Below are 144,179 nucleotides of genomic sequence, written 5' to 3' on the forward strand. Positions count from 1 at the left end.
GGTGAAAGTGATCTTGTTTTTAATGCATCAAATATTATGTTCTTACACCTATAAACGTGACAAAATCTTCCACAGGAGTACTCACTAATGTTTAATAATATCCAGCTCAATCCTGCATCATGCTTAAACATACTTGGGGTTTCATTCTGTCGGGACTTATCTTAGAAAGATCATACTACATCTCTTGTAAAATCTGCTTCCAAGAGGTTAGGTGTGCTAAGGCGACTCCATACCATCTTTACCCCTCCACAGTTGTTGATTTTATAAACGGGTTTTATCCACCCGTGGGTAAAGTACAACTCTCAAGTGTGGGGAGGCTCCCCACATATAGCTCTTCTCAAAAAGGTGGAATCAAAGGCTTTTCATCTCATTAACTCTCCTCCTCTTACTGGCTCCCTTCAACCTCCGTCTCTTCGCTGCACTGTTGCCTCTTTATCTCTTTTCTGTTGCTACTCCAATGGTGACTGCTCCTCTGAAGTGTCTGCTTGCATCCCTCCACTTCTACGACAGGCACTTAGCACCCCTCTAGCAATAAACTCCAATCTCTTTTATGTCCAACTTTCTATTGCAGGAGTTAGTTGTTACTCCCAGTCCTTCTTTTATGCAACAGGTCATCTCTGGAACTGTCTCCCTGTCTTTATTTCCTACTTCCTATAATGTCCAGTCTTTCAAACACAGTGTGTCCAGGCATCTCGAAATGAACGGATCTTGAATTTGGCTCTCTGTTGTACTTTTTTTTTTTTTTTTTTTTTTTTTAGGAACAGTTTGCAGGCTCCTGGTTCTGGTTCCTTCTTCCTTACATCACTTTTCTGTCGAACTCTCTATTGCAAGAGTTAACTGTTACTCCCAGTTCTTCATTTACGAGCTGGTTAACTGTGGAATTGTCTCCCTCTGCCTGTACTTCCTACTTCCTATGATCTCCAGTCTTTCAAACGCAGTGTGTCCACACATCTGGATATGAATGGACCTTGAATTTTGCTCTCTGTTTTGTTTTTTTCTTTTCTTGGAAGGAACGGTTTGCGGGCTCCTTGTCATTGGTTTCTTCTTCCTTGCATAGAAAAAAAAGTAATACACATGTATCCATTATATACAAAAATATTGATAAATCTCATATACAATATATGTATACAAATAGCAAGAACACTACATATACCTGATTCTTAATACAACTGACTACTGTAGACTTGCCATTGTATTCCTATCGTATTACCATTGTACAAATATATGTATATGTGTGTTATACATACATAATTATGCTACTGTATTATATCACTACTACTGTATACGTTAGGTTTTTACAGTGTTATTATGTCTTTAGAATATGATAATGAATACCATGTATTGTACAATACCATGTATTGTACAAATATATGTATATGTTTGTTATGCATACATAAATATTCTGCTGTATTATATCGCTACTACTGTATATGTTAGGTTTTTACAGTGTTATTATGTCACTACACTATGATAATGAATACCATGTATTTACTCAAATGTTTGTTCAGTATATTTATAACAATGGATCACATTGCTATATGTTTTGTAACATTGTAATATTGACTTATGTCATAGGTACGACACTTTGGCGTGACCGAGCAATATAGAAGCGTTAAAAAAGTTATAGCATTCATAATTTTGTAACAGTTGTTAACATGTAACAATATGTAATAGACAGTTAGTTATGTCCGAGTTATCCAGGAAGAGGTTAGATACACTTCCCCGTAGCCAGACATTCAAGTATCCCAAACACCAGATGAAGTCAATGATCAAGTGACGGAAACCTGCCCAACGCATACGTCACCAAGCCGGAAGCACGCACACACACACACACACACACACACACACACACACACATGACCGAGCTGGAAGCCTGGGCATTAGATTTATATCCCGAAATAACACTTAGGATCTGAGAGAGCCAGGGAAGAAGGAAGGCGAAGGAGAGTAACAGCTAGAGAGAGTGGGAAGGCGGCAACCTGCACAAACTGTCCCTGACAATACAACGGATGACTTCAAATTCAATAATTTTTCCAGTCAAGCAACTGTCTCATAGTAAATCTCCATCGACCCCAGTCTTCCTGTTCATCACCTCACCTCACTTACAAAACGAAGAGATAGAAAGAGAAGGCCAACCCTGAAGTTCCCCTACAACGTCAACATTATTCTTTCCCTCCTCTTATGTCTCTCCGATTGACCAGACAAGATAATAAACCTTCTCTCTATAATAAAAAGATCAAGGCTACATATTTGTGACATCTGGTTACCTTTGACACAAATTGTGTAAGTGAGTAGGAATAAGTACGTTCCCATGACTGACAACAGCAGAGTGCCACAAACCTGAGAACAACACAGTGCCACATGACTCACAGTCAAGGTCCTGAGGCAAATGTGGTGAGAGTAGTACTCTTACAGCCTGGAGCAGCAGATGAACAATGAAGGCTGAGTGGCTTCTGCAGCCTTTTTATAACCACTGGCACCCACTCTATACCGACCCCTCCCTTCACACCACATCAATCAGTGAACACCTTCTTCTCCCCTCTCACCACACCAGTCAGTGAACACCTCCCGTTTCCTCACACCACACCAGTGAACACCTTCCCCTTCCCTCACACCACACCAGTGAACACCTCCCCCTCCCCTCTCACCACACCAGTCAGTGCGCATCGTCTCACCAGTCTATCTCACCAAATTATTAAACTGTTCAACAGAATAGGTAATTAAGTTTATTTTACGCCATTTAAAAGTTAGGCTGGTGAAGAAATGGTGATCTAAGATATCTCACAAGAACAACTCCTTCAGTGGCCGTAATCATACCATAAAATAGTCATTTTCCATAGTAATTCTTCAGTACTGTAAAGAGATTTATGTAGCCAGTAGTTTAGAAAGCTTATGTGATAACTGTTTGTCGGTAGGAAATGTGTACAAAGACACAACTATCTTCCTAGTTCCGTCTAAAGAAAATTTAAACCTGGCGAAATACAATGATAACCCTGTCCCTACTAGTGAGAGAGTGAAACGGTTCGATTTATCCGCCGTATATTCGTCAAACTTATGGAAGATACTTGTGTCTTTGTCTGTACAAAATAATAGAATAAGTACATACACACATTATTTCTTTCCCAGGAAAGACGGAAATAGTTCACCTGGGAGAAACATTAACATTCAAAAATTTCAGAAATTATGTCAGGCGACCCTGATACAGTTAAGAATTTCATTTAGGCTCGTACCAGGCAATTTTGCCCTGTCAAGAGTCAATGGGTTATGCACTTTTACCAAACTTTAACTGATTTTAACTTTGGGTCATTGGCATCAAATATTTTCATATCAGTCATCTTATTTCTGTTTTATAGTTTAAAAGTCAGACAGATTATACCCCTGTTGCAACTAGTCTCATAATCCGGAAGTATACACGACAAACCACTGACTTTCCTTCAAGATTCGGATTATATTTACCTACATACTTAATGAGAGGTGAATACTGACCTCCAGGAAAACAAACAAACATTACAGTGAATGACAATTGGAGGATCTGTCATGCTTTGTATTAATATCAGTGTATTTGTTAATTAACCAATAAATTTGTTACTTCTGCGTTGTTACAAGTTTGGAAGCTTGAAGTGAAGTATGAATTTCATTAGAAATTGTCGTCAGTACTAATAAAGCGCGTGGCCAGCGGTGGTGGTGGTGATGGTGGTGATGATAGTGCTGTGTGTGTCTTGGGTGTCCACCTGGCCCTGCTTCTCCCACTTGGCCCAACTACACATCTGCTCCATCACCAACACTACCACGGCCATTAGAAACCCACATCCCCACACCACAAACATGCCCTGAAAATGAGCAGTATTACATGTAGGGTCGTAATCCTTTCCTTTATCAACTAACACACAATATTCCATTAACATCAGTAAACTAAATCCTACGTAGGGAAAAGTGACATGTTTAATGCAGATCATTAGTGATGGTTGCAGTAAATTTACAAATAAAATTTACAGTTATATACTTAATGCAAAGTTTTCAAACACGTATGGAAGTTAAGAAGTAAAATCTAACAAACTAGTGCTTTTCCAGGCCATCCAAGAAGTCCGTGGCAGGACCTACCCACAGGTTGCTGAGTGAGAAGGCAGAGGTGACGGTGATGATCCTGGGTGGGTTCTTGCAGGTGCTGGAGTTGGGATGTGAGAATTTCATCCATTTATCATACAGGCCAGATTCCACCAATGAATAAGCCCTGTCTTAGAAAATAAAGTGGTTAAAACATTATATTCGTCATGCCAGTCAATACCTACCATAGTAATTATTTCTCATACCTATTTCGACTTCGATGTAGATATCAAGTATTTTCAAGTTCTTTGTAAAAACACACAGGACTATTTTTATCTTTAATATTTTAGCTACTGACAAACTGCTCATTTCTTACATCTTATTCAGTCTTGGCATAAGAGGGCTGTTCTTTTGGGCCAGCATGGCTAGAGGAGTGGTCAGGTAACTGCTCCGGGACACATAAAAATCACAGGTACCTGTCAAAGTATTTAGTGATGATAAAGTGATGGGACTATTATACTGTTAATGAGAATAAAGTAGTCCTTCTTGAAAAGGGTTTTAAATTGCCCTTTGTCTAAAAACAGGCAGTGATTTTCATTTAAAATTCTTTCTAATTACTCACGTTGAATGAAGCCCCTCCCCTCACTGACATGAAATTCAGCACAGATATGCTACATTTTTAGCACAGACTAGAAAGGTATGGCCATAAATAATTCTAATGAACATGACAACCACATTATAACCTGTGCGAGAAAAGCTCCTTGGCAATACGAGGTTATAGAGGATGTCCTGGGCAAACACAACATGACTGCCATCCCGTACAATGGTCTCCAAGCTTTGGGGTACTGCAGTGTACAATCTGTAAGCCACTCGTTCTGTGCCTGTCAGGTTCCCCAGCTCGCAGAGTGGACCTGACTTGGCCGTCTGAAGTACAGAAGGCTGTCAGTGATCCTCAGCTTTACTGAAAGCTTTTGATTACATAATTAGGTGAATCTTAGGAAAATCATTTGAACTTTCTGTAACACATAGTAGTTGTGAAGCTGTAGCAGATAACAATTACCCCTCCAGCATAATGTGAAAATAATTGGCGGTCAGGGTTTGGAAGTACATGAACTGTTCAGAACAGGGGCCAACTGTAAGTTAACTGCTTGTTCTGCGAATACTGAAGGACCGATAAAAAACACTTTTGCCAGTACTTTCCTGAATGAATGGTCTTCGCAGTAGGGCATTCTTTTATCAATAAATGTCAGTAGCTCACAGAACACTCTGTGAGTGACTAGACACTGTTTCCTGCAGTACTGGTTTGGCTAAAAATATCTTGAGTTGCTTTATTGACAACCTAAACATTCTTGAACACTGAACAAAAAATAGTACATGATTTTCAATTACATTACAAAAACAATTGCATACTTTAAGATAGTGGACGATCAGTGTGTTCTGGACAAGAATTATTCCAAGATTAGACTTGTCAAGAACGTCATCAAGTCTCTGGTATGGTTGGTCGATGTATCTGACCGCCAGGAGGGACATGAGGTTGCCGACATAACTCTGTGTCAGCACAACCATCATCAGCATCCACATCCCCAGCATCACACGATCCCACCACCACCGACTTTTAGTTCTCTGTAAATCTGTTACGACAAAGAGAACTTAGTAACACAGAATAGAGATCCCAACAGTAGTTGATGGCCTGCCATGTCTAATACTGAGAGCTTTTTCCCTGTAAAATTATTAAGCACTTGATATAGTTTAACATTTTCAAACTGAGTGGACATCATAAATCAAAACAGAAAAGTGGCTTTTTTCCATGCCTAGAAGAAATGATTTACTTCGAATAATACCAGTGCACTAGCCTAATTAAACTGTGCATAACCTTTAAGTGTCCTAAATTAACTTGCATTCCGTAAGTTAATATCAAATTACTGATACCTTGAAAAGGCTAAACTACAGCCTATAGTTTTTTGCATAGATTCATTTCAAATCGGGGCTTTACTAAGTTTATCAGATGGACTAGATACATGTGACATTTTGAATTCTCTGGACAAATCAAAACACGGACAGGTAAAGTTTCACAAGTACCTTGATTTATTTTCTTATGTTCAGGGAAATTAAGGTAAATTATGTTATTACTGCAACAGTTTGTAAATTATAACCTGGTAAAACATCAGAATTGCAATGAAATATAAAATATCCTCTGAATTTCAATGAAAGATAGATTTTTTTTTTTTTTTGGGGGGGGGCGTTAGGCCACTCATCGGATGTCCCACTTGACTAAGCAGATGATTATTTAGATTAACTTGAGAGAGTTTTCTTGTCACATCAATTTGCACCATGCTTTCTACTTTCACATCGGTAAGTTTTCTATGTTTTTAGTTTCGAATATCTAGTTGCTACTTGCAACCGAGCTGCAACAAGTTATAAGCTGCAAAATGTTTTAAAGTGACAGTGAAATATAACTTCTTCACATGTGTCTACCAGCCATTTTTTATTGGAATTCCGATATTTTACCAGGTTAGATTTTACATAATGTTGCACTAATGAAATAATTTACCTTAATTTACCTGAACATGGGGCTAAAAGTCAAGGTACTCCTGGAACCTTACCTGGACGTATTTAGTTTTGTCCCGCGGACTAATAATTTCACACTTATCCTGGCCATTAGATGATCTTTGTAAGGCGCCGTTTTTTTTTTAATCGATGCAGATAACTATACATAACATTTTATTTGGGCAATCTTTTCATCAAATGGTTACTGAAACCCATAAAATAAAAATGATTTAAAATGCATTGTTAATAATGAATGCAATCGGACAACAAATCAGCTGCCAGTAGGCTTATCTCTTCTCAGAACATATCAAATAGGCTATAGTTACCCTCTTGCAGGAGAACGCGCAGGCAGTTAAAGATGTTGGCGTCTGCGCTCCCTGGTTCTTGTGTGTGGGCAGGAAAGCAGAAAGGCAGAAGCAGCATCACTGAGCACACAACCAACAGTGCTATTAACAAAGTTGCCCAAACAATTGGAGAAAGAGGTAGTACGAAGCCCCACGGGTTCGCCTCAGGACGACCAAGGGCAGCGAGAATATAGTACCCACCCATGAAAAAATATGCAGAGTATTCCATCCACTGGCTTCTACTAAAATCCAGTAAAATTGGTCCAGGGGTGAACTCCACTTGCTGAAATGTATTGTCGGGGTAAATGTATCAAATGAGAATAGAATACCTGTCAGGATATACCTTCGAGATGTCTATTCTGTACCAACCCTTAACCCTCTCTGTGGTGCCACTTCACAATTCTGACGCCATACCCTCCACATGATTATTTTAAGCAAATACCAAATACCAGATAAACAGTTTTCTATTTACAAAGTTAAGCAGGACAGAGGTAGCTAAAATAAATATCTTAAAACTGTTTCCCAGTTAAAATTAGTGGCAGTTTGGTTGAGTAGGTTGGAGTGTTGCTTGAGAATATGTTGTACTGCTTTTAAACTAGGAGTGGAGAAAATAATAAACAAAATTTCACCTACAAAGGTCAGGGAGATTCGCAACAACAGACATTCATAATTTATGTATCAATGAGTGTGGCAGTTGTTACCACGATAATCCAGCGAGAGAGCAGTGAGCAACAACTCTTCATTCTAGACATCTAGCAGATGACTGACAGCGAGAACAATAACCTGAAAATTGTTTTATGAATAACCCTGGCTGGATCTAATTGGCAGAAACTGGCACGACTGATTGCGTCCGAACATAAGATCATTTTCTTAAAATAATGGTTGTAGCAGTACTTCGAAGAAGCATTAAAAATAAAGACTGACATATATTTTGAATCTGATCCTTTTTCTACCATATTCTTTTACTCAGTTTAGGAATTACTAGTATATAAGTTTATAAGAATGATTCAATGTAGTAACTCACCTCACGTGTGATTAGTCCCAGCATGCCAGACCAAGTCCCATCACCCTTCTGCAGACCCCAGCTTTTGTCAGGGGATCTCAAGTATGTGTACCTGTCAAAGGGTTTTGAAAGCAGTTACAATAAAATATTTTATTTACCATTAGGTCCTTGTTGCAAACTGTCGTTAAAACGAACTATGGTTCATACTGTAAGTGGTTTTAAAGATTATCAGAACATCTCCTTTGCGATTCTTCTGAATACTATAACTTAATGTCACCTTGTATATTATTGATGCAAACTATTCCCATACAATACTAATATAAATAACACAGGAGAATGCTGAAGTGTGATTTGCACCATAATTCAGTAATTAAGAAGTGCTATGAAGTCTTTTACGACATCCAAGAAAACAGCTGCGTATATAAGAATGTGTACAACCAATAGCTCACGTAAAGTTCGTAGCCGTGGACAGTACTTCCATGATATACCCGGCTGCACCGGTAAAACTAAGCCGTTTGCTGCCAGGTACCGTTGGGTCGTCTACCATGACCGCCGACTGCGAAGGGAACTCCTCGGCTGTCACCATCACATGTGGTCGGTGGGGGAACCTGCAGCAGGAGGTTGAGGCCTGATGCGGCCATGGACTACCCTTACAAAAACCGGGCATGCCTTCCAAAAACTACTGTAAGCACTTGCTAATCAAACAGGTACAGTGAAAAGGTCAGTGGCTTTTCATCCTGTATTCTAGCATTCAAATTATGTAAGATATATTATAGATGCAATGTTGTCCATTATACCAGCTTACCGCATCCACAGTCACATTACGTGAAAAATGATGAACTCTGCTATATTTTTAACAAAGACATTATGATAAAACCATTCATATATTATTTCAAGGATCGTCGAGAGTTACAGACAAAAAGAGCTTACCGTAAAAATTTCTTGGGAAAAAGATTTGGTGGGAAGACTAGACTTAGATTTTGGTCAGTGGTCCACGATGCTACCTGTAAAGGCCGAGTTTCTGGATCAGTGAAGGGTAGCCATGAGAGCACTCTGGTCCTGTTGACAAAAAATGAAAAGATAAGAAAATAGATAAATATGAATAAAGCCAATGTATCAAGTTAAGGGATATCACCTCAACTAAGAGTTCTTATCCACAGAAAATTTTTACTACCTAAGGACTGGTGAAGCATCGTCAACAACAGCGAGTAGAGCGCTGGTGCGTGATAGAGTCTTGTGAAGGTGGTGGAGGGTGTGGAGACAATGGAGAGGGAGGCGAGTGAAGGCGAGTAGCCTCGTTGTGTACACCGACAGGAGATGGTTCTTGAAGGAGAAGTCAGCGAAGGCAGAGAGGAAGGTTGGGTCATCGCTCACTACCACCACCGTCACCCACCACGACGCAGCAAGAAGCTAATGTCAAAAAAGTTATCAACAAACCGTTTGAGTTTTCACCTCATTACTCTTAATAGGTCTGCTTATAATCTGTTTTTGTTATTACTCACACACACACACACACACACACACACACACACACACAAACAAATGTCCTTAGTCTGCCTCCCATGTTATTGTATCAGCCTTTACGTGCTGTAGCCACTTACCCGTCGACTTACCCCTCGAGCAGTGGCGATAGCCTGGGAGAGGTTTTCACGGGTCATGTTGGCGTTTTGTTCATTATTTGTCACCCCGAACACTCCGACTCCCCACGGAGCTTGTAGGTCAGTTAGATCCTGAAAAAGAATGCATGGTGATGATTTGTACCCATTTAACGCCTCTGACTCCAGTCAATGTAAAGCGCGTAACAATGAATGCATCTTGAATTTGGCTGATATTCTTTGGAGAGAACGTTTTTGCAAGTTCCTGTCCTTGAAAACATCTTCCACAACAGCTGACTTTATGTTACCTAGAGCCATACAGTTCCATATCAGCACTTCCATAGGTCAGCCACATTCACCTGCCAAGCTGAGATAAGATTCAGTCTGTTCTTAGGATCTGTACCTGAAAATTTGTGAAGTAGTGTATCTGTTACATATCTCAGGGATAATTCTTATTTTTACTGTATATTCCAGACTAACTTCCTTAATCCATTTTAGAAATGCTCAACGTTTGCTGAATGCTAACACTGACGCACTTGCATCACAGAGAACGCCCATGGAGAGTCGTCTGTCACCAGCATGATGGAGGAGCGGGAACACTGCTCTGTGGCCAACATGACATCAAGTGCTCGGCGACTGTCCAGCGATCCTCGAGTTTTATCTGACAAATACAAAGATGAATTTACAGTAAGTATAGAGGTAGGGCACTCAATAGGAAAATGCAGTACCTGTGTATGACTGGTATTATTAACTGATCTTGAACCTCAGAAGGATTGTCAAATTCTAGATATAATTGTCAGATTATAGCCAGAGGGCGAATCCCCCTACCTAGGACCAATGGACCATATAGGTCTGGAAGGCAATGAAAGAGATCGCTACATCACTCACCAGCAATACGATACCATGGTTCAGGCTCGAACTGCCAACCCTATGGTCGTGAAATACGAGCGCTACAACTGAGCTATTCTAACCCCAAGAAGAATACACCAACACATGCCAATTTCCCAAGAAAATATTAAAGAATATATATTTGCAATATGTAGAATGATCTATATTGGTACATTCACAACACGTAGCATTCTCTTTTATCCACTGAAATGTCGTGCAAAAGAATTTTGAATGAAGAACACATACTAAAATTTGTTGATCTTCGGGTATGCATTTCATGCTTGATTAGGCAGTAGATTACAGTTAATTAGGCAGCTTTGGTATGGAAAAGCAAACTTTTCAAATTGGTATTTCCCGAAACGAAGCACTTCTTTTACATTAAAATTGTTCTCATCCTTCATTTTTCTCACAGCTCAAGAATACTTTTTTTTTTTTTTTTAATGGAATCGAGACCAAGAAGAGCAGGTTTATCTGTACCAGATGACAGTAAATAATCTGAAATAATTACATACAATCCAAAACATCTGTTTTGATTATACACATTGAGGTAAGCTAAGACAGCAATAATAAAATGATTAATAACGTCGATTCCCTTTGATTAAACCTAGGGTAAACTTGCCTGAGGTATGAGGCAGGCGGGCGTGTACCAGAAGGCACGTAACTCCCAGACTTAGCCACAATGTCCCTGCACCAGCCGCCATCACACCACCATAAACTTCTAGAGAAAAATTTCTGTGTATAAATAGTGTTGTATGTTTTGTACAGTTACTGCATGTTAAGGACCTATATTCTTTGGACAATGTAAGACAGAGAAAAGTATCGACAAGACACCCATGGTGTACTAAGCACTGAACTGTTGTACAGCCGTTTAAACAAGTGGGTTACAAAACTCAGAAACTTACCACAATTTTTACTGTTTATTTTAACAAGTATTTTATGTGGCCAGGATGCACTGAAAGTGCAGATCTCATCGGCAGCTAATATTTTCACACATATGATGCTTTGTGCGTGTGTGTGTGTGTGTGTGTGTGTGTGTGTGTGTGTGTGTGACTCGTACTCGAGTCTTAATCAGAAATGTAAACCACTGAGTTTTCAAACGTGACCCCAGTTTTGTTGTTTTATGTGGAACATCTACTTGAAGACAAGAAAATTCATTTTTAGTTAATGTTAAAAGGAATGCGTGGAAAATCTGGCTATTGTTTTCTCAGCAGTTTGGGAGACAGTGATTTGGGAGCATTTGAAGATTAGAAGACCCTCCCTATACCGAATTAATTGGGGGAAACCCGATCTATTTGGGAGAATGTATTTGACAAGCCTGTCTGTTTCATACGAAGCCACTTCTCCCGTCGTGTAAGATAATCTACATGGTAAGAAGTAAGGGAAGAAAGTGGTGCGATGTTACAGGTGAATGAAAGTCACATTGCAGTCTTTATAGTATTTATTTTTATCAGTTTAAGAAAACTTGAATGTCAGTTTAAAGACTGGTATGTAAAAAATTAACATTGAAATTAAGAATCAGGCAAACCAAAATGAGCTATAATTTAAGACGTACACAGCTTTCTTAATTAACCATGACATATTCGGTCCCGTCCTTGCAAGAAATCTAAAACATAGGTTTCCATGAATGTAAGCGGGATAATTAAAAGGAATGTGTGACAAACACCTTAACTTACTGGTACATAAATGTAACAGCAATTTTTCCAAAGAATGATCAGCTGTAATTATCCTAATTCACAAGATAACTGTCTAATCTTGTTAAAGGCTATCAAACTGTCTGGGCACACTTTTTTTTGGTGATTCTATTTACATTCAGATCAACTGAATGACAAATTAGCCCTTTATTAACAGGAACTAAAGTTATTGTAGTTCACATTTTGATACCGTTCTCATGTCTTCTACTTGAGTGTTCTTGCCGTGGATACATCATATTTCTTTCGTTATGAGGTCCTCGTTTGGGTAGAAGCCTATCTGATTCTGTTCACTGGGGTATTTCAAATTTTTAGCAGTTTCCAAAGCTAAATATGGATAGGAATAATATTTCTACGAAAGCGTTCTTTAGTCCGCCATTGTGTGAAGCTCAGCAGTAATTTAGATTAGGATACTCAATACATCCACAGTTATGCTGAAACGCTGAATGTACTGTTCTGCGATTCATGTCAAATATGCTTAATCCATCAGAGTGGAGTGCTAGAGGATGCCAGGTTTTGATCCGGTTATGAATGATTTTGCATTGTTCTTCCCCTTTAGGTCTACCTGAGCGCTGCCTGTTCTCAATGTGTCCCTCCTGCTTCCACCGATTAAGCCACCTGCAGACTGTGGTGACGCTACACCCGGTTACCCTAGCTATGGCACGAGCTGACAGGCCCCCCACCCACATCCAGATAAAGCTGCTGCGTTCTGTCAGGGAGGTTGATCGGCATGACCGGTGTGCTCCCATGTTCTGAAAATTATTCGACAAAATATGCAACTTTGCTGCATAGATGACCATATACAGTATATTCACTAAAAGGGCGATAAGAATACTGTTAACATGGCTTTCACATACAATTCTATGTTACCATTGAGGGACATCTACAACTCCACTTTAAGCAAATCATTGTGTCTGGTGCATTATGCGAGATACTACAGTTTGAGTGTCAACGGGGTTGGCGGGGGAGGGAAGGTATGTGATGTTGAATATTCAGCTATAACTGTTTTATATATCACAAAATCATAGACTTATTCCAAGCAACAGCCAATATTTGGGGGAGGCTGTGGCTGAATCGGTAGAGAGGCGGCCTGCTGTCCTGACGGACCCAGGTTCGAATCCCGGCTGGGGCAGGGGACAGCTTAAGGATTTGAACTTCATAAAAAGCAGACTTTCCTAATCTACCAGATGATCCGCCGAAATGTCGTAAAAATACCCCCGCTAATACTAGTACACCAGTCCTGTATGAGACAGCCCTAGCGTGTATTCAATACGAACGGTGGGTGTTAACGCCGAAGTGGTGACATGTGGAGGTGTAGGAGGACTACTGGGCCTTGGGATAGGCTACTGCCCCTGAGATATAGGCCCTGAAGCCTTTGCCCAGAGTCGGATATATATATATATATATATATATATATATATGATATCATTAGAATTCTAGTTAAATGTATAATACCACCTGGAGACTGCTGTATCGAATTTCAGAGGGCAGTTTGGTAGCAAATATAAGTTTCACTCTCCCATACGAAACTGCATAATCTCATTATATTGAAGCCATATGCTTATTGCACTGTACTATAAAATGCTTAGTCAAAAAACTGTACTTGAGTTTTGCCATTACATCTTTCTTTGACATCACAATCTAAGTTTCTGGAAAATCACTGAGGCAAGCAGTGAAAACTCTCAGTTTCCTTCAGCAGTACCTCTTGTGTATGAAGTTTTTCACTATGTATACGAGCCAGTCGGAGGTTTCGTATCGTAACTCTTTCAATATGGCACGTTTTCCCCAGTTATCGACAGTGGAATATAAATGGACTTCCTGTCTGTTCTGTTTAATGATCCGCAGCTAATGAACTACTTTGACGACTAGTTTGCATTTATTATGGAACTAGAAATTAATTGTCAGTGGCTAAGTTTACCAAACGCCAGTTATCTCTGGGAAATGGAAAATACAACTGTGAATCATTCATCCGATTATGATCATAGAAGATCTCATTTGGAAAAGTAAGCTACACAGTAGTGTAAATGTGACAGAGATTACTAACACCGACCTACTGCTTATGGTTACTTAACAGTGTGCCACATGACTCACCATTAGGGTGTGGGGGTGCAGGTGAGACTGGAATGGGACCAACAGCTTGAAGCAGCAGCTGAGCACTGAGTGGAGACTGGTCTTCTCCGACCCTTTATGGCCAGTGAACATCTCCCCCTCCCCTCTCACCACACCAGCCAGTTAATACCTCCCCCTCCCTTCTCATCACGCCAGTCAGTGAACATCTTCCCCTTCCCTCTCAACAGTTCTGCTAGTGCACATCTATCTCACCAATCTATTTCATGAAATTATTAAATTCTACAACTGAAACAGTAATAGATTTTTATTTTTTTACAATTTACATATTAGACTGCAGTAGAAATGCTGACATAAGATATCTCAAGCAAAACTTTTGCTGTAGCCCATACCTTAAAATAATCATTGTCCTTAGTAATTCTTCAAGTAGTGAAATTTGTGTCCTATTAATCTTTGTAGTCATAGTGTAACTCTAGCAAATCCGTAAAGCCATGATATATGCAGCCAGTAGTTTAGAAAGCTTATGTGATAAATGTTTGTCATTAGAAGATAGGTGAAAAATAATTTGAAAAGCATAATTATAAAGTCATTTTTTTTTCCTAACTACTGAAAGACCTTGGAAACAACGTCAAGTGATTCTGATACGGTTAAGAATTTCATTCTGACTAGTAACAAAATATTTTGTTCAGCAGAGAATCAAAGGGTTATGCACCTTTACAAAAAGTCAATGATTTTATCTTTGGTTTATTGGCATGAAATACTCTCATATCTATCATGTAATTTCTCTTTTATTATTTAATGGTCAGACAGATCATACTCTTTTTGTATCTTGCCATCATACTTCAAATATTTGTTAATACATTTGTTTTGGGAAATGATACAGGGGGGATGCAGCCATCCATGAAAAAAATATATATATATCACGGTGAATGACACTGCAAGGATTTGTCATTCGTATTAAAATCACTATGTATTTACCAATTAAGCAATATTTTTATGACCTGTGCATTGTTATAAATTTGAAGGCTTAAAGTGATGTATGAATTTCATACGAAGCTTGTGGTTAGTATTGGTGATATGTGTGGTCAGAGGTGGTGGTGGTGGTGTGTGTGTCTTCAGTGTCCACTTGGCCACGCAATCCCCACATGGCCCCACCACACATCTGTTCCACCATCAGCACCACAACGGCCACTTAAAGTCCAACCCCCAACACCACGAACATGCCCTGAAAATGAGTAACATGAAATGTAATGCTGTAATCCTTCCCTTTATCAACTATCCCACAATATTCCATTAACATCAGTAACCTAAATCCTATCTAGGGAATAAGTGACATGTTTAATGCAAATGTAAATCTGTAAGATTTATTATTACATATTTCACACAAAGTCTCTTAGCGCATAGGGTAGTTAAGAAGTAAAATCTAACAAACTAGGGTTTTTCGAGGCCATCCAAGAAGTCCTTGGCAGGACCTACCCACAGGTTGCTGAATGAGAAGGCAGAGGTGACGGTGATGATCCTTGGTGGGTTCTAATTGAAGGTGCTGGAGATTCGGATGTGAGAATTTCACCTATTTATTATATATGCCAGATTCCACCAGTGTATAAGCCCTATCGAGGAAAATAAAACTGTTTTAAGTATTATGTTCGACACATCAGTAAGTGTATGCGATAACAATAATTTCTCGGTCCTTTTCGATGGTGAAGTAATTATGAAGTATTTTCACTTTCTTTTGGGTAAGAGCAAACACACATGACCACCGTTTTCTACATTATTTAGTTACTGGCAAACAGTTCTGTACTTACAGCTGATTTAACCTTGGCATAAAGGGGCTATTCTGAGCCAGCATGCCTAGACGAGTGGTGACGTACCCGCTCCGGGACATGTAAAATTCACAAGTACCTGTCAAAATATTTACTGATGATGTAGTGACAGGATTATTATGCTGTGAATTAGAATAAGGGAGTCATTATTGAAAAGAATTACAAAATGCCATTTATCAAACGCCAGAGCAATGATTGATATTTAAAATGCTTTCTAATTAAACAAGCCAAATGAGCCCCTTTCCCTACTGACATGAGATTTAGAGTAGATATGCTACATTTTATAGTACAGATTTCTAGAAAGGTATGACCATAAATAATTCTTATGAACATGACAAATACATTAGAACTTGTGCGGGAAAAACTCAGTGGCATCATGTGATTATAGATGATGTCCATATCAAACACGGCATGACTGCCATCCTGTACAACGGTCTCCAGGCTTTGGGGCAATTCAGCAAACGATATGTAAGTCACTCGTTTTGTGCCCATCAGGTTCCTCGTCTTGCAGGGTGGACCTGACGTGGCCGTCTGAAATGCAGATGCTTGTCAGTAATCCTCAACTGTACTGAAAGCTTTCGATTACATAATGAGGTAAAACTTAGGAAAACTATTTGATTCCACTGCACATAGTAGTTGTGAATATTTACCCGATAATTACTTGTATGGCATACCTTGAAGATAAGTGGTGATTAGGACTGGGACGTCAATTGGCTGTTCAGAACAGGACACACCAGTAAGTAATTTGCTTCCTCTACAAGTATTGAGGGACTGATTTAAAAAAAAATAATGTTTTGTCAATAGTTTCCTGATGGAAAGAATGGTTTTAAACGTATGCCATTCTGTTGCCAATGAAATATTAAAGAAGTGAATAGAATGCTTCATGAGTGATTAGACACTATTTCATGTAGTACTGGTTTGGCTGTACATAACCTGGGTAGCATTTGTTGACGGCCTAAAAATTCGCTGGCACTAAACAAATAATGGTAAAATAAACCCTCCACTTACCATTCCCCGCTAGACCGAATTTAAGACTTAATGAACACTTTAAGGTCACCGGAAGAACAGTCGTACATACCGGATACCGGCATTCCGCAAATGGGAAAAAACACGCAGACCTTCCAGACAATTTGAGCTATCACATCAAATCAGACTGCCTCCCATGCCAGGAGTGACTCAGAATGCAGTTGCCAACTTTCTGAAGGCGGGTTTTCTTACCTGTTTGGGCGAATCAAGAAGAAGTGCTGTGACAAGGGTGTGAGTATGGGCCAAGTTAGTGTAAAATGGGTATACTTTTCATTTTTAGTACTTGAAAAAGCTATTTCACTCCTTAATTTCCTTTGATTTTTTTTTTTATAAACAACAGAACGGAGGAAGGAAAAACAAGTGAGTAAAAAAAATAATCCATAGACCAGATTACTGGTGTCCTCTGTTCATAAAATATCTGTAACAGTTAGACCTGAACAGTTGTGGGTTGAAATTTGGAGGAAAACAACTCTGGGGAAGCGAGTTCCAGAGAGATGCAGTTCGGGGAATGAAAGAATTCTGATAGGCAGAAGTTCTGCAATATGGCTGAGTGACATTCCAGTCATGAGCGCTACCAGATGCCCGTGTAGCACGAGGGAAGGCATGGAGAGGTGGCACCATGGACGCAACTTCGTCTGAGCATTTGCCAAAAAAATATCTGTAAATTAATGCAAGGGAGGCAACATTCCTTCTTACTTGCAGGGGAGGTAGTTTATATGTAATGGCAGGGATGTTAATGATTCTAACAGCTTTATTTTGAATTTTGTCTAGTTGTCTTAATGCAACCTCTCCACAACCATTCCACAAGGGTGAGCAATATTCAAGATGAGAGCGCACATGACTCTTATAAATTATAGCTAACTGCTCATCGACGAAGAAGTTACGGACTTTGTACAATAATCCAAGTTTCTTTGAGGCGGTTTTAGCAAGTGATCTGACATGAGAGGTCCAACTGAGGGCACTGTTAAGTGAGACACCAAGAATTTCAACACTTTTGGAGATGGGAATATTAGTAGCACTGAAGGTAATGTACGAATCTGGCAATATCTGTCTATTAGTAAACTGTATATATTTAGTTTTACTAGCATTAAAAGAGACAAGGTTGTTTTGTCCCCATTCACTGATTGTAGATAGATCTTGATTTATGGAGATGGCTGTACTGAGTTGAGAGGTAGACATATTAGACTTTGTAAATGGATGTCTGAGTGTGAATGAACTATGTAGTGTTGAGTCATCTGCATATGAGTGAATGGGATTGTGGGTGACAGATAAGAGATCATTAATATGAACTAGAAATAGGGTTGGCGCCAGAACTGATCCCTGCGGCACGCCGGCGTTAATTGAGTGGAAATTGGAATATACATCATCTACTTTTAGTCTTATTTTCCTGTCACTAAGATATGAAGAAATCAAAGGAACAAAAGACGTTAGTCCAATGCAAGGGAGTTTGGACAGCAGGGGACAGTGCCATATTCTGTTGAAAGCTTTAGAGATATCAAGAGCTATTGCATGAGTTTCTCCAAAAAGATCAGTTGATTGATGGATGGTATGAGTTAAGAGATTGAGTATGTCAATGGTGGATCTTTCGTGGCGAAAACCGTATTGTCTATCACTAAATAAGTTGTTGGATTCAAGATGTTTAACAATGTGCTTATTAATTAAAGTTTCAAATACCTTACCAAGAGAAGATGTGACAGCTATTGGTGTGTAATCAGAGAGGTCAGAGGAACTTCCTTTCTTCGGAACTGGGTGGATATTGGCTTGTTTCCATGAATTTGGGAATAAAGAAGTACGTATGCATAGTCTGAGTAATTTAGCTAGGACAGAGGCAAGTTCAGGGGAACACTTTTTCAAAACAATTGGCGGAATTCCATCTGGGCCTGGAGCTTTGTTGGTAGGTAAAATGTCTAGGATGGAATTTACGTATCTTGTCTGTATTTTAAGTGGGCAATTTCGGGAGAATCAAGTTTCAGTACTGGGACATTCTGGCTGGTATCGTCCCCTCTTCAGAGGAGGACTATCGAACTCTTGCAGATTATCAGCTTTATCAGACTGGGCTTCCCCCCAGTTGTTCGTGTATAAATAGGGTTTACTGTAAATGACTGCCAACTACATGACAAAAACAACTCCTCACTTTAGGATACTGGATGATCAAAGTGCTCTGAACAAGAATTATCCCAACGTTGGAGTTGTTACGAACGTCATCAAGCCCCTGCCAAGGTTAGTAAAGATTGCCAGGAGGGACATGAGGTTGCCAACATAGCTCTGTGTCAGCACAAATATCATCAACATCCACACCCCCAGCATCGCACGATCCCACCACCACCGACTTTTAGTTCTATTTATAGCTGTTATGATGATAAAGAATATGTTAACACATAATTGAGATTCTGATAGCAGCTGATGGTCAACCATATTTAATAATGACTTAGCCTCTTTGCTGTGTGAGTGTGAAACACCCAATAAAATGTATCTTTATCAAACTGATTGAAGATTATAAACCAAAAGAAAAAACTGGCCTTTTTTTCCATGCCTAGAGGAAATGATCTACTTCAAACGTAACAAGTACACTAACATATCCATGTAAAATCCTTACGTTAAATATCCTAAGTTAACACTGCCTTCCATATGTTAATGTCAAATCACTGATAGCTTGAAAAAGCTAAACCAGGTACCTTCTTGCAGGAGATCGCGCACATAGTTAAAGGTGTTAGCATCTACGCTGTCTGGTTCTTGTGTGTGGGTAGGAAAGCAGAAAGGAGGGAGCGGCATCACAGAGCACACGGTGAACAATGCAATTAACAAAGTTGCCCAAACCACTGGTGGAAGAGGCACTAGGAAACACCACGGGTCCTGTTTAGGATGACCACTAGCAACTACAACATGGTACCCACCAATGAACATATATGCAGAGTATTCCATCCACTGGCATCTAGTGAGATCCAGGAAAAATGGTCCAGGAGTGAGCTCAGCTTCCTGAAATGTTTTGTCACAGTAAATAAATCAAAGAGTAAAATACCTGCCTGAGTATACCCTCAAGCCTTAACGCTCTCTATGGTGCGACTTTATATTACAAATGCCATATCCTCCACATGAAGATAATACTTATACAGATATCAAATATCAGATAAACAGTTTCTAGCGTACAACGTTATACAGAGCAGAAGTAGCTAAAATGTGTATTCTTTTGTGTACGTCACGGTTAGCAAGTGTGACAGCTTGGTTGGGTGGGTTGGAGTTTTGCTTGCAGATATGTTGTATTGTTTTTAAGCTAAGAATGGACAAAGTAATAAATCAAACTTCAGCTACAGTGGTCAAGGAGATTTCCAACATTAAAGACATACTGGTATGTATGAATAAGTATGGTAGTTGCTACTCTGATACAACCCAGGTAAAGAGCACTGAACAACAGCCTTGTCTTTTAAAGAACTAGGAGGCCATTGACAGGAAGCACAGTTTTTCACTCAGAGAAGATCCACAGCCTCATTACAGTTACCAGACAATATTATTTTACGAAATTCCTGGACACAACAGTACAGTAGGTTACTCAGTGTTCGCCACTAACAGACTAATTCATATAATATCATTAAATGATATGGAGGGGTTAAGGATGATGAGCATAATGGAGACAGGTTTCTGGAGTCTCCTGCCTTAATCTTCATCATGCGGTTTTTAGTGTTCATTGAATTCTCTGCAAGCCCCAGCTGTTGTCCTGGGCTCTCAAGCATGTGTACCTGGCAGAGAGTTTTGAAAGCACTTACAAAGTATTTGATTTATCAATAGGTCCTCGTTCCTTACCGCCATTAAAAAGCACTATGGGCCATACTATAAATGGCTTTAAAGATTATCAGAACACCTCTTTTGCGAATCTAATGAACAATTACACCTTAATGTCCTACTGTATGTTATTGATGCAGACTCAGTCCATACAATAAAAATATTAATAACACAAAAGAATACTAAACTGTGATTTGCAACATAATTCAATAAGGAACAAGTGTTACGAAGTCTTTTACCACTTCCAAGAAAACAGCTTTTTATATAAGAATTTTTTTTTCTTTTTATGCTAGGAAGAAGGAACCAAAGGCCACGAGCCCACAATAATCGTTCCCTCCAAGAGAAAAACAAAATACAATAGAGAGCCAAATTCAAGATCCGATCATTTCGAGATGCCTGAACACACTGCGTTTCAAAGACTGGAGATCATAGCTAGCAGGAAATACAGACAGAGGGAGACAGTTTCAGAGCTGAGATGTTGCATAAATGAAGGAATGGGAGTAACGGTTAACTCTTGCATTAGAGAGTTGGACAGTAAAGGAGAGAGAGTTTGTTACTAGACGGGTGCTATGCACCCGTCGAAGAAGTGGAGGAATGTAAGCATACAGTTCAGAGGAGCAGTGACCATTGAAGTAGGGATAGAAAAGAGGTAAAGATGCAACAGTGCGGCGAAGAGACAGAGGGTGAAGGGAAGCAGTAAGAGGAAGAGAGTTAATGAGACGAAAAGCCTTTGACTCCACCCTATTGAGAAGACTCAGTAGTGATGTATTGGATGCCTAATTTTAGAGCTCCGCGGAGGTGGAGGCGAAGCCGGATATCTGTTTCTCATAAAATGCGGTTGCGGGTAGAACTGCGAGGTTAAGATATTAATTTTTGTGGACGCAGACACAACTGTGGATTATTTTTATCTCAATGTCCCCGGTTGTGGACGCGGACAGATTTTTTTTTACACATATTACAGTACATTTATGCAGTTAAACAAAGAGCGAGAGGAGTGAAAGAAAGAATATAAAAGCGAAAAATAAATTAGAGAGATACAATAAAAGAAGTGAATACTGTATATCTTTTGATAAATTTATAACTTTAAAGAAATAACAAAACTCTGAGAAATAGTATTGGCTTTAGTCCAGATATGCCTATATATTAACATAGCACGTGTAACTATTGTGAGAGAGAGAGAGAGAGAGAGAGAGGGTGGAAGAGAGCTAATAAAGAAAACAGAAAGAGGAACAGGGACTGGTAGGTGAGAAGAACGGAGAGGAGAGCTGTGGATGAAAGAATTATGACAAAAAGAAAATGGAAAAATATTGGATGGGTGGAGATCAGCAACCTCTGCGGTTCTTTGACGCGGAGGCGGATTATTATGCGGAGGTTTTATTATCTGAAAACGGGTGACGGATAATGATGTGGAGCTTTTGTTGTTTGAAGACGCGGACGCGGATAGTGATGCGGACGTTGTTTTCACTGCTGAGGCTTCACGGAGGCGGAGGTGGAGGCAGATATCCGATACATCACTAAGCTGTATGTGAGGAGCCTCCCCACACATGAAAGTTGTACTCCACACGGGGGCGGATAAAACCCGTGAATAGAGTCAACAATTGTGCAGGGGAAATGAAGGAACGGAGACAGCTTAGCACACCTAATCTCTTAGAAGCAGATTTTAAGAGAGATGTAACATGATCTTTCCAAGATAAGTCCCGAGTGAATGAAACCCCAAGCATATTCAAGGATGATGCAGGATTAAGCTGAATATTATTAAACATTAGTGGGTACACCTGTGGAAGATTTTGTTGGGTTGATAGGTGTAAGAACTGAGTCTTTGATGCATTAAAAACAAGATATAAGATATGAGCCAAGTCAGACATTAGGTGTGCCATAGCCTCATCCTTTGTTTGTTGAAGTAACTGCTGAGATGGACGTTGCAGGAACAGCTCACGTAAAGTTCAAAGCCTTGGACAGTACTTCCATGATAAACCCCGCTATACCCGTAAAAGCAAGCCACTTGCCGACAGGTATCATTGGGTCGTCTACCATGACCACCGACTTTGGAGGGAACTCGTCGGCTGTCACCAGCACATGGGGGCCGTGGGGGAATCTGCAGCAGGGTGTTGTAGTCTGAATCAGCCGTGGACTACCTTCACAATAAATGGAGCATACCTTCCGAAAACTAAGCACCAGCTAATCAAACTGGTACAGTAAAGAGGTCAGTGGCATTTCATCTTATGTTTAGGATTCAGATTATGTACCGTATTGATATATTATACATGCAGTGTTGTCCATTATATATATGTATATATATATATATATATATATATATATATATATATAAATATATATATATATATATTTTTACGGAACAGAGAGAGATAATGAACAATTCAAGTGAGAATACTAAAATCACTACTGTATATATATATTTTTTGTTACGGAACAGAGAGAGATAATGAACAATTCAAGTGAGAATACTAAAATCACTACTGTCCCGCAAAGTTCCAGGTTCAAAACAAAAGAGTTAGGTAAAATTACAAGTTAAAGTTTAATTCTCAAACTAACAACTAAACATTCAGGACTCATAAGGATAATGTAATAGCAAAACAGGTTACATATATGGTTAACTGCAATAGCCTCTATTAACACGAATTTAGCAAGAACAAATTTATCTAAGTCAGCCCTGATAAATGAGAAAACCGGATAATGCTCAGTTAAAGCAAGATATATTATTACAGATACAAAATATTACTAACACTGGCTGACAGGAAAAACTTTACATGAATCACAAAAACCTTACCAGGCCTGCGAACCAACGCCCCAGGCCATACAGTACAAGAAAAATGGCAACAACACTTATACTCAAGTTATACAGCAGCTAGATGGCTGGAGACTTCCTGAGCACTCACAAAAATAATAATACACTATACAGGGGAGGACAGAGATGTGAAGAAAATGAGGAGTAGATCTAAGTGGCAATTAATGCCGAGACTGAGCTCATTATATAGGGGCTGACAGAGCTTGATACAACTTGCAAGAAGGATGCGGAAATGAAGGCACAGGGGAGGAAGAGTTGACAGTCCTGCTCTGAACAACAGAAAGAACGACTTACTCTACTATAAGGGGGAGAAGGGGGGAGTGAGGTAGAACACGCAAGCCTGGTCACTATGGAAGCCACGAAGCGAATCGTGATCAAACATGCAGCATACTGTACGTTAGAATTATACAAAGGATGATGAAATCATAGGCTATGTAACACCTCCCCCCAAAAAAAAAGAAATTTACAAAGGAAATTTCGTATTACTCTAAAACAATCTGTCTAAAGTCTAGATAAGCAATCTGCAATAACATTTTCCTTCCCCTTGACATGTTGTATGTCTAATGAATACTCCTGAAGAAGTAAACTCCATCTTGTCAATCTCTCATTTTTATCTTTAAACCTACTAAGGAATTTCAGTGGGTGATGATCGGCATAAATGACTATGGGGTCAAAACCAGAACACAAATAAAATGAAAAATGCTGTAAACCCAAAATCAAGGCCAAAAGCTCTTTCTCAATAGATGAGTAGTTCTTTTGAGGTGGAGTGAACTTCTTACTGTAATAAGATACAGGGTGTTCAATACCCTGATCATCCTCTTGCAGCAAAACAGCCCCAGCTCCTGTATCAATTGCATCAACAGCCATCTTAAAAGGCTTAGCAAAATTTGGAGTAGCGAGCACTGGCTGACTTAATAGGATAGCTTTAAGTTTACTGAAAGAGGATTCACAGTTATCGGTCCAGACAAATTTAATTTCCTTTTTCAGTAGGTCTGTAAGTGGTGATACAAGAATTGAAAAGTTAAGAACAAATCTCCTGTAATAACCTACCATTCCCAAAAATCTTTGTAGCTCTTTCCTACTTTTAGGTATGGGAAGATCACTTATAACCTGAACCTTAGCTCCTGGTGGTGCAACGTGTCCATCACCAATTACGTACCCAAGGTACTGAACTTTAGCATGACCAAACTCACACTTTGATAAATTGGCTACAAGATTAGCCTGAATCAAACGCTCAAGAAATTTACTGAGATGGCATAGGTGATCTTTCCAGTTGTCACTGAAGATTAATACATCATCAATATAAACAACACACCCTGCCAAACCCTCTGTTACAACATTCATGAGCTTCTGAAAAGTGGCTGGTGCATTCTTCATACCATATGGCATTACAGAACATGCAAAAGTCTTTCCTAGTGTTACAAAACATGAGATCTCCCTAGCACGTTCAGTCATAGGTACTTGCCAGTATCCCTTTAACAAATCAAACTTATTTATGTACCTAGCCTTTCCGATCTTGTCTATGCAATCTTCCACGCGACGGAGAGGGTAAGTGTCTGTTTTGGTTATCTGATTAACACATCTGTAATCGATGCAAAGCAGCTGTGACCCACCTGGCTTAGGGACTAGAGTGACAGGAGAACTCCACTTGCTCTGACAGGGCTCAATCATCTTGTAGTCCAACAGGTAGCCAAGCTCCTTCTGGATGAGAGGAACTTTCACTGGGTTCACATGGTAAGGAGGCAATTTAATTGGCTTTGTGTCTCCAACATCGACATCATGCATCAACACGGTGGTTCTTCCTGGAGTGGCACTGATCACTTGCGGGTACTCCTGCAGTAATGCCGAAAACTCCTCCCTTTCCTCGGGAGCTAGATGAGAAAGCTTAGTCTGGAGATTATTCATGATATCAGGATTCTTCCCCAAACTATCACTCAGGCTCATACTGCATGGGAGAACTTCACTTGCAGACTCGGGTGGAACAGCTACAGTGCAGACTGGGTTATTTTCGTCCCGCCTGTGATATAACTTTAACATGTTGATGTGACAAACTTGCTTGTTCTTTCTACGATCTGGTGTGGCGATGACATAGTTGACATCACTGAGTTTCTTCTCCACGAAATAAAGACCACTAAACTTACCTTCAAGAGGTTGCCCATGCACCGGTAGTAGAATCAAAACCTGATCTCCTGGCTGAAAGTGGCGTAACTTGGACTTCTTATCATACCAAGTCTTCATCTTCTCCTGAGCAGCTCTTAAATTCTCTCTCGCCAGCTGTAAAGCAGTGGACAGCCGTTCTTTGAACTTCATCACATACTCCAGCAGGTTGACGTCATCTTCCTCCGACAGCCAGCATTCCTTGAGTAGCTTAAGGGGTCCTCTTACTTCATGGCCAAACAGTAGTTCAAAGGGTGAGAAGCCCAGTGATTCATTTGGAGATTCTCTTGCAGCAAATCCAACGAATGGAATACCTTTATCCCAGTCTTTCTGATGTTCCAAACAGTATTTCCTGAGCATCGATTCGAGTGTTTGATGATATCTCTCCAGCACTCCTTGGGTCTGGGGATGGTAAGCTGAAGACGTGATCTGGGTGATGCCCGACTCTTTCAGAGACTGCTTGAAAACATTGGACATGAAATTACTTTCCCAGTCTGACTGTACCTCCTTGGGCAGACCAAACTTGGTGAAGAACCCTAGCATTTCCTTAATCACGTTCTTTGCTGAGATATTTCTATGTGGAATGGCTTCAGGATAACGAGTAGCCATATCAATCAGGGTCAACACATAAGAAAATGCTGAAGAAGTCTTAGGAAGAGGGCCCACAATATCCACCAACACACGGGTGAATGGTGCCTCAAAAGGAGGAGTGGGAACTAGAGATGCAACCGTTTCGGTCTGATTACACTTCCCCACAACTTGACAGGTGTGACAAGACTTACAATACCAGGAAACATCCCTGAAGATACCTGGCCAGTAGAAGTGTTTCAAAATGCGTGCCACAGTCTTCCTCACTCCAAGGTGTCCTGCCAAACTGGAATCATGAGCCACTCTAATGATATCCTGCCTACAAACACGAGGGATGACAACTTGATGTACAACCTCCCATTCACAGTTGGCTGATGCTGTTGGGGGTCTCCACTTTCTCATAAGTACTCCTGACTTTATATAATAAGAAGTAGAAGCACCAGCTGACTCTTCCCCACTGCAAGCAGAGTTAGCTAGACCTTTCAACTCAGGGTCAGCAACCTGCAACTCAACCAACTCTTGACGAGACAAATTATCAACACTACGGGGTACTGCCTCATCTGGTAAGTGGTCCAAATTAGCAAGAAAAGTGTCAGCTAGGATATCATCATCATCATCATCATTATCCTCTAAGTCACCAGTAACTTTAAACTTAGCCCTAGTGACAGCACAAGCAGAGAACACATCAGGGGTATTACAATCCTGGGTCGCAGTCACTGGTTCACTAGACAACTGAGGAGCTGAACTCACTTGACTTCCACCAATATCATTTCCAAGTAAGAAAGTTACACCTGACATTGGGAGTGTCTCAACCAACCCAACCATAAAGGAACCATTAACAAAACCAGACTCTAAATTCACTCTGCACAGAGGGACAGAGAAGTAATTATTCCCTACACCTTGTAAGATTACAGTTTCATCAGAGGAATTAACATTAGAGCCTAGAACACTGGTCAGCATAATGGATTGGCAAGCACCTGTATCACGATATATTTTAACTGATTTCCTGTCATTACTGTCCAGAGGACTTACAAAACCATCAGACAGGAAATTAGCGCATGAACTCTTGAGAGTGTCACCCACGTCACTAATCAAAAGAGGAGCTTCGTCATGAGAATTTAATTTACCCCTCAAACCAGGTTCAGTTAACTCGGTTAAAGAATTCTGGGAACTCTCAAGGGTGGACACTAGACCAATTGACTGAATATTTAAAGACTCCTTTTTGTTCACATCACGCTGTCTCCTGAAACATTTCTCCATAGTATGACCAAGCTTACTACAATAAATACATTTACTTTTCTGAAATCTAGAGGTGGAGCTGGTATTTTCTGCCTGAGAAACATCATCTTTGTTCTCTTTCCTGTTACCTGTACTCTGAGTAGAGGCAACGTACTTATTCTCAGCTTTCCTTTCTTTAGAATATCTCTTGTGAGTAAGAACATATTCATCAGCTAAATCTGCAGCATCACACAAATTATCTATTCTTTTCTCATCAAGATATAGGCTTACATCTTTATTAATACACCTTTTGAAGTCCTCCAGCAAAATCATCTGCTTAAATTTATCAAAATCAGAATTTACATTCTTAAATTTTTACCACTGTTCAAAAAGATCTTCTTTGATTTTTGCATACTCAACATGGGATTGCTTATCTTGCTTGTAAGTTGTCCTAAATTTTACTCTATAGGCTTCAGGAACAAGCTCATAGGCCTTAAGAATCAAGCTCTTAACTACATCATAATTATCAGATTGATCCTGAGGCAAAGATGCATAAGGTACTTGAGCTTTACCGGTGAGAACAGTCTGAAGGAGTACTGGCCAATATTTTTTGGGCCAATTAAAACCTGTAGCTACCCTCTCAAACAACTGAAAATACTTTGTTAAATCAGATTCATTGAAAGGAGGGACAAGTTTAAAATCTTTAGCCACATCAAAATCATCAGAGCTAGATGATCCAGTTCCACTTTGTTTCATGCGATACTCATGGTCTGCCTGAATCCTAGCAATTTCAATTTGTGCCTGTGCCTCCTGAATACGAGCCTGAGACTCAGCCTCCTTAGCACGAGCCTCCTGCAGGGCTAGCTGTAACTTAGCTATTTCAATCTGCGTTTGCTCATCTGGAGGACTTACATTAAACAAGCTTTTATTAATCATGTCAACAATTTGATCTTTAGAATGATGAGAGCGAACAGCAATTCCCAGTTGTTGAGCAACAAGCTTATGTTCATTCTTTGTTCTGTTTTCTACATCACACACTGCACATTTGACAAAAAATCTTTGGCTTCATCAAGAGTGGTAATAGTAGACATCATGAATAAATCAGTCACAAATTATCAAGCAATATCCTTATGATAATATCCTGAATATCCTGATAAGAGGTCGCCAAATATATGTTACGGAACAGAGAGAGATAATGAACAATTCAAGTGAGAATACTAAAATCACTACTGTCCCTCAAAGTTCCAGGTTCAAAACAAAAGAGTCAAGTAAAATTACAAGTTAAAGTTTAATGCTCAAACTAACAACAAAACATTCAGGACTCATAAGGATAATGTAATGGCAAAACAGGTTACATATATGGTTAACTGCAATAGCCTCTATTAACACGAATTTAGCAAGAACAAATTTATCTAAGTCAGCCCTGATAAGTGAGAAAACCGGATAATGTTCAGTTAAAGCAAGATATATTATTACAGATACAAAATATTACTAACATTGGCTGACAGGAAAAACTTTACATGAATCACAAAAACCTTACCAGGCCTGCGAACCAACGCCCCAGGCCATACAGTACTAGAAAAATGGCAACAACACTTATACTCAAATTATACAGAAGCTAGATGGCTGGAACCTTCCTGAGCACTCACAAATATATATATATATATATATATATATATATATATATATATATATATATATTCATTATATATATATATATATATATATATATTATATATATATATATATATATCATATATATATATATATATATATATATATATATATATATATATATATATATATATATATATATATATATATATATATATATATATATATATATATATATATATATATATATATATATATATATATATATATATATATATATATATATATATATATATATATATATATATGTGTGTGTGTATATATATATATTGTAATGCTAGGTGAAATTAGGCTCGACTTCTCGTTCATATTTCACCTAACGTGGAGCGGGGTCCTCTTTCGAGACCGGAGGTAGTGCAATAAAGAGAGGCAGGACACAAAAACTCTAGGCAACAACCTTTACATATATATTGCCACAATCAGACACAGGACAAATCAGCAGATATTACTGCACAATATATAGCAATATAAAACCTTATCTAGGATATGTGTATCTCGCAGGATACTTGCTTCTCTGATACTAATGACAACACAAACAATCCTTGTGTATCAGGAGTGCGTAAATATAGGCGCGCGCGCGGTGGCGCGTGAAGGGGGTTGAAACTCACTAGGAGGAGATAGGGGAGGTGCGGGGAGTGACTTGTGACGGCTAGGGGAAAGTTATGGTAATATTGGAAGGCGGCAGATATTAGCCGTGAAGTTTATATGGTTTCCACTAGCCAAAATTCTTTGGTAATTGATTTTTTCCTTGATTCCACTTACTTGAGATATGGGAGTGAGAGCGGGTGGTAAACAAGATTTAAGGGTAGCGTGGGGAAAGGAGAGAATACTATTAATACTTGAGCCTGGGCTCCAGTCTCATGCCGTGGGGATGTCTCTCTACTCTGCACGCCCTCGGAGCGACCGTAGATCGTCTCACGGGGGAGGGAGCGACAATGGGTCGTTTCTACCTCGACACTCTCGGAGCGACCATAGATCGTCTCACGAGGATGGGAGCGACCATAGATCGTCTCTACTGGAACACCTTGGGAGCGACCATAGATCATCTCACAAGGATGGGAGAGACCACAGATCGTCTCTACCGGAACACCTTGGGAGCGACCATAGATCGTCTCTACCGGAACACCTTGGGAGCGACCATAGATCGTCTCTACCGGAGCACCTTGGGAGCGACCATAGATCGTCTCTACCGGAACACCTTGGGAGCGACCATAGATCGTCTCTATTGGAACACCTTGAGAGCGACCATAGATCGTCCCTACCAGAGCACCTTGGGAGCGACCATAGATCGTCTCTTCCGGAACACCTTGGGAGCGACCATAGATCGTCTCTACCGGAACACCTTGGGAGCGACCATAGATCGTCTCTACCTGAACACCTTGGGAGCGACCATTGATCGTCTCTACCGGAACACCTTGGGAGCGACCATAGATCGTCTCTACCAGAACACTTTGGGAATGACCATAGATCATCTCTACCAGAACACTTTGGGAGCGACCATAGATCGTCTCTACCTGAACACGTTGGGAGCGACCATAGATCGTCTCTACCGGAACACTTTGGGAGCAACCATAGATCGTCTCTACCAGAGGGGCGCCGTCTGGAGTATAGCTTCTAACTCCACCCCTGGCCGGCTCAGCAATTCCACTACCAGAAGGTATTGCCCTTCTCCTATGGTGGCGACGGCGTGGTGGCTGCATGTCAAGGGGCGCACGGCCCGGGCTGACATGTGTCGCTGTTGCCCGGAGTGGTGGTGGTTGGTGGCGGCCACCCCGTGGGGTCCGTGTGGGGGTGTCGGCGTATCTGTGGGCACACTACGCTGTTCTTGGCTTGCCCTGTCGTCGGGGGTACTATGGTATTCTCCGGGAGCACTGTTTTTCAAGTCACGCATTTTACCACTCTTCCCCTGTAAAAAGTCACGTCCCCGTGGCTGGAGGTAGAACGCTTGTGTGCTGGAGGTGGTGTAGATGGGCTGGAGGTGTTGGAGAGTAGTTCGCCAGGCGACAGTGTAGGAGTTCCCTTCTTGTGCTGGGTCGTAGATGAGGAAGAGTGTGGAGGTGGCGTTGGTAGACTGGAGGAGGTTTAGCAGGTGGTGTGGCCCACGGAGTCTGTGGTTCCTGCCAAGGGTAGGTGCCCATATGGCCTGCTTCACTCTTATCTTGCTTGGTGTGGCTGTCAGTGTGGTTGGGAGCTGAATGCTGGATACTGCGGGTAAGGGCCGGATTTTATGCCGTGGTAATGCGGCGTTGAGTCTCTGGGGAGTATAGGTAGAGGAGATTTGGGCCTGATGTAGCTTGATGGTGTGAAGTCGTGGAGAGGTGGGCGGTGTAGGGGTGTGTGTGTGTATCGGGTGGGTGGGCATGAGATTCGGCCGGAGGGGGTGGTGGTGGTGGTGCTGAGGGTGGGTGTGGGTGGGGAAGTAGGCATGCGGGGTGGGCGGGGTTGGTTAGCACAGGCTGTCGCGCGTGTTGAGGGCACGGGAGAAGGTGAGATCATCGGAGTGGGCGTGCGTAGGTGTGGAAGGGAGAGGGCGGTGGCAGTGGGTTGTCCTGCGGGGGTGGAGGGGTGGGTGGCGCATGTGGGCTTGGGTGGAAAAGGTGAGGCGGTGGAGGGAAAGGGGGAGGGTGAGCGAGGCTGGCGGGTGAGATGTCAGGTGAGGTGCGGGGAGTGGTGGAGGCAGTGGAGGCTGAGGTGGTAGGGGAGATGCGGCCTCGCGGAGTTGTTTGAATGCTCAGTGATGAGGGGGAGGGTGTGATAGGGAAGGTGAATGAGTTAACTATGTGGGCGGGGAAAGCGAACAGTGGTGAAGTGATGGTGGTGGGTGGAGCGGGGTGGGAGGTGGAAGGCAGTAGACAGGGGGAGGTGGTTTTAGGAAGTAGGTTAGGGGAAGATGAGGAGAGGGTCCTAGGAGGCCTGTGAAGAGGGAGGCCGGTTTTGTGTTGAGGGGGTATAGTGGTGTGTGGGGTGGGAATGTTAGAACTAGGGGCAGGAATAGGGGAAGGTAGAACAGAAGAGATAGTGAGAGGGGAGGAAAAGGAAGGATAACGTTCTCCCCTGTCGTAGACTGGGGGAGAGGTGAGGTGGCCCCCGTCATTACGGTGGGATGCGGGGGCAATGGAGGGGCACTTTTTGTGTTTCCCCTTTTGTATTTTCTTCCCCTGAGGCTTAGGGGAATTTGCTTATGGTGGGGAGATTTGTAAGCGCCCTCGTGTCATTTGGCTGCACTGGGCAGCTTCTAGCTGCTCACGGATGTCGTGGATCGGGCATCCGTGGTAGCACGGACAAAATTCCCACAGGTTGACGGTGATGAGGTCAACGGGGAATTGATTTATTTCGCTGATGTGTTGAGGGGTGGCATGGACGGCTAAAAGGCGCCTCATTAAACTGATATCTCTATCCATGTCTCCTGTTGGATCATGGATAGTGAAGTGTTGTCTCACAACACTTGGGAGTACTCTGAGCAGAGTATTAAATGTATGCTGATCCCGAGTTTCATCATCTGCCTCCGGGTAGGCAGCAGTAACCAGGCGTCTTGCCTGTATCAGGGTATTATCTAAATCCCCGTCGAATGAAAAGCTATCCAATTTGGATAGAGCCACTACTTTCCCCAATGATGGGGTGATGGCTTGTACAGTGAACTTTGTAAAGTTCTGCCAGGTAAGTTCTGGGACGATTTTCGGCACTATGTTCGCCGCCTTTTTACCCAACAGTGGTAGTGTGACTGAAGTTTTTTCTTGGTCATTTTCAAAGCCAATATCCAGTAAGGGTTTAATTATTGCCAGATATGTGTGTATATCATACTGGTCGGGGTCAAACTTGGGTAACTGAACGTGTGGTTTAGTTGCCATTTTGCCAAATATTTCCTGATTACCTCTCTCTTATGCCCGGGTCTAAAACCACCGCTGGCCACCAGTGTAATGCTAGGTGAAATTAGGCTCGACTTCTTGTTCCTATTTCACCTAACGTGGAGCGGGGTCCTCTTTTGAGACCGGAGCTAGTGCAATAAAGAGAGGCAGGACAGAAAAACTCTAGGCAACAACCTTTACACATATATTACCACAGTCAGACACAGGACAAATCAGTAGATATTACAGCACAATATATAGCAATATAAAACCTTATCTAGGATATGTGTATCTCGCAGGATACTTGCTTCTCTGATACTAATGACAACACAAACAATCCTAGTGTATCAGGAGTGCAGTAAATATAGGCGCGTGAGCGGGGGCGCGGGAAAGGGGTTGAGACTCACTAGGAGGAGATAGGACAGGTGCGGGGAGTGACTTGTGATGGCTAGGGGAAAATTATGGTAATACTGGAAGCCGGCAGATATTAGCCGTGAAGTTTATATGGTTTCCACTAGCCAAAATACTTTGGTAATTGATTTTTTCCTTGATTCCACTTACTTGAGAAATGGGAGTGAGAACGGGTGGTAAACAAGATTTACAGGTAGCGTGGGGAAAGGAGAGAATACTATTAATACTTCCTTTCACAATATTCCTTCGCAGTAATGGGGGTATGTCTTTAGTGGCACAGGCTTATTAATTGTATAACGTATTGTCAATCAGATCTTGTTCCACAGCGTGGGGGAAGGAGAGAATACTATTAATACTTCCTTTCGCAATATTCCTTCACAGTAATGGGGGTACGTCTTTATATGCACAGGCTTATTAACTGTATAACAGAGATGTCACTCACACGTATAGTCAATCAGATCTTGTTCCACACTCTTGTCCTTTAACTTCTCTCTGTGATCTGATTACCCCGATATTCACTATATGAAATCACTGCACAATACTTACATTAGGAGAAATCACACTTAACCTAAATCACTCGTGCTACAATATCACACGTATTCATCAGGGGGATAGGCAGGAACATGTCATCGGTGATCATGCTGGGCTAGGGGCACCGTCAATGCGAGGCGTGCCGAGAGGGCACAGGATAGCTCGTAAGGGCGTCCTCTCGCGTCCTGGACTTCCCGTGGCTTCCGGACTTGGCTCCGGCGTGTGGCCCTCGGGACTGGGGCCGAATAGCTCCAGGAACCTCTGTGTTAGGTCCCAGCATCGTGGGGGCATAAAGAGATCACGCCCGGGTGTCCTGGGGAGAGCCGAGAGAGACTGTGGACTGCGGTCTCCAGCGTCTAGGGGCGCCGACAGGGGAGAGCTGCAGCAGCGACTTCAACTGGGGTCCATCAGGTGCGTCTGCTCTAGAGCCAGGCATAGGGTACAAAGACCAGGGGAGGCTGGGAGGCCTGTCTGGGTCACTCTGGCACAGGAAGCCTGGGCTCCAGTCTCCTGCCGTGGGGACATCTCTCTATTCTGCACGCCCTCGGAGCGACCATAGATCATCTCACGAGGAAGGGAGCGACAATCGGTCGTCTCTACCACGACACTTTTGGAGCGACCATAGATCGTCTCACGAGGATGGGGGAGACCATAGATCATCTCTACCGGAACACCTTGGGAGCAACCATAGATCGTCTCTACCGGAACACCTTGGGAGCGACCATAGATCGTCTCTACCGGAGCACCTTGGGAGCGACCATAGATCGTCTCTACCGGAACACCTTGGGAGCAACCATAGATCGTCTCTACCGGAACACCTTGGGAGCGACCATAGATCGTCTCTACCGGAGCACCTTGGGAGCGACCATAGATCGTCTCTACCGGAGCACCTTGGGAGCGACCATAGATAATCTCTACCGGACCACCTTGGGAGCGACCATAGATCGTCTCTACCAGAACACCTTGGGAGTGACCATAGATCGTCTCTACCTGAACACCTTGGGAGCGACCATTGATCGTCTCTACTGGAACACCTTGGGAGCGATCATAGATCGTCTCTATCTGAACACCTTGGGAGCGACCATTGATCGTCTCTACCGGAACACCTTGGGAGCGATCATAGATCGTCTCTACCTGAACACCTTGGGAGCGACCATAGATCGTCTTTACCGGAACACTTTGAGAGCGACCATAGATCGTCTCTACCTGAACACCTTGGGAGCGACCATTGATCGTCTCTACCGGAACACCTTGGGAGCGACCTTAGATCGTCTCTACCTGAACACCTTGGGAGCGACCATAGATTGTCTCTACCGGAACACTTTAGGAGCGACCATAGATCGTCTCTACCAGAGGGGCACCGTCTGGAGTATAGTTTCTAACTCCACCCCTAGCCGGCTCAGCAATTCCACTACGCGAAGGTAGTGTCCTTCTCCTACGGTGGCGGTGGCGTGGTGGCTGTATGTCACAGGGGCGCACGGCCCGGGCTGAGATGTGTTGCTGTTGCCCGGAGTGGTGGTGGCTGGTGGCGGCCACCCCGTGGGGTCCGTGTGGGGGTGTCGGCGTATCTGTGGGCACACTACGCTGTTCTTGTCTTGCCCTGTCGTCAGGGGTACTATGGTATTCTCCGGGGGCACGGTTTTTCAAGCCACGCATTTTATATATATATATATATATATATATATATATATATATATACATATAAATATATATATATATATATATATATATATATATGTATATATATATTGTTACGGAACAGAGAAAGATAATGTACCCTTTAAGTGAGAATACTAAGAGTCACTACTGTCCCGTAAAGTTCCAGGTTCAAAACAAAAGAGTTAGGTAAAATTACAAGTTAAAGTTTAATGCTCAAACTAACAACAAAACATTCAGGACTCATAAGGATAATGTAATGGCAAATAAACAGGTTAAATATATGGTTAACTGCAATAGCCTCTATTAACACGAAATTAGCAAGAGTAAATTTATCTAAGTCAGCCCTGATAAAATGAGATACCAGATAATACTCAGTGAATGCCAGATAAATTATTACAGATACAAACTATTATCAAAAATGACTGACATAACCCAACATTAATCAAAAACCCCACCAGGCCCAAGAATCAACCTTATGCTACACAGTACAAGAAAAAATGCAATAACAGTAATACTCAAATTACACACAGCTGCTAGATGTTTGGAGATTTCTTGAGCACTCACAATAATAATAACTGTACAGGGGAGGACAGAGATGTGAGCAAAATGAGGAGCAGATCTAAGTGGCCATGATGCAGAGACCGAGCTCATTATATAGGGGCCAGCAGAGCTTGATACAACTTGTAAGAAGGACGCACAAATGAAGCCATGGGGACAAAGAGATGAAAATCCCTCACTGAAACAACAGAAATGACGACTTACTCTACTATAACGGTAGAAGGGGGGAACTGAGGCAGAACACACTCGTGATCAAACATGCAGCATAGTGTGCGTTAAAATTACACAAAGGATGATGAAATCATAGGCTATGTAACACCTCCCCACAAAGAAAAAAGAAATTTACAAAGGAAATTTCTTATTACTCTAAAACAATCTGTCTAAAATCTAGATAAGCAATCTGCAATAACATTTTCTTTCCCCTTGACATGTTGTATGTCTAATGAATACTCCTGAAGAAGTAGACTCCATCTTGTCAATCTCTGATTTTTATCTTTAATCTTACTAAGGAATTTCAGTGGGTTATGATCGGTATAAATGACTATGGGGTCAAAACCAGAACACAAATAAAATGAAAAATGCTGTAAACCCAAAATCAAGGCCAAAAGCTCTTTCTCAATAGTTGAGTAGTTCTTTTGAGGTGGAGTGAACTTCTTACTGTAATAAGATACAGGATGTTCAATACCCTGATCATCCTCTTGCAGCAAAACAGCCCCAGCTCCTGTATCACTTGCATCAACAGCCATCTTAAAAGGCTTAGCAAAATTTGGAGTAGCCAGCACTGGCTGACTTAATAGAATAGCTTTAAGTTTGTTGAAAGAGGATTGACAGTTATCAGTCCAGACAAATTTAACTCCCTTTTTCAGTAGGTCTGTAAGTGGTGATACAAGAATAGAAAAGTTAAGAACAAATCTCCTGTAATAACCTACCATTCCCAAAAATCTTTGTAGCTCCTTCCTACTTTTAGGTCTGGGAAGATCACTTATAACCTGAACCTTAGCTCCTGGTGGTGCAACATGTCCATCACCAATTACATACCCAAGGTACTGAACTTTAGCTTGACCAAACTCACACTTTGATAAATTAGCTACAAGATTAGCATGAACCAAACGCTCAAGAAATTTACTGACATGGCATAGGTGATCTTTCCAGTTGTCACTGAAGATTAATACATCATCAATATAAACAACACACCCTGCCAAACCCTCTGTTACAACATTCATGAGCTTCTGAAATGTGGCTGGTGCATTCTTCATACCATATGGCATTACCGAACATGCAAAAGCCTTTCCTAGTGTTACAAAACATGAGATCTCCCTAGCACGTTCAGTCATAGGTACTTGCCAGTATCCCTTTAACAAATCAAACTTACTTATGTACCTAGCCTTTCCGATCTTGTCTATGCAATCTTCCACACGAGGGAGAGGGTGTCTGTTTTGGTTATCTGATTAACACGTCTGTAGTCAATGCAAAGCCGCTGTGACCCACCTGGCTTAGGGACTAGAGTGACAGGAGAACTCCACTCGCTCTGACAGGGCTCAATCATCTTGTGGTCCAACAGGTAGCCAAGCTCCTTCTGGATGAGAGGAACTTTCACTGGGTTCACACGGTAAGGAGGCAATTTAATTGGCTTTGCGTCTCCAACATCGACATCATGCATCAACACAGTGGTTCTTCCTGGAGTAGCACGGAACACTTGCGGGTACTCCTGCAGTAATGCCGAAAACTCCTGCCTTTCCTCGGGAGCTAGATGAGAAAGCTTAGTCTGGAGATCATTCATGATATCAGGATTCTTCCCCAAACTATCACTCAGGCTCATACTGCATGGGAGAGCTTCACTTGCAGACTCGGGTGGAACAGCTACTGTGCAGACTGGATTATTTTCGTCCCGCATGTGATATAACTTTAGCATGTTGATGTGACATAGTTGCTTGTTCTTTCTACGATCTGGTGTGGCGATGACATAGTTGACATCACTGAGTTTCTTCTCCACGAAATAAGGACCACTAAACTTGGCTTGAAGAGGTTGCCCATGAACTGGTAGCAGAATCAAAACCTGATCTCCTGGCTGAAAGTGGCGCAACCTGGACTTCTTATCATACCAAGTCTTCATCTTCTGAGCAGCTCCTAAATTCTCTCTCGCCAGCTGTAAAGCAGTGGACAGCCGTTCTTTGAACTTCATCACATACTCCAGCAGGTTGACGTCATCTTCCTCCAACAGCCAGCATTCCTTGAGTAACTTAAGGGGTCCTCTTACTTCATGGCCAAACAGTAGTTCAAAAGGTGAGAAGCCCAGTGATTCATTTGGAGATTCTCTTGCGGCAAACACAACGAATGGAAGACCTTTATCCCAGTCTTTCTGATGTTCCAAACAGTATTTCTTGAGCATCGATTTGAGTGTTTGAAGATATCTCTCCAACGCTCCTTGGGTCTGGGGATGGTAAGCTGAAGACGTGATCTGGGTGATGCCCAGCTCTTTCAGAGACTGCTTGAAAACATTCGACATGAAATTACTTCCCCGGTCTGACTCTACCTCCTTGGGCAGACCAAACTTTCTGAAGAACCCTAGCATTTCCTTAACCACGTTCTTTGCTGAGATATTTCTAAGTGGAATGGCTTCAGGATAACGAGTAGCCATATCAATCAGGGTCAACACATAAGAAAATCCTGAAGAAGTCTTAGGAAGAGGGCCCACAATATCCACCAACACACGGGTGAAAGGCGCCTCAAAAGGAGGAATGGGAACTAGAGGTGCAACCTTTTCGGTCTGATTACACTTCCCCACAACTTGACAGGTGTGACAAGACTTACAATACCAGGAAACATCCCTGAAGATACCTGGCCAGTAGAAGTGTTTCAAAATGCGTGCCACAGTCTTCCTCACTCCAAGGTGTCCTGCCAAACTGGAATCATGAGCCACTCTAATGATATCCTGCCTACAAACACGAGGGATGACAACTTGATGTACAACCTCCCATTCACAGTCGGCTGATGCTGTTGGGGGTCTCCACTTCCTCATAAGTACTCCTGACTTTACATAATAACAAGTAGAAGCACCGGCTGACTCTTCTTCACTGTAAGCAGAGTTAGCTAGACCTTTCAACTCAGGGTCAGCAACCTGCAACTCAACCAACTCTTGACGAGACAAATTATCAACACTACGGGGTACTGCCTCATCTGGTGAGTGGTCCAAATTAGCAAGAAAAGTGTCAGCTAGGATAACATCATCATCATCATTATCCTCTAAATCACCAGTAACTTTAGACTTAGCCCTAGTGACAGCACATGCAGGGAACACATCAGGGACATCACAATCCTGGGACGCAGCCACTGGCTCACTAGACAACTGAGGAGCTGGACACACTTGACTTCCACCAATATCATTTCCATGTAAGAAAGTTACACTTGACATTGGGAGTGTCTCAACCAACCCAACCATAACGGAACCATTAACAAAACCAGACTCTAAATTCACTCTGCACAGAGGGACAGAGAAGTAATTATTCCCTACACCTTGTAAGATTACAGTTTCATCAGAGGAATTAACATTAGAGCCTAGAACACTGGTCAGCATAAGGGATTGGCAAGCACCTGTATCACGATATATTTGAACTGATTTCCTGTCATTACTGTCCAGAGGACTGACAAAACCATCAGACAGGAAATTAGCACATGAACTCTTGAGAGTGTCACCCACGCTACTGCTCAAAAGAGGAGCTCCATCATGAGAATTTAAGTTACCCCTCAAAGCAGGTTCAGTTAACTCAGTTAAAGAATTCTGGGAACTCTCAAGAGTGGACACTAGACCAATTGACTGAATATTTAAAGACTCCTTTTTGTTCACATCACGCTGTCTCCTGAAACATCTCTCCGTAGTATGACCAAGCTTACTACAATAAGTACATTTACTTTTCTGAAATCTAGAGGTGAAGCTGGTATTTACTTCCTGAGAAACATCATCTTTATTCTCTTTCTTACTTACTCTCAGCTTTCCCTTTTTCTCTAGAATATCTCTTGTGAGTGAGAACATACTCATCAGCTAAAACTGCAGCATCAGACAAATTATCTATTCTTTTCTCATCAAGATATAGGCTTACATCTTTATAAATACACCTTTTGAAGTCCTCCAGCAAAATCATCTGCTTAAATTTGTCAAAATCAGAATCCACATTCTTAGAATTTAACCACTGCTCTAACAGATCTTCTTTGATTTTTGCATACTCAACATGGGATTGCTTATCTTGCTTGTAAGTTGTCCTAAATTTTACTCTGTAGGCTTCAGGAACAAGCTCATAGGCCTTAAGAATCAAGCTCTTAACTACATCATAATTATCAGATTGATCCTGAGGCAAAGATGCATAAGTTACTTGAGCTTTACCGGTGAGAACAGTTTGAAGGAGTACTGGCCAATACTTTTTGGGCCAATTAAAACCTGTAGCTACCCTCTCAAACAACTGAAAATACTTGGTTAAATCAGATTCACTAAAAGGAGGGACAAGTTTAACATTTTTAGCCACATCAAAATCATCAGAGCTAGATGATCCAGTTCCACCTTGTTTCATGCGATACTCATGGTCTGCCTGAATCCTGGCAAGTTCAACTTGTGCCTGAGCCTGTATCTGTGCCTCCTTAACGCAAGCCTCCTGCAGGGCTAGCTGTAACTTAGCTAATTCAATCTGCGTTTGCTCATTTGGAGGAGTTACATTAAACAAGCTTTCATTAATCATGTCAACAATTTGATCTTTAGAATGATGAGAGCGAACAGCAATTCCCAATTGTTGAGCAACAAGCTTAAGTTCATTCTTTGTTCTGTTTTCTATATCACACACTGTTTGCACATTTGACAAAAAATCTTTGGCTTCATCAAGTGTAGTAACAGTAGACATAATTAATAAGTAACAGTCACAAAATATCAAGCAATATCCTTATGATAATATCCTGAATATCCTGATATGAGGTCGCCAAATTTATGTTACGGAACAGAGAAAGATAATGTACCCTTTAAGTGAGAATACTAAGAGTCACTACTGTCCCGTAAAGTTCCAGGTTCAAAACAAAAGAGTTAGGTAAAATTACAAGTTAAAGTTTAATGCTCAAACTAAGAACAAAACATTCAGGACTCATAAGGATAATGTAATGGCAAATAAACAGGTTAAATATATGGTTAACTGCAATAGCCTCTATTAACACGAAATTAGCAAGAGTAAATTTATCTAAGTCAGCCCTGATAAAATGAGATACCAGATAATACTCAGTGAATGCCAGATAAATTATTACAGATACAAACTATTATAAAAAATGACTGACATAACCCAACATTAATCAAAAACCCCACCAGGCCCAAGAATCAACCTTATGCTACACAGTACAAGAAAAAATGCAATAACAGCAATACTCAAATTACACACAGCTGCTAGATGTTTGGAGATTTCTTGAGCACTCACAATAATAATAACTGTACAGGGGAGGACAGAGATGTGAGCAAAATGAGGAGCAGATCTAAGTGGCCATGATGCAGAGACTGAGTTCATTATATAGGGGCCAGCAGAGCTTGATACAACTTGTAAGAAGGACGCGCAAATGAAGCCATGGGGACAAAGAGATGAAAATCCCGCACTGAAACAACAGAAATGACGACTTACTCTACTATAACGGTAGAAGGGGGGAACTGAGGCAGAACACGCTTGTGATGAAACATGCAGCATACTGTGCGTTAAAATTACACAAAGGATGATGAAATCATAGGCTATGTAACAATATATATATATATATTTATGTATATATATATATATATATATATATATATATATATATATATATATATATATATATATATATATATATATATATATATATCTATATACATATATATATACATATATATACATATATATATATATATATATATATATATATTTATACATATATATATATATATATATATATATATATATATATATATACATATATATATATATATATATATATATATATATATATATATATACATATATATATTTATACATATATATATATATATATATATATATATATATGTATATATATATATATATGTATGTATATATATATATATATATATATATATATATATATATATAAATATATATTCCCTGGAATGATTATTGCTTCTATGGCCGGGAGCCATGTGAGTGTGCCTTGCGCATTACGGAGGTTATTCTCTCGGGCATGGAAGCATACATTCCTTTCTTATATCCTTTGACTAACGCAAGAAAGCCTTGGTTTAATCATGCTTGTTCTAATGCTGTCCGCAACAAGGAGAGGGCCTACAAAAGGTACCGGAGCCAACCCACCCCTGAATCACATCATCTTTACGTTTCTGCCCGGAATCGTGCTAAGTCTGTTCTTCGCTCTACTAAAAATAATTTCATCCATACTAAATGCTCTCAACTCTCCAACTCGAATTCTTCCCGCTCTTTCTGGCACCTTGCCAAAAATCTTTCTAACATCTTTACCTCATCATCCTTCCCTCCTCTTTTCTACTCTGATGGTTCTGTAGCTATTTCTTCTACTGATAAAGCAGATCTCTTCGCACAGACTTTCTCCCCCAATTCCACCTTAGACGATTCCGGTGCTGTTACTCCATCACTTCCCCCCTCTGACTTCCTTAATGCTGACATTAAAATTTCTTCAGTTGATGTATTTTCTGTCATCACTGGCCTCAGTACTAACAAGGCATATCGGCCTGATGGGGTCCCTCCTGTTGTTCTCAAGAACTGTGCTTCTGTACTTACACTCTGCCTAGGCAAACTCTTTTGCCGTTGTCTGTCAACTTGTACCTTTCCTTCTTGCTGGAAGTTTGCTCTCATTCAGCCAGTCCCAAAAAAGGGTGACCATTCCCAACCCTCTATCGTCCAATTGCTTTAACGTCCTGTATTTCAAAAGTTTTGAGTCAATTCTAAATAGAAAAATTTTAAGGCATCTTTCCTATCACAACCTTCTTTCCGATCGTCAGTACGGGTTCCGTCAGGGACGCTCCACTGGCGATCTTCTCACCTACCTTTCAGACTCCTGGTCATCCTCCTTTCGGGACTTAGGCGAAAGCTTTGGCATTGCACTTGACATCTTAAAGGCTTTCGATCGAGTCTGGCATATATCTTTAATTTCCAATCTGCCCTCCTACGGTTTCTATCCTTTTATCTGTGTCTTCATCGCTAGCTTCCTTTCTGGTCGTTCTATAGCCGCTGTTGTAGACGGCCATCGTTCTTCTCCTAGATCTATCAATAGTGGTGTTCCTCAGGGCTCTGTCCTATCACCAACTCTCTTCCTTTTATTCATCAATGATCTTCTAAGCTGTACATCTAACCCTATCCACTCATACACTGATGACTCCACCCTTCACCTTTCCATTCGGTTCCCGCAACGCTCATCTCAACAGTTACTTCAACAAACAAGAGATGAGGCTATGGCACACCTAATGTCTGACTTGGCTCGTATCTCTGACTGGGGCAAAAAATAATATGGTTGTTTTTAATACATCTAAGACTCAGTTTTTACACCTATCAACCCGACAAAATCTTCCACAGGTATACCCACTAATGTTTAATAATATTCAGCTTAATCCTACATCATCCTTGAACATGCTTGGGGTTTCATTTACTCGGGACTTATCTTGGAAAGATCATATTACATCTCTTGTAAAATCTGCTTCCAATATATATATATATATATATATATATATAGTGCATCCGCCCCTCTCCCGATAACGACTAAATGAGTTGCCTGGAACATCATTTCTTCATTTCCGCAACATTCGTAGCCTTTCCTATAATTTTCTGTTGAGCACCACCTCTCATCCGCTGAACCTCACCTTCTTTTCTTAAATGAGACTCGGCTGTCTGAGGCACCTGATAACAAACCCGTCTATGTATCGTCGTACCTTCTTCATACTCATTTCAAATCCAAAGGTGGCTATTGTGTATATGTACGCAATGACTTATCTTGCTCTCGCGTTCCTGAACTTGATTCTTCTGAGTTCTCTACTCTCTAGCTTCGGCTTTCCTGTCATTCTCAGACTAAATACAGTATATCTGTGCTGTTTACTTATCCCCTAATTCTAGTGACTATTAAACCTTTTTTTCACTATATTCTACGATGCAACACATCCTATCTGTTGCCCCTTTCTCCGAAATCTCCATTCGAGGAGATTTCAATGTTCACCATCACCTTTCTATCTCCTCTCCTTTCACTGATCCACCTGGAGAACAAGCCTACATCTTTTCTATCCATAATGGCCTATTGCTGCTTATACAGCACTCTACCCGTACCCCTGACCACATTTGAGCGAGTTCCAACATACTTGACCTTTTCCTTACAACTAACCCATTTGCTTACACTGTCAATGTTTCCTTTCAGTTGGGCTTCTACGATCACAGTCTTATTACCTTAACCTGTCCTATCGCTCCAGTTCGGCCTACGGACCCTCCAAAGAAAAGTCGATTGTGGCACTTTGGAGATGCCAATTGGAAGGCCCTCAGGCTGTATATACTTGTTTTATTTTCCCTGTTTTCATGACCAGGAGCCATCTGAGTGTACTTTGCGCATTATGGAGATTATTCTTTGGGGCGCAGAAGCATATGTTTCTTTCTCATATCCTTTGACAAATGAAAAAAATCCTTGGTTTAATCACACTTGATCTAGTGCTGTCCACAAGAAGAAGGCATATAAAGGGTACCGTAGCCAACCCACCCCTGAATCACATTTTTTTCCTTTATTTACGTTTCTGTCCGGAATCGTGCTAGGTCTATACTTCACTCTGCTAAAAATAATTTCATCCATACTAAATGCTGTCAACTCTCCATCTCGAATTCTTCTCACTCCTTCTGGCACCTAGTCAAAAACCTTTCTAATAACTTTACCTCATCATCCTTCTCTCCTCTTTTCTACTCTGATGGCTTTGTAGCTATTTCTTCTACTGATAAGGCAGATCTCTTCTCTCAGACTTTCCCCTCCAATTCCACCTTAGACGTTTCCGGTGCTGTTCCTCCATCACTTCCCCCCTCTGACTTCATCATGGCAGACATTTAAATTTTTTAAACTGATGTATTCTCTGCCATCATTAGCTTTAGTACTAACAAGGCATATGGGCCTGCTGGGACCCCTCCTGTTGTCCTCAAGAACTGTGCTTCTTTGCTTACACCCTGCCTAGGTAAACTCTTTAGCCTTTGTTTATCAACTTGCACCTTTCGTTCTTGCTGGAAGTTTCCTCGTTCAGCCAGACCTAAAGAAGGGTGATCATTTCCAACCCTCTAACTATCGCACAATTGCTTTAACATTCTGTGTCTCAAAAGTTTTCGAGTCTGTTCTTAACAGAAAAATTTTAAAGCATCTTTCCTATCGCAACTTTCTGATCGTCAGTATGGGTTCCGTCAGGGACGCTTCACTGGCTATTTTCTCACCTTTCTTTCAGACTCATAGTTATCCTTCTTTCAGGACTTTGGCAATTGACATCTGAAAGGCTTTTGATCGAGTTTGGCATAAATCTTTAATTTCCAAACTGCCCTCTCACGGTTTCTATCCTTCTATCTGTGCCTTCGTCTATAGCTTATTCTTCTATCGGTGCCTTCATCAATAGCTTCCTTTCTGGCCGTTCTATAGTTGCTGTTGTAGACGGCCCCCATTCTTTTCGTAGATCTAACAAGAGTGTTGTTCCTCATGACTGTCCTATCACAAACTCTCTTCCTTTTTATTTATCACTGATCTAAGCTGTACATCTAACCCTATCCACTCATACGCCGATGATTCCATCCTTTACTTTCCCATTCAGTTATCTCAACGTCCATCTGAAGCGTTACTTCAGTAAACAAGGGATTAGGCGATGGCACACCTAATGTCTGACTTGGCTCGTATCTCTGACCGGGGTAAAAGTAATCTTGTTGTTTTTAAAGCATCAAAGACTCAGTTCTTACACCTTTCAACCTGAGAAAATCTTCTACAGGAGAACCCACTGTTGTTTAATATTATCCAGTTCAATCTTTTTTCATCCACGAACATACTTTGGGTTTCATTCACCCAGGATTTATCTTGGAAACATCATATTACATCTCCTGTAAAATCTTAATCCAAGAGACTGGGTGTGCAAAGCCAACTCCGTACCTTCTTTACCCCTCCACAGTTGTTGACTTTATTCACGGGTTTTATTTGCCCGTGTAGCGTACAACTCTCATGTGTTTGGGATGCTCCCCACATACAGCTTTTCTCTAAAGGGTGGAATCAAAGGCTTTTGGTGTCATTAACTCTCCTCTTCTAACTGGCTCCCTTCAACCTCTGTCTCTTCTCCGCACTGTTGCATCTTTATCTCTTATCTATCGCTAGTTCAATGGTCACTGTTCCTCTGAACTATCTGCTTGCTTCCCTCCACCTTTACAGCGGGCATGGCACCTGTCAAACAACAAACTCTCATCCCTTTTTTTTCCAACTCTCTAATGCAGGAGTTATCCGTTACACCAAGTCTTTCATTTATGCAATAGGCCAACCCTGGAACTGTCTCCCTTTGTCTGTATTTCGTACTTCCTGTGATCTCCAGTCTTTCAAATGCAGTGTGTCCAGGCATCTTGAAATGAGGTTATCTTGAATTTTGCTCTCAGTTGTTGTTTTTTTTTCTTGGAAGGAACGGTTTGTGGGCTCCTGGCCTTTGGTTCCATCTTTTCTTACATAGAAAAAGTTAATATACATATATCCATTACATAATATATTAAATCTCATATATATGTATTCAAATAGCAAGTACATTACATATAGCTGATTCTTAATACAACTGACTACTGTATACTTGCCATTGTAATGCTATCATAATACAATTGTATAAATATATGCCTATGTCTGTAATACATATACAATTATGGTACGGCAATATAGCACTACTATATGTGAGGCGCTGAGTTCATTACCGGGCTAAACGCCAAAATGGCCACCAAGCATCTACATGCACCAACAAGTAGCTAAACCATCCCTCTATACGTTGGAAGTAAAAAATTGCTAAGAAACAACATACAAAGGGGTCAAAATCCTGGTTAAGTAGATAAGTGTGTTGCACCATCGCGCCACGCGGCAAAAAAACCCATCCGGTTCCGCACTAGTGCTCAAGGCAGGCGACTGGGTCAAGAATTCTGCCAGAAGTATGGTCGCTTTTCCTATGAGTTCAGCCTGTCCTGTTTTTTTATGTCGACTCCCCGTGGTGTTGAAGCAAATGTGAGAGTATTACTGCTATATCCCAGCCCCTTTCCTTAACCCCCTTGAAGCTGACCAATCAGATAGTCGGGTTGCATTGCAGCTAGCCAATAAGCCGACGCCTGACACAACTCCCACCAGCAGCTGTGGAGGGGAGAGGAGAAAGGACAGTATTGTTCTCTCACCCATATATATATATATATATATATATATATATATATATATATATATTTTATTCCGGGTACGTTTTTTTTTTTTTTTATCATTCATGTTACAGGGGTTTTCTAATAATGTCCTCATACATTGAATGCTGTCTTATTTTTTTATTATGAGCAATATAATAATTTATTATGTTTTTCTTGATGTTTGTGATGTGATTCGTGTTTATAGGTGGTTAAAAATGCCGAGAAAAACACGCACAAGGCTTCCGACCTTTAAACTGCTATTATTGTGAAAATAATAATACTTATGTCAAAGAACTTTGATTTTATTCCACAGTGTGACATTCCTGGGACATTATGCTAATATATTATTGATTCTTATGATGTATTTCTGTAGTTATTAGTAGGATAAAAATATTTTCTTTGCTGATCAGTCCAGCAGTGAGGGGCAAAATTTTACTTCTTCACACGATATCATCATGATTAATGAGATAGCACAAAATACAGGTTATTGCAATAAAGAAAATACCATAAGATACATATGAAAACAACACACATCAAATTAACACAAGCGGTTACCGAGATATCAAAGTTTTAAAGTCGCCAGACTTTAAACACATTTTCTGGCGTTTTGTGGTTTTGGCGCTTAGCCCGGTAATGAACTCAGTGCCTCATGTTATGTTTCTAAAATGTTATTGTGTCAATACAATATTATGATGAATAACATGTATTTACTCAAGTGTTTGTTCGATATATTCATATCAATGTATCATGTTACTGTATGCTTTGTAAACCTGTAATATAGGCATACGTCATAGGTACGACAGTTTGGCGTGACCGAGGAATATAAACATTAAGTTAGATATAGAGTAGGCATTTATAATTTTGTAACAGTTGTTAACATGTAACAACATGTAATGGGCAGATAGTTATGTCCGAGTTTTCCAGGAAGTCGTTAAATACATTTTTCGTACTCAGACTCTCAAGTATCCCCAACACAGGATGAGGTCAATGATCAAATGATGAAAACGTGCCTGGCACACACGTCACCAAGCCGAAAACACACACACACACACACACACACACACACACACACGTCACCGAGCCGGAAGCCTCAGAAGTAGATTTATACCCCGAAATCACATGTAGGTCCTAAAAGAGCCAGAGCCAGGGATGAAGGAAGGAAAAGGAGATTATCAGCTAAAGAGAGTGGAAGGGTGGCAGCCAGCACAAACTGATCCTGACAATACAGTGGGTCACATCAAGCTCTTTAACTTTTCAGTCAAGCAAGTGTCTCACAATAAACCTCCATCGACCCCAATCTTCCTATTCATCACCTCACCTTACTTACAGTACGAAGGGATAACTGTTATTGTCTTAGAAGAATCTTGTATAGTGAAAGGACTCCCTGTGGAAAATGCCCTATGTCCGATGAATAACGATGGGGAAATTCATGTGTTCCTAATTAATCGGATGAATGGAGAAGTGCAGATCTAGAAACTTGTATATGTAATTTAGAAACTTGTCCAGCTCCTATACACGAAATAACAATAGGTGGAATATTAAGTAATATATACACGACAGAGAGTACATAATGGTGAATTCGATTCACTCAGGAATTTTTTATGTGGATAATGATCTGCTAGACTGATTACAAAAACACGGACAGAGTGTCTCATTACCTGGTGAGAAACCAAGATATGTACTATCCCATAAGGTAGCACATTCACAACATACCCTAGCAAATCAGTATGTTGATGAAATGTTAAAACTGGGTATTATTGAATCATCAGTGTCACCATGGGATGCACCACTGTTTTTTGTGCCCAAGCATAATGGTGAAATTTAGTCGGTTGTTGATTATTTCAAATTATACCAACACACAATCCCAGAACGGTTGCCTATGTCATTGTTAAGCGACGTCTCTCAAAATATTGGGCCAGAAAATAATGCATTTTCCACAATCGATTTGCTTAGTGGATATTACCAAAATGAGTTAGATGACATAACACACAAAAACGCTACATTCTCTACAAATAAAGGGCATTACCAATATGAAAGAATGCTAATGGGATTGCGTACGGCTCCAGGCACATTTCAACGATTAATGACTAGTGTCTTATCAGGCATGATAGGAGATGGTATTTTTGTTTATTTGGATGACACAATCACAACACAGACAATACATAAACATTTACATAAATTTCACCAGCTCCTGCACAAGCTAGCCAATGCTGGTTTAAAAATATAGCTATCAAAATGAAAATTTTGCTGTATGGAAATTTAATTCCTTGTCGACAGACTGGATGCAGAAAGTATCCACACCTCAGGCGATAAAATAACAGCAGTGAGAGACTTCCCTGAACCAACAGATGTGGATGAAGTAAAATGATATCGAGGTCTAACAGGTTACTACAGTCATTACTCATTTTACGATAATTCGGTTTACGATAATTCGCTACAACGATAATAAAAAAGTTCCACCCCAAAATTCGATTTACAGTAAATTTCCCGGTATAAGGATTTTGCCATCGGAAAGTGCCAGGCACAAGCGCAGGTGGAGATACTTTAGCTTTCTGGTGCACTAGCTCTCACTGCTTCCCGTATGCTACATTCTACCTTCTTTATTGTATGAACAGTTGATTCATTCACCCCAAACATACGGTTCCGACACAATTCACAGGCATAGGTGGAGACACTTTAGCACAGTCTGGTGCACTAGCCCTCACTGCCTCCCGTATGCTACGTTCTGCCTTCTTTATTGTACGAACAATTGACTCATTCACCCCAAACATACGGTTCCGAGACAATTCATCATCAAGTCAATTCACCATCAAAACATGGACGACTCCCCGTCAGGACAATTCGCACCCTTGACGATTCCCCGTCATTCTATAAATATACTTATTATTGATTTATTAATACTTTAATAACTAATTTCAGGGGGATTTTATAACTCATATAAGTAAAAAACTAGTGTACTGTACTTGCTAAATAAATTGGTATGTAAATAAATGATGCGGAATCGTCCTAAAGGCGAATTGTCGCCGACATTCCTTCCCTAAGTTTGTCCAACACTTTAACTTTCTCTGTCAGTGACATCACTTTACGAGTCCATTTGGTGTGTTGCCACATGCATCACTAGCACTACGCTTAGGCCCCATGTTGGCAAACAAGGCAAGTAATCACTGGAAGGCAGAAAAATAAGCCACAAATAACAATTTGCGAGTCATGCACGGTTCGACCGTCGGATTCAAACTGACTGTGGTGCGTGGTAGACCGACCTCACACTCACACACACACACACACACACACACACACACACACATATGTATGCACACGGGCAGCAGGTAGGCATTTTTATATTTTATTTATTTCTCGTATACTAAAATTATTTATTTGAATACTATAACTTTGTTTTAATTATTGTACGAAAAATTCGTGGATATCCGAAATAGCTTGAAAAAAAGTTCGAGTGAATTAAGGGATTACAACTGTGGATTTGTGTGCCCAGTGGTAAGGTCAGTGCCAGTATAGGCCCCAGTGCTATGGTTGGTGCAGGTATGGATCCCAGTGCTAAGGTTGGTCCAGGTATGGGCCGGATTCCTCTCCCCCTAACCTGTTCCTGTCTGACTCAGAGGCTGACCACTAGTGCCTTAAGCACAGGCTGTCCCCCAGCCTCGGGGGGGGGGGGCGACTTGGACCAACACAGGAAGGAATGAAGGTGGGTTGTCATTTATGGTTCAGTCTTGGTTAGGTGACTTTGGGAAGTTGAGTTGATGTAACCCCCATTTTATAATGGGTTTCAATCTCTCGATTTACCATAAAATCGGTATACGATAAGGTATGACCTGACGTAACCTCATCGTAAAACGAGTGATGACTCCGTGCTTTTATACAAGGATTTGCAAAAATATAGGAACCATTATTCCAACTAATGAAAAAACAGGCTTTTAGTGGGGGGAGGAAAAAAATAGCATTTAATGAATTAAAAGATAAACATTCATGTGCACCTTGCTTGGTCTATCCTAATTTCACTAAACCATTTATAATTTGCACTGATGCATCTCTTAAAGGACTAGGGGCCGTATTTATGCAAGAAGATAAGCGTGGAAATTAATCATCCAATTGCATTCGCTAACAGACAAACATAAGGTGCAGTGAAAAATGATTGAATTATAGACCTAGAGTCTCTAGCAGTCGTCTTTGTATTACAAAAGTTTCCTGATTTGGTATATGGTTACAAAATCCATCTTTATACAGATCATAAGCCACTCGTGGGTATGTTTCTGGAAAAACTCCTCTCGGGAGGAGAGCAAGATGGAGGTGTACAGTTGAAAACTGCAATGTGCAATTCACTATGTATAGGGCAAAATAAATTCAGCAACTGATGCCTTATCTCGGAACCCAACGACAACTCATGTCGCTACATTAAGTCTAAGGGAAACACTTCCCAACCATGATGAAATCTCGCAAGCACAGAGACTTGATCCCAAGTGGTCTAAAGTTATATAGAAATTGAAGAGTGGCGAGGACATACAATTGCCCAAGCTATCTGTACCACTCAAACATTTTATAATAGTAAACTATGCCTTATATAGGGTAAACCCAAGACAATGAAATCACAGAAGAACTAACAGACAACTAGAGGTACCTAATGAGAAATTTACCTCACATTTTAAGAACAATACGCGATGGTCCACATGATAACAAAGGTGAATTCAACTGTGAAATCTTACAAGAGATATGTAAACAATACAATATAAAAAAGGTTAATGCTGTGGCATATCATCCAGCGTCCAATGGATTGGTCGAGAGACAGAACAAAAAAGTGTTGGACGTACTAGGACACATTCTCAACGAAAGTTATGCAAGCTGAGAAAATTGGATTCCTAGAGTTGAAGTATCAGTTAATTATGCATGAAACAAGTCTGTAAGAGACACACTCCATATCATTATCTGCGGGACAGACAAGCTCTTACCATAAGAGATACTGGAAGGTGCAGAATTGCCTATATACAATTATGACAATTTCCCTAAACTTTGTTTACATGAATTCCAAGAGATATACACAAAAGTGAAGAAACGATGAACGGTGTCAAAGGAAGAAATGACGCAGTGATTTAATAAAAAAGCAAAAGAATCAAATATTAACGCAGGCGACCTGCTTTATAGCATCATTCACACTAGAGACTTTAAACTGGCATCAAAATTTGAAGGCCCATATACAGTTATCAAGAAAACACCCAATAAAATAGCAGTTAAGTTGCTTTCAAGTGACAAAGGAAAAAAATTCATATTGATCATTTAAAAAAGGATCTCAAGGAATTTAGTCAGCAATTATGAAACATCAGATACGAGTACAGCCGACAAAGGTAGCACATACGATAACAATAAACAAGAAGAAATTAAAACATCCAGGAATAAAGTATGGTCCCATACCAAACAAAGACAGGTGCGACTGTTACACCAAATGCCACATTACACATTTACATGGTCTAGGAATCGATTTAAACTCCTTATATAGTGAAACATCGAGCAGTGTAGAGCAGAATTATTGTTCTCCGAGAGCCAGTTGTAATGCACATCATCATCATCTTCCTCAGCATGACTGAATTATCTACTGCACTTAAAGTTATTTTCTCGGTAGGTAACAATAAGGAGACTTACACCATGGATTGTCCTGTATTTAGCAAGAGGATCGGCTCACTTACACCCTCAACATATCTTAAGGCAAGACTGCCTTATCGCCCCAACAGCCTCGACAGCAATTGTACAGGATGTAATGAGTAATGAAATAAGTTTGGATACTATCAACGACTTACCAGTGATGTTGGAGAACATTGCCAAACCACCTAAGACTTTAGGAGCAGTGATAAGCTCTTCGCCAGAAACTCATCACACGAAGGAAGTGACTGAAATCATTAAGTTGGCAGAAGGGAAACTGGAACAAGCAAAAACCCTCCTGCTGTCCATGATCCAGGATATCCCCTCACGTGGGACTAAGACTTTTAAACAAACATCATCGCACATACAAGTGACAGACGCGGTTTGTTCTAAGTGGAGCAATTCTAGGTAACATTTTTGGATTGGGTACAGAGAAAGATGTTAAAGAAACAAATAAATTCATTAGCATAGCTCAAATCTTGACATATCAACAGTAGTTAGCTGATACACAGAACTCAGCAATGATGATGATTGTGAAAAATCTCAGAGAGGCAGAAAAACAAATCAAGAAAGGAGAAAATATATGCACTGGAAGGGAATATGACACTTTTCTAACACTTCACAGTGGTCATGGAACATACTGACATAATAATACTTCAGTTAGACAGTACCAGGGCTTGTTATCTAGGTTTCATGAAGGGTAATGCCAACGCTGGTACTGACAAGAACACCATTAGCTTACTGCCAATCCACGATTTACGTCAAATAATCAATCATGGCACACGTACACATGGTTTGAAGCCGTTGTTTGAGTTAAGGAATCTCATGCTACTTTATCCATGCTTAGAAGCAACTCTCACACCGACATCAGTATAGTTCATGCACCATTCCTAACAGATGATCTGTTCGTAAGTCTATCAAATATACTCTTTCCCTTATAAGAAAGTTGACACATTGATCACCATCAACCCGAACACACGACTCATCATGGTCTCTAAGAAACAGGATACTGTCACCTTCGCTAGTGAATCAACAATTGAATGTAAATGTCGCATATCATTACATGCCTTTCACCTTTGTCCTGCGTACAACTTTTCGTTTCAGCCAGCTGGAACAGTCCCTCGTGAAATGGCTATCTTGAGAAATCATGACATTCATCAGCACTGCAACTTCACATTTGCTGGAGATAAACTCACCCATTATCAGTGCATCGGTCATTCACAGTTCTTCTACTTTACTTATAACACATCTGTCTTCATAAACAACTATCTCAGACTTTTGCACTATGTTTGTACATACCACCTGACTATTTTGCTGCACCTACACCATCTTTGTCCAACTTAGCTACAAAAAATCACTATGCTATCCTCAGTCACACTCGTAAGCACTTCCGACTACTATCTATGATGGATTTAAACATGAGAACACCTATTAAGTTGACTTTACCTAAATTTGAAACCATGCAGTTGATCAATCAAACAATGATGCCCAGGGAAGAATATAGATATATGTTCGAAATTATATATATATATATATATATATATATATATATATATATATATATATATAGGTGGGGGGACTCACCATCTGCTCACTCAATGTAGTGCTGCTCTCGGGTGTCTGCCCTGTCCTCTCCTCCATCCTTCTTTCCTTCCATCTTCTATCTTTCTTTCTTTCATTCTTTCCTCGTCCTTCTGCCAACGGATGATTGTACACTCCCTCTTCTGTCTTTCATTCCTTCATTCTTTCGAAATCTTCTGCTGCCTATGGGTGACTCTACACTGAGTGACAAGCCAAATGGTTTCCCGTACACCAGGAAACTATTTACTTCACTGGGTGGTAACCATATAACCAAATTTTGGCGCCTGGTGGTTTAGTGGGTAATTATTGTGCTCCAGTCGGATTGAGCCGGTGAAGGTTTATATCCAAGGGGTGGTTGGAGTTTATTGCTAAAGTAATGCCACTCAGCGATGAGTGAGGTTGGTCACTCTCATCTTAAATGTCAGGACCAACTGCCTAGCCCTGGGCTCCTACGCTCCTAATGGGGCAACGTAGGATTGGATGACTGATGGATGGATGGATATATATATATATATATATATATATATATATATACAGTGCATCCTCCCCTCTCCCGTTGATGACTCAACGAGTTGCCTGGAACAGGGTCTGACTCACTTCTTCATTTCTGCAACATCCGCGTCATTTCCTCTAACTTTCTCCCTCTTGAGCATTGCCTCTCCTCCTCTAAACCTCATCTTCTCTTTTTAACTGAGACTTTGCTGTCTGAGGCAACTGATAGCAAACCCTTCTCTGTATCCACCTAGATTCTCCATACTCATTTCAAAGCCAAAGGTGGCTGTTGCATATATGTACAGAACGACTTGCTCTCGTGTCTCTAAACTTCATTCTTCTGAATTCTTTACTCTCTGGCTTCGGCTTTCCTGTCACTCTCTAATTTAGTATATCTTTGCTCTTTATTAATCCCCTAATTCTACTGACTATGAAAAATTCTTTGATTATCTTACTTCTACGATGGAACACATCTTATCCGTTAATACCTTCTCTGAAATCTTCATTCTAGGAGATTTCAATGTCCACCACCACCTTTGGCTCTCCTCTTCTTTCACTGATCCACCTGGTGAACTAGCCTACATCTTTTCTATTCTTAATGACCTAGTGCAGCTTATACAGCACCCTACCTGTATCCCTGACCGCCTTGGAGAGAGTTCCAACATATTTGACCTTTTCCTCACAACTAATCCTTCTGCTTACGCTGTTAATCTTTCCATTCTGTTGGGTTCTTCCTCTCACAACCTTGTGACCTTACTCTGTCCCATCACTTTAGTTCGGCCTATGGACCCTCCATAGAAATGTCAGTTGCACCACTTTGGGGCTGCTGATTGGGAGGCCTTCAGGCAGTACTTCTTTCATTTTTCCTGGAATAACTATTGTTTCTATGACCGGGAGGCATCTGAGTGTGCTTTGCGCAACATGGAGGTTATTCTTTTGGGCATGGAAACATACATTCTTTTCTCATATCCTTCGACTAATACCAAATAGCCTTGGTTTAATTGCACTTGTTCTAATGCTGTCCACAACAACAGAAGACCTATAAAAGTACCGGAGCCAACCCACCCTTGAATCATATATTTTATTATGTTCTAGCTCAGTCATGTTAAGTCTGTTCTTCACTCTTCTAAAAATAATCTTATCCGTATCAAATGCTCTCAACTCTCCAACTTGAATTTTTTGCTCTCCTTCTTGCACCTGGTCATAAACCTTTCTAACAACCTTACTTCCCTCCTCTTTTCTACTCTGATGGCTTTATAACTATTTCCTCTACTGATGAAGCAGATCTCTTCGCTCAGAGATTCTCCTTCATTTCCACCTTAGTCGATTCTGGTGCTATTCCTCCATCACGTCCTCCCTTCTAATTTCCTCATGGCTGACATTAAAATTCCTTCAACTGATGTTTTCTCTTCCATCACTGGTCTCAGTACTAACAAGGCATATGGGTCTGATGGGGTCCCTCCTGTCGTCCTCAAGTACTGTGCTTCTGTGCATACACCCTGCCAAGGTAAAATCTTTAGCCTTTGTCTGCCAACTTGCGCCTTTCCTTCTTCATCGCCCGCGGCATGATTGGATTAGCTAGTTAATTGATTTTTTTTTTTTTTTCGGTGGTGTCCGAGGTTGCATAATTGCTGGCTAATCCTTGGGACCGTTTTTACGGCTTAGTTATTGTACAGTCGGCCTAAGAAGTTACGGCGGAGTTTCCAGAAGTCTTCGGTCAGCGATAGTGCACATACTCTTCCTTATATCTCTACGAGGTGAAACCTAATACGTAAAATTGTTACAAAAAACAGTAAATCAATGCCAGCGTACCTGGATATTTCAAAATTATAGGAAGCAGTTTGCTAGTTACAATAATAGGAAATCCTAAACGGAACTAATTGAAATTTCACAATTATCGCTCAGGGACAATCAGGAATAATTTGTTGAGTTAAAATCTAGTATGGTAACACGGAATAATTTTTAGTAACGTAAGACTGAACAAAAAGGAGCTGCAATAAACATTAAAAATTAGTAATCATTATTTATAAAATAATTTCTGTTACAATACTAGGGAATAATTTAAAGTTATTAATTTCCGTTTCAAATGCCTCCATGGACGACGACCGAAAGCGGGAAGGCTGCGTAAGCCAGTAAGCTATTTTAAATGTTTCGATCAGCGCACAAATGGAGATAACATTTACTCAAAGACATGCAGTTATTACACTGCCTTTCCATTAAGAAAAATCTCTGGATTATTTAATATAAGCCAGAGGGCTATCGGTGAAAGAAGTATAAAAAGAAAAGAACCTCAAAATTTGCCTAGCCCTTTACCCGCGGGCATTGTCTTGCCCCGACTGGCCTCTCCCGCGGGGGTTTCAGCCAAAATGTAAACAAACTTTAAACCTTTATAACTCTGCACAGAATAAATCTAGAGCAAAAAATAAGGTACCATTAAAAAGTACTAACCTTCGGCTTTGCAATGATGTAGGTTTCATGATTTCGTTGACTATCACTGGATGGGCAGTGCCGTTAGAAGTGAGCGATCTAAAATCACTATTTTTCGCTCACACACCATTACCTTCGCTCACACACCATTACCAAATGCCAACCTCATTCTGATAATAATACTATAAACATCTATGAACACTGCACATACGATAAACACCCACTCTGTGTTCACTCCAGCAGGTAAAAGGTACTGTAATTGCCCGCACTTCACTGCCACATCAACGGTGTTGTAATCACTATTTTTCGTTCACACACCATTACCAAATGCCAACCTCATTCTGATAATAATACTATAAACATATATGAACACTGCACATACGATAAACACCCACCCTGTGTTCACTGAGCAGGTAAAAGGCACTGTAATTGCCCGCACTTCACTGCCACATCAGCGGTGTTGTAATCACTATTTTTCGCTCACACCATTACCAAATGCCAACCTCATTCTGATAATAATACTATAAACATATATGAACACTGCACATACGATAAACACCCACTCTGTGGTCAATGAGGCAGGTAAAAGGCACTGTAATTGCCTGCACTTCACTGCCACATCAGGGGTCTTGTCACTCACACAGCTGAACAGATACTGATGAGTGTTGGTCAGGGGTGGGGTGGGGGTCCCGGGGGGTAGGAGGTGGGGGCCCGGGGGGTGGGAGGAGGGAGGTGAGGGTCGGCTGGAGTGAAAGAACTTAATAGCTACTCTCCCTTGAAACAATTGGCGCACGGAAAAAACGCGGGGTATTCAAAATATTCACAAACATTCGAGAATGACACCTGCGGTTTGGTCCAGTTTTTGCAATGTCATTCTGAGATGACACCCCCGGTTAAAGGGCTAGAGCCGGAGCTCCATGCAGAATGCTAACTTGGTATAGTATGATATCCTCAGTGCATAATCGATTAGCAAGAGTAATAAAATGCAGAGGTTCATAAACAAATCATTGAGCTCAAAACTTCCAAAGCAGCATTTTCTGTTCAGCAGGACATTACAGTTTATTTAAAAAGACGGATATCAAGATTAAAAGATGAGTAAAGAGTGCGTGCTTTTGCATTGCAAGAGATTATGAACTCATGTTTAGGTCCTGCTTATTGTATAGTGTAAGAGAAAATGGCAGAATCTGTCATACCTCTTTACAACTAAGAATCATTTTGCATCAATTGGGAATAAACTTGCTAATTATAATTATTATTGGCGAGAGGAAGACGGATTAAAAGGCAGTATAGTCTTGCTGCTGCCGCAGGTAGGGCATCATTACGAAGACAAATTTCATTGTTATGGCATCTTAATTGTTGCTGTATCATCACCATAACACTTGAAAACAAGGCAGTGTATTGCAGTCACAAGAGTTATCGTTAAATGGTCTTCAAAACTACAGCATCTGTATTTGAAATCCTGGGAAACAAATCAGCAACACGGAGTTATAGGCCTACTGCCCAACGCACGGAGTAATACATCCCACATTCATTCAAACCGGGAGGGGTAACTGTTAACTTCTAATATATCACTGTCTCCTGTTATTCATTTTACATCATTCTTAGCGTGATATATATATATTTTTTTATATGACGTGATGAAGGCATTGAATGTTTACCTTATATGCATTGTTTTCACTGAAGGTATGGCAGTGCAGAGTGACCGAAGCAATCTGAAACTCTGCCATCACTTCTTGGGGCGACTGTACACAGTTATTATTGAAAATGATATTATATAACCCTATGTTTTGTTATTTTATATAAAAATATATATATTTATACTATGCACAACATTATACAATAATTTGTTCATTTGTACCTCTGGTGGACAATTTATGCGTCAGCACTGTTTGGAAATCTTTGTCATCACGATTGTGTGAGAGGATGGTTATTCTACCTAACTTCACTACTGTTGGCCATTTTTTTTCTCTTTTCCTGGTTTTCCTTGTAATTTAATTTGTCTGGTTCAACTAGGTAGCTTTAATTAATAACTGATTATTCCAGTTCTTTTAATCACTCACTGGGTTAATGTGACAGTATATTTTATTTATCACTCTGCAGATGGATTGTTGCTTAGTTCTACGTATGAAACATGTATTTTGTGTATGTATATCCGGTAATGCTATAATAAATGAATGAATATACACGGTATATAATTGTTATTGTTTGTGCAAGTAGCCTACTTAGTGATTGAATTATGTAGATAACTGGAGTAGGTGCATGTACGTAAGTTGTAAGTATAAAGCACGTTCTATATATTTGTGCAGATAAACCAAGGCTTTTATGCATTAGTCGATGGATATGAGAAAGGAATGTATGCTTCCATGCCCAAGAGAATAACCTCCATGTTGCGCAAAGCACACTCAGATGCCTCCCGGTCATGGAAACAATAATCATTCCAGGAAAAATTAAACAAGTACTGCCTGAGGGCCTCCCAATCAGCAGCCCCAAAGTGGTGCAACTGACATTTCTATGGAGGGTCCATAGGGCGAACTGGAGTGATGGGACAGAGTAAGGTGATAAGGTTGTGAGAGGAAGAACCCAACAGAATGGAAAGATTAACAGCGTAAGCAGAAGGATTAGTTGTAAGGAAAAGGTCAAATATGTTGGAACTCACTCCAAGGCGGTCAGGGATACAGGTAGGGTGCTGTATAAGCTGCACTAGGTCATTAAGAATAGAAAAGATGTAGGCTTGCTCACCAGGTGGATCAGTGAAAGAAGAGGAGAGCCAAAGGTGGTGGTGGACATTGAAATCTCCTAGAATGAAGATTTCAGAGAAGGTATACAGGGATAAGATGTGTTCCATCGTAGAAGTAAGATAATTAAAGAATTTTTCATAGTCAGTAGAATTAGAGGATTAGTAAAGAGCAAAGATATACTAAATTAGAGAGTGACGGGAAAGCCGAAGCCAGAGAGTAAAGAATTCAGAAGAATGAAGTTTAGAGACACGAGAGCAAGATAGGTCGTTACATACATATACGCAACATCCAACTTTGGCTTTGAAATGAGTATGGAGAAACTAGATGGATACAGAGAAGGGTTTGCTATCAGTTGCCTCAGACAGCAAAGTCTCAGTTAAAAAGAGAAGATGAGGTTTAGAGGAGGAGAGGTAATGCTCAAGAGGGAGAAAGCTAGAGGAAATGACGCGGATGTTGCAGAAATGAAGAAGTGAGTCAGACCCTGGTTCCAGGCAACTCGTTGAGTCATCAGCGGGAGATGCACTATATATATATATATATATATATATATATATATATATATATATATATATATATATATATATATATATATATATATATATATATATATATATATATATATATATATATATATATATATATATATATGTAGTTGCAAGGAGAGTGGAAAGGTTACAAGAGGATGAGAAAAAGGCAGAGTATAAGAGAGAAGTGGAGGAACGATTGGGCAAATATGAATTGGAGCAGATGGGAGACGTGGAAGGTGTGTGTAGGATATTTACAGAAGAAATATGTGCAGCATGTGATGTGGTGTCTGGAAGGAAGAGAAGACGGAGGGGGTGCAAGGAACAGCGTGTTGGACTGAAGAGGTGAGACAGGCTGTGGCACAAAAGAAGAAAGCATACAATGAATGGATGAGAAATAGGGGCGTGGAAGAAGTTGAGAGGCGGAAGAGAGAGTTATATGTAGAAAGAAAGAGAGAGGTGAAAAGATTAGTAAGAGAGAGTAAGAAGAGAGTGGATGAGGAATTTGGAAGGAATTTGAATGTAAAGTGGAGGGACTGTAAGAAAATGTTCTGGAAAGAGGTGAAAAGAGTAAGACAGGGTGGAAGTGAAGTTAGCAGGGGAGTGAAAGATAAAAATGGTAGATTATTAGTGGAGAAGGGAGAAAAAGTGAGCAGATGGAGAGAACACTTTAAGGAATTGTTGAACATAGAGGATGGAAGTAATGCGAGTATAAATGGCTGGGGAATGGCTGGGAGAAGGAGAGAGGTGAGAAGACAGGAAGAAATCTGTAGGATAGAAGTTGTGGAAGCAATGAAGAAAGTTAATTCGGGGAAAGCCTTGATGGAGTGTGTGGTGAGATGCTGAAGCATGGGGGAGAGATAGTAGTAGAATGGATGTGGAAGATGTGCAGATTGGCCTGTGAGGAAGGTAGAGTCACGGAGGATTGGAAGTTAGGTATAATTATTCCCTTGTACAGAGGGAAAGGGGAAAAAGAAGTGTGTGGTAATCATAGGGGCATTTGTCTTCTTAGTATAATAGGAAAAGTGTATGGTAGGATACTTATTGACAGAGTTAGAGAAAGAACAGAGAAATTAGTTGGAGAAGAACAGGGAGGCTTTCGGAAGGGAAGAGGTTGTGTAGATCAGATATTCATTCGTAGGTCTTTAGTGGAAAAGTTTCTAGAGAAGGGAAAGAAGTTGTATGCGGCTTTCATGGATTTGGAGAAAGCATATGACAGGGTGGATAGACAAGGATTGTGGAAAGTGTTAAGAATATATGGAGTAGATGGGAAGTTGTTGAATGCTGTGAAGAGTATGTACGATGGTGCGAAAGCTGCAGTGCGTGTGGATGGTGAACTAAGTGAATTTTTCTCTTTGAAAGTTGGGTTGAAACAGGGATGTGTCATGTCTCCATGGTTGTTCAATCTGTACATGGATGGGGTAATAAAAGAGGTACAAGGTGGGGTAGTGGATGTTGGAGTGGCCCTGGTGAGAGAGGATAGTGTTTGGAAACTCCCTGTACTGTTGTGTGCAGATGATACTGTGTTGTTGAGTGAAGACGAAGGGGAGCTGCAAGGCTTGGTGGATGAGTTTGGGAGAGTGTGTAAGAAACGGAATCTAAAGGTGAATGTAGGGAAGAGTTAAGGGATGGTCTTTGAGAGAGGTGAAGTCAGTGAATGTACAGCGAGGTTGGATGGTGAGGAATTGGAAAATGTGAGTACATTTAAGTACTTGGGTAGTGTGATGAGTAAGGATGGAGCTTTGGAGGGTGAAGTGCTTGAAAGGGTACAGCAGGGAAGAAAGGTTGCTGGTTCTTTGAAAGCAGTAATAAGAAACAGGGAAGTGAGCATGGAAGTAAAAAAGTTACTACATGACAATATTGTGATACCAACTCTAACGTATGGAAGTGAAGCTTGGACGTTGTTGGAAGGACACAAGTCAAGAGTGAGAGCAGTGGAAATGAGTTATTTAAGAGGAGCCTGTGGAGTCACATGGAGAGACAGGCTGACGAATGAGGATATAAAGGAGCGTTGTGGTGTGGATGTGGATGTGATAGGAAGCGTTATGAGGAACACACTGAGGTGGTTTGGCCATATGGAGAGGATGGAAGGTGAAAGAGTGACGAAGAGAGTGTATGTGAGTGAGGTGGAGGGGGGAAGAGGGAGGGGGAGGCAGAGGATGAGATGGAGGGATGGGGTGGAGAGGTATATGAGAGAGGGTGGTGTGAGTTGGGAGCAGGCCAGCGAAATGGCGGGGGACAGGGCGACTTGGAGGCGATTTGTTTGTGGCCACCCCAAACGGGATTGAGGCGTCTGGCAATATATATATATATATATATATATATATATATATATATATATATATATATATATATATATATCATCATCATCATCATCATTATCAGCCATTACTAGTCCACTGCTGAACAAAGGGCTCCCCAACCTTTTCCACGAATTCCTTGATTGAGCCAATCTTTGTCACGTTTTCCCTGAAAATTTCTCTATCTCATCTCTCCATCTCCAGTCTGGCCATTTTCTGCTACGCTTACAATCTCTTGGTGTCCAGTCAGTCAGCCTCTTGCTCCATCGGTTATCCCTTATTCTTGCTATATGGCCTGCCCACCTCCATTTCTATTCTTTTATAACTTCTATAATATCTTTGACTTTAGTCTGCTTTCTCACCCAAGTTGATCTTTTCCTGTCTCTTAAAGATATTCCCAACATTGACCTTTCCATTGCTCTCTGAGAACGGATTAATTTATATTCCATTGATTTTGTCAGTTTCCAGATCTCACAACCATACGTCATAGCTGGAATTATACATTCGTTATATACTTTTCGTTTCATACAAACTGGCAAGCTACTTTTCATAATGTCTCTATGTTTACCGAAAGCTTTCCATCCAATTGTAATGCGCCTTTTTATTCCGGTATTATGATCTTTCGTTAATTTTAGTATTTGTCCCAAGTAGTTGTACTCTTCAACTCCTTCAAGAATTTCTGCACATATTCTTATGACGCTCTTTGGTGTTTGTGGATTAAACATTACTTTAGTTTTACTCCTGTTCATCTTCAGCCCTACTTTCAGACTTTCTCTGTTCAGGTCATATAACATTTCTTGCAGTGCCTCCGTTGTTTCTGAGATAAGGACAATGTCATCAGCAAATCTTAAATGGTTTAACTTTTCTCCATCAATGTTCACTCCTTTGTTTTCCCAGTCTAGCATTCTGAAAATACTTTCTAGGCATGCTGTAGATAATTTTGGTGAAATTGTATCTCCCTGACGCACGCCCTTCTCTGTCTTAATTTTCTCCGAGTCCTTATGTAGTTTAACTGTAGCAATTCCCTCTTTATATATGTTTTCAAGCAGTTTTACAATGTTCTCATTCACTCCTTGTTCTCGCAATGAATTTATATTTGCTATGTGCTCCACTGAATCAAAAACCTTTTCGTAATCAACAAAACCTAAGCACAGTGGTTTATTATACTCTTTAGTTTTCTCAATTAGCTGATTCATTTTGGGTAGATGATCCATGGTCGAATACCCGCTTCGGAATCCTGCCTGGTCGCGAGGTTGCTTTTCCTCCAAAATTGTTGTTATTCTGTTCGTAAGGACTTTAGTGAAGAGTTTGTAAATGACTGATAATAAGCTAATGAGCCGATAGTCACTAAGATCTTTTGAGTCACCTTTTTTGTAGAGTAAAATAACTGTTGCATTACACCATGTTTTGGGAATTTTCTTCTGTTTTATACAGTGGGTAGATAAGTGAGCAAGGCTATTTTATACTTCTACACCTGCTTGCTATTCCATCTTCTCCCGGAGCCTTCCCTCTTTTCATATTTTTAAGACAAATATTTACTTCGTCTGCTCTTACCTCAGGTATTTCACTTGTGTCAACTGAAAAGTTAGCTATTGGTACTATTGTCTTTGATGCATACAGTTCTCTGTAAAGTTCTTCGACTTTCCTCACCATCTTATCTCTGCATTTAATGATTTTACCTTTCTTTTCTTTCAGTGATGTCATTTGTTGCTTTCCTAGTGCCATTTTACTTCGGACCTGTTTTCGACTATTACCATTTTTGATGGTTTCTTTGATCTGATCCATGTTACTCTTTCTTTTTTCTTCTCTTTGTTTTTTTTTTTTTTTTTAATAATCTTTCTATCTATCTATAGCCCGACGCCCTAATCCCGCAAAGCGTGGCCGCAGACAAAACGTCTCCAAGTCGCTCTGTCAACCACCATTTGACTACCCTTCCCCCAACTCACTTCCCCCTCCCCCATATACCTCTCAACTCCATCCCTCCACCTCATCCTCGGTCTACCCCTCCCTCTCCCTCCCTCCACCTCACCTACATACATCCTTTTAGTCATTCTTTCATTCTCCATTCTCTCTACATGTCCAAACCACCTCAGTGTATATCTCCTAATCTTCTCGACCATATCCACATCCACCCCACAACGTTCCTTCACTTCTTCCTTCGTCAAACTGTCTCTCCATGTCACTCCACATGCTCCTCTCAAGTAACTCATTTCCACTGCTCTCACTCTTGACTTGTTCCCCTCTTGCAAGGTCCACGCCTCGCTTTCAAACGTCAGGGTAAGGATCACAATACTACTATGCAGTGACTTCTTAACTTCCATACTCACCTCCCTATTTCTCATCACTGCTTTCAGTGAACCAACAACCTTCCTTCCCTGCTGTACCCTTTCACGCACTTCAGCCCCGAAGTTCCATCCTTACCCATCACACTACCCAAGTACTTGAATGCACTCACATTCTCCATATCCTCACCATCCAACCTCACTATACATTCTGTGACTTCATTCCTCTCAAACACCATAACTTTACTCTTGTTTACATTAACTTTCAGATTCCTCCTCCTTCACACTGTCCCAAATTCATTCACCAAACCTTGCAACTCCCATTCATCTTCACCCAACAATACTGTATCATCAGCAAACAGCAACACTGGAATCTTTCAAATTTCACCCTCATTCATTAGAGCCACCCCTACATCTACGGCCCTACCTTGCATCTCCTTTACAACCCCATCCATGTATATATTAAACAGCCATGGAGACATCACACAACCCTGTTTCAATCCCACATTGAGATTAAAGAACTCACTCAGCTCACCATCCACTCGTACCGTAGCCCTAGCTCCTTCGTACATACTCTTCACAGCATTTAACAATTTCCCCTCCACTCCATATATTCTTAATACCTTCCACATACCTTGCCTATCTATTCTGTCATAAGCTTTTTCCAAGTCCATGAAGGCAGCATACACTTTCTTTCCCTTCTCTAGATACTTCTCCACTAAACATCTTAGAACAAATATCTGATCTACACACACTTTTCCCTTCCTAAATCTCCCTTGTTCTTCTCCAACTAGCACCTCTGTCATATGCCTAACCATATCAATGAGTATTCTACCATATATTTTACTAGTCACACTAAGAAGGCAAATAGCCCTATGGTTACCACATTCTTCTCTCTCTCTTTTTCCTTTGTATAAAGGAACAATTATACCTGATTTCCAGTCCTCTGGAACCCTTCCCTCTTCCCAAGCCAATCTACACAACTTCCATATCCACTCCACAAGTATCTCACTCCCATACCTCAGCATTTCACCTCACACTCCATCATTTCCTGGGGCCTTTCCCATCTTGATCTTCTTCATTGCTTCCACTACTTCCGCCCTACTGATCTCTTCCTCCCTCCTCGCATCTATTCTTCTCCCAGCCATTCCCCAACCACTTATACTTGCACTGCTCTCACTCTCTACATTCAACAAATCCTCAAAATGCTCTTTCCATCTCCTCAATTTCTCTCTCTTCTCCACCAACAATCTATTATTCCTGTCTTTCACTCCTCAACTATTTCCCCTTTCACACTGCCTTACTTTCTTTACCTCCTTCCAAAACAGTTTCTTACTCTCCCTCCATTTCACACTCGGGTTCCTCCCAAACTCTTCATCCACTTTCCTTTTTACTCCTTCACCAGTCTCTTCATCTCCCTTCTCCTGCTCACATATACCTGTTTCTTCTCTCTCTCATCTTCTTCCCTACCTATACTCACTAAGCATTCACTATATGCCTTCTTCTTTTGTTCCACAGCTCGTTTCACCTCTTCATTCCACCATGCTGTCCCTTGCACACCCCTGCATCTCCTCCTCACTCCACAAACCACCTCACACGCTGTGCCTATCTCTTCCGTGAATATCTTACATACGTCTTCCACCCCTTCCATCTGCTCAAGCTCATACCTTCCCAATCTTTCTTCCACTATGCTCTTATACTCTGCCATTTTCTCACTATCTTGCAAATTCTCCACTTTTTTCATAGGAGCTGTTTCCTCCTGTCTTCCCCTTCGTCTCTTCAACCATTTTCTTTGCAGCTTTACCTTGGCCATCACTAAATGATGGTCGAAACTCTATTCCCCCACCCGGTCCACACTCTTGCATCCAACACTTATCTCCTCATTCACACATCCACACACACATAGTCTATCATTGCCTTTCGTTCAACAAGTTCACCATCCATCCTCCTCATTACTCTCCATGTATACCTGTGGATCATCTTATGCTGAGAGTAGGTGTTGGCTATTGCCAACCCCTTACCAGCACAGATGTCAATCAAAGCACTACCATTCCCATCTACTTCAGCTGGCACACCCCACTGACCAACCACTCCATCCACTCGCACATTCCCTACTCAGCCATTCGTGTCCCCAATCAAAAGCACTCTCTCGCTCCTCTCAGATTTGTCTATACATGCGTCTACTCTCACCCAAAACTCATCTTTCACTCTTGCCACTCGGTCCTCTGTCGGCGCATACACACATACAATCGCCCACGCTTGTATACCTACTTTCATCCTCACCCATACAATCCTTGCACCCACTGTTCCATATTCTCTTATATTCTTCCACTTCTTGCTTATCATCAGACATACTCCCTCTCTTGCCCTCTCATTCTCATTAACTCCCGCACATATACCTAAACCATATTCCCATTCTCTCATCCTTTCACCTTACCATTTAGTTTCAGTCAATCCACATATATCCACTCTTGCATCCTCAAGCACCTGAACAATCTCTCTCTCACTTCATCATTCACTCCTCTCACATTCCATAAGCTTATTTAATTCCGCTCGTTCTATTTCCTCTTTCTTTGTTTTTCCTTTCCTTTCCTTTCGTTTTTTCATAAGTTCGAGTGTCTTTTCTGAATATTTCTTGGCTTTGGTTGTATTAGGTTTTCCTACTACCTCCGCAGATTCTCTTAGCACTTTTGTTAGTCTGTCATTCAGCTCATCAATGTCACATTCAGCATTACTTAGAGCCTGAAATCTGTTCCTTATTTCCAACTGAAAGGCTGCTTTGTTTTCGTTTACTATTATTGGGCATATCATTTTATCTTTAATCATTCTCTCTCTCTCTCTCTCTCTCTCTCTCTCTCTCTCTCTCTCTCTCTCTCTCTCTCTCTCTCTCTCTCTCTTTCTCTTTCTCTACTGTATATATATACACACAGTATATATCGAACATACTCATATCTATATTCTTCCCAGGGTATAAATGAAGTAACTATGTAACTCACTGATTTTTACCATGATGGGGACGGTGGGAGTGCCGGTGAGTGGTGTTGTCAGACACGGGTTGATTGACGTGTTGTGGTGTCCTCAGCAAAGTGCTGGCACAGCACGTCGACTTCTCACTATGGTAGTTGTGATGAGTAAATGAGTAGCGATGAGTAATGCTGAGTAACGACGAGTAACGGTGAGTGGTGAGCGAGGTATATGGTATTTGCTGCATCTCCGTTTGACCTCTTCAAACCTGCGTCATCGTGGTGATGTTGGAGGTGGAGGGTGGTTGGAGAGAAGGGTGGGGTTAGGAGGGGGCTGTTGTGGTTGTGGGTTGTGAGTTAACTCTCGGTCCTTTCTTACTGAGATTTACTTGTTGTATAAAGAATGCTACAACTTGTAGGTGCGAGTAGAAGATGACAGAGATGTCTCGTAGACTTGTTATTTGTACTTAATCGTAGAGCTTGTTTTTCCTCACTTGTAACTCGTTCTTCTTACTGAATACTCGCTTGTGGTTACTTGATTGTAGAATTTTAGACTTGTAGGCTCATAGAAATGTAGGCTTACCAAAATAATATATCAGTCTTGTAATTGATTACATGCAGTCACAGCCGAGGACACCACCGCTGCCACCAAAATAATATATCAGTCTTGTAAATGATTATATAGTAGTCGTAGCCGAGCTGTAGTTAATAATTAGTAGATTTGTGAGATAACCTCTGTTCACTTGTAGTCGGTGACAGAAGATAAAAATGAGTATGAGTTTGACTGCAGTTTATTTTCTTCAAGGGGATATCTAAAAAATTTCACTAAAATAATTTCGTGAGCTTGACCTCCTTTTAACACCACCGTGCTTCTCTCTCAAGTCTAGACCCCCCTTCTCGTTCTCTCTTCTCCAGCCTCCTAATTCCTTCTGTCTTCTCCTCGCTTCTCTCTCGTATATGAGAGCTTCCGTCACGTCGATTATACAGTTGTCTAATGTTCTAGAAGCCTGTGTGTGTGTGTGTGTTTGTATGTATGTATTCCTATCAGGTGTCACGAGGTGCAGACTGCACATACTTCAGAGGGAATGTGCCGACGATATTTCCTGCCGGTCGTAGCCACGACTGACTTAACCTTCTAGATTACATCTATGCTACTAGCTATTATTTATGATATATTAGAGTCCTGACATCCACTTATACACTGATGATTCCACCCTTCACCTTCCTATTCGGTTTCCACAACATCCCTCTCAGCAGTTACTTCAATAAACAAGGGATGAAGCAATGGCACACCTAATGTCTGACTTGGTTTGTATCTCTGACTGAGGTAAAGGTAATCTATTGTTTTTTATGCATCTAAGACTCAGTTCTTACACTTTTCAACCAGACAAAATCTTCCACAGAAGTACCCAGTAAAGTCTAATAATATCCAGCTCAATCCTGCATCATCCTTAACCCTTTGCGAGCCGAATAAGGTCCCTATGGACCCCAGCATGTCTTTAAAATGATGCCATTAAGCCATTGTTTAATTTTCAGGCCTGCTCGTCCCTGAATTTTATTGAAAATTGTTAATATATGTGCACAAAATTTTTGGACAAAACAGCTTGCAGCACATAAGAGTGACAGTGTAAAACATGTTTGTGGGGTCTGCTGGGACCCCACCTCGCCTTCCGTGTAACTTTTTCATTATTTCAGAATTTTGACATCTAAAAACAATGTCAGTATCTAAACAACGTTTCATGGCAGAAATTTGTTGGCAGAAAATGACCAGCCCGATTATTAAAAAAAGATATTGAGTCAGGCAGTGAATTATCTGACGCAGATGAATATGAAGTGGTTGAACAATCTGATAGTAACACTCTGCTGTAGTATCATTAATAACATTGTAGAAGTCACTAGTCTTTGTGAATATGAGAAACATACTATCAGTTAGTTGTTTTCCACTGATAAAAAGTAAAATTTCTTTATATTTGTCTATCTATCTATCCGTATACCCAGGTTGCTTCCCCCAAGGAAAGGGAAGTAGCCGAGACAGGACGACACACTCCCAATTTACTTATCCACTCAAACACATTCATTTGCATCTTAGCCCAAAGGGGAGAAGGGACAGATCCTCATCGCATCACACCGCACGAGGATCAGCTGCGCAGTGGATTCATTGACATCCACAGCAGGGCCCGACAGCAGAGTTGGTTTACTCCTGCTGCATTATAATAGACCCATCCCCTTACCCACACCTGACCTGATCAGCTGATCAGACAAATGCGGGAGAATATCCCCTCAGGGCTGCGTCATTATTTATTCATTTACAATTTCTCTCCATTCATTTCTATCATGCACAGCCACTCTTCCTTGCTCAACAGATATCCCTCTTGCATCCAATGCTCTCTTCACACTGTCCATCCATCCTATTTGTGGTCTTCCTCTCAGCCTTACACCTCTCACATCAGACCTAGTTATCTTTTTCACCAATAGCTCATTATCCATTCTCTCCATATGCCCAAACCATCGCAACACCCTCTGCTCAACTCAATCAGCCATCTCCCGAGCAACTCCAGTTCTTTTTTGCACTTCATCATTCCTTAGTCGATCCATATGCGTCACTCCACACATACTCCTCAGAAACCTCATCTCCATTACAAAAATTTTTGTGTCTAATTTGAATATTATAAGGACTCCTATATTTTATGATTATGTAACATACTTTATACCAAAGCTTGATATTATATAAATAAAAAAAAGCTATCCCATGAGTGCTGACAGTCAAACATTCAAATAGGTGTAAGTTCAGTGCATCCATACTAAAACTTTAATAAATTTCTGATGAATTTAGAATAACTAATTTTCTTAGGATAATAAAAAAGGACATTGGTGGATTGACTCTGTATGCTGTGTCCTGGGCAACATATGCACAAACTATAAATGATGTAGCTTTACGTATAAAGCAGATATTCACAAAAAAGTTTTGTGGTCCAGCGGGACCCTGTCAGCCTCCCATGTAACTTGGAAAGGCTCAGCTCACAAAGAGTTAAACGTACTTGGGGTTTCATTCTCTCGAGATATATCTTGGCAAGATTATAAAACATCTCTTGTAAACTCTGCATCCAAGAGACTGGGTGTGCTAAGCCGACTCAGTACCATCTTTACCCCTCCAAAGTTGTTGACTTTATACACGGGTTTTATTCGACCCTGTGTAGAGTACAACTCTCATGTATGAGGATGCTCCCCACATACAGCTCTTCCCAGTATGGTGGAGTCAAAGGCTTTTTGTTTCAGTAACTCTCCTCTTAATGGGTCCCTTCGACCTCTGTCTTTTCATCACACTGTTGCATCTTTATCTCTTTTCTGTCGCTACTTCAATGTTCACTGCTCCCCTGAACTGTCTGCTTGCATCCCTCCACATCTACGATGGGCACATAGCACCTGTCTAGGAATAATTGTACTAATCTGAAGCTCTGTAGTTAATTCTTCTACTGATAAAGCAGATCTCTTCACTCAGACTTTCTCTTCCAATTCCACCTTAGACGATTCTGGTGCTGTTCCTCTGTCACTTACCCCCTATGACTTCCTCATGGCTGACATTAAAATTTCTTCAACTGATGTATTTTCTTCATCACTGGCCTTAATACTAACAAGGCATATGGACCTGATGTGGTCGCTCCTGTTGTCCTCAAGAACTGTGTTTCTGTGCTTACGCCCTTCCTAGGTAAACTCTTTCGCCTTTGATTAATAACTGGCACCTTTCCTCCATGCTGGAAGTTTGCTCTCATTCAGCCAGTCTCAAACAAGGGTGACCATTCCCAACCCCCTAACCATCGCACAATTGCTTTAACGTCCTGTGTCTCAAATGTTTTTGAGTCTATTCTTAACACAAATATTTTAAAGCATCTTTTCTAACACAACTTTCTTTCTGATCATCAGCATGGGTTCCGTCAGGGATGCTCCACTGGTGGTCTCACCTACCTTTCAGACACCTGGTCATCCTCCTTTCAGGGCTTTGGCTATAGTCTTGCCATTGCACTTGACATCTCGATGGTTTTCGACCGAGTCTGGGATAAATCTTTCATTCCCAAATTGCCCTTTTACAGTTCCTATCCTTCTATCTGTGCCTTAAGCTACAGTTTCCTTTCTGGTAACTCAATACCTTCTATCAACAGTTGTGTTCCGCAAGGCTCTCTCCTGTCACCAACTCTCTTCCTTTTATTCATCACTGATCTTAGCTGTACATCTAACCCCATCCACTCATACGCTGATGATTCCATCCTTCATCTTTCCATTCGGTTCCTGCAGTGTCCATCTCAGCAGTTACTTCAACAAACAAGGGATGAAGCTATGGCACACCTAATGTCTGACTTGGCTCGTATCTCTGACTGTGATGAAAGTAATCCTGTTGAGTGAGTGAGTGATAAAAGTTTGGCACAAAGGTCAGGCACTAGGACCAATGTGGTCATTCAGCGCCTAATAACTAAAAAAGAAAACCTGAAATGAAAAGACAACACCGTAAAATCTATAAGTTAAATGTCATAGAATATGTCAGAGTCTGATAAAAATTTCACAACCTTAAAAATATCTGCAGAAATACCCAAAATGTCGGAGACACTGTGAGTATCAAAACCCACAGTGCCCCAGGGAATATAAAATTTTCTGCAGTGAACTAAAACATGTTCCACGGTCACAGGGACGTGGCAAGCCTCAGAAAGGGAAGCGTCATCGCCACATAAAATGTGACGGTGTGTTAACTGTGTATGACCTATACGAAGTCTGGTCAGAACAACATCCAAGCGCCTGCTCGGAGTGCTGTCCGACAATGGCCAAACCTGCACAGAAGGATGTATTGCGTTCAATTAATTGTTTGTGACAGTGGAGGATGACCACCTCTCCTGCCACTTCCTCCTGATAAAATCTGATATATGTCGCCTATGATCGGCAAAAGGGACAGGAAAGTTGCCTAGATTACCATGAACGGCTTCTTTAGCTGCGACATCTGCCTCCTCGTTACCTGGCAAACCCACGTGAGCAGGAATCCAGCAAAATTGAAGTCTCTTGCAACGGAAAGCTAAACTATACAGCCACTCCTGAATTAGCTGCACCAAAGGGTGAGTGCTGGAAAAATTCTGAATGGCTGTAAGGGCACTCAGTGAGTCAGAGTATAGGGTGAACTGGCTGTCCCTACTGTCATAGGCTAATTTTAACACATGAACATGAAGCTCACAGGTAAAAACTGAAGCGGCACCGTGGAGTCTCGCCTGATGCACAATGAACGTGAAGCTCACAGGTAAAAATTGAAGCGGCACCGTGGAGTCTCGCCTGATGCAACATGAACGTGAAGCTCACAGGTAAAAACTGAAGCGCCACCGTGAAGTCTCGCCTGATGCACAATTTCCTCAAGGATGACTGCGCAGCCAACTCCAGGATCCAATTTTGACCCATCTGTGTAAATTTTAGTGGATAAGTCATGAATCTGGGAGAAACAGGGCTTTAATTTCAGCTGATAATCTTGACTGCTTAGTACAGGCAGGTTTACAAACATGGACCTCTGGAATAATCCAAGGAGGGATCAGAGAATAAGCAATTTGCCGTACCTGGACGTTCTGGAAGAAAGTGTCCTGTAAAAACCCATGCATACGGATGTGAAGAGGCCTTGGAAAACTCTTATATTCCTCATACTTCCGTGCCAGACGAAAGTCCTTCATCAGACAGTAAACAGGGTTACACAAGGAAGTTTGAGTCTTAAACAATAGCCACAAACTAAGGTCCACTCTGCGAAGATCCAAGAGTAGCTTTTCCACCATAATATACAGACTCTCTGCAGGGGAAGTGCGGAATGCAGATTCTCATTGCTGAGTTATGAATAGGGTCTAGAAGCTTGAGGGCAGACTTGGCCGCTGAGGGGTATATCTGGCAACCATACTCCAATTTGGAACGACATAGGGCATCATATAGTCAGAGAAGTGCTGGTCTGTCAGCACCCCAAAACTTCTCACTAAGAACCTTAAGGATATCTAGAGACTGCGTGACAGAGACCTTTAGCTGTAGAATATGGTCCTTCCAAGTAAGTCTACTGTCAAGAGTAAGCCCCAAGCAATGCACCCTATCTTCATAGGGCAAGATGTTATCTCCCAGGAGTAGGTGAGGAACTGCTGCTTAATTCCTCCTTGAGAACTTGATAGCCACAGTTTTTTGGGGAGAGAAGCGAAAGCCCCACTCCTCAGCCCACATTTGTGCTGCGTTGATGGCATTTTGCAACCGCAGTCTTGCAGTATTAGGGTCGGCTGCAGTACAGTATATGGCACTCGTCAACAAAGAGTGAACTCTGGATCATAGCTTCATTTTCAACTCTTTCAGCTACTCCATTGATGGCCATAATGAAACATGTGACGCTTAAAATGCTGCCTTGGGGTACCCCCTTGGGTTGCAGAACTTTGGGGGAGACTGTGTAACCAATTCGGACTCGGATGTAACGCTTGCAAAAGAAACTCTGCAGGAACTGGAACATGGTCCCACACAAACCTTTATATTGTAAGCTGGATAGTACTCCCATATGCCACATTGTATCATATATTTTTTTTTTATGTGAGGAAGAAGGAACCAAAGGCCATGAGCCCGCAAAACTGTTCCTTCCAAGAGAAAAACAAAATACAAGAGAGAGCCAAATTCAAGATCCATTCATTTCGAGATGCCTGGACGAACTGCGTTTGAAAGACTGGAGATCATAGGAAGCAGGAAATACAGACAGAAGGAGACAGTTCCAGAGCTGACCTGTTGCATAAATGAAGGACTGGGAGTAACGGTTAACTCTTGCATTAGAGAGTTGGACAGCAAAGGGGTGAGAGTTTGCTGCTAGACGGGTGCTACTCGCCCGTCGTAGAAGTGGAGGAATGCATGCAGACAGTTCAGAGGAACAGTGACCATTGAAGTAGCGATAGAAAAGAGATAAAGATGCAACACTACGGCGAAGAGACAGAGGTTGAAGGGAGTCAGTAAGAGGAGGAGAGTTAATGAGACGAAAAGCCTTTGACTGCACCCTATTGAGAAGAGCTGTATGTGGGGAGCCTTCCCACACATGAGAGTTGTACTCCACACAGGGGCGGATAAAACCCCTGTATAGAGTCAACAATTGTGCAGGGGCAAAGAAGGAACGGAGTCGGCTTACCACACCCAATCGCTTGGAAGCAGATTTTACAAGAGATGTAATATGATCTTTTCAAGACAAGTCCCGAGCAAATGAAACCCCAAGCATGTTCAAGGATGATGCAGGATTAAGTTGAGTATTATTAAACATAAGTGGGTATACCTGTGGAAGATTTTGACGGGTTGATAGGTGCAAAAACTGAGTCTGATGCATTAAAAACAACCAGATTATTTTTACCCCAGTCAGAGATATGAGCCAAGTCAGACATTAGGTGTGCCATAGCCTCATCCCTTGCTTGTTGAAGTAACTGCTGAGATGGACATTGTGGGGATCGAATGGAAAGGTGAAGGGTGGAGTCATCAGCATATGAGTGGATAGGGTTACATGTACAGCTTAGAAGGTCATTGATGAATAAAAGGAAGAGAGTTGGTGATAGAACAGAGCCCTGAGGAACACCACTGTTAATAGATCTAGGAGAAGAACGATAGCCGTCTACAACAGCGGTTATAGAACGACCAGAAAGGAAGCTAGAGATGAAGGCACAGAAAGAAGGATAGAAACCGTAAGAGGGCAGTTTGGAAATTAAAGATTTATGCCAGACTCGATCGAAAGCCTTTGAGATGTCAAATGCAATGGCACAGCTTTCGCCAAAGTCCCGAAAGGAGGATGACCAGGAGTCTGAAAGGTAGGTGAGAAGATCTCCTGTGGAGCGTCCCTGACGGAATCCATACTGACGATCAGAAAGAAGGTTGCGATAGGAAAGATGCTTTAAAATTTTTCTATTAAGTATAGACTCAAAAACTTTTGAGATACAGGATATTAAAGCAATTGGGCGATAGAGGGTTGGGAATGGACACCCTTCTTTGGGACTGGCTGAATGAGAGCAAACTTCCAGCAAGAAGGAAAGGTACAAGTTGACAGACAAAGGCGAAAGAGTTTGCCTAGACAGGGTGTAAGCACAGAAGCACAGTTCTTGAGAACAACAGGAGGGACTCCATCAGGCCCATATGCCTTATTAGTACTGAGGCCAGCAATGGCAGAAAATACATCAGTTGAAGAAATTTTAATGTTAGCCATGAGGAAGTCAGAAGGGGGGAAGTGATGGAGGAACAGCACCGGAATTGTCTAAGGTGGAACTGGAGGAGAAAGTCTGAGCGAAGAGATCTGCTTTATCAGTAGAAGAAATAGCTACAGAGCCATCAGAGTAGAAAAGAGGAGGGAAGGATGATGAGGTAAAGTTGTTAGAAAGGTTTTTGGCAAGGTGCCAGAAGGAGCGGGAAGAGTTCGAGTTGGAGAGTTGAGAGCATTTCTCCAAGTCAAAAAAGACCCCTAGAGTACTGTATGTTTGTTAGTAATGAATCCATTCTGAATATCTGTTGTCAGGCGCAAAAGAGGGTCCATGGTGGACCGATTTCTACAAAAACCGAACTGCACGGAGGAAATGTGGCCTCCAGTCTCCAGTGACCAGACTAACCAATGGTTAACCATCTTTTCAAGTAATCTGCACAAACAACTAGTAAGCGCTATAGGTCTGTAACTTGTTGGAAGTTTGGCATCTTTTCCCAGCTTAGGAATGGGAATAATGACTGACGTCCTCCAGCTCTCGGGAATGGTGGCAGAGAACCAAATTGCATTGCAAATGTCTAGCAAAAGCTGCAGATACTCATGTGGAATGTGGCGAATCATGTCGTAATGTATCCCATCTTCTCTGGGAGCAGAAGACCCTGTGGCTCATAGGGCCTGATATATACTTCCTGGTCTGACACAGCAGAGCTCATTGGAGGTGCTGATGGACGCCCCACTGAGCTGGAACTACTTGCATGGTCCGGTACTGCAGAGCCCAAAAGAGGGACTGACTGGCGCCCTGCTGAACCTGAAATATTTGCAAAACAGTGTACAAGGATGTTAGACACCTTTTCTGGGTCTGAAACCACAGCTCCATCCACCTTCAGACAAGGAGGTGGGTGGGGGGCCAATTTACCAGACAGCTTCCTCACTTTAGCCCAAACTCTCACTATGGGTGTCTTGGATGTAACACTTTCTATATATTTGCGCCAAACATTACGTTTAGCCCATTTAAAATATTTACGTTTTTTTGCTAATGCTCTACGATATATTAAATAATTTTCCTGAGAAGCTGTATGCTTATAACGTCTATAACAAGACCGTGTAATGCGTCTCAAATTAGTACATGTTTTATCCCACCAAGGGACAACTGGAAGACGAAGATTGCCAGAAGAACGGGAATAGAAACCTAAGCACTCTCTAAGACCTGCACAATGAAGTAATCATATGCCTGGATGTGGGTCTCAAAAGATGAGAAATCAACAGAACAATCAAAGTCACCAGAAAACTTTTCCCAGTCAGCTTTATCCACACACCACTTTGGAGGTGCTGATGGAGGCGATCTGTTAAGGGTGTCAATTATGCTTGGGAAATGGTCGCTACCATGCAGACATTGTGACACAGACCAATTGAGAGACAGGAATAAACCAGAGGAACAAATACTTAGATCAATGGAACAGTAGGAGTTAGAGTGCAACGTGTGGTGTGTAGGAGCACCATTGTTAAGTATTGATAGATTCTTTAGCAAGAGTAATGATTCAACCATAGCACCACGTTCATCAATGGAGTTCCCACTCCACAGAATGTTGAGGGCATTAAAATCCCCGAGTAGCAAAACAGTACGTTGTAGCATCTCCACCAGCTCCAGGAGTTCATCCAGTTGTACTGCGTCATCGGGCGGGAGATACAGATGTTGGAAACTTCGTAGCCACCATTTATATATATGTAACTCTTTAATCTTGTAATAGGTGAGTCTTGAGTTTTGGTTAAAGTTATTTTGGTAATTGAAGAGCAGGAGGAGTTAAAGATGAATACAGGGAGTTGATCTTAATTTATTATCTTCAGAGAAAGTCTACGTTGAGCAGCTTATGTATTACACAGGGACTTAATATACTAAGTCTAGTCAGACCCCTCTTCTTATTTGATCTCTCCACTACCTGCTGGTTCTATGGCCAGTCCCTTTCTGAGCTCTGATTCCTACATTCTTGTTTAGCAGGGGTCATGTCACGTCTGCTATACTGTTGTTGAAATGTTCAAGAAGCCGTGTGTGTGTGTATTTGTGTATGTGTTTGTATGGTCATGAGACGCTGTTTGTGGGCTATAGTGATGGTATGAGACATTCTGGAGAGGTGCTAACGTCATTTCCTTTTGGCCCCTAAGTTTGACATTGACCTAACCTTTAGACTATAATGTATGTTGCTAGCTATTATGTATTAGGATATTATAGAGTTCTGACATCGCTCGGTCACGCAGCTGGCGATCCTCCGACAGCAATTATCATTGACATATGCTAATCTATTAATACATAATATTCTTCTTCTTCACTCTTAATACATAATATTGATTATAATATTCATGGTAATATTGCAATGATCCAGTAAATTACATTTTAAACAAGTTGTATACATAATTGAATAAATGCAATATGGTTAAATTGGTTATTGTATGACATTTTGTAAGATATGTATGTATAACAGTAAAATGCATAAATGGAAAAAAAATAGTTCAAAGTTAAAATTATGGTAGGAGCTATTAATATTTCATATAGAGATAATGATACTGGTATACTTCTATATTATGTGTCCTTCTTCTTCTTCTTCATTTTTGTAAAATTAATATAAACAAAATATGTACACTTCATTCAGGGGGGTTAACTTGAATGCTGACTCTACCCCCACTAAATACTGATTCCAAATTTGCAGTTCTTGCATGCATTCTGTGCATTGCGAACAGAACTACTGCAAATACAATACAGAAGATTATAAAGACAGTAGGTGCTGGGCTATACCCATAATATAGGTTGAACATACTCAAACTCAAATCTTCCCAGGGCTTCATTGTTTCATTGATCGGTTGCATAGTTTCAAACTTAGGTGAAGTCAACTTAATAATTGTGCTCATGTTTAAGGCAGTGGGTGGAAATGTTTGTGTGTATGAGAATGGCGTAGTGATTGATGGTGCATAAAGTGGACATGGATGGCGTAAATACCGCACAGTAGTCTGGTGTTATGTATAATCCTGGTGCTGAGGTATGAGATGGTGGTATATCTGGACAGACTATGTAAACTGATGTGTTGTGAGTGAAGTAAAAAAACTGAGTGTCCAATGCGTTGATGGTGTACAAGCTTATCTGGAGCAAAAGTGAAGTTGCAGTGATTATGAATATTGTGATTTCTTACGATAGCCATGTCACAAGGGACTGTTTTAGTAAGCCGAAACGTGAAAATGTAAGCAGGACAAAGGTGAACAGCATGTAAGGATGTGCACTACTTTCGTTCAATAGTTGACTGACTTGCGAAAGTGACAGTGTTCCGTCTCTTGGAGACCATGATGAATTCGGTGTCTGTGTTGATGTTGATGATGACCAAAGTGTTATTATTCTTAGAAGGGAAGGGGTCTGTTTCGTATACTGTGAACAGGTCGTCAGTTATGAATGGTACATGAACTGCTACTGATGTTGGTGTTAGTGTTGCTTCTAAATATGGATAATATTGCAAGAATTCCCTACTTCGGAACAAAGGCTTCAAGTTATGTTTATGTATGCCTTGACTAATTATCTGACGTAGCTCATGAACTGGAAGTAAGTCAATTGTGATCTTGCCATCACCGGCATTCGAAATTCCTCGCATAAGTGCCCTGTAACGACGAACTCTGGTGTTGTCTAATTGTAGTAGAATTGTGTCAGTGTGTTCCGTGATGATGGAGAAGTGCTGGAAAATTGTTACGTTACCTTCCATGTCATTTATTTTATCTACACTTTCGAGAGCTATGTTTTCCGCCTTTTTCAGATTTTTCACGATTGTCTTCAAATGCTGAGATATGTCCTGCGATGAATATATCTTGGTATGTTAGTACCTGAGCTATTTTATTAAATTTGTTGTTTATTTCTTGAAGGTCTTCCTCTGTAGCCAATCCAAAGATGTTCCCAAGAACTGCACCACCCAGGTCGAACAGACAGCGCTTTTGGCGAGTACGTGTAATGTTGTTCGTGACACTCAATACCTTCGTTCCATGAGATGGGAGATCTTGGATCATGATGAGTATTGTTGACTTCGCCTGTTCTAGCTTCCATTTCGCTAACTTCACCATTTCATCCACCTCCTGTGTGTTATGTGCTTGTGAGACATAGCCTCCTATCATGAAGTCCAGGGTTCTCATGGGTCTCGCGATCTTTTCTAGATAAGAAGGTAATTCATATAGGTAGTCCAGACTGATTTCAGTACTCACATCTTTTACGATTGACGTCGTGGCCGTTGGAGCTATGAGGCATCCTTGCCGTCGTACTATGTGTTGGGGGTCTAAGTGAGCATATCATCTTGATATGTAGAAGAGAATCCATAGCATAACTCCCTTCATCGTTACCTACCGACAAAAAAAAAAAAAAAAAAAAATCCATTAATTTTCTAACATGGTCATGCTGTGGTCGATGATAGTGATGATGTGCGTTACAGATGACTAACGTAGAACAATAATTTGTTATGTCATTTATAGAAGGAGTTTAAATCGATATTTAAATCTTGTAAATGATGTAGGCCTACTGTAGATTTTATTGGAACAGTTGCACCTATGTTTGATTGTTTGGTATATGACCTTTATTTATTTCTGTAATTATTGTTGTTTTCTTGATTGATTTCATGAGTTATGTTCGGTTGTTCGGTGGTTTCCGAGGCTGTATAATTGTTTGATAGTTCCCTTGAAACTCGTTTTACGTGATCAATATGAACTTGTTTCTCTTCGCCACTTGACAGTGACCTAATTAAAACTTTGTTTGCTTTTATGTTACTTATTCTGTATGGGCCCTCAAATTTTGGGGATAATATATTGTCTCTCGGATGAATGATACCATAAACAATGTCTCCTAAGCTGATAGGTGAATCTCTTGCCTTCTTGTTAAATGCCTCCGTCATTTCTTCCTTGGACATCGTGAATTGTTTTTTGACTCTTTTGTGTATGTCCCGGAATTCACGTAAACAGAGTTTAGAGTAATCATCGTAATTGTATATGGGCAGACTGTCACCTTCTAGGAGGTCATATGGTAGTTTTTTATCTGTTCCATATATAATGAAATGTGGTGTGTCACCTGTGGATTTATTTATAGATCCATTAATTGAGGCTTCTACTCTGGGAATCCAATCATCCCAGCTTGCATAATTTTCACTGAGAATGTGTCGTAGTACATCTAATACTTTTTTGTTTTGTCTCTCTACTAACCCATTAGATGCTGGGTGATAGGCTAAAACGTTAACCTTTTTGATATTGTATTATTTACATATTTCGTATACGATATCATAATTAAATTCTCCTCCGTTATCACTTATTAATACCTTTGGGGTAGTAAAGCTGCATATTACATTTAGTGTTATCGCCTTTGCTACTGTTTCTGCTGTTTTATCTTTAATTGGAGCTAAAATGACGTAACGGGAAAAATTATCCGTTGCTACGAATAGGTATTGGTTATTATTGTATGATAATGGCATCTTGAGTAAATCAACAGCGACAACGTCCCATGGTCGATGTGTTACAGTGTAATTACCCATCGGTGCAAGTGTGTTTTGCACATGATTCGCATCCGTCTATATGATTGTTTATATCTTTTCTTTTTAGCCAATCATCATGTCTGCAATTGTTAAGAAGAGGAAAGTGGGCCTCGAGTGCCGGGCCTTCAACCCTGAGTGGGAGAACTACTTTTTCACTGAACGCTTTGGACATGCCCAGTGCCTCATTTGCTTGAAGACTGTGGCTGTCCTCAAACAGTATAACGTGCGCCACCACTGGGAGACACAGCACCAAGCATCGAGCTTTGCATCGATGTCTGCTGCCGAGAGGAAGGAGGCCATTGTCAAACTGTCAGGTAACCTACAGAAAAGCACTTCACTGTTCCGTAAGCAGACTAATGAGGCTGACAAAGTGACGCGTGCCAGCTATGAGGTTTCCCGCCTCCTTGCTCACCGGATAAAGCCATTCACAGACGGCGACTTTATCAAGGAGTGCATCATGGTTGTGATAGATTCCCTCTGTCCTGAAAAGCGTTCTGCCTTTGAAAGTGTGGGCCTTTCACCCCGCACTGTTTGTCGTCGCACTGAGGAGATGTCAGACAGCGTGAACGACTCGCTTAAGACCTGTTGCTCAAATTTCGATGCCTTCTCTCTCGCTCTTGATGATAGCACAGACATGAAGGACACAGCCCAGCTGGCGATTTCATTCGTGGAGTCACTGCTGCCCTTCAGGTTTATGAGGAGTTTCTCCAGCTTGTTCCATTGCACGGCACCACCACTGGGCAAGACATCTTCGACACCGTGCTTCAGTGTGTGAAGCAACACTCCCTCGACCTGTCCCGTCTTGTGTGCGTGACGACCGACGGTGCCCCAGGAATGACTGGAGAGAAGAAGGGTGCCGCCTCACTGCTAGTGCGTCACTGTGAGGCCACCGGACAGACCCAGCCCATCCACAAGGTGCACTGCATCATCCACCAAGAGTCCCTGTGCTCCAAGTCTGCCAACCTTACTGATGTCATGTCGTAGTCGTGAAGGTTGTCAACTCCATCTTCTCCCGCAGCCTTAACCACCGCCAGTTCCAGGCACTAACGGACGAAGTTAACGCACACTATGGTGACCTGCTTTACTTCTGTGACATCTGCTGGTTGAGTCATGGAGCCATGCTGTCCCACGTGTGCGACCTGCAGCAGGAGATCGCCACCTTCCTCCGTCAAAAGAACCTCCCAGGTACTGATCATTTTTCCAACCCGCAATGGCTTGCTTGTCTGGCCCTGCTCACAGATATCACTACGCACCAAAATGACCTCAATGTGAAGCTGCAAGGCAAAAACATTCTAGTCACAGACATGTATTTGCACATCACTGCCTTCGAGGTAAAAGTGCGCTTATGGGAGGTTCAACTGGCTGCTGGTCAGTTTATGCATTTTCCTCATATTGCGGCTTGTGCAGCTGATGACGTGGACCTGAACACTTGTGTTGGTGTTGTCACCTCTTTGCGGGAGGAATTTGCCTCCTGTTCCACAGGTGTCAGGCCACTGGCTCCGGGCTTCAAGCTCATTCACCTCCCCCTTTGACTTCCCTGTGGACGAAGCCCCTGCCCCCCTGCAGATGGAGTTGGTGGAGCTTCAGTGTAATGACGAACTGAAGACAAAGTACCGTACCACTTCTCCACTGTCCTTCTTCCGTGACCTCGTCCTCCCTTCTGACAAATTTCCAAATTACATTGAGCATGTAAAACGCATCATTGCTATGTTTGGCAGCACTTACTGTTGTGAGCAACTCTTTTCAAAAATGAAATATACAAAGTCTCGCATTCGCTCCCAGCTAAGTGACCGCCACCTCAATGACATTCTGCTCTTGTCTACCTCATCAATCGATCCAGACATTGAATCACTTCTCCATGGCAAACAGCACCAACCATCCCACTAATTTGCATGTCTCTTGATAAAACTGTTTTCTGCAGTCACTGATTTGCATGTTTTTCAATAAATTTCTAGTAATCTAGTCACTGGTTTGCTTGCTTTTCTACAAAATTTTTGTATATTGTCACAAACTGTTTTCTGCAGTCACTGATTTGCATGTATTTCAATAAATTTCTTGTAATCTTGTCACTGGTTTGCCTGCTTTTCTATATATTTTTTTTTTGTATATTGTCACAAACTGTTTTCGGCAGTCAATGATTTGCATGTTTTTCAATAAATTTCTTGTAATCTAGTCACTGGTTTGCCTGCTTTTCTATAAAATTTTTGTACACTGTCACTTTTGGGTTCTCTTTGGCACTCCGGCCCGCAGGCTACTCCTAGAAGCTTTCTCTGACCCTCGTACTGAAAAGGTTGCCGACCCTTGATCTACTGTATATAAGTCTAAATCTGATTCTTCAAGAAAAGTTTCTTCTTATTTCTAAAAATTCAATTTATTTCTTCTTGTGTTATTAAGTTCACTGGAGAGCCTGTGTCTAAAAATAAGGAAACGTTTCGATCCTCACATACAGCTGGTATCAAGATACACTCATTTCCCAGCATGCCTCCTATGTGAATTTTAGACTTGCTTTTCTTTACGTTTGTTCGTTTTTTGTCGTGACTTGGTCTTCCCCCGATTTGAGAATGGACACTAGTTTTTATACTGTTTTGCAGTTACTGGTCCAGTGCCCTTGGCACCGATGATGCCTACAGTAGGGACCAAATCCTTGTGTCTTTTGTCTATCCTCTTTTGTTTTGATAAAACATTCATTCCTTGTGTGTCCTGGTTTTGCACAATAATGACATAGAATGGACCTATCTCCTGACTGTGATCTACGAGATTACTTCCCATATTTAGTGGTGTCTGTGGCGCGAGATCTGCTCGGGCTGCGCGGAAACTTATGAAACTGCCTGTGGCTTGGTGTTTGTGATCGATGCCTCGGCACGTTTGGTTGTTTGCTCTGCCTGCTTTCGGGTCGCGATCGATTTTGTTCTCTGTTTGGGGTCGTTGTAGCTGTTTTCACAGCTGATACTGTCTCAGGCACTCTCATTCTACTAGAATGTGATTGTGTTTCGATCATCCCTGCTTTGCTACACTGCATCTCTACCTCGTTCATTAAGTCTAGTAAGCACATACCTGGGGTGTACGCGATTGTCTTGGCGATCTTAAGGATCCTATCAGGTAATTTACACATGGCAGCTACATAACCAATAATGTCCACAACGAGGTCTGGGGACATCTTTCCATATCCTGTTATCCAGTTTGAGTTTTCTAAGGTAGCTAATAATGTTCTTTTGATCGTGGAGACATCAGCAGTTATTTCACTGAGCACATGATTTGTAGTGTGCTCCCTTACAAGATCTACAATCTAATGTAATTCTGGGATTATACCTGGCAAAAAGTTCATACCTTCAGAAAATTTCTTCAAAAATTCAGTTTTAAATTCATCATATGTCTTAGCTCTGAGGAGCTTATCTGACCTTAGCAAGTCTCCTGCTGGGCATCTTTCCTGACTAATCCAAGAGGAAAAAATAGCAATTTTCTCTTGTTCATCTTCAATGTGTCTTTTAATGAAGATCTGTTCGCACTGATTGACCAATGAAATGACGTCAGTGCGATCTTTTTCTGTGCCAGAGAATTTCGGGACAGTTTTATCCTCATGATAAACGAATATCTGAGCTTGATCTGTGTTATGCATTTTCACTGGTTGCTCTGTTAATTTGACTTGGACTTGTTTATCGTTGTGTGAGGTGTTACGGCTATAATTATTACTCCTCCGCCTCATCCCTCGTGAACTCCCATCTTTTGACTGAAGTCAAGCACTCGTCCACCTCACGCTACCAGCGCTCCATCTGTTGACTGGATTTGATACTACTAGTTTCCCAACATGTCACCTGACTTTCCCTCCCTTTTTCTGTGTGAAGCGAGGTTGCCTGATTATCTGGTTTCCCGCGCAAATTCAGTTCACACTCATCCTCTGCCCTGGGAATATCTTAGTGAACCACTCCTGACCTTTACCTGGAAGCCTGTGTTATAGGGAACCCATCTTCAACGCCTTCTTTTGCTGTAAACCATGAGTATCGGTTTTCTCCTTGCATTAGTTCATTAATCTTCTGATGGTGAATGGCTTTAGGTATTTATATTGTTTTTTCTTAGGTTTAGTTAGGTTTAGGGTTGTAATTATTGTATGTTTAGTTTGTTAAATTAAATGAATAATCAACCAAATCATTATCAATCTACCCTGTAGTTTGTCTAGTTGCATAGTGTTCATGATCCTTCTCTTTTCTTATTGCTTTCCATGGGTCTTCATAGGGTAGATAGTTAAATACTCCCCATGGATCGTAATAAATGGCGACCGTGACAGGACCTATTTCAGCTAGACAGACATTTACAGTAATGGTGTTTTGAGGGGTTGCTGTTGCTTGTTCCCATAGATTTTAAATTTTCCTTGATGTATTTAGCATTTTGGTATTAGTGTGAAACTTGTTTCCATTCGATTTAAAATCCTTGATGCAATAAACATTTTGGTATTTGTGTGAACTTGTCAGCACATAGGTTTATAGGTTCAGGAGTCTTCATAGAACTTATCTTTCATTTTTAACGAAATACAGGGTCGTTATAAGTTCTATCAAATTGGGGGAATATATCCGGATCGTTTATAATGCCGTATCCCACGCTCCAGTGAGGTCTACATCTGCTAGTTGCGATAGGGCAAGTGGCTAGTTTGATACACTCACTCTTCCAAGTCCCAGATTATTCAAGAATCAAAGTTGTTTTGTCTTATCCTATAATCAGGGGTAATCCGGATCATGCTAAAAGCCGTCATCCTCTGCTCTTAATCATAGACAACGACTTTCGTAAGTTAATATTTTGGTCAAGGCTCTGGAAGTTTCCAGGACTTCAAAGAGTTTTCTTCCTGTAATCTGTGTCTAAAATATAACTTACCATAATTTTCTCATACATTTTAATCATGTTTGACCTTCAAAAATTTGTTGAAAATCCTAGCCATGAGCAATTAAAAGACTTAAAAAGAAAGATGAGTGGAAAAGCATTGCTACCTACTTCCAAATAGAAATTGAATCTCGTATGACAAAAGAGGTCTTAAAAAACACAATTATAGAGTCTTTAGTTCAAGGGAAGTCCTGGGGACAGAGGCTATTGATGTTTTGACTCCTATGAGTTATTCCTTTCCTACTAGGGTTGATAATCCTTATTCAACTCATACTAAACAAGGACACAGTGACCCAGTGGAGATGGAAAGATTAAGATTAGAATATCAGCTTAAGATAGAACAATTAGCTCAAGAAAAGATAATGAGAACAGAACAATTAGCTCAAGAAGAGAGAATGAGAACAGAACAATTAGCTCAAGAAGAGAGAGTAAAAATGAAAGAATTACAAATAAGAGAGCTTGAAGCAAATGCAAATTCAAACCTTAGGGAAAAGGAAATTGAATTGAGAGAGAAATTAACTGCGTTTAAACCACACAAGGAAGCTGCTTTATTGCCTCAGTTTGATGAGAATGATGTGGATGGATTTTTAAACACATTTGAGCACATTGCCAAGAAAAATGAGTGGCCTGAACAACACTGGATATCAGTCTTGGTCCCAAAGCTGATCGGAAAAGCTCAGAGAGTTTATAATAGTTTTGATGATAAAAATGATTATAATGGTTTAAAGACTAGTATTCTTCGTGCATATTCAATTTCTCCTGATGGATATCGACAGAAGTTCAGAAAACATGTAAAATCAATTTCTCATACTTATGTGGAGTTTGCAAATGATAAATTAAGACAGTTTAAGAAATGGCTTGAAACAACTAACACCTCAACATTTTCAGACCTGGTTAATCTCATGGTTTTGGAAGAGTGGAAGAGTAAGTTGCCATTCACCATCCTGAAGCATGTGGAGGAGCAAGGACAGAGGGATCTCATGAAAGCAGCGGAGTTGGCTGACGCCTATGATTTATTGATGGGATCTCTAAATAACAGGAGTGGTTCCATCTCAGGTGTTAAGTACTCCTCTGGTGTAAGCTCCGGTATGGTGGGTGGTAAGCAGAGCTCTTCACACTTGATGCCTTGGACTCAAAATATCTCCAATATATCCTGTAGTTATTGCAAAAAGCCAGGTCATTCTATCCAGTCCTGCAAACACCCTAATTGTAAAACTTCAAAAAACATGTTTAACCCCAAAGAAAAAATCTCCTCATGAAATTGAAAAGCCAGTAGTGACTTATGATTCAAATAAGCCTCATCAGAATTCCTTCCTTCCTTTTATGTTTCAGGGTACAGTCTCACTGAATAAAGATGATGAGTCATATCCCATTACTATCTTGAGAGATACTGGAGCATCTCAATCAATTTTGGTCAGAAATGCTATTCCTTGTGTATCTAGTGCCTTCACTGGGGAGAAGGTGATTTTGTCTGACCTTTCATCTAATCCCTCCTATCCCTTAGCTGAAGTTTATCTCCAGTGTGACCTTTTATCTGGAAATGTTAAAGTAGCTGTCAGAGAAGACCCTTTGCCAGTCAAGGGATCTCATCTGCTATTGGGAAATGATTTGGCAGGAGAACTCATTGTGCCTATGGTTTCAGTGGTTGAAAACCCTTTAACTGAGAGCCCAACTGAGATTCTAGATACTGTTGCTCCCCACTTATTTCCCTCCTGTGTTGTAACTAGGTCACAGAAGGCTAAAAAGAACAAAATCAATCCATTACCACCACCTGCTCCCAAGGAATATCTGCTGGATCAGACTATCTCAAAAGAAAACCTAATTAAAGCTCAGAAGGCTGATCCATCACTTGCTACCCTGAGACATGCTGCAGTCGAAGGTAAAGACCTAAATACATTGCCTTGTTTTTACTTCCATGATGGCGTTTTGATGAGAGCTTATAGACCACCAGAACTAAAACATCTTGATACCTGGTCAGAAATCCACCAAGTTGTGATTCCCAAATCTGTCAGACAATCCATCCTTAAACTGGCTCATGACGGGATAGCTGGTCACCTAGGGGTCTTAAAAACTTACAAAAAAATCCTACAACATTACTATTGGTCAGGTCTTAGAAAGGATGTTTCTACTTTTATAAAAACTTGTCATGTTTGTCAAGTGGCTGGTAAACCTAATGAACAGCTTAAGTCTGCTCCACTCCATGCAATTCCTGTAGTGACAGCACCTTTTGAAAAGGTAGTTATTGATTGTGTGGGACCTCTACCTAGGACAAAGAAAGGTAACCAGTACTTATTTACTATCATGGATACTGCAACAAGATACCCTGAAGTCTATCCCCTCAGAAATATCACCTCTAAAACTATAATGAAATCCCTGCTTCATTTGTTCACTGCATTTGGCATCCCTAAAGAAATCCAATCGGATCAAGGGACGAATTTTACCAGTAGGCTTTTCAAAAAGTTATGGAGGAACTAGAGGTTAAACATGTCACTTCCTCGGCTTATCACCCACAATCCCAGGGCTGTTTAGAAAGGTTCCACCAGACCTTTAAATCAATGTTGAAAAAGTATTGCTTGGAAAACCACAAGGAATGGGATGAAGGCATAGACTTTCTTCTTTTTGCTATAAGGGAGTGTCCTCAGGAGTCTTTAGGATATTCTCCATTTGAGGTATTATATGGACGACAAATAAGGGGTCCCTTGAAGCTTCTGAAAGATCAGTGGTTTAACAGCACTACTCAAGAAAGTCCATCTGTATCTCACTATATTGATAATTTAAGATCTAGATTATCAGAAGTCAGAACGATTGCTAAAGATACCTTATTAAAGGCTCAGTGTAAAATGGAAAGACTTCAACATCCATCGTCTGTTGCACACAGTTACTCCCCAGGAGACAAGGTCTTGCTCTTTCTTCCCATTCCAGGTAGTCCCCTCAGGAGTAAATTCACTGGCCCATATGTAGTTGCCAAAAAACTATCAAAGTTGAATTATGTAGTACACACCCCAGATAGACGTAAAGACTCTCAACTTGTTCATGTGAATTTAATGAAACCTTATTTTACTAGATGCCCAGAGGAGCACTATGCAGAGAAAATGAGATGAACCCTGTACTGTTTGTGGGAACGGAGCCAGAGCCAGAGCCAGAGACTTCAGACTTGACAAACCCAGAATTGGACCTACCCCAACCGTCCGGTAACCTACCTAACAGCATGATCATGGAATCTCTATGTGATTACCTATCAAGTTTGACCAACATACAAAAGGATGACCTAGAATTGTTATTGAAGTCTTATCCTGAAGTTACTGCTGATTTACCAGGGTTTTGTGGTCTCTTAAAACATGACATACGGTTGGTTAGCGATGCTACTAGTCCAATTAAACAGCCAGCATATCGTCTTAATCCTTTAAAAATGAAAGTAATGAAAAAGGAAGTTGAATTCTTAACTGCTAATCACCTTGCAGAACCAAGTTTTTCTCCTTGGGCTTCCCCATGCCTTTTAGTTCCAAAACCCGATGGAAGCCACAGGTTCTGTACAGACTATCGTAAAGTCAATAAGGTCACTGTCTCTGACTCTTATCCCCTACCACTCATAGAGGACTTAATAGATTGCATAGGAAACTCCGAATTTATTAGCACAATAGATCTCCAAAAAGGCTATTACCAGATAGGTATGACAGACAGAGCTAAACTAATATCTGCTTTCATAACCCCATTTGGGTTATATCAGTACACTGTAATGCCATTTGGGTTATCTAATGCTCGGCCACATTACAGAGGATCATCAACTTCATCACACAGGATTTGGTTGGGACTTCAGCTTATCTGGATGACCTTGTGGTGATGGCTGACCAGTGGGACGAACACCTGACACGTCTCCATGCCCTCTTCAACAAACTAAAAGAAGTAGGATTTACCATCAACTTAGCTAAATCTACTTTTGGAGACTCTACAGTAACATATCTTGGACATGTTGTGGGACAGGGGCAAGTTCTACCGAAAGGAGGCCAATGTGGAAGCAGTTCTAGCGTTCCCAACTCCAACCACCAGAAAGGAAGTCATGAGGTTTTTGGGGATGGCCGGTTTCTATCGTCGTTTTTGTAAGAACTTCTCCAGTGTTGCAGCTCCACTGACTGATCTCACCGCACTTCGAACCCCCTCAAGTGGACCTCTGCCTGCAGAGACTGCCTTTCAACGTCTGAAAACTTTTCTTGCCAGCAGACCTGTCCTCAGAACTCCTGACCACTCGCAACCTTTCCATCTTCATATCGATGCTAGTGGAGTTGGGGTTGGTGCTGTTTTGCTGCAAACCAACCCAGTGAGTGGTGTTCTCCATCCTATTGCCTACTATTCGTCGAAGCTGAAAGGACATCAACGGGGCTACTCCACAATTGAGAAAGAGGCTCTAGCTCTCGTGCTAGCAATCAAGAAGTTCGAGTGCTATCTTCGCCACCATCCTCATCCTACTACTGTCTTTACGGACCACAATCCTCTTGTATTTCTCCAGACTATGAAGAATTCCAATCAACGGATTCTACGATGGGCCCTGCTTGTTCAGCCATTTAATCTTCAAGTTCAGCATATAAGGGGTGTTGACAACATTCTCGCGGATACCCTGTCGAGACATCCCATCGAGGCTACAGAGTAATCTACCTCCTTCGTGCTTCCACTGCGTAGGTCTTTGTGGGGGAGGTGTTACGGCTATAATTATTACTCCTCCGCCTCATCCCTCGTGAACTCCCATCTTTTGACTGAAGTCAAGCACTCGTCCACCTCACGCTACCAGCGCTCCATCTGTTGACTGGATTTGATACTACTAGTTTCCCAACATGTCACCTGACTTTCCCTCCCTTTTTCTGTGTGAAGCGAGGTTGCCTGATTATCTGGTTTCCCGCGCAAGTTCAGTTCACACTCATCCTCTGCCCTGGGAATATCTTGGTGAACCACTCCTGACCTTTACCTGGAAGCCTGTGTTATAGGGAACCCATCTTCAACGCCTTCTTTTGCTGTAAACCATGAGTATCAGTTTTCTCCTTGCATTAGTTCATTAATCTTCTGATGGTGAATGGCTTTAGGTATTTATATTGTTTTTTTCTTAGGTTTAGTTAGGTTTAGGGTTGTAATTATTGTATGTTTAGTTTGTTAAATTAAATGAATAATCAACCAAATCATTATCAATCTACCCTGTAGTTTGTCTAGTTGCATAGTGTTCATGATCCTTCTCTTTTCTTATTGCTTTCCATGGGTCTTCATAGGGTAGATACAGTTAAATACTCCCCATGGATCGTAATAGAGGAAATAGTGGAATAAATTTTCCCTGAACGATGAACCCTGTTAAGTATACGAGTATTTTCATAGGTATGCAAGTCAGATACAAAGTCCTCACTCGCTACATCAGAGGGGGTTTGCCAATCATCATCTAGAACTGATGTATTTGTTTCTGTATCTTTAGTTTGTGGTGAATTTTCTATGGTGGGTGTGTTTCCCTGGTGCTCTCCTAATTGTGTATCCGCAGTGGGCGCTAACTGTGTATCATCTGGTATTAACATGGGTGAAGCCGAAAATATTCCAGTCATATCACTCAGCTAAAAAGAATTCATGTTGCTAAGGTATGGTGTTATGAAATACATCTTTTGTTTAAGTCCTAACTAAATAGATGAGTAAATGAGTTGCAATAAATGATAGATAGTGAGTATATAGGTGTATATATAAAAATAAGTAAAGGAGTTGATTGTACCAAATTTAAGCACTGAGAAGAAATTAGTAAGTATATTACACCCACTTGATACAGATCGGAGAAGCATGTCGAAGCAACTGTCGATCTCGGAAGATAAATGCAGAGTTGAATGAAGATCTCTCGATAATTCTAGGGCTGTGTTGATGAACGATATTACTCAGGAAATTCCATGGCCTGGTGAATGTAGTGGTTAACAGCTGTAGTCACAGGCGAACTTCATCATAGAACGTTGAATTCCTACTCAATACTGTGAAAATAAATGAGTATGAGTAGGAGCTACGTAAATAATGAGTAACGAGTAGTGGGTGAGAAGTGCCTGGTGTCAGTCACACGTTGATTGGCGTGGCATCGTCTCAGCGAACACGCATGGCTACATTGTCTCAGCAGATACACATGGTGACGTCGGCTTCCCACACTGGTAGCTGTGGTGAGTAACTGAGTTGCAATGAGTCACCTGAGTGAGGAAAGGTGAGTAAGATGCATTATAAATGTGGCTCTGGTGTTTGCCGTGTGTCTTGACCTCTGTGTCAGCGATGGAGGTAGAGGGGCGGTAGGAGAGAGAACATTGGGGATCTAGTGCTTGTTGCTTTGTTCTGGCTTTTCATTTACTTATTTTGTTTTTTATTGTTCTTCCTGCTGCTTGAAGTTGCGTAAAGAAGATTATAGAGTTGTCTTGTAGACTTCTTATTTGTAGTTAATCGAAGAGCTTGATACTTGTAACTCATCGTTGCTACTGTATGCTCATAGACTCGTAGACTCATAGGCTCATAGACCCGTAGACTCGTTCCTCTTACTGTATACTCGGTTGCTTGATCGTAGAATTGTAGTACTGTAGAATCAGCTGTAGAACTGGAGCTGACCTTGGTTACATTTTCACCTGCTTTTGTAGAAATGATGTTTCGTAGACGTAGAGTCGATAGTTACTGCCACCATTTAATGTCGGAAACTTCGTAACCACCATTTATATATATGGAACTCTTCAATCTTGTAATACTGTAGGTGAGTCTTGAGTTTTGGTTAAAGTTATTTTGGTAATTGAAGAGCAGGAGGAGTTAAAGATGAATACAGGGAGTTGATCTTGATTTATTATCTTCAGAGAAAGTCTAAGCTGAGCAGCGTATTTATTACAAGGGACTTAATATACTAACTAAGTCTAGTTGGACCCCTCTTCTTATTCGCTCTCTCCACTACTTGCTGGTTCTATGGCCAGTCCCTTTCTGAGCTCTGATTCCTACATTCTTGTTTAGCAGGGGCGTGTTACGTGTGCTATACTGTTGTTGAAATGTTCTAGAAGCCTGTGTGTGTGTGTATGTGTGTATGTGTGTGTATGGTCACGAGGCGCTGTTTGTGGACTATTGTGCTGGTATGAGACATTCTGGAGAGGTGCTAACGTCATTTCCTTTTGGCCCCTAGGTTTGACATTGACCTAAACTCTAGACTATATATGTATGTTGCTAGCTACTATGTATTAAGATATTTTAGAGTTGTGACACAGTGAACAATGTATATTTTGTCCAGTAATACCTGCACAGGACAGGCCTGCATGGGAGTTGGAAGATCCACTCGAGTATGATAAATGCTCTTTTTGACGATAATGGCTGCCCCACCTTTTGCCCGAAGACCTGCAGGCGGTAGTGAGCTATAGCACACATAGTTGAGTCTTGGGTTGAATGGATGATAACCTAACTTCCCAGCTTCGTTTCTTGCAGGCAAAGGACATCCCAGTCAAATGTGTTCTTCAAGATAGCAAGTTCGTCGCAATTAGCGCGTAAACCCCTGCAATTATAACATTGCATGGGCCTGTCATGAAAAGACTTCACTCTAAGCTGTAAGAGGCCGATGTCAACATGGTCTGGTAAGTGGGATCCATAGAAAGTATCACCAATTTCTGCTTAATTTTGTGAACAGAAGACACACTGTCAGGACACATACTCATAATCTCCAGGTCAGAAAACTCGTGCAGGTCCTCACAAAAGACTAACCCCTTAGAGTAATTAAAGCCTTGTGGGGCTGTACTGTTGTGAATGGACAGTCAGAGGGGCAAGGCATGTGGTGCAACATCCTCCTCTGAATAACATTCTTAGCACGGAGTAAAACCCCCTTGCCATGCCGCTTGATATTTTCCTTTGGGATGAAGCCCACCTCCTTCTGGAGGTACTGATATGCACAGATAAGGTTGGAGTTGTTCTCCTTGTAATAAGCCACAAACCATTCAGGGGTTGGGGAAACCCTCTTCTGGAACATATAATCTGTAAACATGTTAGGCACATAATTTTCAACATCATCAATGACATTCTCTGACTGCATCAAGGAGGTCAATACTTCAGGTCCTCCCAAAGACAAATCATGTGCTGCAGCATGTGCAGCTGTTGCTGTAGAAGTGTCCAGGAATGTCACATAGCAGTTGTTTAGGGTGCCAGTTATGTATGCACTGTGCAGTCCAATGCAGGAAACAACCCCAAACTCCTTGAAAAGGCAATGAATAGAGTTGTATCTCAAGGAACTGAGTATGTTCCTCAGTACAACCGTGTCTGCTGTTGAACTGTGCAGGAACTTCACTCTCCCACCCCTCCACCCACCACGGAGCCCAACAAGGGGAGGCCGTGTGCCAGGGATGATACCAATGATGAGCCCAGAGGTGGTGAGAGAGAGTATACTCAGGTAACCACTGGGGGATCTGGGCAAGGGTGACTCCAGGGCAATAGGAGCCACCAGGTCCCCCAGTGCCCACTTGACCTTAGGCAATGCATGACCAGCCGATTGACCTGGTAGGGCCCAACCATGCCGCCCTGCTAGCCTGAATAAAGGATCAAAGAGGTGTATTGCTAGCTGCAGGGTGCATCGTCGCTCAACCCACAGGACTCCTGTTTCCCAGCATTACGGGACGCCACGCACGGCAAACACGTGGGGAGGCAACAGTCCTGCCCTAGATGGTAAATGGGCAGGGACTAACACCACCAGCAGGCCTCCTTCACCAGTGATGTAGGGGGTGCTTGGTCCACGAGACCAACAAATGTCGAACCCTACAACGGTAGGCATGCCTCCAAAGTAGGTGGCATTGCCAGCCACGCTTTAAGCCCCGCCACCACGTCAAGGTGACCCCCCTCAGCGGGGAAAGTAATCTTTTTTTTTTTAATGCATCAAATACTGTGTTCTTACACCTATCAATGCAACAAAACCTTCCACAGGAGTACTCACTAATGTTTAATAATATCCAGCTTAATCCTGCATCATGCTTAAACATACTTGGGGTTTCATTCTCTCTGGACTTATCTTAGAAAGATCATACTACATCTCTTGTAAAATCTGCTTCCAAGAGGTTAGGTGTGCTAAGGCTGTGGTAGGTCTCCATATTATAATTGCAAATCATAATAGATAGATAGATAAATAGATAGATAGAGAGACAGATAGAAGCAGGAAGTCAAATGATGAGAAGGTGTTGTGTCTGCGAGAATCGAGCAGTGCTAAACATGCTTACACGGAGGAAAGCTGACGACAGCGGCCAGTAAGGAGATGATGCAGTTAGCTGTCAGCAGTCCTCTCGTGAAGAAAGATCTGGTAACCATGAGGAACATACGTGACACACCCCTGCTACACCAGATTTTAGGAAAGAGAGTTGAGAAGGAGACAAGCGACCCTAGAGAGAGGTCGAGAGGGAGGAGGAGAAGGAGACAGGCCTCAGAGGAGACAGGCAGGAGGTCAAGAAGAGGGATGACCCAAAAGTCTTTTATGACATTTGGTAGCAGCGAACGTATACGAACCTCGTCTACGAATCAACATTAAATTCCTACAAAATATCAAGATTGAAAACAACCAACAACATCAGCTCCTGACAGTATTTTCTCCATCCAGCCCCCTCCGTCTCCCAGATCATTACGCTGATGCAGAGGTCAAGACATCACTCGACGCCTTGCAAGTAGCTTAACGACAAAACCTGCAAATCTGCGGACATCGTCTCCGAATTAAAAGCAAATTTCTACAAAAGCAACCGAGACTACAAGATTAGCTTCAGTTCTACATTGAATCCTACAAAATACAGCCTACAGTGCAAATAGTCTACAAAGTCTACAGCCATCTACAATCAACTACAATTAACAACTCTACGTCGTCTGTATAATCTTCTACACGCACCTACAAGTAGCGGCAGTCTTCATCCTACAACGAGTAAATCACAAGAAAAAAGGACCAAGAATACATCAAGAAAGAAAGAAAACAAACAAACAAACAAACAAACAAACGGAGAGTGAGAGACGACTCACAACTCATAACCACCAGACCTCACCCTCCTCTTTCTGCTACATCCACCCAACCCCGCACGCACAAGATGTGAAGAAGAGGTCAGGACGACGAAGCAAACATCAAGTCCATATTCACAACTCGTCTTACTCACTCGTCTTCACTCAAGTTACTCATCGCTACTCATTCACTCACCACAGCTACCAGTGTGGGAAGCCGACGTCACCATGTGCTGAGACGACAACACGCCAATCAACCCGCGAAGGACAACGCTGTCACCACGTGCAACACCACTCACACCATTTCCCACCACGGTAAAAATTAGTGAGTTACATAGTTACTTCTTTCATACAATACACAGTGATAGACAATAAGCTTCTGCACAAACATATAAAACGTACTGTATAGTTACAACTTAAATTCATATACCTACTTCAGTTATCTTCATAACTCAATCATTAAATACTTGCACCAACAAAAAATATTCTACACTGTATATATTCATTCATTTATTATAACATTTATTTACTACCAACGAGTGTTACCATTTATACCTACATAAAATACGTGTTTCATACATACAACTATACATTATTATATCTACAAAGTGATAAAGAAAATATACAATCACAGTTACTCAGTGAGCAATTAAAAGAACTGTATTAAACATTTATTAATTAAAGCTACCTAGTGGAAACAGACAAATTAAGTTACAAGGTAAACTAGAGAAAAAAAAAAAATGGCCAACACAAATGCCGTTAGCAAGAGTGAACATCTTCAACACAATCGTGAAGACAATGATTTCCACACAGTGCTGACACACATATTACCCACGATAGGTACAAGTGAACAACAAGTCAGTGTGTATAGTTAATACTGTATATAGTGTATATATATATTTTTTTTATATAAAATAACAAAATATGGGACTATATAATATCATTTTATACTCTCTGTGCAATATACACTAAACTTTAAAAAAGTATCCCAAGGAAATTAACCAGTAATTATGCAACCATGAACAAAATGGAAAAAGCGTACACAAGCGAAGAAAAACAAACTATAGAAAATCAAAACATACCAAAAAAAAAAGAAAAAAAGAAAAGAAAGAAAAGTAAGAAAGAAAAAAGAGAAATAGAGTAAGATCACATAACAAACAAATGAAAATAAGTGTAAATGTTACTACATAAGTCAAAATACCACATAAACTACGAACAAAAAAGCAAATTGTTGTCTCCACATACAAGTGGCACGACACATCATCACTATCATCGACCGCAGCTTATGTTAGGACTGCAGTTATTACAATTATGTACCTACAAACGATATGTAACAATTATGTAACGACAAACGATTGCATTATGTTACACTTTGCCAATTATGTAACAGTTGCATTAACAAGATGTAACTTTTATGTAACTTTAACTACAATTATGTAACTACAAACAATACTACAAACAATATGTACCATCTATGTAACAGTTACATTAACAAGATGTAACTTTTATGTAACTTTAAGTACAATTATGTAACTACAAACAATATGTACCATTATGTAACAGTTGCATTAACAAGATGTAACTTTTATGTAACTTTAACTACAATTATAAGGCCAAGACACTTATGTAATAGTTGCATTAACAAAATGTAACTACAGTTATAAGGCCAACACAATTATGCATTAACACAATATAAGTCATACAATTATAGCACAATTCTGTATTACCAGTATCATCATACAAGTTAGGTGAAATATTAGACATTACTAAAGTGATAACTCAAATATGTAATGTATAACCTAGCAGTATTACCATTGCACAATTATATGCGTACGTCTGTTGTACATGCACGTCTTACAAGTGTTATACAACAATCATTGCATTTATTCAAATATGTATACAACTTATTTAAAATGTAATATTACTGAATAATCACTATTTACTATGAATAATATATGTATACAATATTCATACAATTATGTTACTTTACAATATTATGTATTTCACTTAATTAGCTTATAAGTTCATTATAATGTGTATGTAGTATGTAGTAATGTTATAACTATTAAATGTCGATGGTACGCCATTTTTGCGCGGCCGAGCAATGTGGTAGGTCTCCATATTATAATTGCAAATCATAATAGATAGATAGATAAATAGATAGATAGAGAGACAGATAGAAGCAGGAAGTCAAATGATGAGAAGGTGTTGTGTCTGCGAGAATCGAGCAGTGCTAAACATGCTTACATGGAGGAAAGCTGACAACAGCGGCCAGTAAGGAGATGATGCAGTTAGCTGTCAGCAGTCCTCTCGTGAAGAAAGATCTGGTAACCATGAGGAACATACGTGACACACCCCTGCTACACCAGATTTTAGGAAAGAGAGTTGAGAAGGAGACAAGCGACCCTAGAGAGAGGTCGAGACGGAGATTAGCCTTAGAATAGAAAGAGAGAGAGATAGCAAGACAGGGAGGTAGCTACCCGGGACTTATACTCTTCCCATGGGAGAGACCTGTTTAATATCTCCAAGACAAATAAAAATAGTCCCATATTATTCTTTACCTCTCCCGTCACTACATGACATCTGGTGGGGAAACTACTACAAGATATAAAAGCCGCTCGACCACAAGTCTAAAATATACTTCTCTACAAGTAACTACAAAGTCTTTATGACAAGGCGACTCCGTACCATCTTTACCCCTCCACAGTTGTTGCTTTTATCAACGGTTTTTTTTCGCCCCTGGGTAAAGTACAACTCTCATGTGTGGGGAGGTTCCCCACATATAGCTCTTCTCAAAAAGGTGGAATCAAAGGCTTTTCATCTCAGTAACTCTCCTCTTCTTACTGGCTCCTTTCAAACTCTGTCTCTTCGCCGCACTGTTGCCCCTTTATCTCTTTTCTGTTGCTATTCCAATGGTGGCTGCTCCTCTGAAGTGTCTGCTTGCATCCCCCCAGTTCTACGACAGGCATTTAGCACCCGTCTAGCAATAAACTCTCACTTCTTTTCTGTCCAACTTTCTATTGCACGAGTTAGCTGTTACTCCCAGTCCTTCTTTCATGCAACAGGCCATCTCTGGAACTGTCTCCCTCTGTCTTTATTTCCTACTTCCTATGATGACACAGTGTGTCCAGGCATCTCGAAATGAACGGATCTTAAATTTTTAAGGAACAGTTTGCAGACTCTTGGCTTTGTTTCCTGCTTCCTTGCATAAAAAAACTCTCATCACTTTTCTGTCGAACTCTCTATTGCTAGAGTTAACTGTTACATCCAGTCCTTCATTTATGCAACTGGTCAACTCTGGAATTGTCTCCCTCTGTCTGTACTTCCTACTTCCTATGATCTCCAGTCTTTCAAACGCAGTGTGTCCTCACATTTGGATATGAACGGATCTTGAATTTTGCTCACTATTTTGTTTTTTTCTTTTCTTGGAAGGAACGGTTTGCGGGCTCCTGGCCATTGGTTTCTTCTTCCTTGCATAGAAAAAAAAAGTAATACACATGTATCCATTATATAAAACAATATTGATAAATCTCATAAACAATACATGTATACAAATAGCAAGTACACTACATATACCTGATTCTTAATACAAGTGACTACTGTAAACTTGCCATTGTATTCCTATCGTATTACCATTGTACAGATATATGTATATGTGTGTAATACATACATAATTATGCTACTGTATTATATCACCACTACTGTATACGTTAGGTTTTTACAGTGTTATTATGTCTTTAGAATATGACAATGAATACCATGTATTAACTAAAATTTTTGTTCAATATATTTATAACAATGTATCACATTGCTATATGTTTTGTAACATTGTAATATTGACCTATGTCATAGGTACGACACTTTGACGTGACAGAGCAATATAGAAGCATTAAAAAAGTTATAGCATTCATAATTTTGTAAAAGTTGTTAACATGTAACAATATTTAATAGACAGTTATGTCCGAGTTTTCCAGGAACAGGTTACATACACTTCCCCGTAGCCAGACGCTCAAGTATCCCAGACACCGGATGAGGTCAATGATCAGGTGACGGAATCCTGCCCAGTGCACACATCACCAAGCCGGAAGCACACACACACACACACACACACACACACACACACACACACACACACACACACACACACTCACACAAATGGTTCAATACAGAATGTAAAAAATCAAAAGAAAGAAGAGATTTGTTGTGGAATAGATACAGAAGACACAATAGTGAAAGGGCGTATAATAATTACAAACAGGCAAGAAACGATTATACAAGAATAAGGAGGGAAGCCCAAAAACAGTTTGAGGAGGATATAATAAACAAAAGTAGTGATCAACCAAAGCTGTTTTACAGCTATATCAGAAGCAAAACCAAAGTAAAAGATATAATACAATCCATTACGGACGAGAGAATCACTTATACACAAGAGAAAGATATTTGTGAAGCACTAAATAAGAATTTCCAATTAGTTTTTACAGAAGAAAAAAATTTTGAGAGGGACTATGTGGAACACGCATGTCCACACATACTACCAGATATACAAATAGCAGAAAAAGTAATACAGGAGGAGTTAAGTAGATTAGACAGAGGAAAAGCAAGTGGTCCTGATGAAATTTCATGTTGGGTATTTCGAGAATGTGCAAAGGAGTTAAGTAAACCATTATTTTTAATTTTCAAGAAATCCTTGAGTCAAGGTAAACTACCTGATATTTGGAAAAAAGCAAATATTGTCCCCTTATTCAAGAAAGGAAATAGACAAAATCCACTCAGCTACCGACCAGTATCACTGACCAGTGTTGTAAGCAAGGTATTAGAAAAACTTATAAGAAAAGCTTGGGTAGATCATCTAGAAGAACACAGTATGATAACAGAAAGACAATTTGATTTCAGAAAAGGAAAATCATGTGTTACTAATCTGTTGAGCTACTATGACAGAGTAACAAACACAATACAGGAAAGGGAAGGATGGGTGGACAGTATCTATTTAGATTTCAAGAAAGCTTTTGACACAGTACCACACCAAAGACTTTTATGGAAACTGTACCATCAAGGAGGAATTCGAGGCAAACTGTTTTGTTGGATGCAAGACTTTCTCATAAAAAGAGAAATGAGGACAGTACTAAGAGGAAACTACTCATCATGGAAAGAAGTGACTAGTGGAGTACAACAGGGTTCAGTGCTGGCACCAATCATGTTTTTAGTGTATATAAATGATATAAACAGTAACACTGGAAATGAGAGGTATCTGAATATGTTTGCAGATGATGCAAAAATACAAAGGAGAATTACTAACACAGACTCTTGTAAAGAGCTACAAGAAGAATTAAATAAACTTCATGAATGGAGTAGTACATGGCAAATGGAATTCAATGTGGACAAGTGTCATGTGATCAAGTTTGGTAAAAGTGGAAAAAGACCTGATTGGGATTATAAGTTAGGAAATAAAACCCTATACACATCAGAAAGAGAGAAAGACCTAGGTGTGATTATCAATAACAGACTATCTCCGGCTGACCACATCAGCGAGAAGGTACGGAACATGTATACACTGCTTGCAAATATGAGAATAGCATTCACATACATAAATGAAGACATGCTAAGAAGGATAATAACATCATTCATTAGACCAACCCTGGAATATGCATCAGTAGTCTGGAGTCCTCATCTCAAAAAGCATATAGACAAGATTGAAAAAGTTCAAAGGGCCGCTACAAGATGGATACCAAGCTTAAGGGACCTCAGCTACGAAGAAAGACTAAATAAACTGAATCTACCAACACTACAGGAGAGAAGGAAAAGAGGTGACATGATAATGCTATATAAGTGCATATCAGGAAAGGAGAAAATAGACATAAATGATTTCTTAACATATGGAGAAGCATGAGCAAGAGGACACTGCAAAAAACTGCATAAGAAGAGAGGTGATAAAGACGTAAGGAAATTCATTTTCCCAAACAGAGCAATTGATCAATGGAATGCACTACCGAATGAAATAGTGTGTGCCAAAACAATTCACAAATTTAAGGATATGTACGATAAATATGGTTTAAGACACGGGACAGTACGAGCTTGACTCATTTCTGTAAAGATACAATTAGGTAAGAACAATTAGGTAAGGAACACAGACACACACATGACCGAGTCGGAAGCCTGGGCAGTAGATTTATACCTATACCCGGAAATCACATGTAGGATCTCAGAGAGCTAGAGAGAGCCAGGGAAGAAGGAAGGAGAAGGAGAGTAACAGCTAGAGAGAGTGGGAAGGCGGCAACCAGCACAAACTGTCCCTGACAATACAACGGGTGACTTCAAGCTCAATAATTTTTCCAGTCAAGCAACTGTCTAATAGTAAATCTCCATTGACCCCAGTCTTCCTGTTCATCACCTCACCTCACTTACAAAACGAAGAGATAGCGGGAAAAAGACGGCCTACCCTGAAGTTCCCCTACAATGCCAACATTATTCTTTCCCTCCTCTTGGGTCTCTCCGATTGACTAGAGAAGATAATAAACCTGCTCTCTATAATAAAAAGATCAAGGCTACATAATTCTGACATCTGGTGACCTTTGACACAAATTGTGTAAGTGAGTAGGAATAAGTACGTTCCCACGACTGACAACAGTAGACTGCCAGAAACCTGACAACAACACGGTGCCACATGACTCACAGTCAAAGTGCTGGGGCAAATGTGGCCCAATCAGTATTCTTACAGCCTGGAGCAGCAGATGAACAATGAAGGCTGAGTGGCTTCTGCAACCCTGTTATAACCACTGGCACCCAGTCTATACCGACCCCTCCCCTCACACCACACCAGTCAGTGAACACCTTCTCCCCTCTCACCACACCAGTCAGTGAACACCTCCCCCTCCCCTCACACCACACCAATCAGTGAACACTTTCTCCCCTCTCACGACACCAGCAAGTGAATACCTCCCGTTCCCTCACACCACACCAGTGAACACCTCCACCTCCTCTCCCACCACACCAGTCAGTGCACATCTGTCTTACCAGTCTATCTCACCAAATTATTAAACTGTTCAACAGAATAGGTAATAAAATTTCTTTTACACCATTTAAATTGATTGATTGATTGATTGCAAATAATTAAAATCTGGCGGCGCAACTGCCGGACAACAAAGTAAAAGACACAGCAAAATAAAAAGTGCATATTCATATTAAAGTTAATGTCCGTTCGTAGGAATAAAACACTGAAAATAATAAAAGAATAGTTTATAAAATATCAATTACTTATAAAAGTGAAAGGAGGCCCGCCTCCTGAAGAGAACTAAAAACATCACTAAAATCGCTAGAGGCTTCACCAATCATCGAAGACACACAGCAGACACCATCTGCCCCCTTATGCCTATGGAGGAATATTTGACGTAAGTCCCCCAGACTCGGACACTCGACCAGCAAGTGACGGACAGTAAGGGGAACAAGACAGTCATCACAGTACGGTTGAGATTCACCATTCATCAGGAACCCATGTGTAAGCCGCAAATGCCCAATGCGAAGCCTAGCAAGAGCCACCTCCAATTGCCGAGACGTAGAGGGAAGAACCCTTGGCACAACCACTCTCTGAAAGATTTCTTTTAGTTTATTGTGAGAAACAACATCCCACTGTCTCTACCAACAAGTGTGAATTGAGTACCACATCAGAAGCAGGAAGTGGGTAGTTGGTTGGGGGCTGTTGAGAAGACGCAGCTTTAGCTGAAGTATCTGCCCTCTCATTGCCCACCACACCAACATGTGCGGGTACCCAACAGAACTCTACATTGAGGACACGACGGCCAAGAAGAAAAAGCTACTCTAAAATTGATAAAACCAATGGATGGGAGGCATTAAAAGACTCCAGTGCAGACAAAGCACTACGCGAGTCACTAAAAATCACAAAAAACGACTGGGGGAGAGTAAAAATAATTTTAACAGCATATAAAATTGCAGTCAGTTCCGCCGTATACACTGAAGTAATCCCAGGAAGGCTACTGCCCCTACAAAAGGAAGGGAAGACAACAACAAATCCTACTCCAGTATCAGTCTTAGACCCGTCAGTATAGACGGGGACAGAACCCTCATGAATGGAGGCATGTTCCAAACAGAGAGAGAGGGACACCTGAGAGGAAAGTGAGCCCTTTTTTTCAACAACAGACCTACACAATGTTACACGAGGGAGCAGTCAAGAACCCACCCTTGGTATCCGATGTGGACAAATTGCCAGTTTCAGAATAGAGAGGGCTAACATAACAGACTGGACCCTGTAACCAAATGGCTTTGGGAAATTAGGACAGGTGTCAAAAACAGAAGATCGGGAATCCTGGGAGACGATAGCACAAGAAATTGAGTCTGGAATGTGGTAACACCTCATCATTAGCAACTGGCGTCGCAGATCTAAGGGGAGTACACCAGCATCCACCAACAAACTTGGAATCGAGGATGATCTGAATGCCCCGGTTGCCAGACGCACACCAGCATGATGCACAGAATTTAACAACCGGAGACGGGCATCTGTTGCAGAGGAGTAGACCTTACACCCATATTCATGTTTTGGAAGAATAAGAGACCTATGCAAGAGAAGGAGGGTCTGACGGTCAGCTCCCCAAGAGGTATGAGCTAAAACCTTCAAAAGACTCAAAGTTTTAAGACAAGCCACCTTAACGGAACGAAGATGAGGGACCCAGGTTAGTCGTCTATCAAACAGAAGACCCAGAAACTGCGTCTCTTCCACACATGATATTCTCCTACCATAGAGATACAAGTCAGGGTCAGGTTGAACCCCATGAAGACGACAAAAATGCATAGCCACTCTCTTTGCTGAAGAAAAATGGAAACCGCGAGTTTCTGCCCAGTCAGAAATTCGATTGAGAGCCAGCTGCAACTTCCTCTCTATCAGAGACATTCTAGACGCGGTGAAGGAAATCAAGAGGTCATCGACATACAGTGATCCTCGTACACCGTCAGGAAGTACACTGATGACACTGTTAATGGCTACAGCAAACAGAGTAATACTAAGAATACTCCCCTGTGGTTCTCCATCTTCTAGTGCTCGGGCAGTAGAAAGCACTCCTCCCACTCGCACCCTTAAAATTCGGTTAGATAAAAACTGTTGAATAAAAATAGGTAAGCGTCCACGAAGACCAAACTCATGAAGAGAGAGTAAAATACAATGACGCCAGGCAGTGTCATACGCCTTCTCCAGATCGAAGAAGACTGTGACCTGGTGTTGGTTAGTGGAGAAAGCCTCAGTGACAGAAGATTCCAAGAACAGTAGTGCATCAGAGGTAGATTGCATTTTTCGAAAACCATACTGGGCAGGGGATAAGAAGTCACCTGTCTCTAAAAACCACACAAGCCTAACACTGTACCTTTCCTTCTTGCTGAAAGTTTGCTCTCATTCAGCCAGTCCCAAAGAAGGGTGACCACTCCCAACCCTCCAACTATCGTCCAATTGCTTTAACGTCCTGTATTTCAAAAGTTTTCGAGTCAATTCTCAATAGAAAAATTTTAAGACATCTTTCCTATCACAACCCTTCCGACCGTCAGTATGGGTTCCGTCAGGGACGCTCCACTGGCGATCTTCTCACCTACCTTTCAGACTCCTGGTCATCCTCCTTTCGGGACTTTGGCGAAAGCTTTGCCATTGCACTTGACATCTCAAAGGCTTTCGATCGAGTCTGGCATAAATCTTTAATTTCCAAACTGCCCTCCTACGGTTTCTATCCTTCTATCTGTGCCTTCATCACTAGCTTCCTTTCTGGTCGTTCTATAGCAGCTGTTGTAGACGGCCATCGTTCTTCTCCTAGATCTATCAACAGTGGTGTTCCTCAGGGCTCTGTCCTATCACCAACTCACTTCCTTTTATTCATCAATGATCTTCTAAGCTGTACATCCAACCCTATCCACTCATACGCTGAAGATTCCACCCTTCACCTTTCCATTCGGTTCTCGCAACGCCCATCTCAACAGTTACTTCAACAAACAAGGGATGAGGCTATGGCACACCTAATGTCTGACTTGGCTTGTATCTCTGACTGGGGTAAAAATAATCTTGTTGTTTTTAATGCATCTAAGACTCAGTTCTTACACCTATCAACCCGACAAAATCTTCCACAGGTATACCTACTAATGTTTAATAATATTCAGCTTAATCCTGCATCATCCTTGAACATGTTAGGGTTTCATTTACTCGGGACTTATCTTGGAAAGATCATATTACATCTCTTGTAAAATCTGCTTCCAAGAGATTGGGTGTGCTAAGCCGACTCCGCTCTTTCTTTATCCCTACACAATTGTTGTCTCTATACAGGGGTTTTATCCGCCCCTGTGTGGAGTACAACTCTCATGTGTGGGGAGGCTCCCAAATACAGCTCTTCTCAATAGGGTGGAGTCAAAGGCTTTTCGTCTCATTATCTCTCCTCCTCTTACTGACTCCCTTCAACCTCTGTCTCTTCGCTGCACTGTTGCATCTTTATCTCTTTTCTATCGCTACTTTAATGGTCACTGCTCCTCTGAACTCTCTGCTTGCATTCCTCCACCTCTACGACGGGCGCGTAGCACCCGTCTGGCAGCAAACTCTCATCCCTTTTCTGTCCAACTCTCTAATGCAAGAGTTAACCGTTACTCCCAGTCTTTCATTTATGCAACAGGTCAACTCTGGAACTGTCTCCCTCTGTCTGTATTTCCTGCTGCCTATGATCTCCAGTCTTTCAAACGCAGTGTGTCCAGGCATCTCAAAATGATCGGATCTTGAATTTGGCTCTCTATTGTATTTTGTTTTTCTCTTGGAGGGAACTGTTACTGCGGGCTCATGGCCTTTGGTTCCTTATTCCTCGCATAAAGAAAAAAAAATCTTTTCCAAAGCTTTACAAATACAAGACGTCAAAGAAATAGGCCAATAATTCGTCGCCTGTAGGTGGTCCTTACCTGGTTTGGGGATGGGGATAACTACAGCAACACCCCAACAAGCCGGGAACTCCCCAGACCACCAGATTTTATTAAACAGTGAAAGCAAAAACAACAGGGACTCACAAGACAGGTGACGTAAAAAGGCATAAGGAATATCATCATAACCAGGAGAGGAATCATGGCACTGCGACAGAGCTGCCTGGAGTTCAGAAATTGAAAATGGAACATTGTAAGGCTCTCCTCCAGCAGAGGCAAAACTGAGACCACGAGACTCTAGGCGCCGACGGTGGCAAGCCAAAGGCGTATCTGCATCCTTCTTTGACACACTGGCAAAATGATCAGCAAGCAACTCTGCAACAGCAAATGGATCAGCCACAGTTCCACCTGCTGCAGATAAAACAGGAGGGTAGGGAACAGTAAATTTCCCTGAAAGTTTCCTTACCCGGTTCCACACCTGGGTGATGGAAGTCCTCGAACTGATGGAGGAAACATAACCCTTCCAGGATGAACGCCTGGCCTCATTTAAAATCCACCTCATATGAGCTCGTGCCCTCTGATACGCCACCAAATACTGAGGATCTCCACGGTGACGACGAAGTCGAGAGAAGTTGAGAGAAGGCGACTCATTTGGGTCTCACTGCGGAACTGCAGTCAGAGTTCCACCAAGGAACTGGACGTTTTGGAAACTGACCCTTCATTTTTGGAATAGATAACAGGGCTGCTGAGTGCAACACAGTATTGAAATATGACACAGCCTCAGTAAGACAGCCAAACTCGTTGACAGAAAGGGAAATGGAACTTAATTCCCTGAAACTTGGCCAGTTAGCCTCATCCAGAAGCCAGCGAGGAAGACATGGCTGAGGTCCACCAGAACTAGCAGTTAAAAGTAACAGAAAATGGTTGCTGCCATACAGGTCTGGCAACACATCCCAGGTAAAATCCAAAACAGCATCAGCTGAGCATAAAGACAAATCAATGGCAGTAAAAGTTCCAGTCTTACTATGGAAATAAGTCATTTTATTGGTATTGAAAATGCCTAACTCCTCATCTTCCACTAAAGATGCCAGCATTACGAGTACACCCCGAGGGTTGGCCTATTTCCCCATAGTGGATGGTGACCATTCATATCTCCTAGTAACAGAAAGGGAGAAGGAAGGTCATGAATAAGGCGTTCCAGATCCGCTCTTTCAACAGTAGCACTAGGAGGAAGATAAAGGCTGCAGACTGTATATTGTCGACGTAAAAACATCCAGACAGTGACAGTCTGCAGGGGAGTGGAGATGTCCAGATGACTGTATGCAATATCCTTGCGAAGGATAACAGCACCTCCATGATGACCTTGGCCCGGCACAGGATCAGAATGAAAGGTATGGTAGCCAGAAGGACCGGAAGGAACAGTATCACCCACCATGGTCTCCTGGATGCACATGCAAAGAGGAGTAAATTGAGAAACAAGATGACACAATTCCTCATAGTTGGCATGTAAACCCCAACAGTTCCACTGGATGATGGAACCAATAATGGGGGAATGAAGATTAAGTGCGGGACTGTACACCTGACAAGCGAGCGGATTTGGATTGATGCTTATGAAGACCCTTCACAGGAGCCTGCCCAGCACCAGAAACCCACACCCTCTGTCTAATATCTGAAGACAAACGTGAGGATGGGGAAGTTTTACAACACTTTTTTGGAGTGGGCATACCAGTTTGTTTTGAAGGTGGCTTGGGGACAGTCTTTGGAGGTGTAGGATGGCCAGTGCCTCCACCAGAAGCCCCAGGAGTGGAAGCAGAGTCCACAGGACTCGAATCATTTAAGGATGACATCCTTTGCTTTAGATCTGAAGCACCAGCAAGTTGCCCAACAACATACCCAGGTGGGGACTGGACCAGCGGTGAACCATCAGCTTCAGCTGTCACCTGGCTAGATTCCTCAGCCTGTGGGGCAGAGGAAACAGGAGAGGGGTCGACACAAAGGTCAACAGCAGAGACCTTATATGGCCGGTCTTCATCCTCAGAGGACTCTGACGAACAACGGTGACGTTTGCCAGGTATAGATGGAGCCTCAGTCATACTGGGTTAGATAGGAGAAGGAGTCTGGCCAACGTGGACATCTGCCACCACCACAGAAGTATGTAAGTTGTCAGCCACGGCAGTGGAGGCGGAAGCAGTTGGGGTAGCAGTCGGGCAAACTTCACTCTCACCAACAGCACCAACCATGGGGACAGCATCCTCAAGATCACGAGTTGAAGGAGTGGGTACTGGAATACTTCGAGGCTGCCTCTGAGATACAGGGCGGCTCACCGACACTCCAGCAAGGACAGCAGCGTAAGTAACTCCGGGCTGGAAAAAGTGAGTTTGGGCTCTATTCTTAGCTTCAGAAAACGAAACTCTCTCAGTTGTTCTAATAGACAAAATCTCCTTTTCTAGGCAGTAGCGTGGGCAGTTTTTAGAATTTACAGCATGAGGACCCCCACAGTGATATCATTTAAGGGGCCCTGGACAGTCACTGGTATTACTTGGTTCGCCACAAGAGACACATACAGCAGGAAGGCCAGCCTGTGCATGGCGGCGAAAGCAGCTAACGTGGCCATAACCTTGACAGTGGAAACACCGCTTTGAGATCGGCACATACGGCTTCACTGGAATAGATAGCCAGGCGAGTTTCACTGATGCAGGCAAAGACAATCTGTTAAAGGTCAGGAACAAGGTCGGAGTGGGGGTCAGGACACCATCTATTTTCTTCTGCAGATGCTCAACTTTGATAGCACCAGACAACTGCAGTTCCTTCAACAACCGTGCCTTTGAATATCTGAGTAGGTCTCGGGAAAATATGATTCCCTTACAACTATTAAAAGTAGCATGTGGTACACAGCAAATGTTAACCTGCGACAGACTTTAAAGCCATTAGATGGGTGCTCTCTTCTGGGGAGGACACCTCAACCACGATGCTTCCATCTCCCTGTGTTGAGATTTTAGGTTCCCTCCCATATGTAGAAACTATGGCTCGGTGCAGATCAAAAATATCAATATCTAGCACTGACTTCCCCTCAGAGGATTTCAGTACCAGATATTTACTATATACCGCAGGCACAGAATCTTTTATGCCTTGCCCCAGAGTCACACCAACCCGACGCGACCGCCTCCCAGTCCCATGTGATCGCTGGGGCAGTGGAGGATAATCACCATGGGCCTGGAAAGGCTCCAGAGTGGCAATAAGTAAGGTGGAGTCCGAAGGATGGCCAGGGACAGATGCCGTGTCGTCAACAAGAGTTTTGTTTTTAATAACCTCCATAAACAACCCACAAGAACTTCATTGCCCCACCCCCCCACCCACCATGGAGCCAAACAGGGGGAGGCCATATGTCAGGGACTGAACCACTGATGACCCCAGGGGTAGCGGAGGAGTATACGCAGGTAACCACTGGGGGATCCGGACAAGGGTGACTCCAGGACGATAGGAGCCACCAGGCCCCCCAGTGCCCACTTGACCCTAGCCAACACATGACCAGCCGATTGACCTGGTCAGGCCCAACCAGGCCACCCGTCTAGCCAGAAAAGGGACCAAAGAGGTATATTGCTAGTTGCAGGGCGCACCATACAGGATCACTCAACCCCCAGGACTCCCATCTCCCAGCATTACGGGACGCCACGCACGGCAAACACGTGGGGAGGCAACAGTCCCACCCTAGATGGCAAATGGGCATGGACTAACATCACCAGCAGGCCTCCTTCACCAGTGATGTAGGGGGTGCTTGGTCCACGAGGCCGACAAATACCGAACCCTACAAAGGTAGGCATGCCTCCAAAGTAGGTGGCACTACCAGCCACGATTCAAGCCCCGCCACCATGTCAAGGTGACCCCCCTCAGCGGGGTTTACGCCATTTAAAAGTTAGGCTGGTGAAGAAATGGTGATCTAAAATATTTCAGAAGCACAACTCCTTCAGTGGCCATAATCATACCATAAAATAGTCATTTTCCATAGTAATTCTTCAGTACTGTAAAGAGATTTTTGTAGCCAGTAGTTTAGAAAGCTTATGTGATAACTGTTTGTCGGTAGGAAATGTGTACAAAGACACAACTATCTTCCTAGTTCCGTCTAAAGAAAATTTAAACCTGGCGAAATACAATGATAACCCTGTCTCAACTAGCAAGGGTTACAAACGGTTCGATTTATCCGCCATATATTCGTCAACCTTTTGGAAGACACTTGTGTCTGTGTCTTTACAAAATAGCAGAATAAGTACATACACACATCCTTTCTTGCCTAAGAAAGACGGATATAGTTCGCCTGGGAGAAACATTATCATTCAAAAATTTCAGAAATTATGTCAGGCGACCCTGATACAGCTAAGAATTTCATTTAGGCTCGTACCAGGCAATTTTGCTCTGTCAAGAGTCAATGGGTTATGCACTTTTACCAAACTTTCAGCGATTTTATCTTTGGGTCATTGACATCAAATATTTTTGTATCAATCATCTTATTTCTGTTTTATAATTTAATAAGTCAGACAGATTATACACCTGCTGCGACTAGTCATCATAATCCGGAAGTGTACACGACAGACCACTGACTTTACTTCAAGTTTCGGAATATATTTACCTACAGACATATTGAGAGGTGAATGCTAACATCCAGGAAAACAAACAAACATAACAGTGAATGACACTTGGAGGATCTGTCAAGTTTTGTATTAATATCAGTGTATTTATTAATTAACCAATATATTTGGTACTTCTGCGTTGTTACAAAATTAGAAGCTTAAAGTGAAGAAGTGAAGTATGAATTTCATGCGAAAATCGTCGTCAGTACTAATGAAGTGCGTGGTCAACGGTGGTAGTGGTGGTGATGGTGGTGTGTGTGTCTTGGGTGTCCATCTGGACCTGTTCTTTCCACTTGGCCCAGCCACACATCTCTATTACCAGCACCACCACGGCCATTACAAATCCACATCCCCACACCACAAACATGCCCTGAAAATGAGCAGTATTACATGTAATGCCGTAATCCTTTCCTTTATAAACTAACCCACAATATTTCATTAACATCGGTAAACTAAATCCTACGTAGGGAAAAAAGTGACATGTTTAATGCAAATCATTAGTGATGGTTGCAGTAAATTTACAAATAAAATTTACAATTATATACTTAATGCAAAGTTTCCAGGCCATCCAAGAAGTCCGTGGCAGGACCTACCCACAGGTTGCTGAGTGAGAAGGCAGAGGTGACGGTGATGATCCTGGGTGGGTTCTTGCAGGTGCTGGAGTTAGGATGTGAGAATTTCATCCATTTATCATACAGGCCAGATTCCACCAATGAATAAGCCCTGTCTTAGAAAATAAAATGGTTAAATCATTATATTAGTCATGCCAGTAATGCCTACCATAGTAATTATTTCTCATGCCTATTTAGACTTCGATGTAGATATCAAGTATTTTCAAGTTCTGTGTAAAAACACACGGAACTATTTTTATCTTTAATATTTTAACTACTGACAAACTGTTCAGTTCTTACATCTTATTCAGTCTTGGCATAAAAGGGCTGTTCTTTTGGGCCACCATGGCTAGAGGAGTAGTCAGGTAGCTGCTCCGGGACAGATAAAAATCACAGGTTCCTGTCAAAGTATTTAGTGATGATAAAGCGATGGAACTATTATACTGTTAATTAAAGTAGTCCTTCTTGAAAAGGCTTCTAATTGCCCTTTTGTCTAAAAACAGGCAGTGATTTTCATTTAAAATCCTTTCTAATTGCTCACGTTGAACGAAGCCCCTCCCCTCACTGGCAGGAAATTTATCACAGATATGCCAAATTTTTAGCACAAACTAGAAAGGTATGGCCATAAATAACTCTAATGAACATGAGAACCACATTATTACCTGTGCGAGAAAAACTCCTTGGCAATACGAGGTTATTGACGATGTCCTGGGAAAACACAACATGACTGCCATCCCGCACAATGGTCTCCAGGCTTTGGGGTAATTCAGCGTACAATCTGTAAGCCACTCGTTCTGTGCCCATCAGGTTCCCCAGCTCGCACAGTGGACCCGACTTGGCCGTCTGAAGTACAGAAGGCTGTCAGTGATCCTCAGCTTTATTGAAAGCTTTTGATTACATAACTAGGTGAATCTTAGGAAAATTAATTGATCTTTACGTAACACTTAGTAGTTGTGAAGCTGTTGCAGATAACAATTACCGGTCCATCACAATGTGGAAGTAATTGGCGGTCAGGGTTTGGAAGTACATGAACTGTTCAGAACAGGGGCCAATTGTAAGTTAATTGCTCGTTCTGCAAATATGGAAGGACCGATAAAAAACACTTTTGCCAATACTTTCATGAATGGAAGAATGGTCGTCGCAGTAGGGCATTCTTTTATCAATAAACATGTGAGTAGCTCACAGAACACTTTATGAGTGACTAGACACTATTTCCTGCAATACTGGTTTGGCTAAAAATAACTTGGGTTGCTTTATTGACAACCTAAACATTCTTGGACACTGAACAAAAAATAGTACATGATTTTCAAATACATTACAAAAACAATTGCATACTTTAAGATAGTGGATGATCAGTGTGTTCTGGACAAGAATTATTCCAACATCAGACTTGTCAAGAACGTCATCAAGTCTCTGGTATGGTTGGTCGATGTATCTGACCGCCAAGAGGGACATGAGGTTGCCGAGATAGCTCTGTGTCAGCACAACCATCATCAGCATCCACACCCCCAGCATCACACGATCCCACCACCACCGACTTTTAGTTCTCTGTAAATCTGTTACGACAAAAGAGAACTTAGTAACACAGGATAAAGATCCCAACAGTAGTTGATGGCGTACCATGCCTAATACTGAGAGCTTTTTCCCTGTAAAATTATTAAGCACATGATATAGTTTAACATTTTCAAACTGAGTGGGCATTATAAACCAAAACAGAAAAGTGGCTTTTTTCCATGCCTAGAAGAAATGATCTACTTCGAATATTACCTGTGCATTAACGTAAATGAAGTGTGCATAACCTTTAAATGAAATATCCCACTTTAACTTGCATTCTGTAAGCAAATTACTGATAGCTTGAAAAGGCTAAACTATGGCCTGTTTAATCTGATCTGGGAAGAGACGAGCCTTAAGCTTTTGAAAGCTGGCAGTTGATTGGTTGTCCGAGTGTATTCATTATTAAAGACGCATTTTAATTTATTTTTATTAAATGGGTTTCAATAACCGTTTGACAAAAAGATTATCCAAGTAAAATGTTATATATAGTTGTTTGCATAGATTAATTTCAAAACGGGTCTTTACTAAGTTTATCAGATGGCCTAGATACATGTGACATTTTGAATTCTCTGGACAAATCATAACACAGACAGGTAAAGTTTCACATGTATCTTAATTTTTTTTTTCTTATGTTCAGGTAAATTAAGGTAAATTATGTCATTATTGCGGTAGTTTGTAAATTATAACCTGGTAAAACATCATAATTGCAATGAAATATAAAATATCCCATGAATTTCGATGAAAGATAGATTGGGCGGGGGGAGCATTAGGCCACTCAAGGGATGTCCCACTTGACTAACCAAACGAATATTCAGATTAACTTGACATCGTCTTCTTGTCACATTAATTTGCACCATGCTTTCTACTTTCCCATCATCAGTAAGTTTTCTATGTTATTAGTTTCTAGTTGCTACTTACAAACGAGCTGCAACAAGTTATAAGCTGCAAAATGTTTTAAAGCCATTTTATTGGAGTTCCGATATTTTACCAGGTTCAATCAATCAGTCATTTCCTGTGGCACCCCACGGGATGCATAGGGCCTCAATGAACTCTCTCCACCAATATTTGTCTCTTGCCATCTCCTTCAGATCCCACCAACACTCCTCTCCTGCTTCTTTTTTCATTGTCCTCAACCAGGTTTCCCTCGGCCTACCTCTACCTCTTCTTCTTCTAGCAGTCCACTCTGGCACATCCTGTGTTAAACTACCTTCTTTTCTGTATATGTGCCCCAGCCACTTTCAGCGAGACAGTCTCACATATTCATTAACTGGTTCCACTCTCGTAATATCCCTTACTCTTGCATTTGTAACTCTGTCTTACCACTTTACCCCAAGAATCCTTCTCAGTATTTTATTCTCAAATTCTAATACTTTCTGATCTGTTGCAATTGTACTGTACCATGACTCATGTCCGTAAATTAAAATTGATCTAACCATGGACTTGTAAATTATCACTTTAGTATGTACCGAAAGCATATTATTATTCCAAACAGATTTCAACATTCCAACAGCTCGCCAAGCTTGTCCAATCCTCTCCTCAACTTCACCGTTCAACGATCCACTAGATGATACAATCGTTCCCAGACATTTAAAGTTTTCCACATTCTTCACCACACTATTCCCAATTACACAATCGATTTGGTTCTCCACGCTCATATTAAAAATTTCAGTCTTTCCACAATTTATTACCAAACCCACTTTTTCTCCTTCCTCCACCAGACAATCAAGCACCCACCGCATCTCGCAAACACTTCCGCAAATCATTACAATATCATCAGCATAGTCCAAATTCATCAGCTTCTTATTTTCCTTCCAGTCAACTCCTGCACCCGTTCTCCTTACAACCCTTTTCATAACATAATCCATAACCAAAACAAACAACAATGGAGAAGGAACTCCTCCTTGAATCAATCCCGACCCAACTTGAAATGGATCACTCAAAGAACCACCCACCATTACCTCACAAAAAGCACCCTCATGCAGGCTTCTAATAATATTTACAAACTTTTCTGGTATACCATAGAATCCCACAATTTTCAACACAGCTCCACGCAAAACACAATCAAACGCCCTTTCAAAATGCACAAAACACATACTAAGTGGCATTTTCAACTCATTAGCCTGCTGCACCAGATGCCCCACAATAAAAATCCGATCATCACAACCTCGACCCTTTCCAAATTCCGCCTGTTCCTCTCTCAAAACTTTATCAATTACCGGCTCTACTCTGTTCAACAAGATTTTGGAAAAGACTTTTGCAACTACAGGTATCAAAGTTATCCCCCTCCAATTGCCACACATACTTAAATCTCCCTTTTTTGGTATTTTTATAATCACTCCATTTTTCCACTCTTCTGGAATTCCACCATTATCCCAAGCCACATTAAAAAGTTTCAAAAGCACATTCATCAACTCGTCATTTTCCACTTAAGCATTTCAGGGAATATTCCATCCTCTCCTGGGGCCTTAAAATTCTTTAACTCATTTATAGATTTTGCTACCTCTTCCAAAGTTATATCTCATTCCAGTTTCCTATTCTTAAGGTTCTTTCTGGATGTATAATCTTATTTCTACACCGTGGGATTCTCAGCACCCCCTGCCCACTTAAGGGCTGCACGGAACTGAGGGCCATTGCTTCGTCACCAGAGTTCATCAAGATTCCTTAGGCAGAAAAGTATTTTACCCTGGAGCCAATGCCAGTGACTCGCAGGAACCAGACAGTGGAGAGAGGAAATTAACTAAATGAAAGTAAAATGCAGAGGGTTTGGACAGACAAAGTACAAGGGAAAGAAAGAGAGCAAAAAGAATGTAGATAAAAGTGTCCCTTTTAGTCGCCTCTTACGACAAGCAGGGAATAGTGGGGAAGATTTTATATAATGATGCACTAATGAAATAATTTGCCATAATTTACCTAACATGGGGCTAAAAGTCAAGGTACTCCTGAAACCTTACCTGGACGTGTTTTGTTTTGTCCCTCAGACTAAAATTTTCATATTTATCCAACATTTTATTTGGGCAATCTTTTCGTCAAACGGTTACTGAAACCCATATATTAAAAATAATTTTAAATGCATCGTTAATAATGAATGCAATCGGACAACAAATCAGCTGCCAGCTTTCAAAAGTTTAAGGCTTGTCTCTTCTCAGAACATATCAAATAGGCTATGGTTACCTTCTTGCAGGAGAACGCGCAGGCAATTAAAGATATTGGCGTCTACGCTGCCTGGTTCTTGTGTGTGGGCAGGAAAGCAGAAAGGCAGAAGCAGCATCACTGAGCACACAACCAAAAGTGCTATTAACAAAGTTGCCCAAACAACTGGAGAAAGAGGTAGTACGAATCCCCACGGGTCCGCCTCAGGACGACCACGGGCAGCGAGAACATAATACCCACCCATGATAAAATATGCAGAGTATTCCATCCACTGGCTTCTACTAAAATCCAGCAAAATTGGTCCAGGGGTGAACTCCACTTGCTGAAATGTATTGTCGGGGTAAATGTATCAAAGGTTATACCTTCAAGATGTCTAATCTGTACCAACCCTTAACCCTCTCTGTGGTGCCACTTCACACTGCCTACGCCATACCCTCCACATGATTATTATAAGCAAATACCAAATACCAGATAAACAGTTTTCTATCTACAAAGTTAAGCAGGACAGAGGTAGCTAAAATACATATCTTGAAAATATTTCTCGGTTAAAATTAGTGGCAGTTTGGTTGAGTAAGCTGGAGTTTTCCTTGAAAATATGTTGTATCGCTTTTAAACTAAGAATGGACAAAATAATAAACAGAATTTCACCTACAAAGGTCAGGGAGATTCCCAACAACAGACATTCATAATTTATGTATCAATGAGTGTGGCAGTTGCTACCATGATAACCCAGCGAGAGAGCAGTGAGCAACAACTCTTCAGTCTAGACATCTAACAGATGACTGATAGCGAGAACAATAATCTGAAAACAGTTGTATTAATTACCCTGGCTGGAACTAATTGGCAGAAACTGACACGACTGATTGCGTCCGAACATAAGATCATTTTCTTAAAATAATGGTTGTAGCAGTACTTCGAAGAAGCATTAAAAAAAAGACTGATGTATATTTTGAGTTTGATCCTTTTTCTACCATATTCTTTTACTCAGTTTAAGAATTACTAGTAAATAAGTTTATAAGGATGAATCAGTGTAGTAACTCACCTCACGTGTGATGAGTCCCAGCATGCCAGACCAGGTCCCATCACTCTTCTGCAGGCCCCAGCTTTTGTCAGGGGATCTCAAGTATGTGTACCTGTCAGAGAGTTTTGAAAGCAGTTACAACAAAATATTTGATTTGCCATTAGGTCCTTGTTGCAAACTGTCGTTCAAACGAACTATGGGTAATACTGTAAGTGGCTTTGAAGATTATCAGAACATCTCCTTTGCGATTCTTCTGAATACTATAACTTAATGTCTCCCTGTATATTATTGATACAAACTGTTTCCATAAAATATTACTATATATAACACAGGAGATGTTAAAGTGTGATTTGCAACATGATTCAGTAAATAAGAAGTGCTATGAAGTCTTTTACGACATCCAAGAAAACAGCTGCGTATATAAGAATGTGTACAACCAATAGCTCACGTAAAGTTCGTAGCCGTGGACAGTACTTCCATGATATACCCGGCTGCACCCGAAAAAGTAAGCCGTTTGCTGCCAGGTACCGTTGGGTCGTTTACCATGACAGCCGACTGCGAAGGGAACTCCTCAGCTGTCACCATCACATGGGGTCGGTGGGGGAACCTGCAGCAGGAGGTTGAGGCCTGATGCGGCCATGGACTACCCTTACAAACACCGGGCATGCCTTCCAAAAACTACTGTAAGCACTGGCTAATCAAACAGGTACAGTGAAAAGGTCAGTGGCTTTTCATCCTGTATTCTAGCGTTCAAATTATGTAAGATATAATATAGATGCAATGTTGTCCATTATACCAGCTGACTGCATCCACAATCACGTCACGTGAAAAATGATAAACAGTACTATATTTTTAACAAAGACATTATGATAAAAGCTTTCACAAATCATTTTAAGGATCTTCGAGAGTTATAGACAACAAGAGCTTACTGTAAAAATTTCTTGGGAAAAAGATTTGGTGGGTAGACTAGACTTAGATTTTGGTCAGTGGTCCACGATGCTACCTGTAAAGGCCGAGTTTCTGGGTCAGTGAAGGGTAGCCATGAGAGCACTCTGGTCCTGTTGACAAAAAAATGAAAAGATAAGAAAATGGATAAATATGAATCAAGCCAATGTATCATGTTAAGGGATATCACCTCAACTAAGTGTTCTTATCCATAGAAAATTTTTACTACCTAAGGACTGGTGTAGCATCGTCGACAACAGCGAGTAGGGCGCTAGTGCGTGATAGTGTCTTGTGAAGGTGGTGGAGGGTGTGGAGACGATGGAGAGGGAGGCGTGTGAAGGCGAGTAGCCTCGTTGTGTGCACCGACAGGAGGTGGTTCTTGAAGGAGAACTCAGCGAAGGAGGAGAGGAACGTTGGGTCCTCGCTCACTACCACCACCGTCACCCACCACGACACATCAAGAAGCTAATGTCAAAAAAGTTATCAACAAACCATTTGAGTTTTCACCCTATTACTCTTAATAGGTCTGCTTATAATCTGTTTTTGTTATTACTCACACACACACACACACACACACACACACACAGAAACAAATGTCCTTAGTCTGCCTCCCAAGTTATTGTATCAGCCTTTACGTGCTGTAGCCACTTACCCGTCGACTTACCCCTCGAGCAGTGGCAATAGCCTGGGAGAGGTTTTCATGGGTCATGTTGGCGTTTTGTTCATTATTTGTCACCCCGAACACTCCGACTCCCCACGGAGCTTGTAGGTCAGTTAGATCCTGAAAAAGAATGGATGGTGATGATTTGTACCCATTTAACGCCTCTGACTCCAGTCAATGTAAAACGTGTAACAATGAATACATCTTGAATTTGGCTAATATTCTTTGGAGAGAACATTTTTCAAAGTTCCTGTCCTTGAAAACATCTTCCACAACAACTGACTTTATGTTACCTAGAGCTTTCCATTCCATATCAGCACTTCCATAGGTCAGCCACATTCACCTGCCAAGCTGAGATAAGATTCAGTCTGTTCTTAGGATCTGTACCAGAAAATATGTGAAGTAGTGTATCTGTTACATATCTCAGGGACAATTCTTATTTTTACTGTATATTCCAAACTAACTTCCTTAATCCATTTTAGAAATGCTCAACGTTTGCTTAATGCTAACACTGACGCACTTGCATCATAGAGAACGCCCATGGAGAGTCGTCTGTCACCAGCATGATGGAGGAGCGGGAACACTGCTCTGTGGCCAACATGACATCAAGTGCTCGGCGACTGTCCAGCGATCCTCGAGTTTTATCTGACAAATACAAAGACGAATTTACAGTATGTATAGAGGTAGGGCACTCAATAGGAAAATGTAGTACCTGTGTATGACTGGTATTATTAACTGATCTTGAACCTCAAAAGGATTGTCAAATTCTAGATATAATTGTCAGATTATAGCCAGAGGGCGAATCCCCCTACCTAGGACCAATGGACTATATATATCTGGAAGGCATTGAAAGAGATCGCTACATCACTCACCAGCAATACGATACCATAGTTCGGACTCAAACTGCCAACCCTACGGTTGTGAAACTCGAGCGCTACAACTGAGCTGTTCTAACCCCAAGTAGAATATACCGACAGACGCCAATTTCCCAAGAAAATATTAAGGAATATATATTTGCAATATGTAGGATGATTTATACTGGTATATTCACAACACGTAGCATTCTCTTTTATCCACTGAAATGTCGTGCAAAAGAATTTTGAATGAAGAACATATACTGAAATTTGTCGATCTTCGGGTATGCATTTCATGCTTGATTAGGCAGTAGATTACAGTTAATTAGGCAGCTTTGGTATGGAAAAGCAAACGTTGCAAATTGGTATTTCCCGAAACGAAGCACTTCTTTTACATTAACATTTTCCTCATCCTTCATTTTTCTCCCAGCTCAAGAATACTTTTTTTTTTTTTTAATGGAATCGAGACCAAGAAGAGCAGGTTTATCTGTACCAGATGACAGTAAATAATCTGAAATAATTACATACAATCCAAAACATCTGTTTAGATGATACACATTGAGGTAAGCTAAGACAGCAATAATAAAATGATTAATATCGTCGATTCCCTTTGATTACAACTAGGGTAAACTTGCCTGAGATATGAGGCAGGCGGGCGTGTACCAGAAGGCACGTAACTCCCAGACTAAGCCATAATGTCCCTGCAGCAGCCGCCATCACACCACCATAAACTTCTAGAGAAAAATTTCTGTGTATAAATAGTGTTGTATGTTTTGTACAGTTACTGCATGTTAAGGACCTATATTCTTTGGACAATGTAAGACAGAGAAAAGTATCGACAAGATACCCATGGTGTACTAAGCACTGAACTGTTGTACAGCCGTTTAAACAAGTTGGGTACAAAACTCAGAAACTTACCACAATTTTTACTGTTTATTTTAACAAGTATTTTATGTGGCCAGGATGCACTGAAAGTGCAGATCTCATCGGCAGCTAATATTTTCACACTTATGATGCTGTGTGTGTGTGTGTGTGTGTGTGTGTGTGTGTGTGTGTGTGTGTGTGTGTGTGTGACTCGTACTAGAGTCTTAATCAGAAATGTAAAACACTGAGTTTTCAAACGTGACCCCAGTTTTGTTGTTTTATGTGGAACATCTACTTCCTCAAGACAAGACGATTCATTTTTAGTTAATCTTAAAAGGAATGCATGGAAAACCTGGCTATTGTTTTCTCAGCAGTTTGACTGGGAGACAATGATTTGGGAGCATTTGAAGATTAGAAGACCCTCTCTATACCGAATCAACTGGGGGAAACCCGATCTATTTGGGAGATGTATTTGACAAGCCTGTCTGTTTCATACGAAGCCACTTCTCCCTTCGTGTAAGATAATCTACATGGTAAGGAGTGAGGGAAGAAAGTGGTGCGATGTTACAGGTGAATGAAAGTCACATTGCAGTCTTTTTAGTATTTATTGTTATCAGTTTAAGAAAACATGAATGTCAGTTTAAAGAGTGGTATGTCAATATTAACATCGAAATTACGAATCTGGCAAACCAAAATGAGATATAATATAAGACATACACAGCTTTCTTAATTAACCATGACATATTCGGACCCGTCCTTGCAAGAAATCGAAAACATAGGTTTCCATGAATGTAAGAGGGATAATTAAAAGGAATGGGTGACAAACACCTAAAAATACTGGTACATAAATGTGACAGCAATTTTTCCACAGAATGATCAACTATAATTATCTTAATTCACAAGATAACTGTCTAATCTTGTTAAAGTCTATTAAACTGTCTAGGCACACTTTCTCCTGGTGAGTCTATGTACACTCAGATCAATTGAATGACAAATTAGCCCTTTATTAACAGGAGCTAAAGTTATTGTAGTTCAGCTTTTGATACCGTTCTCATGTCTTCTACTTGAGTGTTCTTACCGTGGATACATTATATTTCTCTCGTTATGAGGCCCACGTTTGGGTAGCAGCCTGTCTGATTCTGTTCACTGAGGTATTTCGAATTTTTAGCAGTTTGCAAAGCTAAATATGCGTAGGAATAATATAAAGGTGAATGTAGGGAAGAGTAAAGTGATGGTCTTTGAAAGAGGTGAAGTCAGTGAATGTACAGCGAGGTTGGATGGTGAGGAATTGGAAAATGTGAGTACGTTTAAGTACTTGGGTAGTGTGATGAGTAAGGATGGAGGTTTGGAGGGTGAAGTGCTTGAAAGGGTACAGCAGGGAAGAAAGGTTGCTGGTTCTTTGAAAGCAGTGATAAGAAACAGGGAAGTGAGCATGGAAGTGAAAAAGTTACTACATGACAGTATTGTGATACCAACTCTAACTTACGGAAGTGAAGCTTGGACGTTGTTGGAAGGACACAAGTCAAGAGTGAGAGCCGTGGAAATGAGTTATTTAAGAGGAGCCTGTGGAGTCACATGGAGAGACAGGCTGACGAATGAGGATATAAAGGAGCGTTGTGGTGTTGATGTGGATGTGATAGGAAGCGTTATGAGGAACACACTGAGGTGGTTTGGCCATGTGGAGAGGATGGAGGGTGAAAGACTGAAGAAGAGAGTGTATGTGAGTGAGGTGGAGGGGGAAAGAGGGAGGGGGAGGCCGAGGATGAGATGGAGAGATGGGGTGGAGAGGTATATGAGAGAGGGGGGTGTGAGTTGGGAGCAGGGGAGTGAAATGGCGGGGGACAGGGCGACTTGGAGGCAATTTGTTTGTGGCCACCCCAAACGGGATTGAGGCGTCTGGCAATAGATAGATAGAATAATATTTCTACGAAAGCGTTCTTTAGTCCGCCATTGTGTGAAGCTCAGCAGTAATTTAGATTAGGATACTCAATACATCCACAGTTATGCTGAAACTCTGAATGTACTGTTCTGCGATTCATGTCAAATATGCTTAATCCATCAGAGTGGAGTGCTAGAGGATGCCAGGTTTTGATCCGGTTATGAATGATTTTGCATTGTTCTTCCCCTTTAGGTCTACCTGAGCTCTGCCTGTTCTCAACGTGTCCCTCCTGCTTCCACCGGTTAAGCCACCTGCAGACTGTGGTGACGCTACACCCTGTTACCCTAGCTATGGCACGAGCTGACAGGCCCCCCACCCACATCCAGATAAAGCTGCTGCGTTCTGTCAGGGAGGTTGATCGGCATGACCGGTGTACTCCCATGTTCTGAAAATTATTCGACAAAATATGCAACCTTACTGCATCGATGACCATATATATTCTTTAAAAAGGCGACAAGAATACTGTTAAAATGGCTTTCACATACAATTCTATGTTACCATTGAGGGACATCTATAACTCCTCTTTAAGCAAATCATCGTGTCTGGTGCATTATGCGAGATACTATAGTTTGAGTGTCAACGGGGTTGGCGGGGTAGGGAAGGTATGTGATGTTGAATATTCAGCTATAACTGTTTTATATATCACAAAATCATAGACTTATTCCAAGCAACAGCCAATATTTGGGGGAGGCTGTGGCTGAATCGGTAGAGAGGAGGCCTGCTGTCATGATGGATCCAGGTTCGAATCCCGGCTGGGGCAGGGGAGAGTTTTAGGAATAAGGATTTGAACTTCATAAAAAGCAGAGTTTCCTGATCTACCAGATGACCTGCCGAAATGTTGTAAAAATATCCCAGCTAACACCAGTACAACAGCCCTGTATGAGACAGCCCTAGAGCGTAATCAGTATGGACGGTGGGTGTTAGCGCCGAAGTGATGACATGTGGAGGTGTAGGAGGACTACTGGCCCTTGGGATAGACTACTGGCCCTGAGATATAGGCCCTGAAGCCTTTGCCCATAGTCGGACACATAACAAGATATATATATATATATATATATATATATATATATATATATATATATATATATATATATATATATATATATATATATCTGATATCATTAGAATTCTAGTTAAATGTATAATTCCACCTGGAGACTGCTGTATCGAATTTCAGAGAGCAGTTTGGTAGCAAATATAAGTTTCACTCTCCCATACGAAACAGCATAAGCTCATTATATAGAAGCCATATGCGTATTGCACTGTACTATAAAATGCTCAGTCAAAAAACTGTACTTAAGTTTTTCCATTACGCCTTTCTTTGACAGCACAATCTAAGTTTCTGGAAAATCACTGAGGCAAGCAGTGAAAACTCTCAGTTTCCTTCAGCAGTACCTCTTGTGTATGAAGTTTTTCACTATGTATACGAGCCAGTCGGAGGTTTCGTATCGTAACTCTTTCAATATGGCACGTTTTCCCCAGTTATCGACAGTGGAATATAAACGGACTTCCTGTCTGTTCTGTTTAATGATCCGCAGCTAATGAACTGCTATGACGACTAGTTTGCATTCATTATGGAACTAAAAATTAATTGTCAGTGTCTAAGTTTAGCAAACGGCAGTTATCTCTTGGAATTGGAAAATACAACTGTGAATCATTCATCCGATAATGATCACAGATGATCTTATTTGGAAAAGTAAGCTACACAGTAGTGTAAATGCGGCAGAGATTATTAACACCGACCTACTGCTTATGGTTACTCAACACTGTGCCACATGACTCACCATGAGGGTGTGGTGGTGCAGGTGAGACTGGAATGGGACTAACAGCGTGAAGCAGCAGCTGAGCACTGGGTGGAGACTGGTCTTCTCCGACCCTTTATGGCCAGTGAACATCTCCCCCTCCCCTCTCACCACACCAGTCAGTTAATACCTCCCCCGCCCTTCTCATCACGCCAGTCAGTGAACACCTTCCCTACCCCCTCAACAGTTCAGCTAGTGCACGTTTATCTCACCAGTCTATTTCATGAAATTATTAAATTCTACAGCTGAAACGATAATAATTTTTTTTTTTTTTTACCATTTTCAAATTAAACTGCAGTAAAAATGCTGACATAAGATATCTCATGCAAACCTTCTGCAGTCGCCCATACGTTAAAATAATTATTGTCCGAGGCAATTTTTCAAGTAGCGAAATTTGTGTCGTATTAATCTTTGTAGTCATAGTGTAACTTTAGCAAATCCGTAAAGTCTTCATATATGCAGCCAGTAGTTTGGAAAGCTTATGTGATAAATGTTTGTCATTAGAAGATAGGTAAATAATAATTTGAAAAGCATAATTATAAAGTCATTTTTTTTTCCTAACTACTGAAAGACCTTGGAAACAACGTTAAGTGATTCTGATACGGTTAAGAATTTCATTCTGACTAGTAACAGAAAATTTTGTTCGGTAGAGAATCAAAGGGTTATGCACCTTTACAAAATTTCAATGATTTTATCTTTGGTTTATTGGCATGAAATACTCTCATATCTATCATGTAATTTCTCTTTTATTATTTAATGGTCAGGCCATCATATTTCAAATATTTGTTAACATATTTGTTATCAGAAATGATACAGGGGGGATGCAGTTATTCATGAAAAGAAACATCACGGTGAATGACATTGCAAGGATTTGTCATTCGTATTAAAATCACTGTATTTACCAATTAAGTAATATATTTATGACCTATGCATTGTTACCAATTTGAAGGCTTAAAGTGATTTATGAATTTCATACGAAGCTTGTGGTCAGTATTGGTGATGTGTGTGGTCAGAGGTGGTGGTGGTGGTGTGTGTGTCTTCAGTTGTGTTCCATTAGAAATCATAATAGATAGATAGATAATAGATAGATAGACAGCCCTATGCGAGCCTGGGAAAAGGAAATGAGCTTGCAAGTTACACTGAGGAAAAGCTGACGACAGTGGCCAGTAAGGAGATGATGCAGTTAGTTGTCAGCAGTCCAACCGTGAACAAAGACCTAGTGACCATACACACACATACACACATACTCATACACAGGCTGCTAGAATTTTCCACTCACAAGGAACACACGTGACACACCCCTGCTACACCAGAATTTAGGAAAGAGAGCTCAGAAGGAGACAAGCCATACAAGAGGCAGGTCGCAGTGAGAAGGGCTTGGTAACTTTGAGAGAGAGACTTGTTAATATTTCCAAGACAAATAAAAATAGTCCCATACTATTCTTTACCTCTCCTGTCACTACATGACAAACGGGAAGCCACTCCAAGATATAAAACCGCTCGTCCACAAGTCTCATAATATATATAACTTCTCTACAAGTAAATACAAAGTCTTTTATGACATTTAGTCATTTTATGACATTTGGTAGCAGCGAATGTATACGAACCTCGTCTCCGAATCAACATTGAATTCCTACAAAATATCAAGATTGAAAACAAAAAGAATACCTCTCACAACCAGCTCCTGACAGTATTCTCTCCACCCAGCCCCCTCCGCCTCCCCGATCATCATGCTGATGCAGAGGTGAAAGATGTCACAGGATGCCTTGCAAGTAGTTTAACAAAATATTGATACGATCTTGCAACTTCAACGACGAACCAGCGAATCTACGGACATCGTCTCTGAATTAAAAGCAAATTTCTACAAAAGCAGGCGAGACTCTGCAAGATTAGCTTCAGTTCTACAGTGAATCCCTACAAAATACAGCCTACAATGCAAATAGTCTACAAGTCTACAAAACAACTCCATAATCTTCACGTAACTTCAAGCAGCAACAAGAAGAATATAAAGTAAAGCAAGTAAAGAAGAGGAGAGACCAACAAGCACACAAGCCCCCACCACTCTCTCCCGCCATTCGCTGACGCAGAGGTCAAGACACGCAGCAAAACACGAAGTCCATATTCACAACTCATCTTACTCACCCGTCTTCACTCAAGTTACTCATCGCTACTCATTCACTCACCACAGCTACCAGTGTGGGAAGCCGACGTCACCATGTGCTGAGATGACATCACAACGCGAGTCTGCCATGCCAAGCAACGTGTGACTGACACCAGGCACTTCTCACCCACTACCCATTACTCATTATTCACATAGCTCCAACTCATACTCATTTATTTTCACAGTTAAGTTGGAAATTCGACGTTCTATGATGAGGGTTGCCTGGGACAGCCGTTAACCACCACAAACACCAGGCCATGGAATTTCCTGAGTAATATCATCCATCAACACACCACTAGAATTATCAAGAGATCTTCAGTCAAATCTGTATTTTTCTTCCGAGATCGACTTTTGTATCGACACACCTCTACGATCTGTATCAAGTGGGTAAAATTATACTTGCTCATTTCTTCTCAGTGCTAAAATTAGCTATATTCAACTTATTTACTCATCTATTTTGCTTGGACATAAATAAACAAGAGGCGTATTTCATAACACCATATCTTAATGACAGGAATATTTTCGCCACCCCCCCACGTTAATACCAGATGACACACAATTTGCCACAACAACAGATTCACAATTAAGAGAGCCCCAAGGCAACACACCAGATAACACACAAATTGCCACAACATCAGACTCACAATTAAGAGAGCCTCGAGGCAGCCCACCCCTTGTGCAAACCTCACCACACACTAAAGATAAAGAAACAAATACGGGAGTTTCAGATGATGAGTGGGAAACCACCTCTGACATAGAGAGTGTGGACTTTGCCACTGCCTTGCACACGTATGCCAATATACTTAACAGGGTTCACCGGTCCGGTCATACATATTCCACCATTCCCTCACACAACGATAAACACGTCCAAGTTGAATTAACAGGGCAATCAGTGAAAATGGATCAAGAAACAAATACCGCTGATCTAACAACCACACCTCACGTGTTTGTGTATCACGAGGATAAAACTGCCCCAAAATTCTCTGGCACAGACAAAGATCGCATTGATGTCATTTCATTAGTCAGTCAGTGCGAACAAATGTTCATCAAGCGCCACCTACTAGGTGAACAAGAGAAAATTGCTATTTTTTCATCTTGCATAAGCCAGGAAAGATGTCCAGCAAGCAATTTATTGCGCTCAGATAAGCTCCATTGTGCTAGGACATATGATGAATTTAAAACTGAATTTCTGAAGAAATTTTGTGGAGGTATGAACTTCTTGCCAGGTATAATTCCAGAATTACATAAAATTGTAGATCTTGTAAGGGAGCACACTACAAACCATGTGCTCAGTGAAATAACTGCTGATGTCTCCACAATCAAGAGAACTTTGTTAGCTACACTGGAGAATTCTAATTGGATAACAGATGATGGAAAGATGTCCCCAAACCTCGTCGTGGACATCATTGGTTATGTAGCTGCCTTGTGTAAATTATCTGATAGGACCCTTAAGATCGCCAAGACGATTGCGTACACCCCAGGAATATGCTTGCTAGACTCAGTGAACGAGGTAGAGATGCAGTGCAGTAAAGCAGGTGTGGTCGACACACATGCACATTCTGGTAGAATCAGGGTACCTGAGACAGTATCAGCTGTGAAAACATCTACACCGACCCCAAACAGAGAACAAAATTGATCGCGACCAGAAAACAGGCAGGCCAAACAAACAAAAACGCCTAGACCTCGTTCCCAGACGCCTTCCTACAGGCAGTTTCATAAGTTTTCACGCAGCCCGAGCAGGTCTCGCGCCATAAACAACACTTCTTATGGGAAATCACCTCGTAGGTCACAGTCAAGGGATAGGTCCATTCTATGTCATTATTGTGCAAAACCAGGACACACATGGTATGAATGCTTTATCAAGGCAAAAGAGGACAAACAAAAGACACAAGGATTTGGTCCTTACTGTAGGCATCATAGATACCAAGGGCACTGGACTAGTGATTGCAAAACAGTAGAAAAAATTGTGTCTATGTTCAAATCGGGGGAAGACCAAGTCATGACAAAAAAAGAAACAAACGTAAAGAAAAACAAGTCTAAACTTCACATAGGAGGCATGTTGGGAAATGAGTGTATCTTGATACCAGCTGTATGTGAGGATCAAAACGTTTCCTTATTTTTAGATACAGGCTCTCCAGTGAACTTAATAACACAAGAAGAACTAAATAGAATTCTTAAAAATAAAAAGAAAGTAACTTTTCTGGGTGAAGCTGATTTAGATTTATACACAGTAGATGGACAAGAGATTACAGTGAAGGGTATGATAAGATTAAATCTCAGTTTCACAGAAACTACAAGACCATTCTCTGCATTTTTCTATATCGTTGAAAACTTAGCAATTAAAGCTCATATGTTACTGGGCTTAAGATCCATGAGAGCTGAGAACATAACCATACTCCCATAAATGAATGGAATAGACTTTGACAATGAATTCATAGTGGAAATAACTTCAGAGCCCTCACCGATTGGTAGAAGAGAGCCAAAAAGAATTGGTATTATTAAAGGCTTAAACAAACATACACAAACAGATGAGTGCATAGTTCCACTCCCACCAACAACCCCATCCTCCAGAATTAGTGACCCAGGTAACAGTACTGATTTATCAATTTTCCCAGCCCATCTCACTAATGATTTAGTTATACCACCTAATTCATACATGAAGGTTACCATAAAGAGCAAATTACAGAATAGTACTGTTCTTGTCTTAGAAGAATTATGTAAAGTAAAGGGATTGTCAGTAGAAAACGCATTATGTCATACGAACGACGAAGGGCAAACTCAGATAGTCATAATTAATCACATGAATGGGGAAGTTCAGTTGAAAAAGGGAACTTGTATAGTTAATATTGAAAAATGTCCCGCCCCTGTGAAGGAAATAGTTATAGCTGGAGTAACAAGTGAGATAAAATCTACGGATAGAGAAAGAATAAAAGAGAATTTAATTCACTCAGGTGAATTTGATGAAGAAAATGATTTGTTAACCCTGCTGGAAACACACAGGGACACCGTAGCATTGCCCGGAGAACAATTAGGGTGTACTAACTTGATTAATCACATGATTAATGTGCACCCAGAAACACCACCAATTTTCGTACCAGCTTACCGCATACCACACTCCCAACGTACACTTGCAAATCAGTATGTCGATGAAATGTTAAAACTTGGAATTATTGAGCCTTCAGTCTCCCTTTGGAATGCCCCCCTATTCTTTGTGCCCAAACGAAATGGAGAAATGCGTGCGGTAGTAGATTACCGTAAACTAAATAATCACACAATCCCAGACAGATTTCCCATGCCATTGCTAAGCGATGTTCTACAGAATATTGGTCCTGAGACTAATATATTCTCGACCATCGATCTCCTAAACGGCTACTATCAGATTCCGGTATCTAAGGAGTCACGTAAATACACTGCCTTTTCAACAAACAGAGGCCATTATCAATATACAAGAATGCCAATGGGACTGAGGACAGCCCCAGGCACATTCCAGCGTCTTATGAATTACGTATTGTCCGGAATTTTAGGACAAGGAATATTTGTTTATCTTGACGATATTATAATCGCAACGAAGAATATTAAGGATCATCTCAGGAAATTAGACTTACTCTTACAAAAGCTTAGTGATGCTGGATTAAAAATTAAACTTTCTAAATGCAAATTTTGCTTTAAGGAAATAAATTTCTAAGGCCACAAATTAAGTTCTGATGGTATTCACACCACTGATGACAAAATACAGGCAGTGAGAGATTTTCCTGAACCCACTACGACTGACGAAGTTAGACAATTTTTAGGTCTGGCTGGGTACTATAGGTCATTCGTACCACAGTTCTCTCATATAGCCTTTCCTCTATTCCAACTACTCAAAAAAGATGCTGTATTCCAATGGGAAGAAGAACAAAAACGGGCATTTAACAATCTAAAAATTAAACTAACAAATGCACCTTGTTTAGCATATCCGGATTACACAAAATCATTTCTTATTTGTACAGACGCATCAGTTAAAGGATTAGGGGCTGTACTGATGCAGGAAGATAAAATGGGAAAGAATCAACCGATTGCATTTGCCAGCAGACAAACAAGAGGTGCGGAGAAAAATTATTGCACTACAGACTTAGAGGCACTTGCAGTGGTTTTTGCATTACAAAAGTTTGGAGATTTGGTATATGGTTACGAAATCCACTTATTCACGGACCATAAACCACTGGTGGGTATGTTTAAAGAAAAACTCCTTTCTGGGAGGAGAGCAAGATGGAAATGTACAATTGAAAACTACAATGTACAAATTCATTATATACAAGGTAAAATGAACATAGTAGCTGACGCATTAACTAGGAACCCGAACACAATTCAGGTCGCGGCGTTAGATCTCAAAGGAAATATCCCAAACCACGAGGATATTGCAAAGGCACAAAGACTTGACCCAATATGGTCTAAAGTAATATACAAGTTAGAAAGTGGAGATGACATACAATTACCCAAACTGCATGTCCCACTTGAACAATTCACAATGGTCAATAATACATTATACAAAATTAACTCTAAACAACCAAAACGCCAATGAAATACTAACCAGTTGGTAGTACCTAATGACATGATACCCCCAAGTATTACGAAAGATACACGACAGCCCACATGCAGGACATCCTGGAAAGGATAAGACATTCAACCAAGCCCAGCTATTATATTACTGGCCTTCATTACGAAAAGATATAAACAATCATATAGACAGATGCGAATCATGTGCGAAACACAAAGGATACCCAATCACACCTGCACCGATGGGTAATTACCCTGTACCACATCAACCATGGGACGTTGTCGCTGTTGATTTACTCAAGATGCCATTATCATACAATAATAACCAATACTTATTCGTAGCAACGGATCATTTTTCCCGTTATGTCATTTTAGCTCCAATTAAAGATAAGACAGCAGAGACAGTAGCAAAGGCAATAACAGATAATGTAATATGTCGCTTTACTACCCCAAAGGTATTAATAAGTGATAATGGAGGAGAATTTAATTCCGAGATCTTACAAGAAATATGTAAACAATACAACATCAAAAAGGTTAACGTTTTGGCCTATCACCCAGCATCGAATGGGTTGGTAGAGAGACAAAATAAAAAGGTATTAGATGTGCTACGACACATTCTCAGTGAAAATTATGCAAGCTGGGATGATTGGTTTCCCAGAGTAGAGGCCTCAATTAATGGGTCTATAAATAAATCCATCGGTGACACACCACATTTCATTATATATGGCACAGATAAAAAATTACCATATGAGCTCCTAGAAGGTGACAGCATGCCTATATACAATTACGATTATTACTCTAAACTCCGTTTACGTGAATTCCAGGACATTCACAAAAGAGTCAAAAAACAAATAACGATGTCCAAGGAAGAAATGACGGAGGCATTTAACAAGAAGGCAAAAGATTCATCTATCAGCTTAGGAGACATTGTTTACGGTGTCATTCATACGAGAGACAATAAATTATCCCCAAAATTTGAGGGCCCATACAGAGTAATTAACTAGAAGCAAACAAAGTTTTAATTAAGTCACTTTCAAGTGGCGAGGAGAAACAAGTTCATATTGACCATTTAAAACGAGTTTCAAGGGAATTATCACATAATTATTCAGCCTCGGATACAACCGAACAGGTGAACGTACCTCAAGAAACCAAGCAAGAACACAACAATGATTACAAAAAGAAATTAAGGTCATATACCAAACAATCGAACATAAGTGCAACTGTTCCAATAAAATCTACAGTACATCATTTACGAGAATTAAATATCGATTTAAACTCCTTCTATAAATGAAATAACAATCAACCGTAACGCACATCATCACTATCATCGACCACAGCATTATAGGAAATTAATAGATTTTTTTTTTCGGTAGGTTACGATGAAGGGACTTATGCTATGGATTCTCCTCTACATAGCAAGAGGATATGCGCACTTAGACCCCAAACATATAGTACAACAAGGATGCCTCATAGCTCCAACGGCCACGACTACAATCGTTAAGGACGTCATGAGTACTGAAATAAGTCTAGATTACTTGTATGACTTACCTACTTATCTAGACAGACTTGCGACGCCGATGCGAACTCTGGACTTCATGATAGGAAATTATGTTTCACAAGCACATAACACCAAGGAAGTGAATGAAATGGTGAAGTTAGCGAAATGGAAACTAGAACAGGCGAAGTCAACTATGCTCGTCATGATCCAAGATCTCCCATCTTATGGAACGGAGGTACTGAGCGACAGGAACAACATCACACGTACTCGCCAAAAGCGCGGTTTGTTCGACCTGGGTGGCGCAGTTCTTGGGAACATCTTTGGATTGGCTACAGAGGATGACCTTAAAGAAATAAACAACAAATTTAATAAGATAGCTCACGTACTAACATACCAAGATAAATTCATCACAGGACAGAACTCAGCAATGAAGACGATTGTGAAACAAGCAGAAAACGTAGCTCTCGAGAGTGTAGATAAAATAAATGAATTAGAGGGAAACGTTACTCTTTTCCAGCACTTCTCCATCATCACAGAACATATTGACACGATTCTACTACAATTAGAGAACACTAGAGATAGTTTCAGGGCACTTATGCAAGGAATTTCGAATGCTGGTGATGGCAAGATCACAATTGACTTACTCCCAGTTCATGAGCTACGTCAGATAGTTAGTCAAGGCATACATAAACATAAATTGAAGCCGTTGTTCCACAGTAGGGAATTTATGCAATACTACCCGTATCTAGAAGCAACACTAACACCAACATCAGTGGTAGTTCATGTACCATTCATCACTGAAGACCTGTTCACAGTATACCAAATACACCACTTCCCCTATAGAAATAACAACACTTTGGTCATCATCAACATCAACACAGACACCGAACTCATCATGGTCTCCAAGAGACGGGACACTGTCACTTTCGCAAGTGAGTCAACGATTGAACGAAAGTGCCGCACATCCTTACATGCTGTTCATCTTTGTCCTGCGTACATTTTCACGTTTCAGCCTACTGATACAGTCCCTTGTGAAATGGCTATCATCAGAAATGACAATATTCATCATCACTGCAACTTCACTTTTGCTCCAGATAAACTTGTACACCATCAACGCATTGGACACTCACGTTTTTTTTATTTCCCTCATAACACATCAGTTTACATAGTCTGTCCAGATATACCACCATCTCATACATCAGCATCAGGATTATACATAGCACCAGACTACTGTGCGGTATTTACACCAGCCATGTCTACTTTATCCACCATCAATCACTACGCCATTCTCAATCATACACACAAACATTTCCACCCACTGCCTGATATGAACTTAAACATGAGCACAAGTATTAAGCTGACTTCACCTAAGTTTGAAACAATGCAGCTGATCAATGAAACAATGAAGCCCTGGGAAGATTTGAGTTTGAGTATGTCCAATCCATATTATGTGTATAGCCCAGCACCTACTGTCTTTATAATCGTCTGCATTGTAGTTGCAGTACTGCTGTTCGCAATGCACAGAATGCATGCAAGAATTGCTAATTAGGAGTCATTATTTAGTGGGGGGAGAGTTAACCCTTTCGCGCACGATAAGTTTCAATAAGTTTTCTGATCCCGGAATTTCGACTACGAAGCCGCCCGGCCGGTGAGCGCGCGCGCGGCAAATTTGAGCAAATTTGAGCGAATGAAACACATTCTTGCCTTATTTTCGCCCCCCCAAAATCAATGTATTCCCATGAAACCTATGTCCAGGTATGCATGGATGTTTGTTCTATCTGATAAACATGACCAAAACACAGGAAAACAACAGCACAGAAAGTTATGAGCCCTGGAAGGCATGTCGAGTAAACATTTTTGACTTCCCAACATCACCGTTTGAATGTTTTCCATCCTACAGGAAAATGATCTAATATTTTTTCATAGAGAATTTCATCAGCTTTCTAACGAAACCAATCTGGTTTAGATACGATGTATACTTTTCGAGAAAATGGTCAAAAACTGAGAGCCATTTTCGAAAAATTTTCACTGACCTCTGAGAGCTAAGTTTTCCCAGGGACCTAACGTTTTTATTACATAGTAATATGCCCCCATTATCCAGCTTTCCCACTGTGACGGGAAAACCCCATACGCCTCATAGTTCTCGAGTAAATCGAAAAAAAGTACAAGGCACTCCGTGCGTGATTGACTTTCGTGATGCGCGCATGGCGTACGCAATGTTCCCGTCTACGTAACCACGAATTCTTATGAGAAATATTACATTTTTATGTATTGTACATATATAGAATTTCCTGCTCTTCATCATGGTTCAAACGTGAAATCGATACGTCCAATAGTTTCCGAGTAATTGGCAGAGAAAATGAGAGTATTACTACGAGCCTTTCTCAATGGTAACAGCCGAGGAAGAGACACTCATTTCCACCGTCTTTTATCGCACAAAACGTAACATAATGCTTACATTTTGGTATTGATCATACGTAGAATTTAGTGGTATAGATCATGGTTGTTACAGAAAATCGATAAGTCAAACAGTTTTCGAGTAATTGGCCGACAAAGTGAGGTTATTACTCCGAGCGCTTGTCACTGATAACAAATGCGAGGAAAAAAATTTCCCTCTCATTTTACCCCCACACCGCTCCCAAAGGCTTACATTCTGGTATTGATCTTACGTAGAATTTAGTGGTATTGATGATGGTTGTAACAGAAAATCGATAAGTCTAATAGTTTTCGAGTAATTGGCCGACAAAGTGAGGTTATTACTCCGAGCGAATGTCACTGATAAACGCGAGGGAAAAAAAACATTTCCCTCGCCTTTTTATCCCCCAAAACGCTACAAAAGGCTTACATTTTGGTATTGATCATACATAGAATTTAGTGATATTGATGATGGTTGTAACAGAAAATCGATAAGTCTAATAGTTTTCGAGTAACTGGCCGACAAAATGATGTTATTACTCCGAGCGCTTGTCATGTCACACAACAACCGCTAGGAACAAAAACATTTCTCTCGCCTTTTACCCACCAAAACGCTACCAAAGGCTTACATTCTGGTATTGATCTTACGTAGAATTTAGTGGTATTGATGATGGTTGTAACAGGAAATCGATAAGTCTAATAGTTTTCGAGTAATTGGCCGACAAAATGATGTTATTACTCCGAGCGCTTGTCATGTCACACAACGACCGCTAGGAACAAAAACATTTCTCTCGCCTTTTACCCCCCAAAACGCTACCAAAGGCTTACATTCTGGTATTGATCTTACGTAGAATTTAGTGGTATTGATGATGGTTGTAACAGGAAATCGATAAGTCTAATAGTTTTCGAGTAATTGGCCGACAAAGTGAGGTTACTCTTCCGATCGCTACCAACTTTTACACACACTGTTTCTTCCTCGTACACCGGCCTGAAGACTATGCTACTAACTTTCTTTTTCCCCTATCTGTACAGACTATTACATCTTCCATGGATGTTTTTCTATTGTTATAACCTACTACACATAAACATAACTCTTCTATAGTTACTGCTGAGGAGATTTACTTTCTTTCATAAGTGTAATCTGTAGGAGAAAATGGATATTTGTCTGAAAGTGTGAGAGGTAATGGTAATAGATTATTACATATATCAACAAAATTTGCAGAACTCACTTCCTCCAGGGGTGTTGATCCAGTTAGACCACGGATTTGAAGATAAGGAGTTATGTAGTGTGTGTGTGTGAGTCAGCTTCTCCCTGAGAGCATGAGGCAACGCTATTTTTAGCACACACCACACTCGTTCACGGAAACTCGCAGCTTGTTTGACGTATATTTCATACAATTCCATACGCATTTACACTATCAGAATCACAATAATTCCAGCCCTAAAAACACCGGTAATTCTCCCTCCCAACTTCAGGTTTGCCCCTTCACAACACTGTTTCATGCCACACATAACGCTTGCTGGCTCCATAATTTCACCAAGCCATCCACAGTATGTTTCACACAATATATATTTATGCCTTGGCTTCATTTATATACGTATTTCCACTCACGCCATATGGCCTACGGGGGGGGTGGAGTGGTGCAACCCCGCTACACTGACCATGTGTCTGGCTCCAAGGCCCAACGATTGCTAACGGCCAGAATTGCTTTTCAATACATATATGAATGTTCCATCAACAATATCACATCACTATATGTTCACATACAATGTATTATCTCACTGATTCAATAGGGTCTTTGCCTTGGGCAAGAGGAGGAGAATTATGGACGATTTAAAGGGAACCACGAGCTGTCAAACATCACTGGCTGACTGCTCAACAAACACTGAGGTTGGAGGGAGCGGGCTGAGGCTGATAAGGCAAAGCAGTGTTGCCAATGACTTACCTCCAGTAGGCCTTGGCTACCCTAAGACGCGCCAAAAAATCACGCAAATCGGCCTATAAGTTTTTTTCTGACGAATATTTTTGGGCCTTGAAGGGGCCTTAAGGACGCGAGTCGCGTGACTGTGTCTGGCGGAGTGCAAGCCGACATCACGCGAATCGCGCGACTGTGCCTGAAAGGGTTAACATCAAAGTTAACCACCCTGAATGAAGTGTATATATTTTGTATATAGTATTAATTATATATATAAAAAAAAATACAAAGAAGAATGACCCATATATGGCAGACCAGTACCATTATCTTTAAATGAAATATTAATAACTCTTACCATAATCTTAATTTTAAACTATTTTTTATTCTTGCATGTATGCATTTCACTATAATAACCCAAGTACATACTGTATTACAATTAAATAATTTACTTTAATGCATTTATTCAAATATGTATACAACTTGTTTAAAATGTAATATTACTGAATAATCACTATTTACTATGAATAATATATGTATACAATATTCATACAATTATGTTACTTTTACAATATTATGTATTTCATTTAATTAGCTTATAAGTTCATTATAATGTGTATATAATATATATTAATATGTATTAATTAATGTGTTAGGACTATTAACTGTCGATGGTACGCCATTTTCGCGCGGCCGAGCAATGTGTTCCATTACAAATCATAATAGATAGATAGATAAATAGATAGATAGACAGCCCTATGCGAGCCTGGGAAAAGGAAATGAGCTTGCAAGTTACACTGAGGAAAAGCTGACGACAGTGGCCAGTAAGGAGATAATGCAGTTAGTTGTCAGTAGTCCAACCGTGAACAAAGACCTAGTGACCATACACACACATACACATACTCACACACAGGCTGCTAGAATTTTCCACTCACAAGGAACACACGTGACATACCCCTGCTACACCAGAATTTAGGAAAGAGAGCTCAGAAGGAGACAAGCCATACAAGAGGCAGGTCGCAGTGAGAAGGGCTTGGTAACTTTGAGAGAGAGACTTGTTAATATTTCCAAGACAAATAAAAATAGTCCCATACTATTCTTTACCTCTCCTGTCACTACATGACAAACGGGAAGCTACTCCAAGATATAAAACCGCTCGTCCACAAATCTCATAATATATATATAACTTCTCTACAAGTAAATACAAAGTCTTTTATGACATTTAGTCATTTTATGACACAGTGTCCACTTGGCCACGCACTCCCCACATGGCCCCACCACACATCTGTTTCACCATCAACACCCCAACACCACGAACATGCCCTGAAAATGAGTAACATGACATATAATGCCGTAATCCTTCCCTTTATCAACTATCCCACAATATTCCATTAACATCAGTAACCTAAATCCTATCTAGGGAATAAGTGACATGTTTAATGCAAATGTAAATTTGTAAGTAAGATTTATTATTACATATTTCACATAAAGTCTCCTAACGCATAGGGAAGTTAAGAAGTAAAATCTAACAAACTAGGGTTTTTCGAGGTCATCCAAGGAGTCCTTGGCAGGACCTACCCACAGGTTGTTGAATGAGAAGGCAGAGGTGATGGTGATGATCCTTGGTGGGTTCTAATTGAAGGTGCTGGAGATTCGGATGTGAGAATTTCACCCATTTATTATATATGCCAGATTCCACCAGTGTATAAGCCCTATTGAGGAAAATAAAACTGTTTTAAGTATTATGTCTGACACATCAGTAAGTATATGCGATAACAATAATTTCTCTGTCCTTCTCGAAGGTGAAGTAATTATGAAGTATTTTCACTTTCTGATGTGTAACAACAAACAGACATGACCACCGTTTTCTACATTACTTAGTTACTGGCAAACAGTTCTGTACTTACAGTTGATTTAACCTTGGCATAAAGGGGCTGTTCTGAGCCAGCATCCCTAGACGAGTGGTGAGGTAGCTGCTCCGGGACATATAAAATTCACAAGTACCTGTCAAAATATTTACTGATGATGTAGTGACTGGATTATTATACAGTGAATTAGAATAAGGGAGTCATTATTGAAAAGAATTACAAGATGCCATTTATCAAACGCCAGAGCAATGATTGATATTTAAAATGCTTTCTAATTAAACAAGCCAAATGAGCCCCTTTCCCTACTGACGTGAGATTTAGTGTAGATATGTAATAGTTTATAATTCAGATTACTAGAAAGGTATGACCATAAATAATTCCTGTGAACATGACAACCACATTATAACTTGCACGGGAAAAACTCAGTGGCAGCATGTAATTATAGATGATGTCCATATCAAACACGACATGACTGCCATCCTGCACAATGGTCTCCAGGCTTTGGGGCAATTCAGCAAACGATATGTTAGCAACTCGTTCTGTGCCTATCAGGTTCCTCAGCTTGCAGAGTGGACCTGACGTGGCCGTCTGAAATGCAGATGCTTGTCAGTAATCCTCAACTGTACTGATAGCTTTCGATTACATAATGAGGTAAAACTTAGGAAAACTATTTGATTCTATTGCACATAGTAGTTGTGAATATTTACCATATATTTACTTGTATGGCATACCTTGATGATAACTGGTGATTACGACTGGGACGTCAATTGGCTGTTCAGAACAGGACACGCCTGTAAGTAATTTGCTTCCTCTACATGTATTGAGGGGCTGATTTAAGAAAAAAAAATTTTTGTCAATAGTTTCCTGATGGAAAGAATGGTTTAAAACGTATGCCATTCTGTTGCCAATGAAATATTAATTAAAGAAGCGAATAGTATGTTTCATGAGTGATTAGACACTATTTCATGTAGTACTGGTTTGGCTGTACATAACCTGGGTAGCATTTGTTGACAGCCTGAAAATTTTATCTGTCTATCTATCTATCTATTGCCAGACTCCTCAATCCCGTTCGGGGTGGCCACAAACAAATCGCCTCCACGTTGCCCTGTCCCCCGCCATTTCACTGCCCTGCTCCCAGCTCACACACCCCTCTCTCATATACCTCTCCACCCCATCCCTCCATCTCATCCTCGGCCTCCCCCTCCCTCTCCCCCCCTTCACCTCACTCACATACACTCTCTTCATCGCTCTTTCACCCTCCATCCTCTCCACATGGCCAAACCACATCAGTGTATTCCTCCTAACGCTTCCTATCACATCCACATCCACACCACAACGCTCCTTTATATCCTCATTTGTCAGCCTGTCTCTCCATGTGACTCCACAGGCTCCTCTTAAATAATTCATTTCCACTGCTCTCACTCTTGACTTGTGTCCTTCCAACAGCATCCAAGCTTCACTTCCATACGTTAGAGTTGGTATCACAATACTGTCATGTAGTAACTTTTTCACTTCCATGCTCACTTCCCTGTTTCTTATCACTGCCTTAAAGGAGCCAGCAACCTTTCTTCCCTGTCGCACCCTTTCAAGCACTTCACCCTCCAAACTTCCATCCTTACTTATCACACTACCCAAGTACTTAAACATACTCATATTTTTCCAATTCCTCACCATCCAACCTCGCTGTACATCCACTGACTTCACCTCTCTCAAAGACCCCCCGTGGGCAGCCACCTTGTCGTGATGGGGGGGCTTGCGTGCCCCTGATCCCATAAGTCTGCCTGTGGATGTAACGACATCTGGCAGGGTCTCCCATGCGGGTAGGGTTGTGGGTGAGGGGTCTGACTAAGCGCTGCCCAAAACGTAGGTTACCCGTATGGGTCATCGGTGCCGCCCACCAGAGGGATTGCCTCGGTGCTGTCCTGAGTTGATTGGTTGGGTGTTTAGGCTGGGGGGTGTTGGGGAAGGGGGTCTTTGCACTGGTTGGAGCAAACTTTCATATCATGGGGTGTCCTTTTTGGGACACCCTCTGGGGATGAGGTACCCCGCTCCCATCAGACCGCACTCGGTCCCCTCACTCCCTGGTAGGCGGTTCCCCTTGGCTCCTGGTGCCAATTTCTATTCAGCAGTGTATATATGGATACATTGAGCAATTTTTTAACCACTCGTGTGGTCGGTGACCAGCCGCATGAGTCGGCATCAACTGGTCACTCTCTGGCCGACGACCCTATACCCTCCTGGTCATCTGCCAAAACTGCTAATTCAGATGTTCCCTGTATCGAGTTTTTACCTGGTGTCCTAGTGAAACACTCTTACACAAAATATATTGTTCTCAAAACGGATGATGGTACTTCCTTCCGGAACCTGAACTGTTTTCAGATTCACAGTGGTCTAGTTACAGCATGTGGATTTACCCCCAAGGTCTCTTTGCAGAGTGATGGTTCTCTATTGTTAGAAGCCAGGAATGAAGAGGAGAGTTCACGCATCCAGTCCCTAACTATGGTCACTGGTTATCCTGTATCTGCCTCTCGTCACTTGGTCCTAAATCAGTCCCGAGGGGTTGTATATTCTTGTGACTTGGTCTCATATTCTGATTCTTCTCTCTTAGAGGGGCTGGCTGTTCAGGGAGTTGTAGCAGTACAAAGAATAATGAAGGAAGTTGATGGGATTTTAACCCCCACACCCACTCTTATCTTGACATTTGATCATCCTACTTTGCCAGAGGTCATCACCGCTGCATGGTGGAAGCTTAATGTTAAACCTTATGTTCCCCAACCTAGAAGCTGCTACTATTGTCAAAGGTTTGGTCATGTTCGCCGTTCTTGCAGGCGGGAAGTGTCTGGCCTTCCTGAGGTTTGTGGAAATTTTGGTGGAATTTCTCATGGTATGGATGATTGTTCTCAACCCTCTAAATGCTTGAACAGTGGAGGAGCACATGCAGCCTCCTCAAGGGATTGCAAAGTATACAAGTATGTGTAACTTGCAATACTTTGGTGATAGAAACTCCGTGTACAAACAGCTAGATAAGGAGTTTATTACAAGCTCACAGTAAAATAGTCTGCCCGTGTCGGCTGTCTGCTAAGAACTGATGCAATAACGCCGTCTTCAGGCGTGGGAAAGGGTGCTGACCTAGCAAGATTAGTGGGGGCATGTATGCATTGGGGGGGGACATATATACATCGGGGGTAGACATATTGTGGAGGGTGTACACTACTCCCCCGGGTAGCTGAGACGGTGTCTCCTGACACCGGGAGTTAAAAGGTGTTTGATTATAGTAGTAAGGCAGGACCAGGGAGGTTTGTACAAGGGATAAGTATGATACAGGGGCAGTAGGGGAGACATGGCCATGTTGAGGGAAGGGAATTAGAAGGATATATACATATAAGATATACAAGGAATAATAGGTACAAATCCAGTAAGGGTCGAAGGGATATATAAACATAATGGGAAGTACACAATAATAGTTTGATACATGATAAACAAGGAGTAGATATGAGAGTTCTATTGTTGTTCTTCCTTCATTTTTTTTTTTTCTTGTATATTCTGTAGGATACACTGTCACTCAGTAATGCATGAAAGAAATACCATCATTTTCTAGTAGGCAGAGTGCTGTTCACAGGTTGGTTAAATGTTAGATGGCAATGGTAGTCACGGAATGTGAGGGCACTAAGAACGGGGAGTTTCTACGTCGTGTGTAGGGCGTACTATGCCGGTAGC

General features: G+C 41.1%; 2 protein-coding genes across 2 annotated transcripts; both read right to left on the reverse strand.

Annotated features, from left to right (window-relative positions):
• Positions 1 to 3,656: 3,656 nt before the first annotated feature.
• Positions 3,657 to 121,260, reverse strand: LOC145409908 (putative glutamate receptor). The gene is made up of 11 exons (XM_080280174.1): positions 121,133 to 121,260; positions 120,616 to 120,732; positions 120,181 to 120,416; positions 119,455 to 119,613; positions 119,028 to 119,118; positions 6,918 to 7,218; positions 5,455 to 5,675; positions 4,788 to 4,968; positions 4,421 to 4,520; positions 4,102 to 4,231; positions 3,657 to 3,830 (listed from the first exon to the last, which is right to left on the reverse strand). The coding sequence occupies exons 1-11, from the start codon at positions 121,211 to 121,213 to the stop codon at positions 3,657 to 3,659; spliced, it is 1,791 nt and encodes a 596-aa protein (XP_080136300.1). The 5' UTR covers positions 121,214 to 121,260.
• LOC145409806 (uncharacterized) lies at positions 7,680 to 12,858 on the reverse strand. The gene is made up of 9 exons (XM_080280113.1): positions 12,675 to 12,858; positions 11,041 to 11,139; positions 10,070 to 10,194; positions 9,552 to 9,668; positions 9,113 to 9,348; positions 8,869 to 8,997; positions 8,388 to 8,546; positions 7,960 to 8,050; positions 7,680 to 7,718 (listed from the first exon to the last, which is right to left on the reverse strand). Exons 1-9 carry the CDS (start codon positions 12,856 to 12,858, stop codon positions 7,680 to 7,682), a joined length of 1,179 nt encoding a protein of 392 aa, XP_080136239.1.
• Positions 121,261 to 144,179: the final 22,919 nt, after the last annotated feature.

The sequence above is a fragment of the Coenobita brevimanus genome, chromosome 83 (assembly GCF_032717465.1).
Source record: "Coenobita brevimanus isolate Jiangsu-jjx chromosome 83, ASM3271746v2, whole genome shotgun sequence".
Classification (NCBI taxonomy): Eukaryota; Metazoa; Arthropoda; class Malacostraca; order Decapoda; family Coenobitidae; genus Coenobita; species Coenobita brevimanus.

Excerpts from the sequence above, each read along its gene's own strand:
- LOC145409908 (XM_080280174.1), bottom strand. The coding sequence starts at position 121,213 with ATGTTGGCCACAGAGCAGTGTTCCCGCTCCTCCATCATGCTGGTGACA. Across the intron at positions 7,219-119,027 it reads TGGGACTCATCACACGTGAG|CAAGTGGAGTTCACCCCTGG; the intron begins GTGAGTTACTAC and ends AATACATTTCAG. Across the intron at positions 3,831-4,101 it reads TCTCACTCAGCAACCTGTGG|GGCATGTTTGTGGTGTGGGG; the intron begins GTAGGTCCTGCC and ends GCTCATTTTCAG.
- LOC145409806 (XM_080280113.1), bottom strand. The coding sequence starts at position 12,858 with ATGGGAGCACACCGGTCATGCCGATCAACCTCCCTGACAGAACGCAGC. Across the intron at positions 9,669-10,069 it reads GGGCGTTCTCTGTGATGCAA|GATCTAACTGACCTACAAGC; the intron begins GTGCGTCAGTGT and ends ATTCTTTTTCAG. Across the intron at positions 7,719-7,959 it reads TGGGACTAATCACACGTGAG|GTTATTGTTCTCGCTGTCAG; the intron begins GTGAGTTACTAC and ends AACAATTTTCAG.